The 144179-nt window shown below is 38.6% G+C and overlaps 2 protein-coding genes, 1 non-coding gene and 1 pseudogene across 13 annotated transcripts; 2 read left to right on the top strand and 2 right to left on the bottom strand.

Moving 5' to 3' along the window:
• Positions 1–11465: 11465 nt before the first annotated feature.
• Positions 11466–59661, bottom strand: FAM151B (family with sequence similarity 151 member B). Of its 5 annotated transcripts, none has more exons than XM_017959704.3 (6): positions 52944–53077; positions 46271–46396; positions 35229–35394; positions 28801–29018; positions 26527–26662; positions 11466–12068 (listed from the first exon to the last, which is right to left on the bottom strand). In XM_017959704.3, the coding sequence occupies exons 1-6, from the start codon at positions 53014–53016 to the stop codon at positions 11909–11911; spliced, it is 879 nt and encodes a 292-aa protein (XP_017815193.1). In that variant the 5' UTR covers positions 53017–53077; the 3' UTR covers positions 11466–11908. The 5 variants fall into 5 exon arrangements, with proteins under 5 accessions (XP_017815193.1, XP_003899921.1, XP_017815194.1 ...); XM_003899872.5 differs by lacking the exon at positions 52944–53077 and adding an exon at positions 59041–59203 and having other exon boundaries at positions 11473–12068; XM_017959705.3 differs by lacking the exons at positions 11466–12068; positions 52944–53077 and adding exons at positions 12075–13740; positions 59041–59661.
• LOC116275016 lies at positions 48773–49618 on the top strand (annotated as a pseudogene).
• Positions 59662–67929: 8268 nt separating the features above from the next.
• ZFYVE16 (zinc finger FYVE-type containing 16) lies at positions 67930–132783 on the bottom strand. 7 transcript variants are annotated; one of them, XM_021939505.2, is made up of 19 exons: positions 132233–132412; positions 128634–128761; positions 112710–112818; positions 107891–110145; positions 106302–106398; positions 103084–103245; positions 100943–101085; positions 97938–98316; positions 96605–96727; positions 95586–95741; positions 94489–94713; positions 90735–90817; positions 89936–90040; positions 89414–89561; positions 86969–87049; positions 74440–74602; positions 73499–73604; positions 72498–72665; positions 67930–70048 (listed from the first exon to the last, which is right to left on the bottom strand). In XM_021939505.2, exons 3-19 carry the CDS (start codon positions 112777–112779, stop codon positions 69890–69892), a joined length of 4623 nt encoding a protein of 1540 aa, XP_021795197.2. In that variant the 5' UTR covers positions 112780–112818; positions 128634–128761; positions 132233–132412; the 3' UTR covers positions 67930–69889. The 7 variants fall into 7 exon arrangements, with proteins under 7 accessions (XP_021795197.2, XP_031522137.1, XP_031522139.1 ...); XM_031666277.1 differs by lacking the exon at positions 132233–132412 and adding an exon at positions 132505–132783 and having other exon boundaries at positions 69890–70048; XM_031666279.1 differs by having other exon boundaries at positions 69890–70048; positions 128634–128683; positions 132233–132414.
• LOC116275124 lies at positions 130224–130283 on the top strand. Its single transcript, XR_004184083.1, has one exon. It is a non-coding gene; the product is annotated as a U7 small nuclear RNA (small nuclear RNA).
• Positions 132784–144179: the final 11396 nt, after the last annotated feature.

Below are 144179 nucleotides of genomic sequence, written 5' to 3'. Positions count from 1 at the left end.
GCGGATCACGAGGTCAGGAGATCGAGACCATCCTGGCGAACACGGTGAAACCCTGTCTCTACTAAAAAGTACCAAAAACTAGCCAGGCGAGGTGGCGGGCGCCTGTAGTCCCAGCTACTCGGGAGGCTGAGCCAGGAGAATGGCGTAAACCCGGGAGGCGGAGCTTGCAGTGAGCTGAGATCCGGCCACTGCATTCCCGCCTGGGCGACAGAGCGAGACTCCGTCTCAAAAAAATAAAATAAAATAAAATAAAATTTGAGCTTATATAGCCTTATGCCAGTATTCCTCAGATCTCATTTCTAAGTCTCCAAGAGGGCCAGATGGTGGACCATCACAAACCCACCAGATTTACTGGCGCTGCCCACTGGCCTCCCCAAGGTGACATCTGTCTTTTGTGTACCTTCTTTGAATGTCTACCATTCATTTTTTTTTTTCTTTTTTCTTTTTTTTTTTTTGAGATGGAGTCTTGCTCTGTCTACCAGGCTGAAGTGCAATGGCCCCATCTTGGCTCACTGCAACCTCCACCTCCCAGGTTCCAGCAATTCTCTTGCCTCAGTCTCCTGAGTAGCGGGGACTACAGACGTGCACCACCACGCCTGGCTAAAATTTCTTTTTTTTTTTTTTAAGTAGAGATGGGGTTTTACCATGTTGGCCAAGCTGGTCTCAAGCTCCTGACCTCAAGTGATCTGCCTGCCTTGGCCTCCCAAAGTGCTGGGATTACAGGTGCGAGCCACTGCACCAGGCCTGAATGTCTACCTTTCTTTTTTTTTTTTTTTTTTTTTTTTATCTTGAGATGGAGTCTCACTTTGTCACCCAGGCTGGAGTGCAATGGCGCAATCTTGGCTCACTGCAATCTCTGCCTCCCAGGTTCAAGAGATTCTCCTGCCTCAGCCTCCTGAGTAGTTGGGGTTACCGTCACCCAACATCACGCCCAGCATTTTTTTGATTTTTAGTAGAAACGCGGTTTCACCATGTTGGTCAGGCTGGTCTCGAACCCCTGACCTCAGGTGATCATTCTTATAAGAGAAGGCCAGGAAAGGAAAAACTGGGAAGAATAGCTCACACAACAAATCGCAAAAACAATTCAAAAGAATGTCGATTAGCTGGAACAATGGATCAAAACCAAAAACCTAAAGTGTAAGCATCATAAATACCCACATTTAGGTTTTAAAATCAGTTGTATAAGATTAGGATGATCAGCAATTTATATGTTTAGTGAATTCTTAAAATCTTATGTTACCTCGGCATCCATTTTGAATATGAGTTGGACTTTCTCATACCAGAAGCAAGGTTCAGTCACCCTTGACACACTGCTAGTTCTACACCGCCTCCCACTTCCGCAGCATGGTTGATCCAGATACCTGCCTTATGTAACTGCTCCTGGGGACTTCCCTAAGGAACAACTAGATACACCCTGCTTGACTGGCCCTGCTGACCCTCACACCTCACATGGATTGTGCAGGTATGCCACAGCGGTCACCTCTTAGTCGCTGTGTGACCTCCTAGAACCCATGCCTGATTACCTTTTTTTTTTTTTTTTTTTTTTTTGAGACGGAGTCTCGCTGTGCTCCCAGGCTGGAGTGCAGTGGCGTGATCTCGGCTCACTGCAAGCTCCGCCTCCCGGGTTCACGCCATTTTCCCACCTCAGCCTCCCAAGTAACTGAGACTACAGGCGCCCGCCACCACGCCCGGCTAGTTTTTTGTATTTTTAGTAGAGACGGGGTTTCACCATGTTAGCCAGGATAGTCTCGATCTCCTGACCTTGTGATCCACCCGCCTCGGCCTCCCAAAGTGCTGGGATTACAGGCTTGAGCCACCGCGCCCGGCCATGCCTGATTACCTTAAACCCACCAATTCAGATTCCCCTTGGGAAACCTGTTTGGATAACACCCTGGACCCAGTAAAGGCGTTGACCCCTGGGTCCCTTCCTCTCTCTCTTCATGTACTCCCTGACATCCCTGCATGTGGCCTCCAGGTATACTGTATACCCCAGGACCTGTAAGTAATAAAACGTTTATTTCTTTCTTATGTTTCTCATAATCATTGAAGGGATGCTTTGCATCTTAATGATCCTAAATTGAAACAACATGGGGCAGTTAATTAACTAATGCAGGTTTGTTGGGAGTGCTAACAGCCTGACTACATTATTTAATCAGTGTCTACTCCTGAATCTTAGCACTCAGAGATCAAATATGAAACGGTGTTTTTAATTCTAGGTACCATATCTTAAACTAAAGAATATGCAGTAAAAGATGAAAGTGATAGAATCTAAAAAAATTTTTTTAAATAAGTAAAAGAATTGTTGCTTAGCTTGGAGATAAAAAGACTCAGCTGAGATTAGATGGCTGGCCTTAGATACTAAAAGAACCAATGTAATGACTTATTCAGAGTCCTCCAAATAAAGATAAATTAGAACCAGAAAATTAAGTTACAGAAATATTTCAGTTCTCTCTTAGCTACTGGAGCTGTCTATCTATGGAAAAGCCTGTCCTAGGAAGACATGAGTCACCATTTTTGGAAAGAGGAAGAGGAGATGGACATGGAAGAGGAGATGTTAAATCAGAGATGTAACAAAAAAGATTCCATTCGCTGAATAATCTTTAAAGTCTTTTTAAATAGATAGTGCTTTGAGACAATCTTTACTTATTAACAGTTCCAGATTTAGCAGAAAAATTTGAAAACGATTGAAGTTGAAAACATTTCAAAAAGGATCTTCTTGTCAATTAAAAAAAATTGCTATCCTACCCCTGCAACTCTGAGCCCTACTGATACTGATACCACTGATATCAATAATCTGGCATCCAAGGGAAGAATACTTCTACCAAAGGATACTATGGTAGTTCCCCTGAAATGGAAGCTGAAATAACTACCTGGTCATTCCAGTTTCCTTCATAGGAGATAAAGGGGTCATGGTGTTGGCTGGAGTGATTCTTAGAACCACAAAATAGGAGCTACAAGGAGCATGGGTGGAATCTGAGGAACCCATGGAACACCCCCTTATACTATCATGGCCAGACACAAATGTAGATTATCTCAACTATACACAGGCAGGACTATCAAGGCCTCAGAACCCCCAAGAATAAAGGATTGGGGTGACCACCAGGTACTTAGCTGGTCTGGAATTCCCGGGCTCAAGCGATCTACCTGCGTCAACCTCCTGAGTAGCTGGGATTACAGGGAGGCACCACTGTACTCAGCTGGAGTTTCCTGTCCACAGCCATTGGAAGGGGCAGCATCGGGAAAAGGCCCACACATCTGCCTGGAGAAGTCTGGAAAACACTCCTTGACCCAGATTGGGGGTGGAGCTGCATAGGCTGCTTGAAGAACTCATTCTATTCTAAGCCAGAGTTTTCCCATTAGCCTCTGAATTGACAAAGGGCAACAGACTCTCACACTGAATATTTCAATTAAATTTTTTGAACTTGGTTATATTATTTCACTCCAAGGAAGGGATAAAGAAGAAAGTGGCAATGACCAGTTACTGAAGATTCAACAGTAGCAATCAAACCCAGACCAGTTTAGTTGCCAGATTTAGTCAGATTGGTTCCTTCGGCAAGCAGAAGTATAGACACCAAAGGCAGCTTTCTTGAGAGGAGAGGTGGCTGGGTGAGCCCCTTTCAAACTCTGCTGGCTTTCTCTCCATTCTGAAGGTGGAATTGTGTGGATAGTTTTATTGTTTAATATTATGAAATAACTGAAATTTTTTTTCTCTTCCATAGAGATGGGGTCTTGCTATGTTGTCCAGGTTGGTCTTGAACTCCTGGACTCAAGGGATCCTCCCATCTCAGCCTCCCACAGTGCTGGGGTTACAGGTGTGAGCCACTGTGCCCAGCCTTGAAACTATTCAATTATGTAGTAGAGATTACTAAGAGGAGGCAGTGGGGGAGAAGGATGGTCTTTAAGAAACTGACAGGATTACAAAAGCAATCTACAAATTCAATGCAATTTCCATCAAAATACCACCATCACTCTTCACAGAACTAGAAAAAACAATCCTAAAATTCATGTGGAACCAAAAAAGAGCCCACATAGCCAAAGCAAGACTAAGCAAAAAGAACAAATCTGGAGGCATCACATTACCTGATTTCAACCTATACTATCAAGTCATAGTCACCAAAACAGCATGGTACTGGTATAAAAATAGGCACATAGACCAATGGAACAAATAGAAAACCCAAAGATAAATCCAAATACTTACAGCCAACTGATCTTCAGCAAAGCAGACAAAAACATTAAGTGGGGAAAGGATATCCTATTCAACAAATGTTGGTGGGATAATTGGCAAGCCACATGTAGAAGAATGAAATTGGATCCTCATCTCTCACTTTATACAAAAATCAACTCAAGGTAGATCAAGGACTCAAATCTAAGACTTGAAACTACAAAAATTCTAGAAGAGCATCGGAAAAATCCTTCTAGACATTGGCTTAGGCAAAGATTTCATGACCAAGAACCGAAAAGCAAATACAATAAAAACAAAGATAAATAGCTGAGACTTAATTAAACTAAAGAGCTTTTGCACAACAAAAGGAACAGACAGCAGAGTAAACAGACAACCCACAGAGTGGGAGAAAATCTTCACAGTCTATACATATGACAAAGGACTAATGTCCAGCATCTACCATGAACTCAAACAAATTAGCAAGAAAAAAAGCAAACAATCCTATCAAAAAGTGGGCTAAGGGCCCATTAGTGATGCTCAACATCACTAATGATCAGGAAAATGCATATCAAAACCACAATGCAATACCACCTCATTCCTGCAAACATGGCCATAATCAAAAAATCAAAAAATAACAGATGTTGGCGTGGTTGCAGTGAAAAGAGAACACTTCTACACTGCTGGTGGGAATGTAAACTAGTACAACCACTATGGAAAACAATGTGGAGAGTTCTTAAAGAACTAAAAGTAGAACTACCATTTGATCCAGCAATCCCACTACTGGGTATCTACCCAGAAGAAAAGTCATTATACAAAAAAGATACTTGCACATGCATATTTATAGCAGCACAATTCGCAATTGCAAAAATGTGGAACCAACTCAGATGCCCATCAATCAATTAGTGCATAGTAAACTGTTTTTTATATATATGAGTGTGTGTGTGTATATATATATGTATGAGAAATACTACTCAGCCATGAAAAGGAATGTGAATTAATGGCATTCACGGCAACCTGGAAGGGATTGGAAACTATTATTCTAAGTGAAATAACTCAGGAATGGAAAACCAAACATTGTATGTTCTCACTCATAAGTAGGAGCTAAGCTATGAGGATGCAAAGGCATAAGAATAATACAATGGACTTTGGGGACTCAGGGAAAAGGTGGGAAAGGGGTGAGGGATAAAAGACTACAAATTGGGTTCAGTGTACACTGCTCGGGAGATAGGTGCACCAAAATCTCACAAATCACCATTAAAGAACTTACTCATGTAACCAAATACCACATATTTCCCAAAAACCTATGAAAATAAAAAATTAAAAAAGAAAAAAAGAAACGGGCAGGATTACATTTTTTTTTTTTTTTTAAAGAGTATCTTAGAGTGAGTTCAGGGTCAGGCGGATAGGATTTTCATTTTTCTTTCCAAGTTGGTATGAAGTAACATCAAAGAGCCATTGAGAAATATAGCCACACCTGGCTCTTTTCCATCCTGATGGGGTCAGTGGTATTATCTTAACACTCTGTCACCCAACCTAAAAATACTAGACTCCTCCCTCTCCCCCATACTACTCATTCAACTACAAATTATTCCTTTTTAACCTTTTTCTTTTCTTTTCCTTTGTTTTTTTTTTTTGTTTGTTTGTTTTTGAGATGGAGTCCCACTCTGTCACCCAGGCTGGAGTGCAGTGGTGCAATCTTGGCTCACTGCAACCTCTGCCTCCCGGATTCAAGCAGTTCTTCTGCCTCAGCCTCCTGAGTACTGGGACTACAGGTGTGCGCCACCATGCCCAACTAATTTTTGTATTTTTAGTAGAGACGTGGTTTCACCATATTGGCCAGGCTGGTCTTGAACTCCTGACCTCGTGATCCACCCGCCTCAGCCTCCCAAAGCTCTGGGATTACAGGCGTGAGCCACCACGCCCGTCCATAATCTTTATTTCTTGAGCCTCTCCATCCCCTTTTGGTGTCTCCTTAATTCAGGCCTTCATCTTCTTTCACTTTGAGGATTCCAAATCTCCCAATTGATTTCCTCCTTCTCACCATCATAATCACTTTTCTAACATTTAAAACTGATAATAATGCTTCCCTAATTAAAGTAGTATAATAACTCCCACTCCCTAAGAAAAGCAGCCAACTCCTTACTACAGAAAATAAATCTGGTTCGTGTCTCACAGTGTCATGGCCCCAGAAACATTTCTGAGCAGGTTGATCAGGCTCTTTCCCGCGTGGCTCAGGTGCCTGAGTCTGAAAGGTCCTTCCCCTGTCAGTCTACCCGGTGAATCTTACTCATCTTTCGAGACACAGCTCGTGTTCCCTCCCAATTAAAACAGACGGCTGTCTCTTTGGGGACTACTCCACAAGCCATGTGTTATTCCATCATAGGAGTTTTAGCAAATATTCAACTTATCATTTACAGGTCTCTCTCCCAAGACTAGATTACTGTAAGCTCCATTTCTGAATTACATAGGGACAACTATGGAATTATTTGCACAGCCTCAGCATATCAGACATTGTTTAGATGCCTGCCCCTTCGCTCCCCCATCTACCCCCCAAGTCCCTACTGAGCTGTGACGTCTTGACATGAGATTCCGTCATGAAAGATACAGGTGGCTGGACAAGCTGGTTCCCCAGACCAAAGGCTGATGGATAAAAAGAGGTAATTACTATGAAGAGTAAGAGTAACATTGATGTGGAACACTAGGACACTGGAGCCCAAGCTCCTGCTGCTTAGGTCTGGGAGCTCCCTTGGATCTTGCCCTAAATAACAAGGTCAGAGATACAGCATGTGTCTATATATTGACTAGGTACTTAATTTTCTTTGTAATTACAGAAAAAACAAACAAAAACAAAACAAAACAAAACAAAACCCATGACCCCAACTCCAACAAAGAAGCAAATTAAAAACTGTTCCAAATTACTTTTAATCATTTCCCACTGGATAAGTACATACCTGGCTAATTAACAAATTATACCACTCACAGGACAATAAGCCACTCTATTAAAAGCCTTTGAATTTTTGAACAATTGATTTTCTTATTAAAGTCTCTTCTGGAATTAGGATTGCTCTGCCAGTCTTGGGAAATAGCCTTTGGATGCTATGTGATCTTAACATCACTATATTAGACATCAACTTAGAGGGGACAAATAGGTGGCACTTAACCATTATGTTGTGCATTTGAACTTCTTTGCAAAAACTTTCTATGCATACAAAGATATACACTTTTATTACATCATATATATGCTTTTTTTTTTTTTTTTTTGAGACGGAGTCTCACACTGTCACCCAGGCTGGAGTGTAATGGCGTGATCTCTGCTCACTGCAACCTCAGCCTCCCGGGTTCAAGCGATTCTACTGCCTCAGCCTCCTCAGCAGCTGGGATTACAGGTGCCCGCCACCACGCCCAGCTAATTTTTTGTATTTTTAGTAGAGACAGGGTTTCACTATGATGACCAGGCTGGCCTTGAACTCTTGACCTTGTGATCTGCCCACCTTGGCCTCCTAAAATGCTGGGATTACAGGCATGCGTTACCATATCCAGCCATATATATGCTCTTCTACAACCTGCAGTATGCTGTAACATCTTCCCACGTTAATAAAGGTTGGGCCGGATGCAGTGGCTCATGCCTGTAATTCCAGCACTTTAGGAGGCCGAGGCGGGCAGATCAGCTGAGGTCAGGAGTTCGAGACCAGTCTGGTCAACACGGTGAAACCCCATCTCTACTAAAAGTACAAAAAAATTAGCTGGTTGTAGTGGCACATGCCTGTAATCTCAGCTATTCAGGAGGCTGAGGCAGAAGAATTGCTTGAATCTGGGAGGTGGAGGTTGCAGTGAGCTGAGATCGCTCCACTGCACTCCCGTCTGGGCAACAGAGTGAGACACTGTCTCAAAAAAAATGAAAAACTAAAAAAAGTCAAACTTTCAGTTTCTGCATAGTATTCTATTGGATTTCTGTACATCAAGGCCTTTAAAAATATTATTGAAAATGGATATATAATTTACATACAGTAAAATGCACAAATATTAAATGTTACAACTCAATGTTTTTTGCCTTGCCTATGTACACATCAAAATAACCAACCCCCAGAACAAGATATAGAACATTTTCAACACCCAAAAAAGTTCCAACATGCTCCATCCCAGACAAAACCCCACAGAACCACATAGGTTACTACTATTCTGACTTCTAGCACCATATATTAGTTTTTACTATTCTTGAAATTCATATAAATGGATCCAGATAATATGTATTCATTTGTGCCTGCTTTTTTTTTTGCATGATGTTGTTAATAATCATCTTTATTGTTATATCAGTTCAAACTGTTTCAGTGCTGTGTAGTAATTTCATTGTATGAATCTACCATTATTTATAAATTCTCTTACTGATGAAAATTGGGGTTGTTTCCAGTTTTTGGCTATTAAGGATAAAGTTTTTATGAACATTCTTTTACAAGTCTTTTAAAGCAAACATATGAGCACTTTTCTCTTGAGTATATGGCTATAGATAGAGTAGCTGGGTCTTAAGGTAGAGATATACTTATCTTTATTAGAAACTCCCAAACTGTTTTCCTTTTTTTCCTAAAAGGTGTTTTTAGTCCTTATAATATTAACCTTTCTGGTAGGTATGTACTGGCATTTACTGTGGCTTAAACTTGCCTTTCCTGAATAAGTAATGCTGTTGAATTCCTTTTCATATTCTTTTGGCCATTTGAATTATTTTGTGTGTGAAGTATCTGTTCAAGTCTTTTGCCCATTTTTAGTCAGTTTTTTGGGATTTTTTTCTTATAGTTTACAGGAGTAATACACACTTTGTCAGATATGTGTCAATGGTGTCTTTTCTGAGAAGTTTTAAGTTTTGATAAAGTCCATTTATCAACGTTTCCTTTTATGGCTAGTGTTTTCTGGGTTACAAGAAACCTATGCCTACCCCAAAGTCCTGAAAACATTCTCTCTTATTCTCTTCTAAATGCATTAAGGTTTTAGCTTTGACATTTTGGCCTAAGATCCATCTCAAATTATTTCTATATGGCATAAGGTAGGGACCAAGGTTATTTTTTCCCATATGGATAGCTATTAAAATTTTACTTTTCAACAGAATACATTTTATAATTCTCTTATGTGTTTTTGTTCCTGACAACAGTTTAAAATATACCTTTAAATATTAATCTAAGTGAGGCTGGATCCCTGCCCTTTGGTAGGCCAAGGCGGACAGATCCCATGAGGCCAGGAGTTCCAGACCAGCCTGGCCAACATGGCAAAACCCTGTCTACTAAAAATTCAAAAATTAGCCAGGCATGATGGCACAGTCCTGTAATCCCAGCTACTTGAGGGGCTGAGGGATGAAAATCACTTGAACCCGGGAGGTGGAGGTTGCAGTGAGCCGAGATTGTGCCACTGCACTCCAGTCTGGGTGACAGAGTGAGACTCTGTCTCAAAAAAAAAAATTAATCTAAGTGATATCAGGCTTATAGATTTCTCAATATATAATTTTATACCATAATACTAATATTTTAAAAAATACTATCAAAGGTAGGACAATTACGTAGTAAAAATAATATTCTGGACAAGTGAGTTTTACTTCGAACTTCAACAAAAGGCAGTTTATTTATAAATTCACTTGTCTTTAGTAATGCATGGTCTTTGTAGAAAATTCATAAATTACTTTTTTACTATAATTTTAAAAATTATTTTCTATAGCAGTTGTTGAAATTTTATAATGAAATTGCACCTTTTGTCTTTGGCAAACAGCCATGGATAGTAAAGTTTTAGGTTATGTATGATTTCACAAGAAGGATTCCATTTGACTAGAGCTGAATTTTCAAGTCGAAATACTACAATTGCCTTTAAGTATTTGTAGGTCTACAGTGTTTCATGTTGTATCTCTTAGTGCTATCTATCTATAATGGACATGATCACAGGATGTCTAAAAGAAGAGTAACTTTGCTGAGCATTCGCTATGTCATTGAGCTAGATGTCTCTATTACATGAATCTCACATAATCCTCACAACAACCCTTCCCCCACCTCTGTTTTATAGACAAGTGAGCCTGGAGTCAATGGCATTAAAGATTTCCCAAAGTCTATGGCTAGTACGGGATAGAGGTGGGGCTGTCAATGAAACCTGTCTGATTTCAAAACCCAAGCTCTTTTCTCTATATAGAACTACCTTATTCTCTAGGAGAAAAACGGTTGATTAACAAAAGGCAAATTACATATTTTACGACATTCACTAGTAAATTACTTGTTAATAAATCAACGCAGCAACATATTTTTCTGGATGTTTTTCTCAAGACTATGCCAGACACTGTAAAAGATACTTAAGCATGAACCTTTGCCATAAAGGAATCTACAGTCTAGCTGAGGAGACATAGTTAACATGCACGCGTCAATTAGTGAACATAACTAAATAGTTAAGATTAATGGTTAAAGTAGGATTTAGAAACCATTGATGTTGAATAAATTTTTTAAATGAGTAACTGTGTTGGAGCACAGCAAATTGACTTTTAGGTGGGACTGCATTATGAAGGGTCTTGAAAGACGAAAACTGAGTAAAATTGAGTTTAAGCCCTTGAAGGTTTTTGATTTGGCATAAAGAAAGAGGTATTTAAGAAAGTTTTGGCTGGGCGTGGTGGCTCACACCGGCAATCCAGCACTTTGGGAGGCCGAGGTGGGTGGATCACCTGAAGTCAGGAGTTTGAGACCAGCCTGGCCAACATGGTGAAACCCCATCTCTACTAAAAATACAAAAATTAGCTGGGTGTGGTGGCGCACAACTGTCTGTAGTCCCAGCTACTCAGGGGGCTGAACCCAGGAGACAGAGGTTGCAGTGAGCCAAGATCGTACCACTGCACTCCGGCCTGGGCAACAGAGCAAGACTCTGTCTCAAAAAAACAAAACAAAACAAAACAAAAAAACACCCAATAATAATAATAAAATAAAACAAAAAAAGAAAAAGAAAAGAAAGTTTTGTTTAGCAGAAAAAATCAGGTTATCTCTGAGTAGAGTGTGAGCAATGAGCCATGAAAAAAGTATTTCATAAAATTCTACTAGTAGAACAAGGACCTGAATGAAGGTGGTGGCAGTAAGAAACTTGGAAAACAAATGATATATTACAAAGACTAAAACTGCTCTCCAATAGTATATTGTTCACTATAAATCAGATACTATAGAAATAAGAAATACAAAAAAATATTTAGCCACTAGCATGCTTCCCAATGACATGGAAATTCTAGATCTAATAGTTTCAGGAAATGGATTAATCTTGATATAAGACAGCTGCTCACCCCTGTGAAAATTAAACACACTTTAAAAGCTCTCTTCCTTTTTTATTATCTCTGGAAAAAAACAGTTTTCTAGGAAAAAAGGAAAAGAGAGTACCATATTTTTCATAATCTCTGTAATGCAACTGCCAAGCACATGTGGTTTATACCTGTTTTATAACATGTGGATTCTGCCAATCATCTTTAGTTTATCAAAACTATTTTTTATAAAGGGGTGTAGAGTATCATTTTCCTGAATTATTATTAGACTAGGCCACGTGTGGAAATAACTCTCTTCTTTCCAAATCTTTTATGTAAGTGCACTATTATAAGGACATATGCCCACAGAGTAAGCACACAGTAAACGTTTCTTGATTAGATGACTTGGAACGTAAACCAATAACCATAATTTATATGGTAATTAATTCAGACCAATGGAGAGGATTATGAAACCAAAACACAGGAAATAATTGAGGAGAATCTTCTTCTTAGAGATTAACTTTGATTCCAATAGCTTGTTTAAATTCATGGTTTTGTGGTTCCAAGATGTCATAGAAAACTTGTTTTTTGTCAAAATGGTCTCTAATGTAAAGTAAATCTTCAATGGAATAGTTATCATTTTTTCCAGTCCAAATAGTCAGGCTGTACCTGCATTGAAATAAAACAGAATTATATAGTTAAAAGTGGAAGAAAGTGATGACTCATTCCAATAAGCCTAAAAATACTTTCATTTATCTCTAACTCAAATTCACTCAGACGAAAAAATTAATCAGCAACGGTGTAACTGTACTTTCATATTCCATTCTTTCATCAAGAGGGACTAGAGACAAAAAACATTCATACTGCTGTTGTCTAAATGACATAACTGCTCTATCTGAATTGCAAGTTGTTAAATGGACTAAGAAACCAGACGGGTGGCATGGGAAATGGGTCTAATTTTGGAAAAAGGAATAGAAGAGATTGTGTTGCTGATGGAGGAATCTGTAACCTGGGTTTGTTCAGGAGCCTCGTCAGAGTGAAAAGCACAATGGGAAGGGATTGTGAAGAGACACAAATGTCACTGATATCTACAACACTTAGAGTCATGTATGGAGGCCCTGCTGTTTCTTTTGGAGGTTTTTGTATGAGATACAAGAATGCCAAGAGATACCACTAAGAATGACAAATAGAATACATTTAGATCTTTATCTGATGAGCTGAAAACCAACAACCTATGTAAATTCATTATGGATGTAAGAATATGCTCAGAATGTTAATGTTACTTAAACTGTATACTTTCATTTCTTCTGGTGACACTACTACTGTTGCATTCAAGTCTAGGGAAATGCAAAGCTGTTAAGCAGTTTCACATTTATATTCCCTGTAAGCTTGTCAGAATCCAGGGAAAAATTTCCAAAGCATTTTTTCTGCTAATGATAAGGAAGAACTGCCTAACCAAGGCATATTTTCTTGTCATATTGACATATTCCTGCCCTTATAGGATGGTGACACCATTCTGGAAATACAACTGGGGAAAGCAATTTGGATATTGCCCCACAGCAGTATCATATTACAAACCAAAAAGAATTTTAAACTATAGCTCAGGGACACAGAAAATGAAAAATGAAAATTAGTTCTGAAACCTACATTTTTTGCTAAAATGGAATCTTTATTACTTTATCTGGGCACCACGGTGACAAATCTTATGAAAAGACATGGTTATGATCATTTAGGTAAAAAGAAGAGCTTCCCAGTATTATTTTGCCTCTTTTAATATTCACTTAATTCTATTTAGACTGAAATGGAAAAACCATTGCCTGAGGGTATCTTAAATTGTATTCATTGATATTAATTCTCAAACTTCATTTTTTAACCTTCTTTATTGTGAAATAACACACATAGAAAAAAGTACATAAAACATAAATATAAATTTTATCAGATTATTATAAAGTGAACTCCAGTGCAATAAAACAAATAGAACATGACCAGCAGTTGAGGAAGCACCTTGGTGTTACTGCTCTATCACAATCTCCTCTCCTTTCAAGTCTCCATGATCTTTAAGATTGTTAAGTATATGACAGAGAAGGAAACAGGAACTATTACAGAGTGAAGTAGGCTGAGGAGATGTGATAACTAAATTCAATGCATGTTCTTGGAGGGTTTTCCGGATCAGAAGAGGAAAAGAGGTATTGTTGCAATGGTTGGCAGAATCTGAATGGGGTCTGTGGACTGGATGGTACTGTTGTACCAATGCTGACTTCCTGACCGGGAGGCTGCATGATGGTAATACAGAAGCTGTCCTTCGGGGCGGTATCCTCCGGAGTACTTACGGATAACGAGGCTCATGCAGAAAAACATAAACAGAAAATTATATATGTATAGAGAAATAATGGACAAATGCAGGAAAATGTTCACAATTGGGGAATCTGGGTGAAGGAAATGTGGTAGTTTTTGCAACTTTTCTGTAAATTTAAAACTTTTGAAAAATAATCATAAATCACTCCTAGAAAAGACAGTAAAAAAAAAAAGAAAAAAATAAAAGGCAGGGCGCCGTGTCTCATGCCTGTAATCCCAGCACTTTGGGAGGCCGAGGTGGGCCAATTGCCTGAGCTCAGGGGCTTGAGACCACCCTGGGTAACACGGTGAAACCACGTTTCTACTAAAACACAAAAAATTAGCTGGGCGTGGTGGCGCGTGCCTGTAGTCCCATTAACTCGGCAGGCTGAGGCACGGGAATCGCTTGAGACTTGGAGGTGGAGGTTCCAGTGAGCCGAGATAGTGCCACTGCACTCCAGCTTGGGCTACAGAGTTAGACTCTGTCTCAAAAAAAGAAAACAAACAAACAAACAAACAAAAAAACAGTAAAAAAACAAAACTCCATTAAGTTACTTTTCAAATAAAGGATAAAGCAAAGTTATTCAAAGCAAACAAAAAGAAAGACAATGTGAATTGAGGTTAAAAAAAATCATTAAATAAGACCAAGAACACCATGGTAAAGGTATAATTCTTAATGAAGAGAAAATAGATATGAATGTGTACACAACATATAGCATATCATAAACATTTAAAAAGCAAAAACTATGAAGGTAGATGAGGAAATAGACAAAAATACTTTAAGAGTTGGAGATGACATATATTTGTACATATGAAAACATTTATAATAAGGTTATTCATGAAAACAATGTAATATAAAACATTAGAAATAGGCCAAATGCCCATCAAAATGAGGCTTGTTAAGTCAATTATAGTACATACATACATATCATGCACCTAGGAAAGAAAATCAAGAAAGTTTACTTCAGAAAGAGCTCCACGATGTATTGTTAAGTTAAAAAAAAAAAAAAAAAGAGGAAGGAAAAGAAAAAAAAAGCAAAGAAAAGAACAGAATCAAGAAGCAAGGTGTATGACATACTATCTTTTGTTTTAAAAATGAGGGGGGCCAGGCGGGGTGGCCCACGCCTGTAATCCCAGCAGTCTGGGAGGCTGAGGTAGCGGACCACTTGAGGTCAGGCATTCAAGACCAGCCTGGCCAATGTGGCGAAACCCTGTCTCCACTAAAGATAAAAAAAAAAATTAGCTGGGTATGGTGGCAGGTGCCTGCAAACCCAGCTCCTAGGGAGGCTGAGACATGAGAATCACTTGAACCCAGGAAGCAGAGGTTGCAGTGAGCCAAGATCCTGCCACTGCACTCCAGTCTGGGCAACAGAGCAAGACTCCATCTCAAATAAATAAATAAATAAGTAAATAAATAAAATAGGCTGGGTGTGGTGGCTCACGCCTGTAATCCCAGGACTTTGGGAGGCAGAGGTGGGTGGATCATGAAGTCAAGAGATCAAGACCATCCTGGCCAACATGGTGAAACCCTGTCTCCACTAAAAATACAAAAAATTAGCTGATGTGGTGGCGCCCACCTGTAGTCCCAGCTACTCGGGAGGCTGAGGCAGGAGAATCACTTGAATCTGGGAGATGGAGGTTGCAATGACCCAAGATTGCACCACTGAACTCCAGTCTGGAGACAGAGCGAGCTTCCGTCTCAAAAACAAACAAAACAAAACAAAAAAAATGGCCGGGCACGGTGGCTCAAGCCTGTAATCCCAGCACTTTGGGAGGCCGAGATGGGCAGATCACGAGGTCAGGAGATCGAGACCATCCTGGCTAACGTGGTGAAACCCCGTCTCTACTAAAAAAATACAAAAAACTAGCCAGGCGAGGTGGCGGGCGCCTGTAGTCCCAGCTAGAGATCTGGCCACTGCACTCCAGCCTGGGCAACAGAGCGAGACTCCATCTCAAAAAAAAAAAAAAAATTAATAATAAAGATAAAAGTAAAAAGGAGGGGAAATTAAGAAGTTATATTTACACTTACTCTTATATGTATAAAGAAACTATTGTAGTTAGTGACATTGGGCAGGAAGACTGGGTAGATGAGAGAAAGGCTTTTCACAGTGTAAGTCTTTATTCCATTAAGCTTTTGAATTAATTTTTTTGTTTGAAAAATTAAATTTAAAATACTTTTAAAAGAAAAAAAGTAACACACAAAACACTTAAATAAAATAACATTAATAATGTTTTATTAATGTATGACAGAAGCTGGTACTTTTACTCCAATAATCATTCTCCTTTTTCTTTCTAACAAACTCCTGAATTCTAACCAGACACAAGGTTGTACAAAATAAAATCTACATTTCCCAGCTTTACCTGTAACTAAGTACAGGTACATAACTGAGTTATAGCCAATGTGTTATTACAGGAAGACATGTAACATGAGTAAAACTGCAGAATAGGAGCTTTTATCCCTCGTCTACCCCACTGAAACACTGATTTTTTTTTTTTTTTTTTGAGACAGAGTCTCGCTTTGTCACCCAGGCTGGAGTGCAGTGGCACAATCTCGGCTCACTGCAAGCTCCATCTCCCGGGTTCACGCCATTCTCCTGCCTCAGCCTCCCAAGTAGCTGGGACTACAGGCGCCCACCGCCACCGCCCGGCTAATTTTTTTTGTATTCTTTTTAGTAGAGACAGGGTTTCACCATGTTAGCCAGGATGGTCTTGATCTCCTGACCTTGTGATCCACACGCCTCAGCCTCCCAAAGTGCTGGGATTACACGCATGAGCCACTGTGCCTGGCCGAAACACTGATTTTGACAACAACTCATGGTTAAAAGTACCTTTGTGGGAACCCAGGAGTCCAGTGGAAAGACTCCGCTACTACATTGGCGTGTACACACACACAAAATCTGGAATAGACACATTGAGGAAAGTAAAACTTTTCACTTTACCCACATTACCCCTCCTCTAAGGCAGGACAGTTCAGTGCCAACAAAGATCTCCTTGGCCTGTGTGTTCTCCTACGAGGAAACGTAAGAGTGAAGTAAGCACCTAGCTTCACTACCCATGTGGGATGCTGCTCTTCCTCTCACCCCACCCAGAACGCTGAAGGGATCAGCAAGGTTGATTAGTCCAGGAGCAACAGGAATTGAAAAATGGGCAGAGGCTCACTTACTTTTAATTTTAGTGGGTAGATAGTAGGTATATGTATTTATGGGGTACATGAGATTTTTGATACAGGCATGTACTACGTAATGATCACTTGAAAAACGGGGTTCCCATCCCCTCAGATATTTATCCTTTGTGTTACAAACAGTTCAATTATACTCTTTTAGTTATGTTTAAATGTACAATTAAATGAACTATAGTCACCCTGTTGTGCTATCACATATTAGGCCTTATTCATTCAAACTATTTTTTCATGCTCATTAGCCATTCACACCCCCCCTCAACACCCACCACCACTACCTATCCCAGCCTCTGGTAAACCACCCTCCTACTCCCCATCTCCATGGGTTCAACTGCTCCAATTTTTAGAACCCACAAATAAATAAGAACATGAGATGTTTATCTTTCTGTGTCTGGTTTATTTCACTTAGCATAATGATCTCCAGTTCCATCCATGTTGTTGCAAATGACAGGATCTCATTCTTTTTTATGGCTGAGATCTTATATATTCCATTGTGTATAAGTACCATATATATATTTTAATCTATTCATCTGTTGATGAACACTTTGGTTGCTTTCAAATCTGGGGTATTGTGAACAGTGCTGCAACAAACATGGAAGTAAAGCTATCTCTCCAATATACTGATTTCCTTTCTTTTGTTTACATACCAGGCAGTGAGATTGCTGGATCGTACAGTAGCTCTATGTATAGTTTTTTCCTCAAAAAACTAAAACCTGGCTGGGCATGGTGGCTTACGCCTGTAATCCCAGCACTTTGGGAGGCCAAGGTGGGCGGATAGCCTGAGGTCAGGAGTTTGAGACCAGCCTGGCCAGGGTGGTGAAACGTTGTCTCTACTAAAAATATGAAAAAAAAAATTAACTAGGCATGGTGGCAGGCACCTGTAATTCCAGCCACTTGGGAAGCTGAGGCAGGAGAATCGCTTGAACCTGGGAGGCAGAGCTTGCAGTGAGCCGAGATCGTGCCATTGCACTCTAGCCTGAGCAACCCAGTGAGACTCCATCTCAAACAAAACAAAACAAAACAAAACAAAAAACAAAAAAAACCCCTGAAATCCTCGTACCAACAGCACACCAGGGTTCCCTTTTCTCCACATCCCTGCCAGCATTTACTGCCTGTCTTTTGGATAAAAGCCATTTTAATTGGGGTGTGATGATATCTTATCGTAATTTTGATTTGCATTTCCCTGATAATCAATGATGTTGAGCACCTTTTCATATGCCTGTTTGCCATTTGTGTGTCTTTTTTTGAGAAATGTCTAATCAAATCTTTCACCCATTTAAAAATCAGATTAGATTTTTTTCCAGTAGTTTGTGCTACTTACATATTCTAGTTATTAATCCCTTGTTAGATGGGTAGTTTGCAAAAGTTTTCTCCCATTTTGTACATTGTTTCTTCACTTTGTTGACCATTTCCTTTGCTGTACAGAAGCTTTATGAGTTGATGTGATCCCATTTGTCCATTTTTGCTTTGGCTACCTTGCTTGCAGGGTATTACTAAAGAAATCTTTGCCAAGACCAATGTCTTGAAGGGTTTCCCCAATGTTTTATTGTAGTAGTTTCATAGTTTGAGGTCTTAGATCTTTAATCCATTTTGATTTCATTTTGGTATATAGTAAGAGAGAGGGGTCTAGTTTCATTCTTCTGCATATGGCTATCTAGTTTTCCCTGCACCATTTACTGAAGAGACTCATTTCCCCAGTGTATGTTCCTGGCAGCTTTGTGAGAACACTGTAGGTGTGTGCATTTGTTTCTGGGTTCTCAATTCTGTCCCATTGGTCTCTGTGTCTGTTTTTATGCCAGTACCATGCTGTTTTGGTTACTATAGCTCTGTAGTATAATTTGAAGTCAGATAAATGTGATTCTTCCAGTTTTGTTCATTTTGCTTAGGATAACTTTGGCTATTCTGGGTCTTTGTGGTTCCCTATACATTTTAGGATTTTTTTTATATTTCTGTGAAGAATGTCATTGGAATTTTGATAAGACTGCATTGAATCTGTAGATTGCTTTAGGTAGTATGGATATTTTAACAATATTAATTCTTCCAATCCATGAACATGGAATATCTCTCCATTTTGGGGTGTCCTCTTCAATTTCTTGTATCAGTGTTTTATAGTTTTAATTATAGAGATCTTTTACTTCTTTGGTTAGCTTCTAGGTATTTAATTTTATTTGTGGCTATTCTAAGTGGGATCACTTTTCTCATTTCTTTTTTAATTGTTCACTGTTGGTGTATAGAAATGTTAGTAATTTTTGTATGCTGATTTTGTATCCTGCAACTTTACTGAATTTATCAGTTCTAATAGTTTTTTTCTGTGGAGTCTTTAGGTTTTTCCAAATATAAGATCATATCATCTGAAAACAAGGATAATTTGATGTCTTCCTTTACAATTTGGATGTCCTTTATATATCTTTCTTGGCTGACTGTTCTACCTATGACTTCTATTACTATGTTAAATAACAATGGTGAAACTGGGCATCCTTGTTTTCTTCCTGGTCTTAGAGAATAAGGCTTTCAGATTTATCCCACTTAGCATAATACTAGCTGTGGGTCTGTTGTACATAGCTTTTATTATGTTAAGGCATGCTCCTTCCATACCCAGTTTTTTGTGGGTTTTTATCATGAAGGGATGTTGAATTTTACCCAATGTTTTTTCAGCATCAATTGAAATGATCATATGGTTTTTGTCCTTTATTCTGTTGATACGATGTATCACAGTGATTGATTTACATGTGTTGAACCATTCTTGCATCCCTCGGAAAAATCCCACTTCATCATGATGAATGATCTTTTTAATGTATTGGTGAATTCAGGTTGCTAGTATTTTGCTGAGGATTTTTGCATCAATGTTCATCAGAAATATTGACCTGTAGTTTTTGTTTGTTTGTTTGTTTTTTAAATATGTCTTTGTTTTTCATATCAGGGTAATGCTGGCCTTGTAGAATGAGTTTAGAAGTATTCCCTCCTCCTCTATTTTTTGGATAGTTTGAATAGGACTGATGTTAGCTCTCTTTAAATGTTTGGTAGAATTCAACAGTAAAGCCATCGGGTCCCAGGGTTTTCTTTACTGAAAGACTTTTTATGGCGTCAATCTCATTACTTGTTATTGGTCTGTTCAGGTTTTAGATCTCTTCATGGTTCGGTATTGGTTGGTTGTATGACTCTAGGGATTTGTTCATTTCTTCTAGATTTTCCAGTTTATTGGCATATAGTTGCTCATAGTAGTCACTAATAATTCTCCGGATTTCCGCAGTATCAACTGTAATATCTCCTTTTTCATATCTGATTTTATTTATTTGGATTCTCTATTTTTTCTTAGTCTGGCTAGAGCTAAAGATTTGTCAGTTTTCTTTACTTTTCAAAAAGCCAACTTTTTGTTTCACTGATCTTTTGTACTGTTTTCTTCATTTCAATTTCATTTATTTTTGCTTTTTTTTTTTTTTTTTAAATGGAGTCTCGCTCTGTTGCCCAGACTGGAGTGCAGCGGTATGATTTCGGCTCACTGCAATCTCTGCTGCCCAGGTTCAACTGATTCTCCTGCATCAGCCTCCCGAGTAGCTGGGATTACAGGTGTGTGCCACCACGCCCGGCTAATTTTTGTATTTTTAGTACAGACAGGGTTTCGCCTTGTTGGTCAGCCTGGTCTCAAACTCCTGACCTCAGGTGATTCACTGCCTTGGCCTCCCAAAGTGCTGGGATTACAGGCGTAAGCCACTGTGTCTGGCCTGATCTTTATTATTTATTTTCTTCTACTAATTTTGGGTTTGGTTTGCTCTTGCTTTTCTAGTTTTTAGCATGCACTGTTAGGTTGTTTGAAGTTTAAAAAATTTTTGATATAGGCACTTATAGCTATAAATTTCCATCTTAGTATGGCTTTTGCTGTATCTGCTAGGTTTTGATATGTTGTGTTTCCATTATCATTTGTTTCAATAAATTTTTCAATTTCTTTATTAATTTCTTTATTGACCCATTGGTCATTCAGGAACATATTATTTAATTTCCATGTATTTGTGTAGTAATTTCCATGTATTTGAGACAGAGTCTTGCTCTGCCTCCCAGGCTGAAGTGCAGTGGCATGATCTCGGCTCACTGCAACCTCTGCCTCCCAGGTTCAAGCGATTCTCCTGCCTCAGCCTCCTGAGTAGCTGAGATTACAGATGTGCGCCACTACACCCAGCTAATTTTTGTATTTTTAGTAGAGATGGGGTTTCACTATGTTGACTAGGCTGGTCTCAACCTCCTGACCTCAAGGGATCCACCCACCTCGGCCTCCCAAAGTGCTAAGATTACAGGCCTGAGCCACTGTGCCCAGATGACCTAACGAAAAATTTCTCAGAAGGTATCACCATCTTAAAGCGATACATGACTGTACTTCTGTAGTATCTTTGCAGAATACTAAGCTGTTTTTAAAGGTAAGAATAAGATATGTTTGGGCACTATTAGCAATATTATGTAACACTGTTCTAGAGTTCTCAATGTTGACTATTGACATTTCAGTTAGATAATTCTTTACTGTGGGAGCTGTCCTGTGCCATGTAGGATGTCTAAAGTGGAATCCGTGGCCTTTACCACTAGTTGTTCAATAGAATCCCTGCCCCCTACCCCTCATCTTTTGGTGTGGCAACCAAAAATGTCCTCAGGCATTGTCTGCTGGAGAGCCAAATCACCACTACTGATAATACCTTGAGAATCACTACTCTAGAGGTATTAACCATCATAAAAAAGAAATTAGAGATACAAAAGTTGAAAAAAGTTAACATTATTTGAAGAGAATAAATTTTTTTGCTTAGAAAACTCAAGAAAATCAATTGAAAGACTATATATATATATTTTTAGACAGAGACCTGTTCAGCTGCACAGGCTGGAGTGCAGTGGTGAGATCTCGGCTCACTGCAACCACCGTCTCCCGAGTTCAAGCGATTCCCCCATCTCAGCCTCCCAAGTAGCTGGAATTACAGGCACCTGCCATCATGCATGGCTAATTTTTTTTTTTTTTGGATTTTAGTAAAGATGGAGTTTCACCATTTGGCCAAGCTGGTCTTGAACTCATGACCTCAGGTGATCCGCCCACCTTGGCTTCCCAAAGTACTAGGATTACAGGTATGAGACACTGTACCTGGCCCTGAAAGACTATTTTTTAAAATGCTAAGATAATTTAGGATATAGATTTGGACACAATATCTGTATCAGTATAGTTGACTCTTGAACAACACAGTTTAGAACTGAGTGAGTCCATTGATATACTGATTTTTTCAACCAAATGAGAATGGACATGGAGTATTTACAGGATTTGAAATGTGGGTATAAGGAGGTTGACTTTCTGTGTACTCAAGTCCCACAGGAACAGCTTGGGAACTTCAGAATGAGCCGATTTTGGTATATGCTGAGCATCCTTGAACCAATCCTCCACATATACTGACAGATGACTGTATACAGAATCTATAGTCTTCATATATATGTATATGCATTATATATATACACACACACACCCCTAGTATAAAAATATAAATACTCCTAGTATATACAGGTCATCTAAATACACCTAGTATATGCCTTCATATATATATATATATTTATGCATACAGGCACTGTTTCATCATAGACGGCATTAGAAGTCTGTACTTTCTGGAGAAGTAGTTTTGGTGTTTAAAGACAAAAATAGTTATAAAAGGCAGCATTAAGCAAAAAGCCTTAGAGCTTATTTTAGTTACTCTGGTGTATGTTGTTTTTCTTTCAACATTTGTGGGCTGGAACGGGAATGTGATGGTGTATGTCAGCTTCTACTTATGTGCATGTTGACACTCCCAGGGTTAGCAGAGGAACAAGACAGAATGAACCTATGCTCTAGATGACTGTTGGAGAAGAGCCTCTACTCTCCTGAGACCTTCCTGAGTCTGGACTGTTTGGAGAGAGGAATATAAACTTCTCTCCTGTTTTAGTTACTGTATTTTGAAATTTCTATAATAAAAACACTTAGCCTGTTCTTTGAACAGGTATGCTGTCAAAAACTGAAACTTCGCCATGGTTCATGGGCGTGATGGCAGAGTGGATTCACCAACTACTTAAATGAGAAGCAAAAAGGGCTTGGCAGTTCATCATTCATTGAGTTCCCTGACACAGAAATATTGTGATAGTGTTTTATTTCAAATAGCTCTCTTGACATTGCAAGATTCATTCATGCACAATTGCTTGACTCAAAATGAGGTTCTTGTTTAAAGGTGGAATATTGCTGTCTTTTTAGAAGCAGTCTTTCTCTAGAAGCTACTCCTCTTTGTAATATATTATTCGTATTACTAATTGCATTAGCGCACATCATAAGGTGATTGAGGCGGTACTTGACACCACAGTAACAAAAATAACCTCTAAGCCTCTTTGCTTAATGCTGTCTTTTATAGCTATTTTTGTATTTAAACACCAAAACTACTTCTCCAGAAAGTACAGGCTTCTAATGCCCTCTATGATGAATCAGTGCCTGTATGCATTTGGTTTTTTCATTTAATAACTATTTATTAAATTCCTATGATGTGCTGGGCATTGTTCTAAATTCTGAAGATTTGTGGATGATCAAGATAAGCAAGGTTGCTGTCTTCATGTAATCTCACAAACATTAGATAAGAAAATTATTAGCAACAAAATTAAAACACCTGAGTCCACCATAAAGGCAATTCTAACCTTCAGTCTTTTAAAGTAGAACTGTATTATCCAGATTTTGTTATCTGAAACACTGTTATCGGCCTACATTGCTTTTACCATAAAAAGTACAGTCTACATAAATACTTCAGTGCTAAGTTTTTAAAAAATAAATGTACTTTTCCTTCCAATCTCAAACTAAGAACCTCTAAGTCTGTAGAACTAATGATAATGTTCTGTAGTTTTTTTCTATGGAATAATTAGAAAAACAAGCAGACTCCAGAACTTTAGAGGATGAATACGATTCTCAAAACCAGTAAAATGAGAGTAAATAGGTATCTTTAAAAGATAACGAGTAGATGAACTTGCAGTTACACAGGATACTAAGTCTAGAGATCTAATGGACAGTATGAGGACTATAGTTAACACTATTGTATTTGAAAAATTTGCTAAGAGAATAGATTTTAGGTGCTCTTATCACACACATGACTATGTGAAAATCAATGTGACATCATTAAAAATGAAACAAAATATACCCAAATGGAATATAGGCTGGGCTGAATTCTCTCATAAATGTGGCCATAGTCTTATGGTACTTGTGCACATGATTATCTGAGTATTATGTCTCCAAGAAAACAGAGTCCATCTATATTGTAAATGTTTCTCAAATGGGGGTAAGAAGATATATTCTAAAAAATTCTAGCGTTTTCCATGAGAATTGAAAATTTTAATTAAATGTAATGCTTTAATTTCAACAATAATCTTTAAAAAATTAATACAGTATGTTATTTGATTTCAGTGCACTTCTCTGACACTAATGAAAACAAACAAAACTAGAGGCAGAGTTAATAAATAGATGATGTGTTTGCAAAAGAGAATGTCAAATAGCATCAGGGATACTTTAACAATGAGAGTTGCCCCATAATTGTTTGTAACTAAGAATCTGATTGGTATAGTGTCTGGTATCACCTAATATTTCTTTTTAAGCATAATGCTAGCAGCCACTGATTCAAACTACTCTAAGCTCAATTTATCTATAAATATTTTTACACATCAATTTTCCCACATGCAAATGGAATCATACTATACCTATCATTCTGCATCTTAATTTATTCAGTTAATGACATACCTTACAGATCATTCCATATTAAAACATAGGGTCTACTGCATTATCTGTAACATATAATATTCCATCATACGGGTGTACCATAATTTATTCAACAGTGTCTGACTGATAGATACTTAGAATGTTTCAAGTCTTTTATTACTACAAATGATGCTACCAGAATATCCTTGTACCTATGTCTCTGTGCTTATGTGAACTTCTATTAGTAAGACATGGTCTCAATAGTGAGATTCATGAGTATATGCCAAATTTCTCTCCAAGGAAATTACTGATCAGGTTACACTCCAGCCAAAAATGTATGATTGTCTGCTTTCACTACTCTCTGCAATATAGTGAATTACTAAACTGGGCCTATTTCTGGGTAATTTGTAAAAATCTTTTATTTGTCAGAATTCTTAACATTTCTCTGACATACACATTGGGGGTCTTTTTAGTAGTTGCTTTCCATTTTTATGGATTCAAATGTATCAAAATTCCTTTTACAGTTTCTGGGTTTTGTGCCTAAAGGTCTTCTCCATTCTGAAACTATATTTAAGGAATCATCCCTGTTTATTCTTTATGCATTTACTGCTTGATGTTCAAATCTTTAATTCATTGGGAATGTATTTTGGAGCAAGGAATAAGCAAAGGTGTCAGCATTGTTTTTCCTACATAGCCTATTGTCCCAAAACCAGTTGTTGAACTTCTTGCTCCAGAGATCTGAAAAGTCAGCTTGTTTCTACGCTAAGTTCCATGACAGATTCTGGACTTTTTCTTTTGTTCTACTGATTGACCTCTTTTTTTTTTTTTTTCTTTTTTAGACGGAGTCTGGCTCTGTCACCCGGGCTGGAGTGCAGTGGCCGGATCTCAGCTCACTGCAAGCTCCGCCTCCCGGGTTTACGCCATTCTCCTGCCTCAGCCTCCCGAGTAGCTGGGACTACAGGCGCCCGCCGCCTCGCCCGGCTAGTTTTTTGTATTTTTTTAGTAGAGACGGGGTTTCACCGTGTTCGCCAGGATGGTCTCGATCTCCTGACCTCGTGATCCGCCCGTCTCGGCCTCCCAAAGTGCTGGGATTACAGGCGTGAGCCACCGCGCCCAGCCTGATTGACCTCTTAAAAGAAAACAAAATAATAAAAATTTTAATATCTGTACTTTTATAATCTATTTAAATATTCAATAGGTGGTCCAACTAATTTTTATTACATATTAAAATAAAACCTTTATATAAAAAAGATATCTGAAAGTATTATTATTTTTGAGCCAGGGTCTTGCTCTGTCACCTAGGCTGGAGTACACTTGTATGATCTTGGCTCACTGAAGCCTCTACCTCCCGGGTTCAAGTGATGCTCCCACCTTAGCTTCCCGAATAGCTGAGACTACAGGCACATGCCACCTTGCTCGGCTAATTTTTAATTTTTTTGTAAAGACAAGTTCTCACTAAATTGCCCAGGTTCATCTCAAACTCCTGGGCTCAAGAGATCCTCCTGCCTCAGCCTCCCAAAGTGCTGGGATTACAGGTGTGAGCCACCACATCTGGCTGATTTCTGAAATTATGATGAAATTAAAAAAGAAGCTAATTTATCCATTCATCACTTTTTGTGAATGTATAACATAATGAAAAAGACAGCTAACACTTACTGAGCACCTACTATGTACAAAAACTTTTGTGAGGAATAGGGGTAAAATATATGATGTTAAGTGAGTTAAGGTTCATCAAGGAGCTCCAATCTGGTGAGAGAGTCTGTGTGCTTATATCATCAGTTTTCATTTTTTCCATCTACCTTTCTCTCATACACACTGCCCTTAAATAATCAATTTTCATGCTTTTTCTATCTCTGTCTCTCATACACACTCACATACACATTTGTTAAACTATTACATACCTGCTTGATTGCTTTAACAGCCAAAGTAACTGAGAACAAGACTGCCTGACTAATGCTGCTCTGACAGGGAACGTTACAGGCTGACTTAATTCATTACATATATATTCCATCTCTTTCACCATTGTCCAACTGTACCCTTAGAAGAAAAGAAAAAAATTTAACCTTATTGATTGAAATCTTGAAAGACAATTCAATAAAAGACTAAATTACCTACAATTAGGTAAAACCATAGATAATTCATAGGTAATTCATAATACTTTCCATTTGGATGCTAAGTGAATTAAAGTGCTACTTAATGTGAAAAAAAACTAAGTGGAAAATGGAGATAAAAAATCATTCCACAAGTGACCTAGAGCAAATTTAACAAAAAAAATTAAGGCATTAAAAAGGTTTTACTCATCACTCAAGCATAAGAAAAGAAATTTACACCACTAGATTTTATTTACTTTCAAGATTTTAAGGCTCTTCTTTTAGGTACACCTGCATCATTATTATTCTCTATAAACTTGGATTTTCTATTTTTGTTAAATTTTCTTTTCCAAGAAAAGGTAGCTTTGGGGTATATACTAGCTATTTAAGTGATAGTTAACATCAAATCAATTTTCTTTTTGGCTTGCCCAAATTACCCGTACATTTTACTTAAAGTAGAAATAGTGGTAAAAAAAATTGACACTCTCTCTCTCTCTCTCTCTCTCTCTCTATATATATATATATATATAAAACATATATTTAAATCATGTTAAGAATTGTGGGGCCAGGCACGGTGGTTTATGCCTGTAATCCCAGCACTTTGGGAGGCCAAGGTGGGAGGATCGCTTGAGCCCAGGAGTTTGAAACCAGCCTGGACAACTTAGTGAGACCTCATCTCTACAAAAAATTTAAAAATTAGCTGTGTGTGATGGTGTGTGCCTGTGGTCCCAGCTACTCTGGAGGCTGAGATGGGAGGATCGCTTGAGCCCAGGAGGTCAAAGCTGCAGTGAGCCATGATGGTACCACTGCACTCAGCCTGGGTGACAGAACCAGACCCTGTTTCTTAAAAAAAAAAAAAAAGAAAAAAAAAAGGCCAGGTGCAGTGGCTCATGCCTGTAATTCCAGCATTTTGGGATGCTGAGGTGGGCAGATCACTGGAGGTCAGGAGTTCAAGACCAGCCTGGCCAACATGGTGAAACCCCATCTCTACTAAAAAAAACACAAAAATAAGCTGGGCGTGGTGGCACACACCTGTAATCCCAGCTACTCAAGAGGCTGATGCACAAGAATCACTTGAACCCAGGAACCTGGGAGGTGGAGGTTGCAGTGAGCTGAGATCACGCCACTGCACTCCAGCCTGGGCAACAGAGCAAGACTCTGTTTAAAAAAAAAAAAAAAAAAAAAAACACGTGGAAAACACACTTGTTTCTAAATAACTTGAAAAAAAAAAAGTATATATATAGACAGAGAATATACATCTTTATATATAAACTATATACACACATAATAAATAAATAAATAAATACATATATACACACACACACTTTTTTTTTTTTGGGACAGAGTCTCACTCTATTGTCCAGGCTGGAGTGCAGTGGCACAATCTTGGCTCACTGCAACCTCCGCCTCCTGGTTCAAGTGATTCTCCTGCCTCAGCCTCCTGAGTAGCTATAGCTGGGACTACAGGCACGCGCTACCATGCGTGGCTAACTTTTGTATTTTTAGTAGAGACGGGGTTTCGCCATGTTGGCCAGGTTGGTCTCGAACTCCTGACCTCAGGTGATCCGCCCACCTCAGCCTCCCAAAGTGTGGCAATTATAGGCAGGAGCCAACACGCCCAGCCAGAATATATCTATTTTAAGTAACTCTATACTCTATCAAAAGCAAGTTGTAAAAAATATTGGTCAGTCAGTAAAGGAACATTTTACAGAAATCTTAAGTGAATATGTTAGTTTAGCTGCTAATTTCCTGATAAAAAGAAGGGAAATATTCCACTTTCCTTTAAAATCTGGAAAATTATGTTTTTAAAAATTAGAAAAAGAGATTCCTAACAAAAGCTTTACTTATATGACTATAAATGTATGAACTCTCTTAAAATTTGCAGCATCACCAGTGAACATGGCATCTATCTGAAAGAGCAGACGGAAGGGTCTACACATACCTGAAGGGTCAGGCCTTTTTTTCCATTAGGCTCAGATTTTGTCGAATGGGTTTTCGGCTTTGTATTAAAGATAATATTTTTATACCTGGAGGATATTTTAATTTGACCAACAAGAAATACAAGAAATACATTAGAATTATTACCTTCATTGACTTTCTCAGGATGCCATCCTGTTGTCCAACCCAGGGAAAACGTCACGTCTGGAAAGAAGAATGTCACGGTGTCTAAAAATGGTTTTGCATCTATTACTTTGCTATTTCCATTTGGACCAGGAAGAATATCGGCATTAATCCATACAGGGCGCTTCAGATGCCTCTTCACATTTTCCAAGAGCATCATGGATGGTTCTACAGCTGCCAGACTAAAAACATAATTTGTTGTCAATGAGAGATTCCTTAGGTAAAGTAAAAAGAAATTCTTTTAGACTAGTGGTCTTAATGTTCTCAAATTCGTAAGAAAAATACAATAATATCTGGGTTAAATAAAATCAGAGATCACATAGCACCAGAGGGAAAAGCTAACATATGCCATATCTCTAAACATTGAATTGTGCTTATTATTCACGAATATACCTTAAACAGTCTATAAGTATATGAATAGTGGCACTACTTGTGGACAAAATAGAGGTTTCAAAACTCCATATTAGAATCACTTAGTGTGAAAACAGTTTTTAAAAAGACACAAATATTAACTTGTTAGAGAATGTATAAATAAGATAAATGAAATACTCTTAATAACCTGTAAATTCACATTTATGAAATACCCAAGTGGATCCAAGCTCTGTATCTCTAATTCAGGCTCATGACCCTGGAGAAAAAAAGCAGCTTCTGTCCTTTATGTATTCTTGGGTGAGTTTGGATACATAAACACTATTCTAAAAATGACTGCAAAATATAAAATTATAGTATTTCCTTCAAGTTTCTGTTTCATTTTTCTTCTTTTATTGTAAGAACCTTTTCTGAAAACTAGAAACATGCATATTTTAGTTTAAATTTAAAAAGCAACTTCACTCTTACTTCCCTACATATATTCTAGCTGATACCTACAGACTTTGAAACAGTAGGGTTTTAATCAGCTTCTATAATTTTTACTTGCCTATGTTCATTTATAAGAAAATTACCTTGTAGTGAATATTGTAATGGGAGGCTAAGAATTTTGGAGATGGATATTGGAGGGGAGAACACTCACCAACCCCTCCTCATAGTTCCCTCTCTCTTCCTAAGAGACGGCAGTACTTCTATCTATACTTCTATCTCTCCTCTCTCCACTCCATTTGGGCCATCTACTCTAAGAGGAGAAATTTAAATAATCTTATTATTTATTGGGTTACGTTTGCCAGTGAGCAAGGATACTATGTACTAAAACCAGAGGAACCCAGGCTCTATCCCTTAGCCTCTAGCCCCTTTCCCTCTGCTCCCATGTGGTACATTTCCTTCTCACTCTTCTGCCCCTGAATGGAGGGCCTAGATTTTAGTGGATTAATAAACCCTAACGCTGGACTCTGCAGACTTTAATTCAGACGCTGCCATTTGTCTCTTTTAAATTATCCCTGCCTTGCCCTGTGTCAACACTATGTTAAAACCACAATTCTGAGATCCAACACTGTACCTCCTACAAAATTCCATTTTTGGTAGCAAGCAACTTGTACCTGTGACTCCAAAGTTTGCTTGCCTGTCAGTAACACAGCAGCAGCCAAGCCCCCATGAGGTGCTGCTTTTCATGGGTGGAGTAAGGACAAACCTTGAACTAATCCATGCATGTCTCCTGCCAAGCTCCTCTTTTTCCAAAAAGGACTCTGATTTCTTAAGAAATCTGGTGTCCATGGAATCTGGGTTAAATACTAATTTCCAGTTTACATTTCAGGAGGGAGCCTCTTAGGCTTTCTCAATTTAGTAAGCTGCCATAGAGTGGTTTAAGATCGATTCTCCAACTGATAATATCCAGTTTCTTTTTTTTTTTTTTGTTTTGAGATGGAGTTTCGCTCTGTCACCCAGGCTGGAGTGCAACAGCGTGATCTCGGCTCACTGCAACCTCCACGTCCCAGGTTCAAGCCATTCTCCTGCCTCAGCCTCCCAAGTAGCTGAGATTACAGGCATGTGCCACCATACCCAGGTAATTTTTGTATTTTTAGTAGAGATGGGGTTTCACCATGTTGGCCAGGCTGGTCTTGAACTCCTGACCTCAAGTAATCCACCCACCTTGGTCTCCCAAAGTGCTGGATTACAGGCATGAGCCACCGCGCCTGTAATCCAGTTTGAAACAGCGTATTCGCCCACAAATCGAAATTCCACCAGTGTTTACTAAGTGCCTACTACATGCGAAGCACTGTGCAGTTAAACATAAGGAACTATGACAAAGAACATAGTGAGGCAAGAATTTAATACATTTATTCCATTCTATATGTAAATGTTTTAATTATCACTAATGTAGACTAAGGATAATGATATTTTCCCTTACCAGAAACTTAAATAAGAAAAACAAAGCCTGCAGTTAAACAAATTTAAAACCTCACTAAGGAACCAAAAACTTTTTATTGTAGTTCTTATTTTCTAAAACTTGACAAAGTAATTTTAAAGTTCTTCTGGAAGAAAAGGTGTAACATTTTGTGGGAGAAAAAAGGACTGAGGACAAACTTTCCTAAACAACAAAATAAAATATACAGTAGTCCCCCTTATCTGCAGGGAGTATGTTCCAAGACCTCCAGGGGATGCCTGAAACCACATAGCACCCAACCCTATATGTACTCTGCATTTTTTTCCCTACACATACCTATCTCTGATAAAGTGTAATTTATAAATTAGGCACAGTAAGAGATTAGCAACAAAAACTAGTAATAACAATTATAGTTTGTTAGAACAATTATAACAATATACTATAATAAAAGTTATATGAATGTGGTCTCTCTCTCTCTCTCAAAATAGCTTACTGTACCCTACTCACCCTTCTTCTTGTGATCTGTCAATCTGATAACCGTGACGGCTATTAAGTGACTAATAGGTGGGCAGCATATACGATATGGATACGCTGGACAAAGGGAAGGGATGAGTCACATCCCAGGTGGGATGGAATGGGAAAGTACAAGATCTCATCACATTGCTCAGAATGGTGTGCAATTTAAAACTTATTAATTGCTTATTTCTGGAATTTTCCATTTAACACTTTTAGACCATGGTGTACCGCAGGTTACTGAAACTGCAGATAACAGAGGACTGCTGTATACTACAAGAAATGACAGACCCAGCCTGGAAGGCTCAATATTGCATGGATTATAAAATAGACACATCCTTCTAAATCTATAATTTCCATGTAATTCTAATTTAAAATACACTGGCCAACATTCTCAATTCTTACATATATTAGTACTAAGTTTCCCATAAGGAAGTGCCAAAGCTTCACCAAGATGATCATCGAAGAGGAAAGTCCTGGTCGGAATACTACCAAAAATTGCTCTTTGGTGGGATTTATTTAAGTCTCCTGAAAAGAATATAAACTTAGTTATTATAGAATATATTTTTTCCTAAAAAGTTATTTGTAAATCAGACTTCTAAATATCATACTCTGCTTTCCTATTAATTTCATTTAAAAATTGAGAGTGATAAAATAAATATCATACTTAAAATTATAACAAACTATATAAAATTGCATTGTTTAAGGGAAAATAATTCTTGGCTAAAACACTGAAGAGTTGGCTAAGACTCCAGATAAAATTTTAAAATATAATACTTGTTTTTAACTTTTGAGACGGCATTTCACTCTTGTTGCCCAGCCTGGAGTGCAATGGCGCGATCTCAGTTCACTGCAACCTCCCCCTCCCGGGTTCAAGCGATTCTTCTGCCTCAGCCTCCTGAGTAGCTGGGATTACAGGCATGTGCCACCACGCCCGGCTAATTTTGTATTTTCAGTAAAGACGGGGTTTCTTCATGTTGGTCAGGCTGGTCTAGAACTCCCGACCTCAGGTGATTCGCCCACCTCGGCCTCCCAAAGTGCTGGGATTACAGGCATGAGCCACCGCGCCCAGCCAAAATATAATAGTTTTTATTTGTGTTACCAAATAAAGTAACTTAGAAGCACAAAACAGTAACTACTAAAATTTAACTAACAGGTCATTCAGCTGCTCTTACAAAGGGAGTGAATGTAGCATTCTGATTAAAAGTGTGAACTCTCCAGCCAGGCTGATAGCTCTCTAGTTCCATTAACAACTATGTGACAAGTGGGCTCCTTAGCCCCCTCCACCTCCATTGCCTCATCTGGAAAATGAGGAGCATAACAGCAATAACCTACCTCTTAGGACTGTTACGAGAATTTAATGAAAAATACATGCAATGCTTTTTTTTTTTTTTTGAGACGGAGTCTGGCTCTGTCGCCCAGGCTGGAGTCCAGGGGCGCGATCTCAGCTCACTGCAAGCACCGCCTCCCGGGTTCCCGCCATTTTCCTGCCTTAGCCTCCTGAGTAGCTGGGATTACAGGCGCCGCCACCTCGCCCGGCTAGTTTTTTTTTTTTTTATTTTTTAGTAGAGACGGGGTTTCACTGGGTTAGCCAGGATGGTCTCGATCTCCTGACCTCGTGATCCGCCCGTCTCGGCCTCCCAAAGTGCTGGGATTACAGGCGTGAGCCACCGCGCAAGGCCATGCAATGCTTTTAGAACAGTGTCTGACATGTAATAGGTGTTCATATACCTATTAGTTTATATTGAATCCCCTTCAAATGTTATGATTGAAAAAAAAAAGAAAACTTGCAAAATCTTTGTTTCAGCGGCTCAGCCCTTTTGTGGTAGCTGCTAGCATTTAAGAATGAATGAGCTGATCTGACTGGTGAGAAGCCAAAGAATATGTCACAGGAAGCAATTCAAGGGGCAAGAGTAAACATGAAAAACTGAGCACACGACAAGTCAAGGAGATCTAAAAGTTTAAGCTATCAAGCACTAAAGATCAAATGCTGTATTTCATGGTGTAGAGAACACTGGACTGGTTTCAGGAAACCTAGGATCTGGTTGTAGCTTACCCGTCAAAGCTTACCTGTTGCCCTTAGGTACATCACTTAACCTTTCTGGAACTAAGTTTCTTTGTCAATAAAATGAAATTGAACCATTCATAACTCAAAAAGCTTATGATTTTTTATTTTTATTTTTTATTCTTTTTGAGACAGAGTTTTACTCTTGTTGCCCAGGCTGGAGTGCCGTGGCACAATCTCAACTCACTGCAACCTCCACCTCCCGGGTTCAAGAGGCTCTCCTGCCTCAGCCTCCTGAGTAGCTGAATTACACATGCACGCCACCATGCCTGGCTAATTTTCTGTATTTTTAGTAGAGATGGAGCTTCACCATGTTGACCAGGCTGGTCTCGAACTCCTAACCTCAGGTGATCCACCCGCCTTGGCCTCCCAAAGTGCTGGGATTACAGGCATGAGCCACCGCACCCAGTCGAAAAAAAGGTTTATGACCTTAAGATAGTTCTTTAATTCACCAGACTTTGTCAATCCAAATTCCTGTATATCAAGATTTTATATATCTATTAATTCACCAACAGTATAATAAGGTTTATTGGTATATTTTGCCCCATAACAAATGGTTAGAGTCATCTTAAGAATCCTACAAGATTCCAAGTACTTATTAATTTCTTGAGATAATTCTATTTAAAAATATTACTCAGAGATGAAGTAGGCTTACTGCCAATCCTAGATTTCAATATCAGCTGCCTTCATAAGCTTTACAGTGTGCTTCTGAAGTGTTGCTGTATATTTCTGGCTTTCTTTATCATTTTTACACAGCCAAAATACTACAAAAGTAAAATTTCCTGTGATGGCCACAGTGAAGAAAATGACAACTTACTCTTGCTCCTCAGTATTAATGCCTCCAAATATTATTATTATTATTACTACTATTGTTATCATTTGAGAGGGAGTTTTGCTCTTGTCACCCAGGCTGGAATTCAATCTCTGCCTCCCAGGTTCAAGCAATTCTCCTGCCTCAGTCTCCCCAGTAGCTGTGATTACAGGCACCCACCACCATGCCTGGCTAATTTTTGTATTTTTATTAGAGGTGGGATTTCATCATTTTGGTCAGGCTGGTCTCGAACTCCTGACCTCAGGTGATCCGCCCACCTCAGTCTCTCAAAGTGCTGAAATTACAGGCTTAAGCCACCGCGCCTGGCTGCCTCCAAGTATTATTTTTAAGGAACACTTTGGTTATTGGAGAATTCTAAATAATTCCCTTTACAAATGTAATAATATAAATCAAATAGGGTATGCATTAACTAGCTCAATGAATTTCTCCCAGCTCTCTCTCTCCTGGGTTACTTTCTAACAAACGTAACATTTTTAACTTAGCTTTCTGTTGTCACAATGGTCACTTATGATAAATTCCTTTATAAAAATTAATCTAACTTTAGCCTTTAAGGGTCTCCAAAAAGCAATTTTAGTAAATAACTCAGTGGGTCTTAGGTTCATTTAGGTTCAGTCCTGAAATAGAGTCTACAATCCCATTTTCAGTTTGGATAACATAAAAAAAAAAATAGGTAGTCAGGCACAGCTATTCATTTTTTCCCAGAAAATTGAATATGTTTATACAAATACCTTTTGAAATCCAGCTTGATGCCTTTATTGCTTTTCGTAACTTCAGTCAGCCACTCCTGTAGAGTATTATCACTGTTTGTTTCAGGGGGATGGGCCATAATTGGCTGGCTGTGTTCTGATCCATCACTTGGAAGAAGGACATCAGCCTCTATCATGTGAGCAGTACCTGTCCAAATAAAAGAACTTCAGTTAATGCTAAGAAAACAGGGCACAGAACTACAGGAGCCGCCATGTTCAGTATCCTTTTGAGGAAGATAAAAAAAAGGAAAGAAAAGTAACACTCAGTGAGCAATGATCCCATGCCAGGCAGTATACAAGGCCCGAACTCGTGGTCCTTATTTTTTAGCTTAGCAAACAGATGCCAAGAAGTTAAATGACTTTCCCTAAGTCACACAGATCATAAGCTGTTGACATACTCTTGAATTTCTTTCTAATACCTAGCAAAGTGCATACAAAATGGAAGGCTTAATAAGTGTTTGCTGAAGTTTTCTGGGAATAAAAATCGTACTTTTATCTCCTCAGTCCTCAAATTAGAAATTATGGATATTCATTGCTCATGTTTTAAAGTCCACATTAAAAATTCACTTCTTTGACTTACAGTTTAGTTACTGCTTAAAGGCAGACATCCTTTGAACAGGTAATGAGCTTCAGCAGACACGGTGTAAGTATGTTCAGCCGGCTGTGACAGACTGCCTCCAAGATGGCTGCCAACAACTCCTCCCGTACGTGCACACTGCTCTCCCCATCAACTTCTTCTTCCCTGCCTCCTCAGCTGGGCTGGTCTCTGGTGGGTTGCGGCCATAATTCCCAAAATAACATAATCTCGAATTTTGAAATCCCAGAAGATCAAAATCCCTAAAGTCTAAAATCCCCAAAATCACAATCCCGAAAGATCAAAATCCTGAAAATATTGGAAAAAATAATTTTAAAAACTCTCTAAAATACATTTACTTACATTTTTTTAAGTTTCTTTTTCTTTTTTTCTTTTTTTTTTAGAGACAGGGTCTTACCCTGTCATCCAGGCTGATACAGTAGCAGCATCGTACTTCACCAAAGCTTTGACCTCCTGAGCTTAGGGAATCCTCCTGCCTCAGCCTCCTGAGTAGCTAGGACTACAGGTGTGTGCCACCATGCCCAGTTGATTTTTTAAAAAAATATCTGTTGTAGAGAAAGGGTCTCACTATGTTGCCCAAGCTGGTCTTGAACTCCTGGGCTCAAGTAATCTTGCTTTGGCCTCCTCAAGTGCTGGGATTACAGGCATGAACCACTGTGCCCATTCTGTTCATTTTTAAAAGGGCATTTATTTGAGAAACCTATGAAAACATGGCAGAACACTTCAGAGGTCACTTTACACAATAAAATAGGCAAAAATAACACACATTTTTGTAAGCATAAACATCCAGGTATATTAATCAGTTGCAGAGATACAACAGTTATGAGCAAATGAACTGTAGTCATAATGAAATAGCTTAAATAACTGCAGTCATCTGAAATAACTTGATGAATAACCTAAGTCTCTTGACAACATCAGTCAAAAACTGTGATGGGTTGCCATCACACATGTAGTCACCCAAAGAACTGTGATCTTGAGAAATTTTATCTTTCACAAATGCAGATGTACAAATGGATATCTCTTCATTTATTGTGAAAGTTTCAACATTTTTATCAATAAGCACAATGGTTACCTACAAAGTCAATGTTGTGAAAACGCACCTCTGTGGAGTCGAATTTGAAAAAAAAATGCATAAAACAAATTAGAACACTCTAAAAGTCTTTATACAATCTATACCTCCAATACCAAAAACAACGCAAAGATGAAATATGTAGCATAGTGAATTATAAAAAATAATGTTGACAATTTAAAGTAGTGGAAATAGCCAAGCATAGTGGCTCACGCCTGTAATCCTAGCAGTTTGGGAGGCCAAGGCAGGCAGATCACCTGAGGTCAAGAGTTCGAGACCAACCTGGCCAACATGGAGAAATCCCGTATCTACTAAAAACTCAAAATTTAGCCAGGCGTGATGGTGTGCACCTGTAATCCCAGCTACTCGGGAGGCTGAGGCAGAAGAATCACTTGAACCCAGGAGGTGGAGGTTGCAGTGAGCTGAGATCACGCCACTGCACTCCAGCCTGACCAACAGAGCAAGACTCCTATTTCAAAAAAATTTTTAAAAAAAGATAACTACTAGTGGACAAAAACGAAAAAGAAACTTCGACACATAAAAAAAGTGGGATAGATGATAGGTAATCGCACAAGTGTACTCCATAAGAGGTGGCCAACTTGCACTGCAATGAATAGTTGCTTTCTTCTTTCTTTTCTTTCTTTTTTCTTCTTCTTCTTTTTTTTTTTTTTTGAGACACAGTCTCGCTCTGTTGCAACCTCAAACTCCTGGACTCCAGGGATCCTCCTGCCTCAGCCTCCTGAGTAGCCAGGACTACAGGCATGCACCACCACACCCTGATAATTTTTTAAAATTTTTAGTAGAGACGAGGTCTCACTGTGTTGCTCAGGCTGGTCTCAAACTCCTGGACTCAAATGATTCTCTCACCTTGGCCTCTCAAAGTGCTAGGATTACAGGTGAGAGCCACCACAACCAGCCACATTTTTTCTTCTAGGGCATGAGTCTCCTTGGAGAATACATTCAGATTCATTTTCTATGTGGCACTGTTTTTTCTGAACTTCTTCTATGATTTGATATGCACCTGCATGAGTATTCCCTATTAAATTTTCCCATCTTCTGTGCCATGTTTCTATGCTGTTTTGGGTACGTGGAAATCCATTTCACATGCACTTACATGCATAACACAAATTTGGTAGAAACAATACTGATGGTCAAACAGCAACCTCATGGCGTGTCTTCTTATCTGACCATACATGTCATTATTTTCAAACCAGTCAGTAATTTCTCTGGCTTCTTCATGCTAATGCAGCTTTAATTTACTAAAAACTCCCGGAATTTCATCAGCTGGAATGAATGCCAATGCAGATCCATAAGGCATTTTAAGCTGAAGTTTTTGTCACTGCCATCTCACATGGCCAATCCACTCATCTGAGTTTTCTGTCAAAGGCATCAGGCTGAATGAAAAAGACAAACTCTACTGGTAACAACTTGAAATTCACTCTTAGAAGCCTTGATTGCACCTAATTTTAAATATATCATTATGGTTTGGGCATTCAATTAGACATTAGGGATTTTAGACTATGGATTTTGATCTTTCAGTATTTCAACACTTGGGATATGGCATTTGGGATTGTGTCTTTTGGGATTGTGATTGGCACCACTTGTGACCTGCTTTGATCAACAGAAAGTAGTGGAAATAAAACTGTCAGTTCTAGGCCTAGCCTTTAAAACAGCTGGCACCTTCAGCTTTCTTACTCTTGAAATCCAGCCACCATGTGAAGACATTTAGGCAAGATTACTGAAGACTGATAGACCACATAGAGAGACAGAAGCCACATGGAGGAGAACTAAGACTTCCTATCTGACAGAGCATTAAGGCCACTGACATATGAGTGAGGTCATTTTAGAATTTCCAGGCCCAGCTGAGCTCCCAGATGAGTGCAGCTATATGAACGTCCTCAGCCCGTACTACATGCAACAGAAGAACCACACAGCTGACCCACAAAATCATGAGGAAAAAACACACTACTGCTATTTTAAGTCACTCATTTTTGGGTATTCTATTACACAGCAATAGATAAAAAGCAATAGGTACCTGGAAGTGGAGTGTTGCCATATCAAAAACCTGAAACATGTGGCACTGGCTTTGTGACCTGGTGGAGGCTAAGAAAGGCAAGGAGGGAACTGTTCATGGAAGTTGGAAGAGCAGTGCAGAAATTCTTATTGGAAGCTTGAGAACAATAAGCTCGTTTTATTGTTTTCCATAGTGGTAAAACTTCTGGCAATACTGTCACTGCAGCAACTGGTGGAAGACGGAGAGGATACCCAATAAATCTGTGTATTTGGCTGATGAGATTTCAAGGGGAAATGGTGAAAAGTGGCAACTGGCTTCTTTTAACCACTCACGATAAACAATGAGAAGAAAGAGCTAAGCTACATAATTAATGTTTCAGATTTTCAGCAGCATACAGACAAAATATTTCCAACTCAGGACTTCCTGAATTCAAAAATAAAACTGTTTCTTATTCCTGTCCTCTCCAGCTGGCAAGAGATTCTCAAAGTAAGAGACAGTCTTGGGCCAAAAGTTAAATCTAGGGTGTTGCCTGTCTTAGTCTGTGTTATACTGTGATGACAGAATAACAGACTGGGTAATTTATAATAAACAGACATTTATTGGCTCACCATTCTGGAGACTGGGAAATCCAATATCAAAGTGCTGATACTTAAAGAGGCCTTCTCACTGCATTTTCACCTGGTGGAAGGCAGAGGGAGAGAAGACCCACTTTCCAAAGTCCTTTTATTATGGCATTAAACCCACCCATGAAGGTGAACCCCTCATGGCCTAATCACCTCCCAGGAGTGTTACACTGGCAATTAAATTTCAACATGAAGCCAGAGTGGTGGCTCACTCCTGTAATCCCAGCACTTTGGGAGGCAGAGGCAGGAGGATCACTTGAGCATAGGAGTTCAAGACCAGCCTGGGAAACATAGTGAGACCTCATCTCTACTGAAAAAAAAAAAAAAAAAAAAAAAATTAGCCAGGCATGCTGGTGGCACAGGCCTGTAGTCCCAGCTACGTGGAAGGCTGAGGAGGGAGAATCGCTTAAGCCTAAGAGGTCAAGGCTGTAGTGAGCTGTGATTGTGTCACTGCACTACGGCCTGGGTGACAGAGTGAGACCTTATCTCTAAAAAAACCAAAAAATTTCAACATGAGTTTTGGATGGAACAAACATTCAAACCATAGCACCACCAGTAAAATATGGCCTCAGTGTCAATATCAAGCCAAGGGTACAACCATACGACCCTTTATTAAGCCCTCAGAAAGAAGGTGCCTCATGTAGCCACATAGCTAGATATGGAATCTTCTGGAATCTTAAGGGTGTTGCCCTCAGTACCTTAACTTGCATACCAAAGTAGAGAGAGGTCTACCTCAAAGAGACTTGGGGGTGTGGCTTCTGATTAAATTTAATATATTAAACGTCCACTATATTTTTAAGGAAGATATATCTACTTGGACACAAAAGGACAGAGACAGTTTAAAATGAAAAGAGGTCTGTGGGCTCCCAAATTTCTACAGGCAGGGAACAGGCTAAGAAAGCTACTCAGCTGCAAATATGAGCCAATTTCCAAAAAGCACACAAAGAGATGCTCACCAGCATTAGTCTTTAGGGGATGTAAATCTACACCACAATGAGACACCAACTCACATACACAGAGCTGGCTATAATGTTTTTAAAATGTACAATAACAAGTGTTGGCAAAGATGTGGAGAAACTAGAACCCTTATCCACACTGCTGGGAGGAATGTAAAAAGAAGCAGGCACTTTGGAAGAGTTTGGCAGTTCTTTAAAAAGCTAAACATATAGTTACCATATGATCCAGCAATTCTACTCCTCGACATATAAGCAAGACAACTGAAAACACATGTCCACAAAAACACCTGTATGTGAAATGTTTATAGCAGCAGTAATCATAGTAGCCAAAAAAGTGAAACAACCAATGTCTATCAGTTGATGAATGGATAAACAAAATGTGGTATATCCACACACAAAAAAATGATTCAGCCATAAAAATGAATAAAGAACTGATACACACTAGAAAATAGCCGAACTTTGAAAACATACTAATTGAAAGAAGCCAGTCACAAAAGGCCACATAGGAAGGTGCTTCCTGAATTTTGATTCTGGAGTCAGGAAAAGTCTTTTTGAGGAAGTGACAATTCAGTCGATACCAAAGAATCAGCTTAAGGGGTTAGCAAGGCAGAGTGTGGGGAAAAGAGCTTTCCAGGAAAGAATGTGTATGACAGCCCAAGGAGGAGGGAGCGTAGCCACATGAGGCACTGCTGTGAGGCCAGTGTGGGAATTTCTAGGAATGTGAAAACACCGTGAAGGTGGACTTGGAGACACAGGCCAGTCTATGCAGGGCCTTCAGGTTATTGAGGTGGTTTGAAGGTGCCAATAAATAGCACCCCTTTCTCCAAATGGACTTTTTAAATTTTTTATTTTTTTCCAGACAGAGTCTCGCTCTGTTGCCAGGCTGGAGTGCAGTGGCACAGTCTCAGCTCACTGCAGCCTCTGTCTCCCAGGTTCAAACGATTCTCCTGCCTCAGTCTCCCGAGTAGCCTTTAGGGAAAAAAACCTCTCCTCTTGGAAATCAGAGCAATAGAACCAAACACGTTTCCATCTAGCAATTATATTAAAGATTTTAAACAGAACACCATTTGGACCAATAAAGAGGCTTGATTTATGTTTAAATATACCACTTTGGATGCTGGGTGGAAAATAAACTGGACAGGGACAAGTGTGGAAGCAGGGAACATAATCTATCCCATTAGGATGGACTCATAAATCTATTGGATGCTTCTGGCTGCAAATAAAGAGAAATTCAGATTCAAGCTAGCAGATTTATCATCTCAAATAACTAAAAGTCCAGGGGTCAGGTGAGCTTTAAGTGTGGTACAATCAGCAGCTCAGTGACGTTATCGTGATCTTCATGTCTCTTTTCTTCACTGTCATTGGTGTTGTCTTCGTCGTAAGGCAATTTCATCTCATGATTTTAAGACAGCTACCAATAACCACTGGGGCTACATATTTTCATGTTCACATATTTCAATTTTAAGATATAAAACTTCTTTGGTAATTATAGATATAATTACTTTACTTGAGTCTAATTGTGCCCAGTTTGATCACTTGCCCACCATGGGGACAATATGAATCATCAGGAAAACTTCAAGTGCTGATTAACTTATGGTAATCCACCCCTGGAGCTACAAATGAAATCAGTTTCCATATGCTTGTATGGAGCAGAAATGGATACCTTAATAAAAGTAAAGTTCTTGGCTGGATGTGGTGGCTCACGCCTGTAATCCCAGCACCTTGGGAGGCTGAGGCAGGAGGATCACGAGGTCAGGAGTTCGAGACCAGCCTGGCCAACACAGTGAAACCTCGTCTCTACTAAAAATACAAAAAATTAGCTGGGTGTAGTGGTGTGAGCCTGTAATCCCAGCTACTTAGGAGGCTGAAGCAGAAGAATTGTGTGAATCTGGGAGGCAGAGGTTGCAGTAAGCTGAGATTGCACCATTGCCCTCCAGCCAGCCCAGGCGACAGTGCGAGATGTCTCAAAAAAAAAAAAGTTCTTATAGGAAGAAAGAAAAGGGGACTGGTGATGCAGTAAGAACTCAATAGATGTTTGCTATGTCTCTCTTCTCTAAGCTACACCATATTTAGGCTCTTTTAATTACAGTGAGGCAAAGCATAAAATAACAAAATGGCTGGGTGTGATGCTCACACCTGTAATCCCAGCACTTTGGGAGGCTAAGGCAGGAGGATTGCTTGAAGCCAGGAGTTTGAGACCAGACTCTACAAAAATTAAACAAACAAACAAAAAAAATAAACACCAAAACACCAAGACCAATCAAAGAGTTTTATACTCCTTTTATTCTCTATCAAATGCAATTCTAAGCAATGTCCAGGTACTATCCAAACAGTTTCCAGCCCTCTGCCAAAGGTGGAATTCTTCAATCATGTGAATAGTACTGAGTCCTGATGTTTGTGTGGCTTATCTCGCCAGGGGGAGGGTAGATACAGAGAAGTTGTTCTTTTACCCTATGCAAAACCTCTGCAAGGACAATAGGGCAAGTGAATTTGCGGAAAAATAGATGATCTAGTCTTTTATTATTTTCCCAGGATGAAGCTGGGGAAAGGGGTTGTAGGTTTCCTTTATCAATGTGGTTATGAAGGGGCATGAAAGCTTGGAATTTTTCATTTAAGAGTAATAGTCTAATCCCAGCACTTTGGGAGGCCAAGGCGGGCAGATCACGAGATCCGGAGATGGAGACCATCCTGGCCAACATGGTGAAACGCCATCTCTACTAAAAATACAAAAATTAGCTGGGCATGGTGGCACACGCCTGTAGTCCCAGCTACTCGGAGGCTGAGGCAGGACGATGGCTGGAACCCAGGAGGCGGAGGTTGCAGTGAGCCTAGAGCACGCCACTGCACTCCAGCCTGGCGACAGATTGAGACTCAAAAAAAAAAAAAAAAAAGTAATAGTTTGCTAATTCCATTATTTCCAATAGACAGAAAAAAAAAATTGGTCAATGGGCAAGTTGAGGAGTCTCTGGGCCCATGTAAAGTATGTTCCTAAGGTCTCCTACATGAAAGATGGGAAACTACAGCAGTACGAGCAAGAAATCCTGGTGGCTTCTAGGATAATGATAAGAAAGATGGAGAGATGTGGACTAATTCAAAATGTATTTTGGAATAGAATCATAATGACTGGATGCTATATCAGATACAACAATAAAGAAAGGAGCGAAGGCCAGGCGCGGTGGCTCAAGCCTGTAATGCCAGCACTTTGGGAGGCCGAGACCGGCGGATTACGAGGTCAGGAGATCGAGACCATCTTGGCTAACACGGTGAAACCCTGTCTCTACTAAAAAATACAATAAAAAAATTAGCAGGGCATGGTGGCGGGCGCCTGTAGTCCCAGCTACTCGGGAGGCTGAGGCAGGAGAATGGCGTAAACCCGGGAGGCGGAGCTCGCAGTCAGCTGAGATGGGGCCACTGCACTCCAGCCTGGGCGACAGAGCAAGACTCCGTCTCAAAAAAAAAATAGAAAGGAGAGAATAAATGACTCCTAGATTTCTGGTTGAAACATTTAAGTAGATTGTGGTGCCATTTCCGGAGACAGGAAAGATCATAGGAAGTGCAGGTTAGTAAATATAGTCAAGAATCTCAATTCAAATAACATAAATTTGAGACGCATGAGAGATCTCTAAGTGGAAACACCAATAAGCAGTTGGATAGACTAATATTAAGAGTCCTAACGAGAGGGAGACCTGGCATGGAGACACAGAAGATATAGAAACCGCCCAGCCCCTCTCCCTACTCTCCCATCCATAGCTCACTTTTAAAAGTGAGGGCACACTTCTGCATGGGAGACTGCATGGCTCTAATAGTCTCATATAACAGGGACAGCCAGAGGAGGAAGTCTGTATATCAAGGCATATGTTGCCTCACCCACAGGAGCTCCAGCTTGTGACCATGGCCAGACTTTGCCTTGCTTCATCAACTCCTGTTCAGCAGACCGAAGTAACTTTTCACCATCCCCAGGCTATGACGGCAAAAGGGCTTTGTATATACTATTATTATATAAATTGTATATACTATTATTATACAAATTGTATAATTTTTTTAAGTTGTATTTCTGGATTTTCAGTTGTTAAACAGAATTTATTTTCTATTTTGACCTTGAATCCTGAGATTTTTTTTTTTTCTGAGACAAGGTCTCACTCTGTCACCTAGGCCGAATGCAATGGCGCGATCACAGCTCACTGCAGCCTCTACCTCATGGGCTCAATCGATCCTCCTGCCTCAGCTTCTTGAGTAGCTGTGACTGCAGGTATATGCCACCATGCCTGGCTAATTTTTCTATTTTTTGTAAAGACAGGGTCTCACTATGTTGCCTAGGTTGATCTTGAACTCCTGGGGTCAAATGATCCACCCACCTTGGCTTCCCAAAGTGCTGGGATTACAGGCATGAGCCAGCAGCCCCTGATCACATCCTGAGATTTTCTAAGTTCACCTATTTATTATGATCATTTATCTATAGAATCTTGTTTCCTATATATACAATCATATTGTCTGTGAATAATGGTTTTATTTCTTCCTATCATTTTTTCATTTTTAAAAACTGAGACATAATTTACATACTATAAAATTCACCCTTTTAAAGTGAACCCTTTAGTGGTTTTTATTTAGTGTATTCAGAAGGTTATGCAACTATCACCACTCTCTAATTCTAGAAAAATTTCATCATCCAAAAAAGAAACTCTGTACTCATTAGCATTGACTCCTTACAGTTCCTGGCAATCATTAATCAACCATTTCCTGAGGCATCAATTTTGCCAAAATTCATTTACTAAATAATCATTGTGTAGTTATTATATGCTATGTACTGTTTTAGGCATTAAGGATTCAATATGAAACAAGACGAAGTTCTTCCTTTTGAGGAGAAAAATACAACTTAAAACAGTGTTTTGACAATAAAAGAAGCTCAGATATATAATGGATTAGGATGCAAAAATGCATACATTTTTACAATAAAATATGGAACTTCAAGGTAATTTCCTGTTGGACCACATACTGCAAGCTCTGCCCCAGCCCTGTGGTGATATGCTTTCATTCTCCTTCCCGGCTGCAGCCAACAAGAGCACTTTGTAGGAAAAGGCTGAGAAACACTGCTATAATGTTCATCTGTACAATGAAGGGATATACATACAATGATTACAGGTTGAATCAGTAAACCAAAGGCTTGATTTCTAGCTTAGGCATAAATATTGCCCAATTATTTATTAATTATAAATTGGTATACAATGGCTTCATCCATCCACTGAACAAATATTGAGTGGGTTTCTCATTAATACATGACGAAAGACATAAAAATATGTAAGATACATGGTCCTGATCTTAAAAGCTTTACTCAAATCACTAGATATATAAGAAAATATAATAATATATGAGAGTTTTGAATCACACATAACAGGCAAATTGCTTCTGGAAAATAAGAAAATTCTTCCATTATGCAATTTGTCCATTTTGTAAACAAAATGAAACACTTTATAAAAATGTTCAGCCTGGTGTGGTGGCTCACAGATTGCCTGAGCCCAGGAGTGTGAGCCTGCAATGAGCTGTGATTACACCTTTGTATTCCGGCCTGGGCAACAGAGACAGACTATATCTCTAAAAATGAATAAATAATAATTAAATAATAAATAAAAATAAATAAAATACTCATGTCAGCTTGGAACTTACACTTGGATCACCTGTCTCTAGTATCTGAAAATATACCTAGATATCAAAAAAGGAGTTGAATTAATCTATTATCCAAAGTAAATTACAAGTAACTGTACTAACTTACTTTTCAGTGCCTCATTCATTTGTGCCTTGTGGTTAGCTGCATGATACCAGGTGATCTCAGCGCCATCTTCTGCTGTAATCTGGCTATTTCTCAGAAAATACTCCAGTATATTTTCACTCCAAGATCCTAAAATAACAGTATTTACATGTAAATTAATATTGTTTTTTATAGGGTAAAATTTTTAAAATTAATTTTGTTGTATATATTTAAGATACACATATGCTGTTATGTGATATAGATAGATAGTAAAAAGGTTACTATAATGAAGCAAATTAACATATCCATCATCTCACATATCTATTTTCTCTGTGTGTGGCAAGAACAGCTAAAATCTCATTTAACATGAATCCCTTATATACAGTACAATCTGGAGTCCTCATGTTACACATTAGATCTTGACTTGTTCATCTTTTTTTTTTTTTTAATTTGAGAGCAGGTACTGTTTATTAACCAACCAACTTAGAAAAATAATCATGGTAGATATCTTAGTTCATTCTTCTAATAAGCCTGTTGATCTGGTCCTCCCTGCTGCCAGCATCTCTCCCTTCTACAAAATCGGTGGTCTCTCAGCTAGGTGCAGTGGCTCACACCTGTAATCCCAGAATTTTGGGAGGCTGAGGCAGGCAGATTACTTGAGGTGAGGAGTTCGAGACCAGCATGGCCAACATGGTGAAACCCTGTCTCTAACAAAAATACAAAAAAAAAATTAGCCAGGTGTGGTGGCACACACCTGTAATCCCACTTACTCCAGAGGCTGAGGCAGGAGAATCAATTGAACATGGGAGGCGGAGGTTGCAGTGAGCTGAGATCACGCCACTGCACTCCAGCCTAGATGACACAGCAAGACTCTGTCTCAAAAATAAAATAAAATAAAATAGAATAAAATAAAATAAAAAATGGATGGTCTTTTTCTCCATTCCACCTCATGGATAAGATAATTTGAAGGCCCACAGGAAGTTATTTGCTTCTCTGAAGTGTTTTCCAACAGTATAGATCTCATGAATCAGATCTTCCATGTAGATGATGCCGTATTTACCAAGAGATCGAGCAATCAAAGTGTTATCTGTTAAAACAATTCGCTTCTTATTGATTTTGCCATAACCACACTTGTAGATTACTGACTTCAGATTTGGGTATCCCCAAGCAGTATATGGTTCTACAATCCTCAGCATGTTAACTGAAGCCTGTTGAGCTTCACAAAGGTTCCAGTGAAGATTTGATGAAGGCGAAGAAGCTGTAACACCTTTTGGACCTTTGGGCTCACACCACTGACACCTCTGATCCTGAAGACAAATGCCAATTTGGGTTTTGCAGGTACACAGAAGTTGCCAGCTTTTCTTGCCATCCCTGCCATTCGAATTTCAGTTCTGTGTATCTGCCTATATTCCTTGAGACAGTGCTTTGCTTTTTCATAGATAAGCTTCCTCCTTGCCTTTTGAAGCATCTTTTGGTCAAACGTCTTTCTCAGGCACTTGATCTTCAGCTCTGCGAAATTCCTTTGCTTTTTCTTAAGGGTTTCTGGCACAGCAGGAACTTTCTTGTCTTCTACACCTTCCACGGTTCCAGCCGGAAAAAGAGGCAACTTGCTCATCTTACATATCTGTTCTGTATTCTCTAACCTACATCTCCCCATTTCCTCTGTGTCCCTCCTCCCCGTAGCCATTGTTTTGTCATCTATTTCTGTTATATTTGATTTTTTAATTCCAGATATAAGTGAGATCATGCACTATTTTTCTTTCCGTGTCTGGCTTATTTTACTTAGCATAATGTCCTCCAGGCTCATCTATGTTGTGGAAAATGGCAAGTTCTCATTCTTCTTTAGGACTGAATAATATTCCATTTTATCTGTGTACCACAGTCTATTTATTCACTCATCTATCAACAAACACTTGTTGTTTCCATACCCTGGCTACTGTAAATAATGCTGCAATGGACATGGGGGTGCAGATATCTTTACAAAGTGATGATTTCATTTCCTTTGGGTATATGACCGGGAAAGGGATTGCTGAGTTATGGGGTGGAAAAAAAATTTAATAAAGCACAGACAAGATATTGAGGGATAATAACAAAGTAGTTAGATTGGGAAAAATATAAGATTTTAAAAATAGAGAACAAGTATTATGATGTGGCAAGTATGTAATATAAACATGTTATATATTATAATTAGTAGACATATAGGATAGTCTGAACATTAGAAGCATAAGAATGCAGGAAGAAACTAAAACTCAAGTGGATATTTAAAAGCTGGAAATTACATATGATGTTCTCTACAATCCTGGTCCCAGAAATATAAGGAAAACTGAGGTAAAGTCAAAGCTATATTTAAAATTCTAAGTTTTACTCACTTGTTTTCTCTACCTGAAGCCCCATTCTACATTTATATTAACAATTTAATATTTAAATTGCATATTTTACTGCATATCTACCTTCAGATTATTCTGAGCAACATCTATATGAGTGAGCAAGTAATCTCTTGAATTAGGATTCATAAGTTTATCTAGCATGTGCAATATACGTAATTCTCATATCCTTCAACTACTTTTTGGTATAACACATTTTCTCTTGATTAAGCATTAAAATTTGTGAGTTAACAAAGACTAAGATAAGTGGTAGCAAAAATATCTGAACCCAGATCCACTCCATACTATATCATAACATACAGGAAGAAAATGCTGAACAAAAGGTGTCCATAATTTTACCTCCCTAATCCTTGTTCATGCTCCGAATGTTTATTAAGAGCCTAGCAAGTGGCTGCAAGGTCCCCAAGCATGAGAATCTTTCCTCTGTTAATTATTTGTTTGTTAACTCTGCCTAACAACAGTTAAAAATCTGAAACTGCTTCTTCCTTTTTTGTTTGTTTTTTTCCCATCTGCCATCTGTGGTGGAGCTGCCACCAAAACGCAGATTTCGTAAAATCCCTTCCGGGGAAGACCACCACCCTCAAGGCTGAACCCTCAGACACAACAGAAAAGGTAAAGGCCAAAATCTAGGAATTCCTCCTAATCAGCAAAGACGGATCCTTGCTGGCCAGCAACTGGAAGATGGACGTACTCTGTCTGACTACAACATTCAAAAGGAGTCTACCCTTTATCTTGGGTTGAGACTTTGTGGTGGTGCTAAGAAAAGGAAGAAGTCTTACACCACTCCCAAGAATAATAAACACAAGAGAAAGCAGGTGAAGCTGGCGGTCCTGAAATACTACAAGGTGGATGAGAATGGCAAAATTAGTCACCTTTGTCGAGAGTGCCATTCAGATGGTGCTGGAGTGTTTATGGCAAGCTACTTTGACAGACATTATTGTGGCAAATGTTGTCTGATTACTGCTTCAACAAACCAGAAGACAAGTAATTGTGTATGAGTTAATAAAAGACATGAGCTAACATATTTTTTAAAACCCCCCCAAAAAACCAAAAACCCAAAACCTAAAAATGGCTATCGGAAACTGCTGATAGGATATTGAGAAAAAGTAAAATTTGATCAGAGAATGGAGGGGCATATAAAGACAAATTCTAACTAACATACGAGGGACTTAGCAACCACTTCTAATACTGGGCTGCAGAATTAAAAAAAAAAAAAAGACAGTTAGGTGGAGGATTCACTATCCCCAAAGCAGTCTCCCACTCAAAACACATGGCCCTATTTGGCACATATAATAGAGTCATAGACCTTTCATACTAAGATGGCAACACATAGCCATCATTCTTTAAAATATTAAGGTAGCCATTTTAGAAGGCACATTATCGATTGGCTATAACAAATGTCTGACAATAAGAAAATAATTAAATCAGTACATATGCATGATAGAATATATGACTAATGTGGCTGTTAAAAATGAAGGTTTTCCCAGCACTTTGGGAGGCTGAGATGGGCGGATCACGAGGTCAGGAGATTGAGACCATCCTGGCTAACGTGGTGAAACCCCGTCTCTACTAAAAAAATACAAAAAACTAGCCGGGCGAGGTGGCGGGCGCCTGTAGTCCCAGCTACTCGGGAGGCTGAGGCAGGAGAATGGCGTGAACTCGGGAGGCGGAGCTTGCAGTGAGCTAAGATCCAGCCACTGCACTCCAACCTGGGCGACAGATCTAGACTCCGTCTCAAAAAAAAAAAAAAAAAAATTGAAGGTTTTGAGATACACCAAATGATTTAGAGATCTGATAAGCATGACGTTACCAGAAAAACCTAAATGTTGGTTAATGGTTCATATTGGATATTTCCAAAGCACTTTTCAACTACACATACTGCATTCAGAATTTTTATAAAGGCAACCTACAAAGTAATAATAAAATATCAGGACTCTAGAATTTAAAAACATTTAAAGTAAAAAGTTTTCCTTACCCTTTTACTAAGTGAAATTGTTAGTTTGTATTTAAGCCACAACTGTATATATCTTAAAACTTAAAAGAGGATCCAATTACCTATGATCTAGGGTCTTAGTATTATTATTTAAACAGGCTGGAACTCTGAAAACAGGGCCAAGAGAAAGGCAAAAATAGTTGCAACTTTTTTAAGATTGAGTTTTTGAGCAGTTTATTTATTTATCTATTTATTTTGAGACAGTCTTGCTCTGTCACTCAGGCTGGAGTGCAGGGGGATGATCTCAGCTCACTGCAATCTCCGCCTCCTGTGTTCAAGTGATTCTTGTGCTTCAGCCTTCCGAGCAGCTGAGATTACCGGCATGCATGCGCCATCACATTGGCTACTTTTTGTATTTTTAGTAGAAATGGTGTTTCACCATGTTGGCTAGGCTGGTCTCAAACTCCTGGCCTCAAGCAGTCAGCCACCCTCAGTCTCCCAAAGTGCTGAGATTACAGGCGTGAGCCACCATGCCTGGCCTTTTAAGCAGTTTTCATTTACAGAAAAAAATTAGGCTGGGCATGGTAGCTCATGCCTGTAATCCCAGCACTTTGGTCGGTCGAGGTGGGCAGATCATATGAGGTCAGGAGTTTAAGACCAGCCTGGCCAATATGGTGAAACCCCTTCTCTACTAGAAATACACAAATTAGCAGGGTGTGGTGGCTCACGTCTGTAGTCCCAGCTACTCAGGAGGCTGAGGCAGGGTAATAGCTCAAATCCAGGAGGCAGAGGTTGCAGTGAGCCGAGATCATGCCACTGCACTCCAGCCTGGGTGACAAAGCAAGACTCCGTCTCAAAAAAAAAAAAAAAAAAAAATTAGCAAAAAGAGCAAAGTTCCCATATCATCCCCACTCTTCCCTCAATTTCCCCAGTTCTTGTTTTTTTGGAAATTACAAAATTGCTTTTATTTAAAAATCCCCAATTTTTAACATCTTGCATTAGTGTGGTATGTCTGTTAGACTAGATGAGCCAATACTGACATTTTGTTATTAACTAAAGTCCATAGTTTACATTAGAATTCACTCTTGGTGTCATACATTTTATAGGTTTTGACAGATGTCTAGGTGTATATCTGAGATAGCAGGTTCAGTTATGGGCCACTGGAATAAAGTGAGTATCACAATAAAGCAAGTCACACAATTTTTAGTTTCCCAGTATGTATAACAGTTATGTTTACACTGTTACACTGTAGCCTATTAGGTGTACAATAGCATTATGTCTAAAAACAATGTGCATACCTTGATTTTAAAACACTTTATTGCTAAAAAGTGGCAACAATCATCTGAGCCTTCTGCTAGCTGTAATCTTTTGACTGGTGGAGGGTCTTGCCTCAATGTTGATGGCTACTGACCAATCAGGGTGGTGGTTGCTGAAGGCTGTGGTGGCTGTGACAATTTCTTAAAATAAGACAATGAAGCTATTGATATCAGTGGATTCTTCCTTTCATGAAAGATCTCTCTGTAGCACACAATCCTGTTTGATAGCATTGTACCCACAGGAGAACTTACAAAATGACAGTCAATTCTCTCAAACTCTGCTGCTGCTTTAACAACTAAGTGTATGTAATATTCTTTATCATCTGTGGTCATTTCAACAATGTTCACAGCATCTTCACCAGAAGTAGATTACATCTCAAGAAACTACTGTCTTTGCTCATACATAAGAAGGAACTCCTAGTTCATTAAAGTCTTATCATAAAATTGCAATAATATAGTCACATCTTCAGGCTCCATTCTAATTCTAGTTCTCTTGCTATTTCTTTTTTTTTTTTTTTGAGACAGAGTCTCGCTCTTTCGCCCAGGCTGGAGTGTAGTGGCGCTATCTCGGTTCGCTGCAAGCTCCACCTCCTGGGTTCACGCCATTCTCCTGCCTCAGCCTCCCGAGTAGCTGGGACTACAGGCACCTGCCACCATGCCCGGCTAATTTTTTGTATTTTTAGTAGAGACTGGGTTTCACTGTGTTAGCCAGGATGGTCTCCATCTCCTGACCTCATGATCCACCTGCCTCAGCCTCCCAAAGTGCTGGGATTACAGGTGTGAACCACTGCGCCCCACCTTCTCTTGCTATTTCTATCACATTTGCAGTTACATCCTCTACTGAAGTCTTGAATCCCTCAAAGTCACTCATGAGAGTTGGAATCAACTTCTTCCAAACTCCTGTTAAAGTTGATATCTTTACTTTCTCCCATTAATCACAAATCTTCTTGATGGAATCTAGGATGATGATTCTTTGCCCACATTCATCAGAGAAATCACTATCTATGGCAGCTACTGATTTACAAAACATTTCTCAAATAATAAGATGTGAAAGTCAAGATTACCCTTTGATCCACGGGCTGCAGAATAGACGCAAGCATGCAGGAAAACAACATCAATCTCTTTGCATATCTCCATCAGAGCTCTTGGGTGACCAGGTGCCTTGTCAATGAACAGTAACACCTTGAAAGAAATCTTTTTTTTCCTGAGCAGTGGGTCTCCACAGTGGGCTTAAAATATGCTGTAAATCATGCTATAAACAGATGTGCTGTCATCCAGGCTTTGTTGTTACATTTCTAGAGCACAGGCAGAGAAGTAGATGTAGCATAATTCTTAAGTACCCTGTGATTTTCAGTATAGTAAATGAGCACTGGCTTCCACTTAAAGTCACCAGCTGCATTAGCCCTAACAAGAAAGTCAGCCTGTCTTTTGAAGCTTTTAAGCCAAATATTGGCTTTTTCCCTCCAGCAATCAAAGTTCTAATGGCATCTTCTTACAACAGAAGGCTATTTTATTTACACTGAAAATCTATTGTTGGCCCTGCACAGTGGCTCATGCTTGTAGTCCCAGCACTTTGGGAGGCTGAGGTGGGAGGATCACTTGAGCCCAGGAGTTCAAGACCAGCTGGGGCAACATGACAAAATCCCATCTCTACAAAAAATACAAAAATTAGTAGGCTGTAGTGGTATGTGCCTATAGTTCCAGCTACTTGGGGGGCTGAGGTGGGAGGATCGATTGAGCTCAGGAGATCAAGGCTGCAATGAGCCATGATCGTGCCACTGTACTCCAGCCTGTGTTACAGAAGGAGACCCTATCTAGAAAGAAAGAAAGAAAGAAAGAAAGAAAGAAAGAGAAAGAGATCTACTGTTAGTATAGCTACTTTCATCAATGATCTTAGCTAGATTTTCTGGATCACTTGCTGTAGCTTCCCTATCAGCACCTGCTGCTTCACCTCGAAATTTTTTGTTGTAGAAACAGCTTTTTCCCTTAAACCTCATGAACCAACCTCTGCGAATCTCCAGCTCCCCTTCTGTAGCTTCTGTACTTCTCACAGTCTTCACAGAATTGAAGAGAGTTAGGGCCTTACTCTGGATTAGGCTTTGGCTTACGGGAATGTTGTGGCTGGTTTGACCTATCCAGACCACTCAGACTTTCTCCATATCAGCAATAGGGCTGTTTTGCTTTCTTATAATTTGTGTTTTCCATGGAGTGGCACTTCTAATTTTCTTCAAGAGCTTTTCCTTTGCATTGACAACTTAGCTGTTTGTCACAAGAGGCCTCTCTCAGCTTTCAAAATGTTTTTCACGCTAAGCTTAATCATTTCTAGCTTTTGATTTTGTTTTTGTTTTTTTTTCAGAGACAAGTCTCACTCTGTTGCCCAGGCTGGAGTGTAGTGGTGCAATCATAGCTCACTGTAATCTGAAATTCATGGGCTCAAGTGATCCTCCTGCCTCGGCATCCCAAGTAGCTAGGACTACAGGTGCGTACCACCACGGCCAGCTAATTTTTAAAATTTTTTGTAGAGACAAGGTCTTGGTACGTTGCCCAGGCTGGTCTTGAACTGCTGGCTTCATGTGATGACCTCAGCCTCCCAGAGTGCTGGGATTACAGCCACTGTGCCCAGCCCTCTAGCTTTCAATTTTAAGTGAGAAACAGGTGACTCTTCCTTTCACGTGAACACTTAGAGCCCATTCTATGGTTATTAACCAGCCTAATTTCAATACTGTTGTGTCTCAGGAAATAGTAAGACCCTAGGAGAGGGAGAGAGACAGGAATATGGCTGGTTGGCGAAGCAGTCTGAACACACACCATATTTATGTATTTAGTTTTTATCCTCGCCAAGCCGGCCAGCACGCACTGCCCAAGCTGGCAAGGCTCACACGCCACATTTACAGATTCAGTTTGACTTTGTGGTGCCCCAAAACAATTATTATTGTAGCATTTAAAGATCACTGATCACAGATCACCATAATAAATATAATAATTTTTAAAATATAATAATTTTTAAATTTGAAATATTGCAAGAATTCCCCAAATGTGACAGACACAAAGTGAACACATGCTATTGAAAAATACGGCACCAATAGACTTGCTCAATACAAGGTTGCCACAAACCTTCAATTTGTAAAAAAAAAAAAAAAAAAAAAGTATTATCTTCAAAGTGTAATAAAGTGAAGTACAATAAAACAAGGGATGCTTGTACAATGGCATGTATCTACCACTACAATATCACATGGAATCACAGTGTTGCTGCTCCAAACCTCTGTGCTCCCTCTATTTATCCCAACCTCCTTTCCCGTGCAACCTGTGGCTGTTTTCCAGCTACCATAGCAGAGTTGATTAGTTGGAACAGAAATGTATGCCCTGCAAAGCCCAACATTTAATATCTGGCTCTTTACAGAAAAAGTTTGCTGACCACCAAGATATGGAAACAAGCTAAGGGCCATTAGTGGGTAAATGGATAAAGAAAATGTGGCAGAGATACCCAATAGAGTACTATTCAGCCTTAAAAAAGAAGAAAATTCTGTCATCTGTGACAAATGAAGAAACCTGGAGGACAGTATGCTAAATGAAATGAGCCAGGTATGGAAAGAAAAACACTGCATAGTCTTACATGCAGTCTTACATGTGGAATTTCAAAAAGTAGAGCTTACAGGAGTAGAAAGTAGAGTGGTGGTTACCAGAGGCTAGGGATGCAGCCGGGGCAACTGGATGGGAGGGGAATATGTCAAACGGTACAAAGTTCTGGTTAGACAGGAGGAATAAGTTCCCAAGATCTATTGCACAGCATGGTGACTATAGTTAATAACTCTGGGCATGCTGGCTCACAACTGTAACTCCAGCACTTTGGGAGGTCGAGGCGGAAGGACTGCTTAAGCTCAGGAGTTCGAGACAAGCCTGGGCAATGAAGCAAGACCTTGTCTCTACTACTAAATAAAATAATAATAACCCGGGCATGGTGGTGTGTGCCTGTAGTCCCTGCTACTCAGGAGGCTGAGGCAGGAGGATCACTTGAGCCCAGGGAGTCAAGGCTGTAGTGAGCCATGACTGCACCACTGTACTCCAGCCTGGGTGACAGAGCAAGACCCTGTCTCAATAATAATACTACTACTAGTAATAGTGTATTATATATTTTGAAATTCCTAAATGAGTAGACTTTAAATGCTCTCATTACAAAGAAATGATAAGTATATGAGGTGATGGATATATTAATTAGCCTGACTTAATCATTCTAACATGTATACATGTATTGTAACATCACATTATACCTCACAAATATAGTTATTATTTGTCAATTAAAAATAAAATTAAAAAAGAAAGTTTGCTATTTGCTGACCCCTGGACGAGACAATCGTTAAGGTTCCTTCCAGTTTCCAAAAGCGACTATCAGAATTGACTTACCATTAAAGACAGTGTACCATATGTCCACACAAACACTTGTACACGCATGTTCACAGTAGCATTATTCACTATACCCAAAAGATGGAAACAACTCAAATGTCCATCAACTAATGAGTGGATAAACAAAATGTGGTGTTTCATGCAATTCCTTTTCTGGCCATAAAAAGGAAAGAAGTACTGAAACATGCTACAAGATGGATGAATCTTGAAAACACTATGACAAGCGGAAGCAGCCAGACATAAGAGGGTCTATGTTGGGTGATTCCATTTATATGAAACATCCAGAATAGGCAAATTCAGAGATAGAAAGTAGAATAGTGGCTCTGTGTTTAAAGGGTGGGGGATGGGGAAGTGTTTCTTTTTGTAAGGTGAAGATGTTTTAAAATTGTGGCAATTGTTGCACAAGTCTGTGAATAAGCTAAAATCAAACAAATAAGCTAAAACCACTGAATTATACTCTTTAAATGAGTAAATTGTATATTAATAGTATGCAAATTATACATCAGTAAGGATTTTTAAAAATTTATTAATTTTTTTTTAAGGCTCTGGCTCTGTTGCCCAGGCTGGCATATTCTTGGCTCACTGCAGCCTCTCTCAGGCTCAAGCGATTCTCCCACCTCAGTCTCTTCCTGAGTGGCTGGGTCCACAGGCATGTGCCACCACCATACCTGGCTAATTTATTTGTATTTTTTGTAGAGACAAGTCCTCCCTGTGTTGCCCAGGCTGATCCAAACTCCAGAGCTCAAGCGATCCTCCTGCCTTTCAAAGTGTTCAGATTACAGGCGTAAACCACCACGCCCGGCCAGGATGGAACTTTTCACTATACATCCTATTGTGCCTTTTTAACTTTTTTATGTTGAGAATGTATTTTTTTTTTAAGTAAGGGGGAAAAATGACATATAACAGAAGAATCTGGTTAAGAATTAGTTTTATCAATAACTCGGTAATGAGAAGAAAATTTGTTTTTTTTGTTTTTGTTTTTGTTTTGAGACAGAGTCTCTCTCTTGCCCAGGCTGGAGTGCAGTGGCAGGATCTCGAATCACTGCAAGCTCCGCCTCCCGGGTTCATGCCATTCTCCTGCCTCAGCCTCCCGAGTAGCTGGGACTACAGGCGCCCGCCATCACGCCCGGCTAGTTATTTTGTATTTTTAGTAGAGATGGGGTTTCACCGTGTTAGCCAGGATGGTCTTGATCTCCTGACCTTGTGATCCGCCCGCCTCGGCCTCCCAAAGTGCTGGGATTACAGGCGTGAGTCACCGCGCCCAGTCTGAAAATTTGTTTTTTAAAAAATGGCATTTGTCAGGAATTGGACGTTTTTCACTTATGCACACATTTTTTTCCAAGATTCCGTAAACCTTGCATCGATTCAGAAGAGAACCTGGATTTATACAGCCTGTGAGTGAGAATGGTGTAAGTCTTGAGTGTGGGCTTTGTCCCAGATTTGTTTGGATTCTTAGGAAAGCCAGGCTTTAAAAGGATTTATACTGAGAAGTAAAGAACCCAAGAGTTAAAAATGGAAAACTCTGGTCTGAAGAAAATGTTCTATGGAGGTTTAGCACAGGTCTTAAAAAAGAGAAAAAAAAGTTCACATCCTTTGACCCAGTAATTTCCGTTACAAGAATCATGTCCAGGATAAAAACAAACCAAAAACATAACTGAGGAAGAACAATGTAAAAATGTTTATTACAGAATGAATTCTAACAAAACTAAACAGGAAACAACTGACTAACGTTCAACATTAGGAGACTGGTTAATTACAATATAACTGTATTGTATACAATATAATTGTGTAAAACAATTCAGTCATTCAAAATTATGTTTATAAAAACCTTGGTGACATGGAATACTATAAGAGGCAGGATTTTAAAAATTACGTTTACCATGACCTTAACTCTATTTTTAAGAGTCAGGGTTGTTAGAAAATACCAAAAAGTTAGTAGTGGTGCCTGTGGGTATCAGCATTTGGGGAATTTTTTTTTCCTACTTCCCTATACTAATATACTTTATAAATGTTCTATAATGGCATTTATCAGAACCTGGACATTTTTCGCTTACACACACGTGTTATTCGAAGATTCTGTAAACCGTGCATCGATTCAGAAGAGAATCTGTATTTATACAGCCTGCTAGTCAGAATGGTGAAAGCGTGTATTATTTTTACAATTAGGGAAAAAATCTAAACTGAAGAAAGAACGCGTCACTGAGGTTGTCTCATGCCACTACTTAAGTTTACAGAAAAGATACTGTAACCTCCAAGAGCGGAACTATTGTCCCGCAAGTTGAAGCACTTGATTCCAAGGGGAAACAAGCGAGCCGCACTCTGCCAGGTTTCCAGGCCGCGCGCTCAGCAGCCGGACTACGCCGGGCCCGGCCCACCGTCCGCATTCCCAAGCCTCCCCCAGTTTCCAAAGAGGAACCGACTGACCCAGACCGCCCCCATGCGGTCTGCGGAAATTAAGGAATTAGGGAAACGTCACATTCCTTTCCTTTCAACCAAGACCTCAAAAGACACTGACTCTGCCATTCTCCGACCTCCCCCTAACGCCTGTCCCTTAACGCCCACCCGGCAAACCAAGGTCATCGCCAGGCGATCGGGGGCGCGCCCCGAGTGCGGAGCCGGCTTCAAGCCCAGCCGCCCGGTACTGCGCGGCGCGCTCCTAGGTTCCTAGCAAGGAGGACCGCGGGAGCCCACAAAGGGAGGGTGCCGCCGGCGGAGCCTCTCAAAGCGCCCCACCTCCAGACAGACGTGCTTGGCGCTTACCTGGGCCTCCAGCGGATGCTGCCATGGTGATGACGCCCGCCGTCTGCGCAGGCGCCCAGCGCCTGGCGCCCCTGCTAACCGGGCACTGGCGGCACGGAAATTCGACTCCACAAACCACAGGCCTCGGGCAGGGGAAGAGCAAGGCGGGCGCCAGCGAAGCGGAACCAAATGGAGCCGCGGCACGCAGGCGCAGAGGCTGGCGTTCGAGGTTCGCTTACGGGCCGCTCCGCCGGGCAGGTGTTGGCCAAGCGCTCCTCCGAAAGGTTTCGGAAGCAGGTGGTAGCTCTGAAGATAACGCTGCGTTAGGGAATACTGCGGCGGAGGATGGAACTCCGATTGAAAGCAGTTGCTGGAGTGGAGCACGAATTTCAAAAGTTGGATATATTTTCTTTTAAATGTTAGTAATATCCTAAAAGGATGTGGAATCATTACTGATAAAAATCAGTGTTTCTGGCCGGGCACGGTGGCTTACGCCTGTACTCCCAGCACTTTGGGAGGCCGAGGTGGGCGGATCACTTGAGGTCAGGAATTCGAGACCATCCTGGCCAACATGGTGAAAACCCGTCCTTACTGAAAATTTTAAAAATTATCCGGGCATGGTGGTGCGCGCCTGTAATCCCAGCTACTAGAGAGGCTGAGGCACAAGAATGGCTTGAACCAGAGAGGTGGAGGTGAGCCGAGATCGCACCACTGCACTCCAGCCTGGGCGATAGAGGTAGACTCTGTCAAAAAAAAAAAAAAAAGTTTTTGTACAGTTACCGAGCAGATAACCTGAAGTTTTCTTCTCCCCTTCTGTCTCTCTACCAGTGTTCACTCAGAAAACGCTCCCAGCAACTGGGTTCTCCCATCCACTGTCTTTCTAGCCCTCCTTAACTCATTACTTTCTGATGCCAAACTAGTGATCAGAATTAGCAACAAAGCTCTGCCATTTTCGGCTTCTGTGACCAAAAAACTCAATCTGCCAGTGGTAGAGTTAGGATAACTATCATCACCTGACACATAATACAAAGGGGAGCGATTCTTGCCCAGCCTTTCAGATAAAATATTTTTCATCACTCCAAAGCAATCACTCTCCATTTACCCCCTTCCTACCCCCAGGCAACAATTCATCTACTTTCTGTCTCATGAATTTGCCTATTCTGGAATTTGATGTAAATAGAATCACAGACTGTGTGTATGATCTTTGTATCTGGCTTCTTTCACTTGGCATGTTTTCAAAATTCATCCATGTTTTAGCATGTATCAGTACTTTCTTCCTTCTTATGTTGGAATAAATTCCAGTTTGTATATACCACATTTTATGTGTGTCCATTCAACAGCTGATGGACATTCGGGTTGTTTCCACATTTTGTCTTTTATGAATAATGCTGCTATGAACATTTATTGACAAGTTTTGCGTGGACGTATATGAACACATTTCTGCGTACATATCTGTGTACATACCTAGGAGTGGAACTAACTTGTTCATATAGTAACTCTGTTTAACTGTGTGAGGAACTGCCAGTTTTGCAAAGCAGCTGTACCATCTTTCATTCCTACCAGCAGTGTATGAAGATTCCAGTTTCCCCCCGTCCTCACCAGTACTCCTTGTTATTATGTGTTGTTTTTAATTATAATCCTAGTAGATATGAAGTACTACCTCATTATCTTGATTTGCATTTCCCTACTAATAATGTTGAGCCTATTTTCAGGTACTTATCGGTCATTTATATATTTCCTTTGGAGAAATGTCTTCTCAAATCCTGTGCTCATTTCAACTGTGAGAATTCTTTGTATAGTCTCAATACAAATTAACAGATAATTTGCAAATATTTGCAATATATTCTCCCATTGTGCAGATTGTCTTTTCAGTTTCTTGATGGTATTGATTGCAGTACAAGTCTTCTTTAAAACACTTTTTTTTCTTTTTCTTTAGATGAAGTCTCACTTTGTTGTCCCAGGCTGGAGTGCAGTGGCATGATCTCGGCTCACTGCAACCTCCACCTCCCGGGTTCAAGTGATTCTCCTGCCTCAGCCTCCTGAGTAACTGGGATTACAGGCATGCACCACCACGCCTGGCTAATTTTTGCATTTTTAGTAGAGACAGGGTTTCACCACGTTGGCCAGGCTGGTCTCAAACTTCTGACCTCAAGTGATCCACCCCACCTTGGCCTCCCAAAGTGCTGGGATTACAGGCATGAGCCACTGTGCCCAGCTATCTTTTTTTTTTTTTTAACTTTTAACTTCAGGGGTCCAAGTGCAGGTTTGTTATATAGGTAAACTGTGTTATAGGGGTTTGTTGTACAGATTATTTCATCACGCAGGTATTAATCCTAGTACCCATTCATTATTTCTCCTGATCCTCTACCTCCTTCCACCCTCCACCCTCCAAAAGTCCCAGTGTGGTGTTCCCCAATCTGTGTCCATGTGTCTCATCATTTAGCTCCCACATTTATAAGAGCATGTGGTATTTGGTTTTCTGTTCCTGCATCAGTTTGCTAAGTTTTTATGACATATTGGTCACAATATTACCACAATATTTTCATATATTTTACAATATTCCTCTTCACTGTCCTTATTTTTAGAGCTGCATATCGAAGTGTGAGACATGAAAGGATATGTCTGATATTTGCTTTAAAATGCTCCAGCAAAGAAATTAAAGGATGGATGAAGCAACAGAGGCAAATCTTGATAGTGTTGACTTGGAGGACTTTGTAAGCTGGGTATATAGATTTTCATCCTACTATTTCCTTTACTTCTGAGTGTTTGGAAATTTTATGGTAAAAATAAGTCTAATTACTTTTTTGGCACAAAACGAGGGTTTTGTAAGTTAAGGGTACATGCTGCACTGGGGAAAGAATATAACAATTAGAATGTGAGACACAGGCCCCAGTTTGAGTCTGGGGCTGCTTTTGGTGACATCTAAATAGGAATAAAGGCGAGGCATGGTGGTTCACACATGTGATCCTAGCACTTTGGGAGGCTGAGGCAGGAGGAGACTCATCTCTACAAAAAAATAAAAAACGAGCCAGGTGTGTTGGCATGTGCCTGTAGTCTCAGCTAATCAGGAGGCTAAGGTGGGAGGATTGCTTGAGCCCAGGAAGTCGAGGCTGCAGTGAGCCATGATCATACCACTGCACTCCACCTGGGCCACAGAGCAAGACTGTCTCAAAATCAAAACAAAGCACTGCATGAATACATTTTCAGAGAGTCCTAATAGCTAGAAAGTGTTCCCTTAAATTCCAATTTAGTTTCTAGCTGTGTGACTTTGGTCAGATTACTCTCTCTCTGAGCTTGGTATCCAGTCTATGAAATGCAATAATAAATCACAGGGGAACTGGGTGCAGTGGCATGCACCTGTAGGCTCAGCTACCTAGGAGGCTGAGGCAGGAGGATGGGTTAAGAGCCTAAGTTCAAGGGCTGTAGTGTGCCAGGACTGTGCCTGTGAATAGCCACTGCACTCTAGGCCTGGGCAATACAATGAGACCCTGTCTCATAAATTAATTAATTAATTAAAAAATAAATTACAGGTAATATTCATTGTTCTGAAGTTTGCTTTGTCTGACAGCAAAATAACCACTCCAGCTTTGTCCCGTTTTCTTCTTCTTTTTAGTGTTTGCATGGAGTATCTTTTTCCAACCTTTTACTTTTTACCCTGCATGTACCATTGTATCATAAATGGCTTGTACAGATAGCGTATAATTTAGGTTAAAAAAAAATCCATCTGGCCGGGCACGGTGGCTCATGCCTGTAATTCCAGTCCTTTAGGAGGCCAAGACAGGCAGATCAGTTGAGGACAGGAGTTCAAGACCAGCGTGGGCAAAAGGGTGAAACCCTATCTCTAATAAAAAGAAAGAAAAAATTAGCCAGGCATGGTGGTACATGCCTGTAATCTCAGCTACTCAGGAGGCTGAGGCAGGAGAATCACTTGAACCTGGGAGGTGGAGGTTGCAGTGAGCCAGGATCATGCCACTGCACTCCAGCCTGCATGAGAGTGAGAGTCAATCCAAAAAAAAAAAAAAAAAAATTCCAATCTATGTGTTTTAGTTGCCATATTTAGACCATTTACATTTAATGTAATTGTTTTTTATTTTTATTTTTAGGGACAGGGTCTTGCTCAGTGGTCCAGGCTGGAGTACAGTGGTATGATCACAGCTCACTGCAGTCTCAAACTACTGGACTCTAATGATCCTCCCACGTCAGCCTCCTGAGTAGCCAGGACTACAGGCATGCACTACCATGGTTGGCTAATTCTTTTATTTTAAATTTTATGCAGATACAGGGCCTCACTACATTGCCCAGTCTGATCTTGAACTCCTGGCCTCAAGTAATCTTCCTGCTTCAGCCTCCTAAAGTGTTGGGATCATGGACATTAGCCACCACACCTGGCCTACTGTAATTTTTGATACAGCTGGATTTAAGTGTACCATTTTGTCATTAATTTTTCTTGTTGGTCTCTTACTTTCTTTACACTTGTTTTCCTTGCTGACTTTATTTTGAATTAATTATTTTTCCAAATTCCACTTTATATGCTGGCTTTTTAAACATATCTCCTTGCATAGTTTTTTAAAATGGTTGCTCTAGAGATGATCATTACATACTAAACTTTTTGTAACCTACTTAGAATTTTTACCACTTCAAGTGAAATTTAGAAACCTTACCATGTAGGTCCGTTTACTGTCCCCTTGGTGAGGATGCAGTTTTCATCTGTATTACATCTACATGCATTGAAAATCCCATCAGATGATGTTATAAAGTTTTTGTTTCAGCAGTTACATATATTTTAACAAACATATAAATTTATTTGGTTTATCCAGAGATTTGCCATTTTGGTTGCTCTTCCTTCTTTGCAATCATTTTCCATCCCCATGAACTTCCTTTAGCATTTCTGTTACAGGAGGACTACTAGCAATGAATTATTATAGCTTTCCTTCTTCTGAAAATGTCTTTATTTCAGCCAGGTATGGTGGCTCATGCCTCTAATCCCAGCACTTTGGGAGGCCGAAGCAGGTGGATCACCTGAGGTCAGGAGTTCGAGACCATCCTGACCAACATGGTGAAACTCCTCTCTACTACAAATACAAAAAAAGTAGCCAGGCATGGTACCACGCACCTGTAATCCCAGCTACTCCTTGGGAGGCTCAGACAGGAGAACTGCTTGAACCAGGAGGTGGAGGTTGCAGTGAGCTGAGATCACACCACTGCACTCTAGCCTGGGCAACAGAGCAAGACTCCATCTCATTAAAAAAAAAAAAAAAAAGTAAAGAAAAAAGAAAATCTCTTTATTTCATCTTCTTTCCTAAAGAATATATTTGCTGGATAAAGGATTCTGTGTTGACAGTTTTGCTGCTTTTTTAAAGCACTTTATAAATGTTGCTCCATGGTTTCTGATGAGAAATCTGCCATCACTGAAATCTTTGGTTCTCCTATATACAAAGTATTGTTTTCTGCCAGTTGCTTTCAAAATATTTTCTTTACACTTGGTTTCATCACTTTGATTATGATGTGCCTGGGTGCGGTTTTCCTTTTTGGGATTTGCTGTGCCAGTAGACCTGTTTTAAATAGAATACTATGTAAATGTATGTAAATACTTGTCTTTTGCCAAATATTTGGAAGTTTTCAACTATTATTTCTTCAGATATTTTTTCTTCCAATTGTTCTTTTTGGACTCCTAAGACATGAATATTAGACTGTTTGATATTGTCCTACAGATCCCCAAAGGTCTTCTCATTTTTTTCACTTTTTTCTCTTTGTCATTCAGACTGGATAATTTCTGCTCATGTATCTTCAAATTTACTGACTCTTCCCTCAGTCATCTTCATCCTGTTGTTGAGACCTTCCAGTAAATTTTGTTATTGTATTTTCAGTTCTACAATTTCCACTTGATTCTTTTTATAGCTTCTATGCTGAGACTTTTAGCTTTCCATTTATTTCAACAGTGTTTACCTTTACTTTATATATTTCCTTTGGAGAAATGTCTTCTTTACTTTGTGTAGCATGATTAAAATAACTAGTTTAACGGCCAGGTGTGCTGGCTCATGCCTGTAATCCCAGCACTTTGGGAGGCCCAGGCAGGCAGATCACTTGAGGTCAGGAGTTTGAGACCAGCCTGGCCAACAGGGTGAAACTCAGTCTCTACTAAAAATACAAAAAATTATCTGGGCATGGTGGTACACACCTGTAGTTCCAGCTGCTCAGGAGGCTGAGGCAGGAGAATCACTTGCACCCTGGGGGTGGAGGATGCAGTGAGCCAAGAGTATGCCACTGCACTCCAGCCTGGGTGATACAGACTGTCTCAAAAATAAATAAAATAAAAAATAAAATAACTAGTTTAAGTCTTTTTCTGATAATTCTGACATTTGGGTAACCTTAGAGTTGGCTCTTGTTCATTGTCTTTTCCCTGGAGAGTTGCTTAGGTTTCACTAGTTCTTTGCCAAGTAATTTTGGATTGTTTCTGGGATATATTTGGAATATTATGATATTCTCTATCCTGTTTAAATCCTCGTAAGAATGTTTTTGTTTTGTTTTTTGTTTTAACAGACCATCAATCCAGTTAAGTTTCAAAGCACACATCCTGGCCGTTTTTTGGTGGCTGTGGTTCCAATGTTAGTTTTCACTGCCTTTGTTAAGCTGTTCTTTGCCCCAATTGTGTACCATCTGGTGGCTAATCTGAAACCTGGACAGTGGCCTACACTATAATTCAGGATTCAGAACCTTTGCTCACCTTGCTTCTGGTGAGTTTCACACATACACAGCTTGGGAGATGATCCCAGGATTTTATTCACAGTTTTAAGGGTTCTTTTCCTTTAGTTCCCTCCTATTTGTGATCTTACCTATACTCTGGTTTCTAGAACCCCATTCTTGGTTTCTGGCCAGAAAGTCAGGGCTTTAAGCCTCCCCACACCATTGCCAGTGTTCTGCCCTGCAATGTCTGCCACTAGTGCACCAGGGGTAAGAGAAGAGTGATACCTCTTTACTGCTGCAGGATTGATGTAGAGCAAGGAAAGTCCAGAAGGTTCCAAGTCATTACCCATGGTGTCTACTGTTGGGGAGGTGGGTCTTACTGCATCTTTCCTGAGGCTTAGAATAGTACAATTAAATTAAAAACGGTTTTGCCCCATAGCCTCCAACCTCCTTTCTGGTCCTCTGACTAGAAAGAGCAAATTGCTCCTTGGACTCTTTTTCTCTGTCAGCTAGCATTTCCAGTTGTCCTGTTAAATGTCTTTTTTCTTTTTCCTTTTTATTTAGTTTTTTGAGACAAGGTTTTGCTCTGTTGCACGATCACAGCTCACTGAAGCCTCAACCTTCTGGGCTCAAGTGATCCCCCCACCTCAGCCCCCATGAAGCTGGTACCACAGGCATAGCCACCACACCTGGCTATTTTTTAAAATTATTTTATTTTTTAGAGACAGTATCTCTCTGTGTTGCTCACTTTGGTCTCAACCCAAGCTCACGTGATCATCCTGCCTTGGTCTCCCAAAGTGCTGGGATTACAGGTGTGAGCCACTGCACCTGGCCCTGTTATGTGTCTATGTGTGGATTTTCTAGTTTATTCTGTTTGGGATTTGTCTGGCTTCTACAATGTGTGGGGTCATGTCTTTCATCAGTTTTTAGAATTCTGCATTCTATCTAAGTATTTGCTCGGTCCTATTCTCACCTCTCCTCACAGCTAATGAAACATATTAGAATTTTTCACTGTATTCTCTATGGGTCTTCTGTTTTTTTCCAGCTGTCTCCCATGTTGCTCTGTGAATAGTTTCTCCTGAGTTATCTTCCAGTTTATAAATTACCCCTGATTGGCTGTGTTCTATTACATCTATTTACTGAGTTTTAAAGTGCAGTTTTTAATGCATATTCTTGAAATGTTTATATTCAGTTCTTTCCCAGATTAGCTCCACAACTTTTTAGAGTATAGTTTCCCATCTCCTGCAAGTACATTCACACATCTGACTTTATTTCTTTTTGTTTGTTTGTTTTTTTGTTTTTTTGAGAGGGAGTCTCGCTCTGTCGCCCAGGCTGGAGTGCAGTGGCCGGAGCAAAGAAAACAAATCTAATACCTGTGTATAAAACAAATCTAATACTACATCTGTGAGTTTGTTTTCATTGCTTCAAGTAATTCTTGCCTCTAGAATCTAGTTTCCTTATATGACTAGTTATTTTTTACTATGTGTTACTAGACATATTTGAAAAGTAATTTGAGGACTACAGTGAAATTACTTTTCCATGGAAAGTATTTACATTTTACTTTCTCTGTCACCCGGAGGCATTACTAGTGTGGGAACACCTTAAAGGAAGTTCAGTGCTTAAGATTCTTTAGATCACTGGGGCAATTCTAAACTTGCCTGTTCTTTTACATTGATTCTTCCACCTCTGATTCATTATCATCCTAAAGGTGAAACTATTTGGGGATCTCAGCCTATTGTGTGGAGGGTCTCCTGTTATATGCATCACCTTATATGGGCCCTGAACTTTAATTTCTGTCCCCCTCACTCATAAGGTTGTCAGAGTAAGGATCCATGCTCGCTTCTCTTATTCTCTTTACTTTTGGACTAGGCATTCCTTATTGTCTGGAAAATCTCTTTGATGATTTAAGGTTATTCTTGTATTTTAATCAGGAATTGTTTTCAACAGGAACATGATGTAAATATCCAAGCATGCAATTTTCAGAAACAGGAAGTTTCCCACAATTGAATCTTTGTTCCTACATGGCCAAATCCTACTCTTTTTGTTGTCATACTCTGCACTTAAGCGCATACTACTTGTGGCATGGAATCCATAAATGTTGATAAAGAACTATGTCTAATTCTGTCAGAACAATTAATCATTTTTAGAAATTTTTGCTTAGAAACCTGGTAAAGTGCTCTGCATGTAGCAAGTATAAAAACACACAAAGTTTGTTGAACAGCTGCATAAAACAGATGGGCTAGCTTTTACTTCATATTTCAAAATTCAGAGAAAGAGAGTAGTATTAAAAGACATACGCCAAAAATAGATCATTGCAGACTGAGTACAAAGAACTATTCTATTTCTTCACTCTTAAAAAATTAAAATTTCAAATTACGTACCAATGACCAAATAAGTAACATTCAGAAACATACTATATATCTACAAAGAATACTTCAAAATGTGCCTCCAAACTTCAGGCACGTAATTCCAATTTTTATTGAATGTAGAGATTTTAAGAAAACAAATCCAAAGCTATTCCATCATGGAACAGCCCTCTACCATTTGGTTATTTTAAGACTGTGCAGTTACTTACACGGCAGAATACACACACTATATTAAGAAAACATAAATTGGGTTTGATATGCAATTGTTTTCATCTTACACCATTTCAATACATTTCACAAATTATAACAGGTTGTCATTTTAGTGAATATCTGCAACACTTTACATTGTTCATGAAGTAGCTACTTCCAGAAGGCTGATATTCTCCTCCAAATTGTCTTTGGCTAGTACTACAGATGTGATTCAGTCCAAACTATATGCCCAAACTGATTAAAATTCTCAGTCTCTCCTAGCTTGAGACCTCAGATCCTGAGTTATAACTTTGACTTGATCTTCAAGTTGAGATGCTTCATAAATATTTTTCTTAAAACAGGGCTATTTAACATAATTTATTTTTCTTGAAATATATCAGTGTTTTTGATACAAAAACATATTACACGTAAGAATATTTAAAGCATCAAAATAATGATTAATTTTTTTACATAAATGACAGGACTACAGTATGCCCCCCACTTTTTTGATGTTTGAAGAGGAAAGCTCTGTAACAATTTCAAATACATAGGATTTAACTTATGTTAATATCCTGTTATAAAAAATAACTACCATATAAAGAATTTAAAATATGCAAAAGTAATTAGTTCATTTAAATTTATACTTATACATTGGTGTCAGTGAAAATATGCTGAGTTGCCAAGAAATTTCTAAGGATTAAAGTGGAAGTAAAAAAACCTGTTTCAGGCTTCATTTATTGCTACATAATGACTACTTCAAGGGTCATCTGGCCTGTCGTCAGTCACTCTTAGAAGTGGTAAATACAGTGGTATACTTTGGAAGGAAAGGAGGAAAAAAATAATGCACTGTGATACAAAAATATTACCTATATATAAATTATTAAAGATTTATAAAACACATTCAGAATATGTTCTTGCTATAAAAACAATATACTTAAATATAGAAGCAAAAAGTCCTGAAGCACCCACAATTATTTTAATATCCATTTAATCAGGAAAAACTATATATATATGGATATATAATACATACATATGTAATAATTTGAGAAGAAAAAAGGCAAAATTCTGATTTTAATCCAAAAAGAGTTTATCTAATTATGGAGGTAGGTCTCCACTCCAATTATACAAATAAGTTATCAGCTTTATTCAAAGAATTGTAAGTCTAAGATCTTGAAACTGGTTTTTGTGCCACTGAAATACAATTTTGACAGACTTCAGAAACCAGTATTCTAACTGGCATATACACAAAACAGATATTTCCTTCATAAGGTTACATCTGAAAAGAGCCTCATTAAAATCATTATTGGCATAAAGAGGTATACCTAAGTGCAGATACTTTGGCTTAGCATTTAAATAACACAGTAAATGCTACAAATTTCTTAGAAGAAATCTTTGTCTTTTTAGTACTTAAATTAATTGTAAAGCTTCAAAAAGTATGGATCTCTTAAATTTTTAGATATTTAAATATTGTGCTAATGATTTGAAAAGATCATTCCTGCCTAAAGAGTAAAGCTTATGTGTTTCAAAAATCAGACATATTTATACTTTTAGTGTTTGTGGCATTTCAGCTTTAGTGCTGGAGTTAGTTTTAACAAATCAGGTTGCAATATGTAATACGGCACATTCTTTCACTAAAAAAGATGTTCTATAATGAAAAACACTAATTCTATTTCTAATGGTAAACTAGAGTTGGAGGTCCCACCATGGATCACAGGTATCAGAGCACTATCAAGATCATTTAGATAATGCTGAGGCAGAAGTTGGCCTTCAGATCCTGCCTGAAATTCAACCTGGAAAAAAAAAAAAACATCTTGATAAGAAAATGAGCAATCTTGTCTAGCTCAGAATGTGAATATAAAATAAGTGAAATATTTTAAAATATCAGTTCAAGCATGTTAAATAAAATATTGATATATTTATTTTAAAAATTCTACATTCTCCTGTATCTTTTATCTGTCTACTACATAAATTATAATTGTCCCTCCCCATATATCATAAAGATAAAATTCCACTATGTCATACTTTATGTTTCCTCTAAATGAACACATAATAAATTAGAGGGATTAAGCTTTGAATAACTGCCGACACTACTTAAATTAAAAACCCCATGGTATTAAAAATACTTAAATTTCAAATTTGTTATTGCAATAAATTAGACTCTAACGTTGGTGCAAATTATGTTTTAATACATTTGGCTAAAAAAAAATTTACAGTGCTTACTCAAATAACAAATAGTGGGTGCTTCCTTGAAAAGAGGGCTTTTAATAGTGAGATAAAAACAAAACCCCTTTTCCAGTGAGAACTATGAGTAAAACATATCCTGGCTGAAGAAAAGCAAACCTTCAGCATATGAACTCACCCATGTTTAGATTAACTATTCTAATGAAGTCTGATTTGAAAATCTATATTGGATGTTGGAAAGAGTTACTTGGATGTCAGAAAGAGAACTTTCAGTTCAAATCTGTTAGGAAAATACATATTCCTATTCCTAAAAAATTAGAAATATTTTCCTAACAGATTTGAACTGAAAGTTGAAAGAAAAACCAATTGTTTTTACATGCAAAATGATTATCACTCCTTGTTAAGAGAAATATGCATTAAAATAACACCGGGGGCCAGGCGTGGTGGCTCACACCTATAATCCCAACACTTTGGGAGGCCGAGGCAGGAGAATTGCTTGAGCCCAGGAGTTCAAGACCAGCCTGGGAAACACAGTGAGACCCCATCTCTTTAAAAAGTAATAATATTAATAATAACGCGGTATTAGTTTTTACCTATCAAATTGTCCAAGTTCAAAAGTTTGATTATATACTTCTTTGATAAGGATGTGGGGGAGGCCAGGTGCAGTGGCTCACATCTATAATCCCAGCACTTTGGGAGGCCAAGGTGGGCGGATCACGTGAGGTCAAGAGTTCAAGACTGGTCCAGCCAACATGGTGAAACCCCATGTCTGCTAAAAATACAAATATTAGCAAGGTGTGGTGGCACATGCCTGTAGTCCCAGCTACTTGGGAGGCTGAGGCAGGAGAACTGCTGGAACCCAGGGGGTAGAGGCTACAGTGAGCCAAAATCATGCCACTGCACTCTAGCCTGGGTGGCAGAATGAGACTCTGTCTCAAAAAAAGGATGTGGGGGAAAGAGCTCTCACAAATTGCTGGAGGAAATAAATATAAATTGATATAACCTCTATATGGGATAATATGGTAACATCTATTGAGTATATACTCAGGCCTGGAAATTCTACTCAGAATTCTTCTTATAGATATACTTATACTATGTAAAAGCAAAATATTGTGGACAACCTGAATGTCTATCAACATGTCAAATATGCACGAATAACGAGTTAGATAAATTATGGTACATTTATATAATCAACTACTATGCCACTTTTTAAAAAAATGTATACTAGTACTAATATCTTTAAGATATATTTAAAAAGGTAAAAAATCTGTAAAAGGGGGAGATGAAAAAGGAGGACACACACTTATTTGCTTGTACATGCATAAAATCACAAAGAATACATAAGAAATGAGTAACACTGATTGCTTGGCCGGAGAGGGAGGATAAAGAAAAGTATGGAGGTGAACTGATGGGTTGGATGTCAACAGTAGGAAAGACATTTCCAAGGCTGTTGCCTTATACAACTCTACTGGGAACCATTTACATTGTAGTCTGGAGTTATTATCTCGAGTCCACCAGTTACATAGAATACAGTGTGAATGCTGCTCTCTGCAAATATTCAGTGAGGTGGTCCTGTTATATATACACTTTTAGACTTTTAAGATTTTAAATCATGTACATATAGAATCTAATCAGAATAAGTAAATTTAAAAACCTACCTATAAAAGGCAGAGTAGTCATGGAGAAAGGTTCAGTAAACTATGGCCTACAGGCCAAACTTGGCCCCACTGGGTAAACAAAATTTCACTGGAACATAGCCACACTTATTTGTTTACATACTGTGAATGGCTGCTTTCCCAATATAATGGTAGTGTTGAGTAGTTGTGAAAGAAACCATACTGCCTACAATGTCCAAAATAGTTACTGTCTGTTCTTTTACGAAAAAAGTTTGCTGACCCGTTGTGGAGATTAATACAGATAATATATGTGAAGTGTGTAGCACACATTTGATGCTCAACAATTTTCATTCTCTTTCATCTCAAAAGGTTGAAGAAAAACTTCACTATTTTAATATGCAATACATTCATTTCAAAAATACATCACAAAAACAGGCCTCACCATATCAGTGTCAGTGGAAACTCTGAGTCCAATTTTATTCATCCCATTACTCTTCAGAGTTTTCAGGTGAGGGCACAGGGCAGCACTACAAGCCATGGCTATTTCTTTTGCAAACTGATAACAAGTTGATAAAATAGATAAATCCTGGTCCTTTAGAAAGTAGAACACCTGAAATATATTTAATTAGGCAACAAGTCATGATTAAAATTAAAGGTAACTTTAAAATGCAACAATTGCTGCTTTCAATTCAAGTTTAATTAAATTCCAATGTAAAGTACCATGAAAATCATTAGTTGTGAGAATTCAATATCAATAGCTTGATCTGTACTATAAGTAAAAACATAAAACCAAAAGTTACGGTAAATATGGAAACGTCTCAGCAATTTTTGCCTGAAGTTAATTTGTAGCAAGGAAAGCCTTATTAAATCAGTATGAGTCTATCCTGTAAAGAACACCTATATGAAGTTAAGATAAAACAAATCACGTTCCATTGTGCCTATATTCTCTATAGGTTCTATTTTGCACATGTAATAAAATCACAAAGAATGCATAAGAAATAAATATGAGGGGGAATAAGGAGGTAGACTAAGGAGTTGGGGGTCTATAGTTTCATATCCTCTAATTTAAAGAAAATACTAAAGCATGAAAAAATAACTTTCATATGTGAATGGTGATTATAAATAAATGACAATAAAATATCTTATTTTTCATAATATCTGAGGAAAATGAAAATATGGTCAAGTAACATATTACAGTACTAAGATGGCAATGCTGGCAACACAGATGGTAGGCAGTACCACCATTTGATAGCCTGAACTAACCCTATGGAAATCCAATTCTGGTGTATAAAAGTCTGGGGTGGAAATGTGTGTGTCTCAAAGTGTAGCATAAAAAGTATAATAAGCTACGCATAAATATTTAGAGATTGAGTATGCACAATCTCCAAAGAACAAAAATCATACTGAAACACAGCATGTAAAGGGACCTTCTTTCTTAGCTACCTCGGTACACTTTACAATCTTCTCATCAGTTTCAAAATCTGCTTCCAGTTTTATTTTTTCACTTGGAAATCCTTGTAATGACATTCCATCCACTGAACTGGTAACACTATGAAATAAAACATAATACAATAGAATTATTGGCACCAATGTGTTTTTTGAAATGAATTATTAGATTTGAACAGACAGAATAAGAGAAAAAATATAAAAGAAGATATCTCCATTATATACAAAATAATTAAATCTGTAGTTCATATTCATTTACCAAGATTTCTTGATTGTGTAGTAATCTTTTTTTGTTCATCAATAAATTATATCTCCTTTTTCATATGCCCAATTCAGACCTGAAGTTTAAAATACCTTAGATAGTCTAATAAAAAAGCTGCCTCATGAATTCAAAAACTCTGTTTTGGAATCCTTCAGCCCTCTTCTTCCTTCTTTGCTCCAGACCCCTTAGCCAATCTCAAAAAAAGAAAGAAAATGGGTAACTGAAGAGAGGAAGGAGTGGCAGTAATAATCTGTAAGGCCTCTAATGTAAATATTATTAAATTCAGTTGTTTGTATTTATAGTGAATCAAAATAATACAGTATATATCTTCCAAAGGGAATCTTTTACTTATGTGACAAAAATAGGTACCATCTGAAAGAAAAAATGTCTTGCCTTTCTCAGCTGTGGCATCAAGCCCACACTGCTACACAATGGATGTTTCATCATCAAGCCCCTCCCAAATAGACCATCCTGGCCCAAAAACCACACCACCATTTATGAAGCTAGTTAGGTACATGTTTGAAAAACAGATTGCATTCATTAATTTGAGTAAAGGCATTTAAATTGATGGTATAAAAATTGATTCGTTCATAAAATACTTAATTTTATTAATAGGATGTTTTAATCCTGCACTTCCCTTCAAATCAATTATATTTTAGAATTTAAAAATTCCTACCCTTTGTTTCCTTTTTCTTCAGCATCTACCCAGCAGATATCCACGTATTCTCTCAGGTCTACTGCATCAACTTTCCCACACGTAATTTTAAAGTCTTTCTGCTCTCGTAAAGCTAGCCGCAAGCCATTCATGGTCTCTGGAGTTATTTGTACCATTAAGCCATCTAGAAATGAGAGTAAGTTTCACATTTCTTTTGCCAAATACCAATTTGTATATCTAAGCCATAAAATTTGCTACCAAAATATGTTCTGTGTAAGATTCAAGTTTTAAATCATTTGCTAATCATCTTAATGGTTGTTTTCCACTAGGAAATAAGTATTTTGCAAAGTTAAGAATTTTTTTTTAAGGTTGAAACAAAGATGAGAATTTCTGCTTCTGGCTATGATGAAATAACTCGTACCAAATCGCCCTTTCATGACAACCAACCCTAAGACTAGATAAAATATATGAGATAACTGTTTTTAGGTTCTGGACAATAGGCAGTGCAATACTGAGATCCCTAGAGGGAATCTGAAGAGGTTAAGCCCACAGTTATCTCCAGGCACAGAGAGGAAATTATTCCCAGACAGAGAGTCCTTACTCTCTGCCCTGGGCTCTCTGCCTGGGGATAATTTCTTCAAGGTGACCCACTAAGTCTACAATGGCCCTATTGGCTGAGAACTCAGAGATAAAGAGTTCGGTGAAGCCTAGAATCTGCAGTCAGGACACTTAAGAGTGGGGCACTAGAAAACTGCATGGAAGACTTTGAAGTCTTTGGACTAGAACTGGGGACACAATAACAGAGTGAGACTAGATGAGGCTTAAACATAGCATAGTGTTATAGCAATGGGGAACAGAATGGAAATAATAGAAGTTAAATAATGTTGGGGAATTTGGTCATGTGGACCAACCAAAGTGAATAGACTTTATTAACACCTGATTAACAAACATTGTAGACAAGCCAAAAGGAAGCCCTTACAAAATCTATAGGCAAAATAGATTTGAAGACTGAGTACTGTCAAATTAGTGGGGACTGGGAAACACCTTAGGATTTCTACAAATCCATCTTAATAAAGTGAAAAATCAAATCTATACAATGTCAAGGTTATCAACCATGAAACTGCCTACTAAAACATAAACAAACCTTCTTCAGCAAAATGTAATTAGAATCTAGTTTCTAAAGCATGTAACAATGACAAATACACAACCAAAAATTACTAGACAGGCCAGGTGTGGTGGCTCACAAATGTAATCCCAGTGCTTAGGGAGGCCAAGGAGGGAGTATCTCTTAAGGCTAGGAGTTCAAGACCAGCCTGGACAACACAGTGAAACCCCATCTCTACAAAACATTCAAAAATTAGCCAGGTGTGGTGGTGTGCACCTGCAGTCCCACCTACTCAGGAGGCTGATGCAGGAGGATCACTTAGCCCAGGAGTTCAAGGCTGCAGTGAGCTATGACTGTACCACTGTACTCCAGCCTGGGCAACAGAGTGAGAGCCTGTCTCAAAAAAAAAAAAAAAAAAATCACTAGACAGAAATGAGAAAATGTGACCCCTTCGGCAACTAAAGCCAACTTCAAGATGGCCAATTAAGCATATAAAAATTTTAAAAGAGCTATAATAAATATATTCAAAGACAGGCTGGGAGCAGTGGCTCATGCCTGTAATCCCAGCACTTTGGGAGGCCAAGGCGGGCGGATCATGAGGTCAGGAGATCGACACCATCCTGGCTAACACGGTGAAACCCTGTCTCTACTAAAAATACAAAAAATTAGCCGGGCGTGGTGGCAGGCGCCTGTAGTCCCAGCTACTCGGGAGGCTGAGGCAGAAGAATGGCTTGAACCCGGGAGGTGGAGCTTCCAGTGAGCCAAGATCGTGCCACTGCACTCCAGTCTGGGCAAAAGAGACTCCATTTCAAAAAAAAAAATATATATATACACACACACACACACACACACATATATGTATGTATATTCAAAGACCTACAGGAAACACATTCAAAGAATAAAAAGCAAATATGGGCTAAATAAATGTATAATAAATCTTGAGAGAAATACCAACTGGAAAAAGAAACAAAAAGAAATTCTGGAACAGGAAAGTACAATCTAACTAAAACTGAAACCTCAAAGGAAAGACTTAACAGTAGACTAAATAAAGCAAAAAAAGAACTGGAGAAAATAAAGAAAAATCAGAATAAATAAAGAAAAGTATCCAATCTGAAGAACACAAAGAAAAAACATTGAAGAAAAAATGAGCAGAGCATCAAGAATCTATGGGATGACACAAAACAATCTAACACACACGTACATATATTTGCGTACACAGACACAGACACACACACACACACACACACACACACAGTGACAGAGTCCTAGAAGAAGAGAGACTGGGATCTAGGCACACATAGTTAAGCTGATAAAAAACAAATATAAAGATGGTATCTCAAAAACAGACTGATGCCAATGGCTCACACCTGTAATTCCAGTATTTTGGGGAGGCTGAGGTGGGAGGATCACTTGAGTCCAGGAGATTGAGACCAGCCTGGACAACATAGGAAGTCCTCATCTTTACAATTTTTTTTTTTAATTAGCCAAGCGTGGTGGCATGTGCTTGTAATCCCAACTACTCAGAGGCTGAGATGGGAGGATCGCTTGAGCCCAGAAGTTCAAGCCCCAGCCTGCACGACATAGTGAGACCTTGTCTCTACAAAAAAACAAAACAAAACAAAATAGCCAGGTGTGGTGGTGTGTGCCTGTAGTCCTAGCTACTCAGGAGGCTGAGGTGGGAGGACTGCCTGAGCCTAGGAGGTTGAGGCTGCAGTGAGCCATGATCATGCCACTGCACTCCCACCTGGGTAAGAATGAGATCCTGGGTGAGAATGAGTCTCAAAAAAAAAAAAAAGAAAGAAAGAAAGAGACAGAAAAGAAATAAGAGGAAAAATATTTGGATCTCTCAAATTCCATTATCAGAGTGACAGATATGGCACATAAAAATGAATCATAAAAGTTCACTTCTTAAAAGGTATTAATTGATAAACATGGATCCAGACAGGTGTGCTTACGATTATTGCTTCTATTATATTAAGAGTCCCAGTCAATAACCAAAATAAATAAATAAAGAGCATAAGAATTGCAAAGAAAAAAGCAAAATTACACAATTTGATTATATAATTTTAGCTACACAGAAAAGTCTAAAAGAATCTACAGATAAATTATTATAAATAAGAGTATATAATGTAGCTGAATATAAGTTTAAAAATGCAGAGATAAATTTATTTCTACATACCAGAAACAGATTACAATTTTAATTTAATAAGATACTATTTACATCGGCAATAAAATCTATAAGGTAAAGGAATAAATCAAGAAAATATATACAAGGCCTAAACCAAAAATCATAAAGTCACGTACCACAAAACAACATTTCAGTCAATGAGGGATCACATATACAACAGTAATCCCATAAGATTATAATACAGTATTTTTTACTGTGCCTTTTCTGTGTTTAGATATGTTTAGATACACAAATGCCATCATATTATAATTGTCTACCATATGCAGAACAGTAACATGCCGTACAGGTTCACAAACTAGGAGCAATTGGCTATACCATATAGCCTAGGTATGCACTAGACTATACCATCTAGGTTTGTGTAAGTGCACTCTGTGAAGTTTGCACAATGACAAGATTGCCTAATGAAACGTTTCTCAGAATGTATCCCCATCACTAAGCAACACATAACTGTAGATTTGAAATAAGGTGAGAGTCTACTATATGGATAGGAACACTGAAAATGGAAAATGTGCCAATTTTCTCAAAATTAAGCTAATGATTTAATGCAACCCCAAATAAAAATTCCCATGGACCTTTTGTAAACCTGACAAGTTGATCCTGAAATTAATATGAAAAATCGAAGGATTTACACTGGCCAGGACACCACTGAAAAGAAGAATAAAGCATATGGGTGCCATCAACCTCCTGAGTAGCTTGGGGTACAGGTGCATGCCACCATGAAGTTTTCATTTTAATTGCTGTAATTTTGAACTCCAGAATTTATATATTTTTCTTATAATTTTATCATTTCTATTACTTCATTGATATTCTGTTTGGTTAGACATCATTCTCATGCTTTCCTTTGGTTGTTTAGACAGAGTTTCCTTTAGTTGTCTGAATGTATTTTAAATAATTGATTTACACCCTTTGTCTTGTAAGTGTAATGTCTTTGTTTCCTTAGGGACAGTTCCTGTTACTTGCTTTTCCCTTCACGTATAGACCATATTTTCCTGTTTCTTTGCATATCTGGCAATTTTATGTTGAAAATGAGACATTTTAAGTAATTAATGAGGCAACCCTGGAAATCAGATTTTGTCTTCTCCACAGTTTGTTTTTGTTGCTGTTTGTTGTTATGTGGCTTTTTTGAACTAATTCTGTAAAATCTGCATTCTTTGTCATACATATAAGTCTCTGCTGAGTTAGCTTCTTAGTTGTCTAATTATTGAACTGAGATATCCTTAAATGCCTGAAACCAGTAACTATCCTAGTCTTTGCTGGAAGGTCTATGTGCTTGTTAGGGCATGCCTTCAACATTCAAGTCAGGCAGTGGACAACTCTACCTTGGCTATCACTTCCTGCTTGTGCAGAGGCTCAAGGTCCATCTGAGGTGGACACATAGGACCTTCCCAGGTCTTTCCTGGGCATGTGCACAGCCTTGTACTTGCAACTTGCATGTGACCCCTTACCAACATAGCATTCTCCAGCTTTTACTTTTAACCTTTAGATTTACCTGTTGTTTGCCTCAATTGTTATCCACAGCTCTATTTAACCACAGAGGCTGGTTAAATACTTGCTGTATGCATAATCATTCCATTTTGACAAATGCTCCCTGAGAAAAGATTTTTCCCACTGGGTAACCTTAGAGTCAGGACAAGTAAAACAGCCTTGTAAGTAGGGTCTTCCAGGAAACCACCTGAGAAGTCAAATGACAACCGTCTGATAGTAAGTTTTTGAAGGAGCTCCAACCCCTTACTGCCCCCACCATTGGCTATAAGCCTGCTGGTTTTCAAGGATTCTGCTGTGCTGCAGAAGAGAGGATAGGTATAGGGCAAGTTAAAATAACGGAAAGCTTGCTATTCTTACCAAGATTCTGTCATTTTTTCTTTAATAAACCATCCCCAATTGCTACAAACTTTTGGTTAATTTCCAGAGTTCTGAAAGAGTTGCTTCTGATTCTTTGCCAGTTTCCTCATTCCTTTTATGGGGCAGAGTATTTTTTGAGGTTTTCAGTGTGGCAACTTTCACTAATGTCATCCTCCAGAGTATCTCAGTTACACAGCTTTATAGGAAACCCTTTTATCCAAAGAAATAGGAAAATATGGCCTATATACGAAGGGAAAAGCAAGTAACAGGGACTGTCCGTAAGGAAACAAAGACATTACACTTACTAGACAAAGGGTATAAATCAATTATTGTAAATATGCTCACACAACTAAAGGAAACTATGTCTAAAGAATCAAAGAAAGTATGAGAATCATGTCTAACCAAACAGAGTATCAATGAAATGATATAAATTACAAAATTGTAAGAAAAAAATACAAATTCTGGAGTTCAAAATTACTATTAAAATGAAAACTTCACTAGTGGAGTTCAACAACAGATTTGATTAGGCAGAAGAATTTGTGAATCTGAAAAGAGACCAACTAAGACTACCCGGTCTGATGAACAGGAAGAAAAAAGAAGAAAAATGAACAGAACCTCAGAGACGTTGTGGGTATATCATCAAGAATAACAACATATGCGGCTGGGCAGAGTGGCTCATGCCTGTAATCCCAGCACTTTAGGAGGTTGAGGCAGGTGGATCACCTGAGGTCAGGAGTTCGAGACCAGCCTGGCCAACATGGTGAAACCCTGTCTCTACTAAAAGTACAAAAAATTAGCTGGGCGTGGTGGTGGGCGCCTGTAATCCCAGCTAACGGGAAGCTGAGGCAGGAGAAACGCTTGAACCTGGGAGGCGGAGGTTGCAGTGAGTCAAGATCGCGCCATTGCACTAAAGCTTGGGCAACAACTGGGAAACTACATCTTAAAAAAAAAAAAAAGAATACCAATATATGCATAATGAAAAACACTAATCTGAACATCTAAGAATCACGGAGAATTCCAAGTACACTATAAACGCAAAGGGATCCAGCCCTAAACACATCATAGTCAAATTGTGAATGACAAAGAGTGACATGAAAGCAGCAACAAAGCAAATCATGACATACAAAGGATTTCAAATAAAATTAACTGCTGACTTCCTAATCAGAAACTATGTAGAGGCCAGGCACAATGGCTCATGCCTATAATTCCAATGCTTTGGGAGGGTGAAGCAGGAGGAATGCTTGAGCCCAGGAGTTTGAGACCAGCCTGGGCAACACAGTGAGATCCTGTCTCTACAAAAAATAGAAAAAAATTAGCTAGACATGGTGGTACATGTCTGTAGTTCCAGCTACTCAGGAGGCTGAGATGGGAGGGTCGTTTGAGCCCAAGAGTCAAGGCTGTAGTGAGCTGTGATTGTGCCACTGCACTCCAGCCAGGGTGACAAAACTAAATCCTGTCTCAAAAAAAAAAAAAGAAAGAAAAGGAAAAAAAAAAAAGAAACCACGGAGGCCAGAAGACAGTGGAAAGACATATTCAAAGTGCTAAATGAAAAATATTATTAACCAGAAAGTCTACATCCAGCAAAACTCTTCTTCAAAAATGAAGAAGAAATTAGCACATTCCCATATAAACAAAAACAGAGAAAACGTGTTGCTGGCGCATCTCAAGTACAAGAACTACTAAAGGGAGTCCCTCACACTTAAATAAAAGGATGCTAGACAGTAACTTGAATGCACATGAATAAAAGAATAGGTAAGGTAACTACATAGGTTAATATATAAGAACATAAATGTATTTTGGGTTGTAAGTCTTTCCTCTTCTCATTTAAAAAACATCTGCATAAATCAATAATTATAAATCAGTGTTGATGGGCACATAATGTATAAACACGTAGTTTGTATGGCAATAACAACACAAAGGAGGAGAGAGGAAATGATAAACAGGAGTAAACTTTTTATATACTATGGAAATTAGATTGGTATTTATCTGAATTATATTGTTAAAACATTTAGGTATTAACTGTAATGCCTATTAAATAACTAAACAAAAATATTAAAAGAAATGACAAGTGAATTAAAATGGCACACTAGAAAATATCTAACACACAAAAAAAATCTAACACAAAAAAACAGTAGGGAAGGAACAGAGAAACAAAATATAATTGACAAACCTTTACTAGAATAACCAAGAAAAAAAGAAGATTCAAATTACTAAAATCAGCAATTAATGAGGGGACATTACTACCAACATCACAGAAATAAAGGATTATAAGGGAGTACTACGAAGAATGCTATGCCAACAAATTAGATAACATAAATGAAATGGATAAATTCTTAGTGATGTGGTTAGGCTTTGTGTCCCCACCCAAATCTCATCTTGAATTCTAATCCCCATAATCCTCACATGTCAAGGGAGAGAACAGGTGGAAGTAACTGAATCATGGGGGCAGTTTCCCCTATGCTGTTCTTGTGATAATGAGACAGTTCTAGAAAGATCTGATGGTTTTATAAGGGGCTCTTCCCCTTAGCTCAGCACTTCTACCTGCCGCCTTGTGAAGAAGGTGCTTTGCTTCCCCTTCACCTTCTGCCATGATCATAAGTTTCCTGAGGCTGTGCTGAACTGTGAGACAATTAAACCTCTTTCCTTTATACATTACCCAGTCTCGGGTATGTCCTTATATAGCAGCATGAGAACGGACTAATACAGTAAACTGATACCACACAGAGTGGGGTGTTGCTATAAAGATACTTGAAAATGTGGAAGTGACTTTGGAACTGCATATCAGGCAGAGGTTGGAACAGTTTGGTGGGCTCAGAAGAAGAGAGGAAGATGTGGGAAAGTCTGAAACCTCCTAGCGACTTGTTGAATAGCTTTGACCAAAATGCTGATAGTGATATGGACAATGAAGTCCAGGCTGAGGTGATCTCAGATAGAGAGGAGGAACTTGTTGGGAATGAGAATAAAGGTGACTGTTGCTATGCTTTGGCAAAGAAACTGGCAGCATTTTGCCCCTGCCCTAGAGATCTGTGGAACTTCGAACTTGAGAGAGATAATTTAGGGTATCTGGCAGAAGAAATTTCTAAGCAGCAAAGCATTCAAGAGGTGATTTAGGGGCTCTAAAAAGCATTAAGTTTTATGCATTCACAAAGAGATACGTTGGAATTGAAACTTATGTTTAAATGGGAAGCAGAGCATAAAAGTTTGGAAAATTTGCAGCCTGACAATGCAATAAAGAAAAACCCATTTTCTGAGAAGAAACTTGCATAAGTAATGAGGAGCCAAACATTAATCCCCAAGACAATGGGGAAAATGTCTCTAGGGCATCTCAGGGACCTTCACAACAGCCCCTCCCATTACAGGCCTGGAGGTCTAGGAGGGAAAAATGGTTTTGTGGGCCGGGTACAGGGCCTTACTGCTTTGTGTAGTCTCAGGACTTGGTGCCCAGTGTCTCAGTCATGGCTAAAGGGGCCAACATACAGCTCAGGCCATTGCTTCAAAGGGTGCATGCCCCAAGCTTTGGTGGCTTACAGGTGGTGTTGGGCCTGTAGGTGCACAGAAGTCAAGAACTGAGGTTTGGGAACCTCCACCTAGATTTCAGAGGATGCATGGAAATGCCTGGAGGTCCAGGCAGAAGTTTGCTGCAGGTGTGGAGCCCTCACGGAGAACCTCTGCTAGGGCAGTGTAGAAGGGAAATGTGGGGTTGGAGCACTCACAAAGAGTCCCCACTGGGGCACTGCCTAGTGGAGCTGTGAGAAGAGGGTAAACATACTCCAGACCCCAGAATGGTAGATCCACCAACAGCTCGTACTGTGTGCTTGGAAAAGTGCCAGACACTCAACGCCAGCACATGAAAACAGCTGTGAGAGGCTGTACCCTGCAAAGCCACAGGGCCAGAGCTGCCCAAGGCTGTAGAAGCCCACCTTTTACATCAGCATGACCTGGATGTGAGACATGGTGTCAAAGGAGATCATTTTAGAGGTATAAGATTTGATTGCACTGCTGGATTTCAGACTCGCACGGGGCCTGTAGTGCCTTCATTTTGGCCAATTTCTCACATTTGGAATGGGTGTATTTACCCAATGCCTGTACCCTAAATGTAGCTGGGAAGTAACTAACTTGCTTTTGATTTTACAAGCTCATAGGCAGAAGGGACTTGCCTTGCCTCAGATGAGACTTTGGACTTGGACTTTTGGGTTAATGCTGGAATGTGTTAAGATTTTGGGAGACTGTTGCAAAGACATGTTTGTGTCTTGAAATGTGAGGACATGAGATTTGGGAGGGGCCAGGGGAAGAATGATATAGTTAGGCCTTGTGTCCCTACCCAAATCTCATTTTGAACTGTAATCCCCATTAATCCCCACATGTCAAGGGAGAGACCAGGTGGAGGTAACTGGATCATGGGGGCAGTTTCCCCCATGCTGTTCTAATGATAGCAAGTGAGTTCTCACAAGATCTGATGGTTTTATAAGGGGCTCTTCCCCCTTAACTCAGCACTTCTCCTTCCTGCTGCCTTGTGAAGAAGGTGCCTTGCTTCCCCTTCACCTTCCACCACGACTGTAAGTTTCCTGAAGCCTCCCCAGCCATAATGAACTGTGAGCCAATTAAACCTCCTTCCTTTGTAAATTACCCAGTCTCAGGCAGTTCTTCATAGCAGTGTGAAAACGGACTAACACACTTAGAAAGCCACATATTGATATAATTGATTAAAAAAGAATTAGAAAATCTAAATGTATGGACAGAATTGTGTTCCCCCAGAATTCGTATGTTGAAGCCCTAACCCCCAAATATAACTGTATTTGGAGTTGGGCCTTTAAGGAGGTAATTAAAGCTAAATAAAGTCATAAAGGTGAGGCCTTAATCTGAAAGGACTGGTGTTTTTTTGTTTTTTGTTTGTTTGTTTGTTTGTTTGTTTTGAGACAGTCTCTCACTCTGTCACCCAGGCTAGAGTGCAATCGCACGATCTCGGCTCACTGCAACCTCTGCCTCCCAGGTTCATATGATTCTCCTGCCTCACCCTCCCAAGTAGCTGGGATCACAGGCACCCACCACTATGCCCAACTAATTTTGTATTTTTAGTCGAGATGGGGTTTCACCATGGTGGCCAGGCTCAAACTCCTGACCTCAAAAGATCCACCTGCCTCAGCCTCCCAAAGTGCTGGGATTACAGGCATGACCCACCATACCCAGCCTAGGACTAGTGTTCTTATAAGAAGAGGAGATACTGGAGCTCTGAGAGTGCACACAGAGAAAAGGCCATGTAAGGACACAGCCACCCACAAGCCAAGGAGACAAGCCTTACCAGAAACCAACCTTGTTGGCACCTTGATCTTGGACTTCTAGCCTCCAGAATTGTGAGAAAATAAATATATGTTTTTTACATTACTCAATCTGTTGTATTTTGTTATGGCAGCCCAAATTGATTAAGATGAAGTAATCACAAAAAAAAAAACTGAAAATACTCATAAGTAAAAGAGTAGACATAATTATTTGCAGCGACTGGATCTTATTTGGATACCGATTTGAACAAACATTTTAAGAAGTGAGAAAATCGGGGTAATGTGACTACTGATTGGATATACAGGAATTATTGATATAATATTTATGTGTGATAATACAGGTGTCCCTTATCAGAAGTGCACAGGGCCAAAAGTGTTTCAGATTTCAGATTTTTTTTTTGGATTTTGGAATATTTGCATTATATACTTGGCAGTTGAGCATCTGAAATTGAAATGTGAAATCTGAAATGCTCCAATGAGCACTTCTATAGAGTGTCATGTCAGCGCTCAAAGAGTTTAGGATTTTGAAGCATTTCAGATTTCAGATTTTTGGATTTGGAATGCCTAATCTGTAGTTTTGTGCTTACGTTTCTTAAAAAATACTTTTTCTTTTAGAAATATATATTATTTGTGAATGAAATGATATAATAAAAATAATACAATGAGAGGAGAGTAGGTAAGGAGTATGGATAAAGTAGGATTGGCTATAAATTGATAATTGTCAAAGGTGGGTGATGGTTCCATTAATGTTTATCATATTATCCTTTTTTGCTTTTATACATGCTTGATTTTTTCATAGTAAAAGTGAAAATGTTTACAATAATAATAAAATAGTATGGAATTGGTACAGAGTTAAGCAAACGGACTAAAACAAAACAAAAGCTAAGAATATATAGCCCAGAAATGGATTACTGTGCAAGTAAAACATGCTATGTGACAGAGATAGCATTAACAATTACTAGGGCAAAGGGAAAATTCAATATCTGATGCTGGATCAACCCCTATTCAAATGACAAAAAAAGTCACTGGATTTCTCTACTTCACACAGCACACAAAATTAAATTCCAGATAAATTAGGGACTTAAGTGTGAAAGGCAAAACTTTAAATCTTCAAAGACAACATAGGAGAATATCTTTCAAAACCATATCATAGACTTCTTACATAAAAAACATTAGCCATAAAAGAGTCATAAATTATACTGTATTAAAATGACAACTTCTATTTAAAAAGACACTACAAATGGGAGAGGAGGAATATAAAATACATAAAGTTGTGTAACTACAAGTCAGTCAGAAAAAGATGCACAATCCAATAGAAAAAAGGGCAAAAGATATGAACAGACATTTCACAGAAGAGGCAACATGCATGTCCAATAAATACGTAATAGGATGCTCTGCTTATTAGTAATTAGGGATATGCTAATTATGACTATATTCAGAGACACCTACAGGATTGACACAAATTAAGCAGTCTGATAATATCATGTCTGGAGAAAATGTAGACCAATCATAAATTTTATATATTCTGATGGTAATGTAAATTGGTACAACCAATTTGGAAAGCAACTTAGCAATACTTTGTAAAGTGAACATTTACTAATCTATTAGCCCATAAATTCCACTCTTGCATATATATTTTAGAGAAACTCTTGAATATATTCTTAGAAGAGAAACAACCCAGAAGTTCATGATCAGGAGATGAATATATTGTCTTACAGTCACAAAATATTTAACAGCATTTAAAATGAATAAGCTATAGTTGTAAGAAACAACGTGCATAAATTTTAGAAACTCATGTATGAAAATAGGGAATTCCACATAACTATGTGAAGAATGATTTCACTTTTATTTATCTCTGAAATAAGCATAAACAATATGTTGTTTAGGCAGATGTATATACAAAGTAAAAAACAATTAAGCAAGAGAATGATAAACACCGTATTCAGTCTAGTCACTAATACCTGGGGAGAGGCAGAAGAGAGAGGTAAGTCTTCTACTTCTTGTGCTGATTGATTTCATAAGTTTGTGGTACTGTGCTTTATAACTTACATATGTTCTTGTGTAAATATCAAATATATTTTTAAAAGGTTACAGAAAAATTACTCTACATTAAAACATCATTAAAAATGAAATTCATACCTTCAACTATGCTGGACTTAGCAAGAAATCCTGAAGATGTTTTTAGAGCTCCATTGAATACCACAAAACTTGCACCTGTCACTGATCAAGAAATACAACAATTATTTGTTTTGAACTGCTCATTTTTATGTTACACATTTGTTAAATGCAGAATGTGGATATGCACATAAGTACTCAATAAATGTTATACCCACACAACTTACACTAGAAAACTAATTATAAAAACAAAAAAAAGAGAGATAAAATATTACATTAAAGTAAGTTAATGCGGCTGGATGCAGTGGCTCATGCCACCGGATTGGTGGCTCAATCCCAGCACTTTGGGAGGCCAAAAAGGGCGGATCACCTGAGGTCAAGGGTGGATCACCTGACCAGCCTGGCCAACATGATGAAACCTCGTCTCTACTAAAAATACAAAAATTAGCCAGGAGTGGTGGCAGGCACCTATAATCCCGGCCACTCAGGAGGCTGAGGCAGAACTGCTGGAACCCGGGAGGTGGAGGTTCCAGTGAGCCGAGATCGTGCCACTGCACTCCAGCCTGGACGACAGAGCGAGACTCTGTCTCAAATAAATAAATAAACTTATATTTAATAAATTAATAAATTTATTAAATAAATAATTTAAGTTTTATTAACAATTGATGGAGTATTATACTGTTTTAAATGTTTGTGCCTATATTACTGAGGGTGCAGGAAATCAAACATTCACTACTGGTGACAGCACAAATCAGAACAGTCTTTCTGGAGCCCTAACTTGGCATTTTTCTATTAAAATTACAAGTAAATGTAATTTTGACACACCAATTCCACTTCTAGGAATTTATCTTACAGATAGGTTCAAATGTGTACAAAACAGCATGTGTACAAAACTATTCACTATAGCGTTTTTATAAATAGCCCCTAAGGATTGGTAGCAACTTATGTCCATCAATAAGGGACAGTTAAATGACATACAACATATAAAATGGAAAGTTCTGTAGAATATAAAAGCTCTTTATACACAAACATAGAATAATCTCCAAAGTGTGTTAACAACAACAAAAAAACAAGGTATAGAATGGAGCAAATATTAGGACTTGTCTAAAAAAGTGGAAGAAAGAGATAGATGTGTGTGTGTATTTCTTAAATATATATTAAAACAAAAATGTCTCTGAAAGGATGTATAAGAACTGATAACACTGGTTTGGTTGCCTGTAGGGAAAGTAAGAGGATGGCTGGGTGGTCAAGGGAGGAAAGGAGATTTTTCACTATATATATTAATAACTTAAATTTTACCACGTAAAAATATACATATTCAACAAATAAATATTAAAAAGTTGTTAAATTTTAGTGGCAAAAATGCCAATATCATGTTAAGTGATAAAGTACAATATAAAAGTATAACTATCCAGTATAAAATCATCTATTTAACATATATGTTAATATAAGAAGGATATACAGTAAAATGTCAATAGTGACCATAGCTTGGCACTTTTCTCTCTTACTACTTTTCTTTTTTTCTTGAGATGGAGTCTCGATCTGTCACTCTGTCACCCAGGTTGGAGTACAGTGGCATGATCTCGACTCACTGCAAGCTCCGCCTCCCGGGTTCATGCCATTCTCCTGCCTCAGCCTCCCGAGTAGCTGGGACTACAGGTGCGTGCCGCCACACCTAGCTAATTTTTTGTATTTTTAATAGAGACGGGGTTTCACCGTATTAGCCAGGATGGTCTCGATCTCCTGACCTCGTGATCCGCCTGCCTCAGCCTCCCAAAGTGCTGGGATTATAGGCGTGAGCCACCACACCCAGCCTCTTTTACTACTTTTCAAAATGTATTTTCCAAGCTTACTACAAATAAGTATATATTACTTTTATAAGCAGAGGAAAAAATTTTACTAGCAGCCAGGATGTCAAGACTATTTTAAGCATGTTATCCTATAATAATGTATTAATTTTATGAAATGCTTCCATTTGACTTTCAATTTGTTAGGCCTTCTACTGCAAGGGTTTGGTAATCATAGCAATCACTGAAGCCATTCAGCCAGAACCGAGAGTAATGTCATTCACAGATGCTGCTTGTTATGTTTTATAAATCATTCTTACCCTTATCACCCTGTGCTCCCCAAACTAAGAGGAGTCAGAGCAGAAAGTGAACAAATGTGAAAAGAAATACCTTATTTCAGAAAGAAACTACTCAAAGAAAGACTCCTACCCTATGGGATATACTAAACCTAAAGATATCAAAAGGAATACAGTCTTCCAAGTCTGTAAGCCTAATGCAGTCCAAGAGAAAAACAAAAATTAGAAGCAATTTTAAAATCTGTTGTGTAGCTAAAATTTCAAAGCATACCGTTTTATCACCAACAATTCAGCAAATAAGTAAATATACGTATATTTCCCCCTTGAAAGGAATTCTATTAATTGAGGTGGTTTTGTAAATTAGCACTAGGAACCATGATGCTCACCTTTTCTAGGATGGCCAGTGGCACTGTTGGCCTGGGTTTGATAAATTCCATCATTCTGTATACACACTAGATGAGAATCTGCTTCTGTACTGAAACTAGCTCCAATGCTAATGACATGCTCATTAGAAGAATTTAGTACTTTCATTACCTGGAAAAAACCAAAAACAACATTTGTTTAGAAACACTTTTAACATTGTATGCCTATTCTAAGAGCCACGTTCCTGACCAGCTTCATAATCGTCAAGCTTTGGTCTGGACAACTCCCTGGGAATGTTATAGAAACAAATGTTTTAAAATAAAATCACTTCAGTTGAACAGTAATCACCTCAATAAAACAGTAAGAAGAAAAAAAATATGATCAAACAATTATTTACTAGCAAACAAATTCTATAATTTCAAAAACAATGTTTGTTGCCATAATACATTAGATAGTCTAATTCAAAACAAAAAATTTAACGTGACACAATTCTAAGGAACTCTAATGTTCAATAATTGTCATTTGAATAAAACAATTATACTTACATCGCTGTACTTTTTCCGTGGTATTTTTATGCAGCTTTTTCCCATTTCCATATGAATCAATAGTTGATCTATATTATGCAAGGTATACTGGTAATTTCGAAGGTCCTACATAGAATAATCGCATTACCATAAACTACTAACCATGAGCATTTTTCCATCCATTAAATCCTTCTTTAAGAAATCCTTCTCCACAACAGTAATAAAGAATATGATTCTCAGGAAAAATTTTGTAGTATTTAGGGTATCTCCTCTTTCTAGTTACAGAACTTCCAAAATAGAAAAGGTCTTCAAACTACGCATGGATAAATACAAGTGAGTCCACTGAAATATTTTTCTATGGTAACAGGGAAACACAAAATTACAAAAAGTATAAGTGGAAGGGAACTTTAGGTATCATCTAATCCAACACTTCCTATTATAAACGAGAAAACTAAGGTCATAATTTGCTCAAAATCACAAGACTGACTGACTTTACTAATACATTTACAAAAGTTTCAATAACTTTAAGAGGTCTGTATAGAGTTATTACATTACCTAAACATCCAAGAACTGCAGGAGAATGAATCAAAAGGCAATTAGAATCAGGTACACATACATGAGGAGATAGTACGTTCTAAAAAAGCAATTCATCAAAAACTGAGCACTAATATGTTAAAATAATTAGGATTTATTGTAAATGAATGGTCATTATACCAAACATGGCAAATTAAAGTAGGAAAATATAAATGTGTAAACTTTGCTAAATAAAGTTTTAAAGTAACAGTATAAAAACACCTAATAAAATAGTTCAATTACTCACAACAAGTAAGTTCATAATAGTGTGTCCTATTTCTCCAAAAAGAGATTTTCGGCCTCTGATACTTGTTAGAGGAGCAGGATATGCTATACATAAGAAAGGAAAACTGGTTACTATAACAAAAAAAAAAAAGCCCAAATTATTGAATTTATTACCTTCAATTCTCATTCTACAAACAAACATTATGTAAAAATATCATCCAATCAGTTCTTAAGGGAGAGAGATAATTTTTTTTTTTTTTTTTTTTTGAGACAAGGTCTCACTCTGTTGCCCAAGCTGGAATGCAGCAGTGTGATCTCGATTCATTGCAACCTCCGCTTCCAGGATTCAAGCAAGTCTCCTGCCTCAGCCTCCCAAGTAGCTGGGATTATAGGCACATGTCACCACACCCGGCTAATTTTTGTATTTTTAGTAGAGACAGGGTTTCACCATATTGGCCAGGCTGGGCTCAACCTCCTGACCTCAGGTGATCTGCCCACCTTGGCCTCCCAAAGTGCTGGAATTACAGGAATGAGCAACCACACCCAGCCAAGAGATAATATTAACACTTACTGTTTATCTATGTATCTACTAGATGCTACATTGAACTGGGAACTATACATACGTTATCTTATTTAAATCCAGCAACAACCTAATGAGTGTGTCTATACTATTTCATAAATGAGAAAGTTGAGACACAGAAATGAATCAACTTGTTCCTAGTGGCTAAGTTAATAATTGGTGAAACAGATTTGGAACTAGGCTTGTCTGATTCCAAAGTATTTAATCTTTTCATTATACATCTTGTTTCTGCAAAATTATAGGGGGTGGAAAATTACGATAACTGGTTAGAACTCTATAAATTTCTGATAATTTAAAGATAAATACAAAGAACTAAAGACTTCTAAGGCATTCATAATTAATATTCAATTGTGCTAATTTATGAATGGTCGTAAACTTTTAGAGTTCTTGGTTCAGCATGATAAAAGAAATATACAGATAGAGTCAGGGAAACTAATGCACAAAAAGGGAAGGGACATGAGGTTGGTTACCTAACTATGTTCTTTCTTTAGAGCACCATAAATACTGGACACCAAAAAGGAAAAGAGACCTTGCTGGCAACGCAGCAGGGATTCTGAAGGAAAGAAGGCAAGACTATTTCTATAGTGATAACACACAGACACATTTGTAACCTTCAGTTCTCAAGTTAGGTCTTAAGCAAACTAATCTCTTTAATGTCTATTACACAAATACACTTCCTTAAAATTCTAAAGAAGCACCACATACCCAACATTAGCTGCTTTAAAGACTTAAGTCAAAGTAGTCATATTCTTGCTAGTACAAACATGTTTTGTAATTCTAAAAAGGCAACTAAGTTATTTGAAGGACAGTGGGTCTAGATTCGAAAAAAATACAAGACATTAGTGTTAAAAGACATACAAATGATAAAGGACATGATTAACTGCTAACTTTTTGCCTTATATGAATAAGTGGGCATCCTTTGCAATATGAAGAGGTAATTTTGTTTAAAACACTGTTCTCAACAGGTTACAGCTTAGAATGACATACTATCTGAGTTACAAAGGGACCTCATAAATCATCTATTTGAACATTTAATGGTATTCAAAACCAGTGATCTCAGAATAAAACCACAGATATTTTCAAAAGCATTTAAAAATTACTAATTTGAGACAGTTACTTTCACTCTTTATTCTTGGGACTTTAACTTTCCCATTAGTTTTTTCAAATGTACATTACCTCTGTAACAAAATACACACACACACACACACACACACAGAGTTCACATCTAAAAAGACATGGGCACCAATAATGTCAAAGTGCCAGTCTATGTAAAATCTAGTAGAACAGAAAGAATTCAGAAAACAGCTGAGGCGAATTAACTATTATATATAACTGACAATTTCCCCTCATTACTACTAAATAGCTTATCATAGCTTTGCAGTTCCAATCCCTATGATTTATGAGAAGCCCTTCATATTGCTCCATGATTCTCCAACCTTCAGTGTGAGAAAACCAGACTATCTAGAAGTGCTACTGGCAAAAATACTGGCCATACTTACAGACATGTTCCATAATAATTTGATTAGCTAGTTTATTCCCCTAATCTTCTATTTAAAAACATTAAATCAGAGGCAAAATGCTGGGTTGAATTGATGAAACATTTGGCTTAAAGTGAAATGTCTTAAGCTCTTTGGTTCACACAGTACAAAACCTGAGATGCAAATTAAATTTTGTTACTTTTCCCACAAGTTAATAGCATCACACATGTAAATCTTAAATGGTAAGGAACACCCATCCCCAAAATCACAATTTAATAAAATTTGCCAAATAGATTATCCCTTTTTTTTTAATTTGTCTATTCTGAAATAGTAATCACCACTTTTATAGCTTCTCAACATTTAATTTTCCTCCAAGAAAATCCCTACCAACTTATATTAGAATCAAATGTCTAAAAAGTTCATTAGACGTGATGTACTTCAAATGCAATAAATATATTTCTTGAAAAAAGTCAGAGATAAAAGATACAGTGGGAATTCAAAAAAGTTTAACACTAGAAATGATTCTAACTCAGAAATAACCATATATATAAACATCACAGCAGCTTTAGAATCACCAGTTGTGTCAAGGGTAGATAAGTAAATACACACACATGCCCATACACATGAATGATACAGGCTATATCACCTTTGAGAGATAAACATCAGAATATAAAAATAAGAATAATCAAGCTTAGAAAAATAACCACAATTTCTAAGTACTTCCTTCCCTAAAAATAGTTAGCTTTTAATTATAGTCAGTAACTGAAAACAATAGCACTGCTAACCCAAAAATCCTTTATGTTTGGCTTTATAATATAGAAAAATGGAGAGAGGCAATGATTTACCTTCTTAATATGCAGGCAACATAACAAACTCCCAACAGTAGATACTTTTAAGAAAATTTTAGCAAAAGTAATTAACACATGTTGAACATCCCAAATCTAAAAACCTAAAATCCAAAATGCTCTAAACTCTGTAACTTTTTCTTCTTTTTTTTTTTTGAGACGTAGTCTTGCTCTGTCACCCTGGCTGGAATGCAAAGGCACGATCTCAGCTCACTGCAAAGCTGCCTCCTAGGTTCAGGTGATTCTCCTGCCTCAGTCTCCTGAGTAGCTGGGATTACAGGCACCTGCCACCTCACCCAGCTAATTTTTGTATTTTTAGTAGAGACAGGGTTTCACCATGTTGGCAAGGCTGGTCTCGAACTCCTGACCTCATGTGATCCACCCACCTTGGCCTCCCAAAGTGCTGGGATTATAGGCGTGAGCCACTTGCCCGGCCTATAGCTTTTTCAAATGCCAACGTGATGCTCAAAAGAAATGCTCACTGGAGCATTTCAGATTTTGAATTTGGGATGCTTAACTGGTATGTATTCTGTGAATATTCCAGAATCTAAAAAAGTCCAAAATCCAAAAAACTGATCCAATATATTTCAGATATGGCATACTCAACCTGTACTGTGAAAGTTTTCTGTTTTGTTCTGAAATTTAAGAAGAAAAGTTTTAGGTAATAAAATAACTTATGAACATCTAGAAACCTGAAGATATACCACAGTTATCTAGACCAACCTGGTAGCAGAAGAGGGTTGTCTTAGAACTTTAAAAGCATAGCAAAATAAAAGTAGTTCCATTAATCCATTAAAATTGATGTTAATGATCCCCTGAAAGTCTTTACATTCTTTGAAAATATGCAATTTAACTTATTACTCTAAAACTTACCTTTATATTCTGCACCCAATCTCAACATTAAACGCATAGGAAAAACCTTTGCCCAGGGAATCTCAAGCTTCTGGATAAGAATTCCACAAAGAAAAGGATTACTTGGTAATGGGAGACCATCAAGTTTCTGAAAAGTAGGTGTAATAAACAGGAATCCTCCATGATCTTTGCTACTGAGAAAAATCTCAGTAAAGGTAATACTGTCCAAGTTTTCTATGTATTTTCCTGCAAAATAAAATCATTAGTAAAAAGATTTTAAGTTGTTTTGTTATTGTTTTGAAGAAATGTTCTGAGTTTGAATATCCCAATATAAACTGTCTTAAGTTAAGACACTATAGATTTTTTTTTTCTTGTTTCTGTTCTTGCAAAAGCATCTATTAAATACCTTCTGTACACAAAGCTCCCAGTTATTCCTGGATATTGGGGATTATGAACAAAAACTTGAAAATGTTTCCAACCGTTCAGTTTTTCTCCTTACTGCATGATCTTGTGAAAAATTATCAAATCTCCTAGTCTTGTACAGACAGTAAGGAAATTACATAGATACATTTAAAAAACAAGGAGGCAGGCCAGGCAGTGGCTCACGCCTGTAATCCCAGCACTTTGGGAGACTGAGGCGGGCGGGTCACTTGAGATCAGGAGTTCTAGACCAGCCTGGCCAGCATGCTGAAACCCTGCCTCTACTAAAAATACAAAAAGTAGTTGGGCATGATGGCAAGTGCCTGTAATCCCAACTACTTGAGAGGCAGAGGCAGAAGAATCGCTTGAATCCGGGATGTAGAGGTTGCAGTGAGCCAAGATTGTGCCACTGCACTCCAGCCTGGGTGGAGACACTGTCTCAAAAAAAAAAAAAAAAAAAAAAAAAAAAAAAATTCAAGGATATATTTCCATTTTTTAAATACAAAAATCTGCATATAGACACTAATCACATAAAATGTTAGTTTTAAAGAGAAAAAGTAATTATTAAGCTATTTTCAGAAATCAGCAATCTCTTCAAGAAATAATTCTTTAGTATAGCTAGCACAGACAAAAGCATAAATGCCTTTAACAAATTTATCCATTCCCTAGTCTCAACAGTTCAAAATAAAATGCCATACCTTTTAGAGCATCCTTATATATGGTGATAAATAGTCTGAAGATGTCCTTAGGAATAGTATCTTCATTTGGCAAACGTAACAATAGAATAATAATTTCTGACTGTCCCAAGCCATGCAATCCATTGGTTGAAAAGTACCAATATTTGTCTGAGGAATCTTAGATGATAAAAGAATATAACTATTAAGGTCAACTTCTATTAACCAAAAAACTAAGAACAATTGTTTCTGCATTTAACTTTTCTTTTTTTTTTTTTAAAGCAGAGACAGGGTTTCGCCATGTTGGCCAAATTGGTCTCGAACTCCTGACCTCAAGTGATCCACCCACCTTGGCCTCCCAAAGTGCTAGGATTACAAGCATGAGCCACCATACCCAGCCATAACTTTTCAAATTCCTTGTGTTCCCAAAGTTCTTCTTATGAAAACCTTAAATTGAATTGTGTAAGATTCATATAAAGTAAGAAAAAGGATTATCATAGGGAGCCACTTAATAAATAACATTAAAATAAAAGATGCACTAAATGCTGAAATGTAGTGGATAAGAATCTAGTTTCAAACAGAATGAAAAGCTGACAGATGCATTATGGAGTAGTGAGGATTATTAATCATTAAGGATTACTTCCTTACTCTTTAATTAGGTCACATGTCACTTACTTTAAAACTGTCTTTACTGCTACTAAATCAGAATTGCTGCTTATTTCAGTTACTAAATTTCAATTTATCTAAAAGCCACAGGAGATACAGTCAATTGTATCATGAGAATCAAAATACAGCTCAGCTATATAAGCTCATGACCTAAACCTGAGATTGACTGAGGGATGCTAACACAAATCTGTAAGCTCATGTTTCAAGTCCTACTGAACATAAATTTGCAAAATTTATTTACAGTCACATATGGCTGAAAAACCAATATCCAATCCTGCTTATTTTTCACCAATGCCAGTCAAAATCTAACCTGAAGATGTAATTAATTGAGAAATCCTGCTTACCAATTAAGGAAATAAGGATAAATTATTACTTACAAAATACGAATTTGACATTCACGAGCAGATTTGCATTTAGGACAAATGTAACAGGATGAAAGCCTTCACCTTCAAGAAGCAAAATGATCTGCTCATGAGATGGATGTTCTTCTACTACAGGCACTAAATGATGAAAGTAATATATTAATCAGGATAAATATCCTGTTAAATATGCTTACAAATGAGAAAAAAACAAATTTATAAATCCACCAGTGGCCTGATCAAATTTAAAAACAAAAGCAAACATGTTTCATAAAATCAGTCAACAACCTAGACAACTGTTAAATAGTAATTTTTACTTTTCTTTCCATGTAAAGTTATTAATACTGTAATGCATATAGTATATTTACACTATGTTGATTAAACAGCAAATGTATACAATTTTAGCATCTTCAAAGTTTTAAGACAAACGTTTTTATAAAGTGGATTCCAGTTTGGCAGGCACTCCATTTATAATTTTTGAAATGTACAAGTCTGTCAAAGTAGTCTAGACCCACGTTATATATGCTGCTTGCTACCACATGCCTGTGTCAGCACTTGCTACTATATGCCTATATCAGTGACCAGGTAGCAAAAAAATAAATAAAAATAAAATAAAAAATCTTGACAATCAATAGAAAGATACGCATGGCACACAAAGAACAGGGCTTACTATATTTTTGCCACTACACCTAGATTCATGTAATGGCTCCTGCTGACAGAACAGAGATCCGAAGCTTCATTCCCCTACACTATCACACAGAGAACCGCCATGTGACATAATGCCTGGAGTGACAAGTGTCTATCCTAGAAACCACTCTGGGGTGGGGGTTAGCCATAGAATCTCCTGCTTGAAAAGGACCTTAGAAATCATCTAGGTTCTCTCTATTTACGAAGGAAACTGAGGCCCAAGGAGATTAAATAACACATTACAAGTCATAGATGTAACAAGTAGCAGACAAAGAACTAAACTTCCTAGCTTTGCCGTCCAATCTAATGCTCTTTTCTTTAGGTATCATGCTCATTAAAAAAAAAAAAAAAAAGTAATAATACGGTGTCAAAATTCTAATACAATGGAAACATTTCTTCAGACTAAAAGTCTATGAGCTTCCCTATTGCATTGGAGTTTGCGTCATTTGAAATTAGGGAGCCAGATGTGATAAATGGATCATAAAAGTTCAAATACTTTTAGAATTTGTTTTTAATATAGTAAGACTTTCTGTAAACAAGTTACCAGCCCTAGTACATATTGCAACCAAAGTAAGTTTTAAGAAAATCCATTTTATATGTCACAGACAAAATTGATCAATATATATTTTTAAATTTTTTTAAATTTAAATAACTGCTCTCCTACCTGATCCCTTTTCTCCAGATGCAACCAGAAGTGGGGGCAAACTGTCCTCATCATTAGGTAGAAGACTAATCTTATTGCAAACGTACTTGTTAATATCACACAGTAACCTATAATCTGAAATACCAGCAATAGGTAAATTGCTGTTAACTAAGGCAACAGTAGCACTAGATGGTTCTTCAATTTCTGCAAAAACATCATTATCTAGTGTAAATGAACCAGAAGTAGGTAACCCCTCATTTCCTGTGTTTATAGGCAATTTTTCCACTGATGGAACCTGAGAAATAGGACTCTGAATTATCTCATTTCTTGTAATATCTCCTGTCTCATTGTTTGGTTTTTCCACTGTAGTAGAATGGGAATGATCCACTGTGTTTACTGTCTGTAAAACATGGAATAAAAAAATTAACAAATCAGTTCATATTCTCTGTTCAACTATGAAATGAGATCACTATAGCCAAACATCTTTTTGGTAAGAATAAAACCAAAATGGGTTCAGAAATTCTCTTAAAGTCAAATTTCCCAAGAAACAGTACCATTTTGATTCTTCAAATTCAGGAGCATAACATATTTAGAAGTATAAAGTTTTAGTTTTACTGCATGCTCAGGTAGGTATTAATGACTTTAATATTAAGACTGGGAAAAATGAGGCAAGAAGAACTTCAAGATCCCATATCATATCACACAGTGAGCAAGCTTAGTTCAATCCAAGGCTCTCCCCTTCTCATGATAGCCAAAAACCCTTGGGTGGGTAGGGAGGAGGGACAAGGTAGGAGGAAGGGGAGGGGAGTGGTTAGGAAGCAGCCCATTAGCTATATTCCACGAGAGTAACCACCTGGAATAAACTACCCATAAAGACTATTTCAAAAAAGCCTTTTTCTTTTTAGACTGTACAAAGTCAATATGAAATAAGAACCATTTACGAACTCAATATTTACTAGCCTGTTCAGAGTTTTCATTAATGTAGATTGACAGTAGGTGCTAGCTAGGAAACATACCCATGGTAATTACAGCTATTTGTAAAGTGTAGCTCATGAACTCTTGACAAACAGCATATGTTTCTACCAAATATAAACTTCAACAGAGCCGGTAAGTATCCATCTTTTTTTTTCTTTTTTTGAGATGGAGTCTCACCCTGTTGTCAGGCTGCAGTGCAGTAGTGCAATCTTGGCCCACTGCAACCTCTGCCTCCTGGGTTCAAGTGATTTTCTCCTGCCTCAGCCTGCCCTAGTAGTTGAGATTACAGGCATGCGTCACAACACGCGGGTAATTTTTGTATTTTTTTTAGTATAGACGGGGTTTTGCCATGTTGGTCAGGTGGTCTTGAACTCCTGACCTCAGGTGATTCACCCACCTCGGCCTCCCAAAGTGCTGAGATTACAGGGGTGAGCCACCGCAGCTGACCTAGTATCCATCTTTTCTAATATATGTATGTAGCTAGAATCAACCAGGTGACTGGCACAGAGTAGATGCTCAATAAATCTATTTAATGCATAAAACACTACTAATTCATACATTTATACTTGCTTCTATGAGTATGTGCCACTTTACAATGAGAATTCTTAGTGATCTGGGATTCTGTATTATATATCTTATGTTTAACATCTAGCACATTTATGCAAATGCAAGCATAAGTTATCTTCATCACATACTTTCTTGAATGTTTGAAAATAACTAAATAGATCTTAGTATAAATTAAATTACTAAATCTGTTACATTTCCCCAAACCAGTGGTTCTCAAAATGTGGTCTAGAGATCCCTGGGGTCTCCAAGACCCTTTCAGGGAATTGGTGCTGTCCTACGATTTTTTTTTATATAATTTAACCAAAAAAAAATGTATCACAACACACAGAATGTAGAACCAGATGTGAGAATATGTTTGTCTTCTATTAAGTCAGGCATTAAAGAAATTGGCAAAAAGGCAAACAATGCCTCTATTCTCACTAAATTTTTGTTCTGAAAAACTTTTTTCATAAAATATTATTTCTGCTAATGTAATAGCCTTATTTTGTAATTAGTTAATAAATATTTAAATTTCTGAATTTTAATTTTAATACAGTAATTATCAATAGGTATAACCCATGAAACCTATAGTGCTTTAGGGTGCTCAATAACTTTTAAGAGTATAAAGGGGTCCTGAGGCCGAAAGTGTGAGAACCAGTCCCTTAAACTGACATTTAAAAAAGTAAAATCTGGGCCAGGTGCGGTGGCTCACTCCTGTTATAACCAGCATTTTAGGAGGCTGAGATGGGCAGATAACTTGAGGTCAGGAGTTTGAGACCAGCTGGCCAACATGGTGAAACCTCATCTCTACTAAAAATACAAAAATTAGCCAGGTGTGGTGGTGGGTGCCTGTAATCCCAGCTACCCGGGAGGCTGTGGCAGTAGAATCGCTTGAACCCGGGAGGCGGAGGTTGCAGTGAGCTGAAATTGCGCCATTACACTCCAGCCTGGGCGACAGAGACTCCATCTCAAAAAAAAAAAAAAAAAAAAAAAAAAGGTAAAATCTGCCAGGTGTGGTGATTTATACCTGTAATCTCAATGACTCAGGAGGACGAGATGGGAGGATTACTAAAGATCAGGAGTTTGAGACCAGCCTAGGCAAAATAGTGAGACCATGTCTCTTTAAAAAAAAAAAAAAAAAGTAATTAAAAAAAAAACTTTTTTTTTTTTTAAACAGTAAAGTCTAAACCAGGCATGGTGGCTCACATCTGTAATCCCAGCTACTTTGGGAGGCCGAGACGGGCGGATCACCTGAGGTCAGGCGATCGAGACTGCAGTGCCTGGCTAATTATGCCACTGCACTCCAGCCTGGACAACACAGCAAGACTATCTCTCTTTTTTTTTTTAAGGGGATAAAATCTAAAATGTATTCAGTATATCAATACAGCTCTTATTTTAGGAAGCTCAAAGTGTTTTTTAAAAAAAAGTACTCTAATAATCACACCAGGAATTATCTATGAAATAAAATTTTATTTAGTCAATAAGTTATTCTTTGAATTCCTTACCACAGGCATATCAGGTGAAAGAGGACTAAAGTCTTCAGAACATCTTTTACTTCCAGATGATAATTTTGTTGTATCTGCAACTTCACCATTGGGCAATATACCATCTGCAAACCATACTCTCTTCTGTTCTTTGGAGTACAGTCCTAGAATCCCAATTGAAAAAGTAAAACATTTTAATCTGGTAATATGAAAATGATTTAATGCCAAATAGATTAGGAAATGTTTTCAAAAGCTTTTTGCTATCCACTGGCAATCCCTGAATTCTCAGGGCTACAAAGGTGTAGAGAAATAGCCTTTTGTGATCCCTCTACCCTGAGTGGAGTCTGTTTCTATCTAATTCATACAAAGGGAGCATATTAGACCAGGAATGGCCTTGGCAATCATATACTATGAAAAGGAAGGGACAGGAGATCTGTATACTTCAGAGCATATTAGACCAGAGGTGGCTCTGGGAATCACTCTGAAGAGGAGTAGACAGGCAAGGTTACACCTTAAAGACAATGGGGAAGGAAGATTTAAAGCCTATATTATTGAGACTAAGTTTTTGTGAGTACGGAGTGGAGACTGAATAAAATTTAGGGACTAAGGTACAGTGATGAAAAGTGGAGTAGACTGAAGCATATATATATATATAGCTTATCTATATATTCCTCATATATATACATAAAGAAAAAAAGAAATTTAAAACCTCAAAAAAGGTAACAGGATCACTTGAAATGTCTTAATATCACACGACATTTCTTACTTTTATTTAACAAGTATAACATTTTTTGTTCTTATAATGCAGATACTGAATTTTATTAATACTTATTATTTCCTTCCAAATTTGAAGGAAATAACTAGACATCAGCATAAACATTTTTCTCTTTTCTTACAAAGCATCCATAGAGGAAGGTTATGAGAATCTCTGCCAGATGATTTTAGAACAATATTTTTTTTAAAAAAAGGTTCAATGTCTACTTTCCAGAACATAATAAAGATAACTCTGAAAAAATTGGAATTATATATATATATTTTTTGCAATGTAGGTAGACATATTAAATAACATATCTTTTTTGTATTTGCAATATTTTTATAATTTAATCATTTGGGTTATCAATATAACAATATGCTATCAATATAAGAATATGCACATTTTCAAACACAAATTATTCATCTTTAGGCTATAATATACAACCATATAATGCTGAGTCTCCTTATTTCATTATAATAAATGGAAAACAGTTACTGAGTAATAAACTGAAGTCCACAAAAATGCAAGGATCCAAATTTGCCTTTATCTGACATTTATGGTTTTTTTCCAGCATGTAAGAGACTAATAATTCATATTTAAAGACATACATATGCCTTACTCAAGATGCTAATTGATGACGGGTTGTAAAAAGGAGCAGATAACTCAATGATTTAAAAACAGATTTAAAAAACATTATTACTGTGGTAAAATACACAACTACAAATAGGTTTTTAAGGAAAAGGAGATAGAACAATTATTTACGTATTGCCTCTCAAACCCAAGCTCACCCCTCTAAACTGGGCTCTTGGATGCCAGGTTGGAAGTCTGAAAAGTGCAATTCCCAGACTCTCGTTACTGGCTTTGGTCATCTTTTTCCAATAGCAGGCACTGGTGGGAGACCATAAGGTGGGAAGAAATGAGAAGGAATTCTTTGTTTCTGGATCCTGCCAGGATCTTTGCAGCAGCAACACCGCTAGATACAGCTGCTAGACTCATGATTTTCAGTACTCCTAACATCAAATCTGGAGCTCTACTTTAGTCATCTGAGCACCAACTCTATGAGGCCTCTTGATGGTGCTGTGACCATGGCTTCTGACTCCAACATCTGCGATCCAAACACCTCCTGGTGCTCCTACACTGAGCTCTAGCCTCTCCCCTTTTGTAGCCCCAAACTCCAGTTGTGGTGGTTGCTTCCTGCAGTTACTAATTGCTGAGGCACTTGAGCACAGCCTTTTTGCTCTTCCAGTCTTCCAGCCTGCATGTGTAACCAATTCCCTGTATTAAATCCCTCTTGATATTTAATCTGGTTTCTCTTTCCTGACTACATTAGAGAATTTCTGGCTACATTAGAGAATTTCTATTTTGATAATTTATCTTTAGTCTTAAACACAGCATTTTCTTCTATTACCTTCAACATTTGGTTGTTTAAGTGCTGAGACTGGCAAAGTTGTTGGTGAAGGTATACTGGACGTCTGGTTCTCCTGAGGAGGCTGGACAATAGTACATTCATCGGAATGATTAGATTTAAGATTAGAACCAGTTGGACTCATCATCCTTTCAAATGCCTGAGCTATAAAGGGGAAAACAATAGTGTTAAAATCTCAGATGTTTTTGTAATTTACTTCAAAGTAAATTTCAATAAATATTCTTTTTCAAGTTGTAACGAGAAAGAAAGAAATGGCTAATCAAGAAAAAGAAGTAGCACTTGGCAAAGATACTGTCTGAGTTGGCAGCATGCCACTTTGATAAGCTACCAATAAGTTATTTCAATATTATATCTAAGGTGTATATTTGATATCTACAGAGAATAACCCTTATTTAACATGACTATCTCTGTTTTCATCCTTGTACCTCTAGAGTCTATTTCCAACATAGTTTAGAGAGATTCTTTTAGACATAAATCATATCTCATTATTCCTCTGTTTAAAATCTTTTAATGGCTAACTAAAGTGAAAATTTAAGTTGTTACAATGGCTCACAAGACCCAACATAATTCATCCCTACCTCCTCCACTTTCCCAGTTACATGTTTGACCTCATCTCTCACTACAATCCCACTCATTCGCTATGGTCCAGCCACCCAGACCTCCTTGTTCTTCAAGTAAGTACTCCTACAGCTTAGAATCTTTGCTCCTATTATTCCCTTGGCCTAGAATGTTCTTCTCATACTCACACAGCTTTATTATCTCACCTCCTTCAAGACTCTGCTCACATGTCATATTACCATAAAGCCTTACTCTGACCACATTATAAAAAATACTACCTAAGGCCAGGCACAGTGGCTCACGCTTATAATCCCAATACTTTGGGAGGCCAAAGCGGGTAGATCATTTAAGCTCAGGATTGCTTTGAGACCAGCCTGGGCAACATGGTGAAACCCCATTTCTATCATAAATACAAAAAATCAGCTGGGCGTGGTAGTGTGTGCCTGTGGTCCCAACTACTAGGGAGGCTGAGGTGGGAGGACTGCTTGAACCTGGGAGATGGAGGCTGCAAAGAGCTAAGTTCGCACAATTATACTCCAACCTGAGTGACAGAGTGAGATTCCATCTCAAAAAAAAAAAAAATTCCTTTTGCCACTAATCTGTTAACTATCTATCACTCTTACACTTTTTAAATTTTTTAATTGAAGGTAGTATCACCATCTGATATCTTTTTGTTTACTATCCATCTCTACAAACATTCATAAATTTCATGAGAATATAGCTTCTATTTTGCTCTCAGCTTGAGCTTCAGAATGCAGAATAGTGCCTCAATATTGCTGAGTGATTCTTCATCCAAAAAACAAGGTACATTGATAGCTCTCCCTTCAGCATTTCTCCAAACTGATCTGCTATAAATGTTGCCACTGCTAAAACAATCTTCCTCAAGTGCCACTGAATGATGGCACTCATAAAATGGCTTCCATTAACCAAGTGAAGTCCAAACATCTTACTCTCAATTTCAAAGTAATTTCTAACTTGCCTCAAATCTACTTATTGACATTCACATGTGCGCTTCCTTGAAACTCACATAATCTCAGGACAGCTTTCTCATTATCTACTATCTCTATTCAAATTATCTTTTTCTTCCAATCTTTCACGTAGTGTGTCTCACAACCCATGAACCATCTTTCTCTTCTCATTTGATATCATTATTTTAAATGATCACTTCTATTATTTTCAACCCTAAAGCTGATATTAACTTTTATTTATGCTTTCCTGTGGCATATAAATTAATAATAAATAGCACCGTAAATGAAACTATATGCTATATCAAAATAGAATAAATTTAAACAGATAACTAAATAAACTAATTCCACAGTATTTTCTTTGATAAACCAAAGCTTGATTTCAGTATTCTACTGAATTTCTTTAATGATCATATCTTCTCCCGTCCTGGACCCTTAGAGTCAAAATATGTCTGAATGCTCACCCAAAAATCTGACCTGTCAACATAAATAACGTTTCAAATCCTCATGGATGTTTAATTTCTTTTTAATGGGGGAGATACTTATGTGGGAGCTTGCTCTAAAATTTCTGAATTCTAGCAGATTGCCTTGGCTAACAGCACCAGCAGTCATCTTCTAGGCTACTGAAACAGCATAAGAAAAAACAAAACAACTATAAGCACTTAAACTGACCTCTTCAAAAACAATGGCAGTAACATGGAAACATAAAAAGATTTACACTTTGTTATCTTCCAGAGCAGAGGTCAACAGCAGGGAGAAAAGCAGCTTACCTCAGGCTAACAGACTCACCTCAGAGCTTTTTGAAGAATTGCTGAAAAAAGTTATCTTCATTCAAAAGAGAAAAACAAATTATTATCAGGTATTCATTCCCCCTGGCTAACAGGAAGCAGGGCCTGAGGTAGTGCACAGGTCTGGTCAAAAAAGGCCCAAGTAATATTTGCCAGGAATTAAACTGTCAACGAATCTTTGAAAATGCCAAGTGGTACTCAAAAGAATAAACATGGACTTGGGGAAAAAAACACAACACACACACACACACCCACACACACACAACCTGTGAGAACTCAAAGACCACCAGGACTACTGCTAATAATTGTAGCTAATTAGAGAGCCAAAGAAATAACGGGAAGTGTACATATGCAAAATTCTAAAGTTGAGAAAGCAAAAAAAGATATGAGACAAAAATGTGCAAATAGTGTGGCAGTCCTATGAATTTATAAAATCAAAAATATTACCACCTTATCTTGTACTATCATTTTAGGTTGTTATTCTCTAAAGGGTTTGAACTATTATCTTGCCCTATGCTACTAATAAATAATATTGAGTACTACTTATTGGTAGGTATCTACAAGTGTTTATTTAGATTAAGATGATGAACATGACGATGATGACAAAAACAAATAGGCAGATGAAATGTAGCATTTAGGGACTTGGTACCTGTTAAAAGTTAATGAACTGCCACTCCAGAAACTGAATGCTTCCTTTCCAGACTGGTAGTATTAATTGTGAGAGTGGAACAAAAAGAAGAGAAACCAAGCCTTGGGATGTCCCACCTAAGCCAGATAATTCAACACTAGGTCCTTGCCTTAAGAAAATAAAGAAGTTTATCTTTGTCACAATCCAATTATTTTAACATATATTCAATTACTGGAAGAAATATATCAAGTTAATACTCACCTTTACTAATAGTTTCGTAGCAGACTACACATACTCTTGCTTCCTTTTCTAGATATTGCAGTTTACTCTTCCTACTACAACAGACACCACAAAATACCTATAAAGAATAAAATACCAAATTTATTTTTGTTTCAAGAATACTTACACCATCTAGAACTAGAAATAACATTTGACCCAGCCATCCCATTACTGGGTATACACCCAAAGGATTATAAATCATGCTGCTATAAAGACACACGCACACGTACGTTTACTGTGGCACTATTCACAATAGCAAAGACTTGGAACCAACCCAAATGCCCATCAATGATAGACTGGATTAAGAAAATGTGGCACATATACACCATGGAATACTATGCAGCCGTAAAAAAGGATGAGTTCATGTCCCTTGTAGGGACACGGATGAAGCTGGAAACCATCATTCTCAGGAAACTATCGCAAGGATTGAAAACCAAACACCACATGTTCTTACTCATAGGTGGGAACTGAACAATGAAAACACGTGGACACAAGAAGGGGAACATCACACACCGGAGCCTGTCGTGGGGTGGGGGGAGAGATAGCATTAGGAGATATACCTAATGTAAATGACGAGTTAACGGGTGCAGCAGCACACCAACATGGCACATGTATACATACATAACAAACCAGCACGTTGTGCACATGTACCCCAGAACTTGAAGTATAATAATAAAAAATAAATAAATAAATAAAATAATACTTACACCTACTAGAGGCAGTGTGGAGAGGTCCTAAACCTAATTAACCAAAACTCTTTTTCCTTATTATATAAATCATTTCCTTATCACCATAATCATAGGTGGAATTCTTTTTTTTTGTAACTTAAATGAAGTTTCTGCAATTTGATACCATATTTCTGATAAGGAGAATTCCTCTAAATCAATTATGTTCATTGGAAAGGGAACAAAAACTATCTTTAATGAATAAGTTTACAATATTAAAAGTTCTTTGTAATTCTTCATTTAAAACTTTTTAAAGTAAAATATTATTTTGTTAAAAAAAAATAGGATGGATCTGAAACCAACATATTACTGAAAAATCTGAATAAAAATGTAATAGGATTTCTATAGGCAAGCCTTAGAATTTATAGACAGTCTTTTTATCTTGGCTATTACCAGTCACAACTCAAGGTCAGCTTCAGTATTCTGTGGAAGCCAATTTGCTCTGGAGTGTTTCCCTGGGCACTGATCACAACACTAGCTGTAGATTGGTCTTGAAATTAAATGTTTGAGGACAAAGGGGAATCTGACCAAATCTGGAATATTTAACGTGTCAATATTACAGAGATAAGAACAAATATTCTTAAATGTCACAAAAATTAGTAATTAAATAATTGTTTCTCATTTCCCAGCATGTAATTAATGCCCCTGACAATGTAACATTTATTCAACCATCAACCAATCTGCAAAATAACACTGCTTTATTTATTTCCCTGACTGGTAGATGAAAAACACTGATTTTAAACTAACTCAATCTTGTAATTATCTGTTAATCAGCCTTTTCTATCACATTATATTTGTTTAAAATGTCTCAAAAGAACAAAAGATTTAAAGATTTTTATAACTTACTTTCCCACATGCTCGGCAATGGTGTCGTCGTTTTGTAAAAGTAAATTTGACTTGGCAGTTCATACAGTTTGGAGCTTCTGAATCAGGAACCCAAGTAGGCTGCTTCTGGCCCAAAACCAAGCCTTCTTTGCAAGTATTTTCAGGTAGAGAATCTTCATTTGCAGTTAGAGAACTAGATCCACCTTCAGAATTACTTTCTATATCAATGTAGTTAGAGTTGAAGCTAACCTGAGGATCAGCTGTAGAATCCACAGCGCAAGTGACTGGAACAACGGTGTCTGCTATGCTGGGTTCACTTTCTATTGTATTTGGAACATCTGGCTTATTCAGGTCTTTTGAACTCCTTGTTCTTGATGGAAGGCCAAACAATTGCTTAGGTCTGGCCCCTCCAACAGATTGACTATTAGTATCAGAGACTGATAATTCATTTGTAATCTCAGACTTACTGGTAAGTAACCCTTGTTCAATTGGAATTGTGCTTTTTTCTCCTAAAGAAAGGCCATTTTCTATTGCATTTTGTTTATCAACTGTTTCACAAATTATATTAATACCATGACTTTCCCCAATAGCTCCTGCTTCTGCATTGAAATATATATTATTGATGTTTCCATCATCTAAGTCTTTCATATCTATATGATTCATTTGCAATTTAGAGTCATTTACATTTTCTTCAAAAGACTTTATGTTAGTGGTCTGAAGATACTGTTCTGTCAGAAACGCATCAAGTTCAGCATCACTAATTAGTGTGCCACTTTTTGTGCCTTCATCAATATTAAAGTAATCTAAGTCTTGTCCATCCATATCAATGCTTGAAAAAGTATTAATAAAACCCTCACAACAATCAGAAGACTCTAGGACATTAGTGCCAGAAAGCCCCTCTTGAGATTCTACAACTGTACAACTGGTGTCACCACCATCCAAAGACGCAACTCTGATTACCGTCTCGTCAGGATCTATCTTTCTGTCTTCCATCCCTTCAATTAATGGCTGAAGGACTATGTTTTTACATTTTTCCTGTTTCAAAAGATCAGTCTCCTTGAATGGTTCCCCACTTAGAACAACACTGTTCTGTATTTCTTCACATATAGTCACAGCATCTTGTATATTATCTTTATGTTCATGCTGAGGTAAAAAATCACCCCGTGCTTTACTTTCAATTAATGATCCGCACATAGACCCAGATACGGGAAGACAGGACAATGAGGACTGTACATCTTCACCTGAAACATGTAAAGCTGAAGAGGAATCTTGGATTACATCATTATCCTTAAGGTCTAAATTTCTTGAGTCTTCTTGTGCAGATTGTTCTATAAATATAACAGTCTTATCTTCCTGAAAGGAAAAGTCAGGTAATTTGAAATTTTCATCTCTTGAATTTAAATCATTTAAGCATAAATCTTCATTTTTTGGAAGGCTGAAGGTCAAAGCACTTGTCTTGCCCTCTTCTTTTAAACATTCTGCAGCGGTTATGACTGCCACACCTACTTCCTCTTTTACTAAGCCATCATCTTTTAGTAATTCACATGGCTGGCTCTTGTGTTGTAGCTTGTCTTTGGCATCAAACATTTTGGAACTTTGCTGAGTCAAAGCAGATGACATGTTAAAATCAACAATTGGTTCTAAGTGATTAAAGATCTTTTTATCTTTTAAATTTTCTGTTCCACTGTAATTACAGGAATCTGAAAGTGTATCTACTTTTATACCCAATTCTTTTATTCCTCCGATTTCTCTATTTTGTAATTCAGAACTGGTATCATTCTGTGGTTCTCTGACAGTATCACTATCATGGTCTGTTGAAGAAACACAGGGAGTATCTGACACTGAAGACAAATCCAATCCAATCAAGGAATCTGCATTAGACTTAAAATCATCTGGCAATAATTTTTTAATATCTTCTTCACTATTAGTTGCATGAACTAAGTTACCCATGTCACTTATCAGATCACAGATAGGTTTACTACATCGTCCCATATATAAAGGCTGGATTTCATCTGAAGTACCACCATCCACAGAAGAAAGAAGATCAAGTCCTGTTACATTTTTTTCATTTTGTATAGAAGTAAGTCCCTTGAGTGATTTTTCATTGAGGGAACTCTCATTTATTTCATAGCTTGTTTCTGATGAGGCACAACTATTAATACATTGTTGGTCTCTTGGGAGCAATGAAGTTGGCTGTGAGGAAGCCAACTCTGAAGAAACTGAGCAGTGGTTAGAATCATATGCATTTTGTACATCTTGAAGATAATCTTGTTCATCTGAAATAGAGAAACAGTGTTATTCGGGAGACTCAAATCAAATAACAATTATTAAACATACTATGTTTCCCAAGACTTCTAAACTAAATAAGCTTTTTTTAAAGAACACAGATTATCCTTTTGCAAAGCAGAAATAACCTCCAAAACTATTTTTTTATTTCCTTTACAGCATTTATTTTTATCTGAAATTATCTTGTTTATGATTGTTGGCTGTTTCAACTACAAAATAAGTGTCACAAGTGCAGGGACCTTGTCTTTTTTTCTGACTTATACCCCCATTGCTTAGAATAGTTCCTGAAACTTAAGTGTTCAAGAAACGACTGACTGAATAAATGAACGTTCTTAGATCTTGATCTCATGCATAGTTGCTCTAATAATTTGATCTTGATCTTTCCTTTGTTTGTGAGGACTCCTCAAGCTGGCTTTCTACTTGTTCATTTTTCTATCACCTGGATCCTACCCTCGCTCCCCTGTGGTGCTCTAATTGAGGTTGCCAATTGTAGTGGCATCACACACTATGGCCATAGTGATGGGCATGTGATTGTTTCAAGCTGGGCCACTTAGGGGCATTCTCCTGATACTCCGAATTTGAAGAAAGGAAGAAGGACACTTCTCAGGGGGCAGTGTGAATCTGGAGCTGTTGGTGGCCATAGCCACATCCAGATAAAATAAGCCAAAGGTTCTGCATGGCCAGGGAGGCCTCAGGAAACTTACAATCGTGGCAGAAGGCAAAGGAGAAGCACCTTCTTCACAAGGCAGCAGGAGAGAGAACCCGAAGCTATGTTTATTTGATTTTAAAGTACTTTCTAGTTTTCACTTTTGAATGCAGATACCGTAAGTGATAAAAATTCCACTCAAAATAACTTAGTTGTCGCCAGGCATGGTGGCTTACAACTGTAATCCCAGCACTTTGGGAAGCCATGGTGGGAGGATAACTTGAGACCAGGAGTTCAAGACCAGCCTACAACACAGTGAGACCTCATCTGTAAAAAAATATACATATTTTTAAATTAGCCAGGCATGGTGGCACACGCTTGTGGTCCCAGCTACTCAGAAGGCTGAGGTGAGAGGATTGTCTGAGCGCAGGAATTCAAGGCTGCAGTGGGCTTATGACTGTACCATTGCACCCCGGCCAGGGTGAAAGAGCAAGACCCTGTCTCTCAGAAAAAAAAAGAAACTTAGTTGCACTATAAAAACTAGACTAAGGAAGAGCTGAAAAACAATCTAACCTCTGTGTTCTGTCTTCCAGTTTCCTAGTCTTCATTTTATAGAAAATACCAGCCAGGCGCGGTGGCTCATGCCTATAAGCCCAGCACTTTGGGAGGCTGAGGCAGGCGGATCACCTGAGGCCAAGAGTTTAAGACCAGCCTGGCCAACACGGTGAAACCCCATCTCTACCAAAAATACAAAAATTAGGCTGGGCGCGGTAGCTCACGTCTGTAATCCAGCACTTTGGGAGGCCGAGGCAGGTGGATAACAAGGAGTTCGAGACCAGCCTGGCCAATATGGTGAAACCCCATTTCTACTTAAAATACGAAAATTAGCTGGGCACGGTGGCAGGCACCTGTAATCCCAGCTACTTGGGAGGCTGAGGCAGGAGAATCGCTTGAACCTGGGAGGCAGAAGTTGCAGTGAGCCAAGATCGCACCACTGCACTCCAGCTTGGGCAACAGAGCGAGACTCTGTCTCAAAAACAAGCAAACAAAAAACTAGCCAGGCATGGTGGCAGGCGCCTGTAATCCCAGCTCCTTGGGAGGCTGAGGCAGAAGAATTGCTTGAACCCAGGAGGCAGAGGTTGCAGTGAGATGAGATGGCGCCACTGCACTCCAGCCTGGGCAACAACAGTGAAACTCCATCTCAAAAAAGAAATAATAATAAAATAAAATACCATCTCTTGTTGTAATGAAATACCAATTTATGCAGAACTCTTAGGTTGCTTTTAGCTTGTTCATATGTTGGTTTTAAAGGTCTTTCTGGGGCCAAGCACATGGCTCATGCCTATAATCCCAACATTTTGGGAGGCGGAGGCAGGAGGATTGCCCAGAATTCAAGACGAGCCTGGGCAACATAGGAAGAGAGTTCTGTCTTTACAAATAATTGAAAAATTAGCCAGCATGGTGGCATGTACCTGTGTTACCACTTGGAGGCTGAGGTGGGAGGAATGCTTGAGCCCAGGAGGTTGAGGCTGCAGTAAGGCTGATTGTGCCACTGCACTTTAGCCTGGGTGATGGAGTGAGACTTTGTCTCAAAAAGAGAAGAGAAGAGAAGAGAAGAGAAGAGAAGAGAAGAGAAGAGAAGAGAAGAGAAGAGAAGAGGAGAGGACTTTCTTATAGCTAATTTGCATCTAGAAAAAAACCTTCTAGGTTCCTTACTTCTGTTTCTGGCTATGGGTCCCATTCAGTCTAAGAATCAACTAACATCTTATTATGAAATAAATGAACTTTTTGCAGAAGATAACAATGTGACCAAAATTGAAAGAAAATTTTGCTAATATTACTATATACCTGAGATAATTACAGATATTTTAAAATCCCATTAGTGGCAAAAATGGAAAATCAACAAACCTGGGTTCTGTTCAAAATCATCAAGGAGTTTGTCCAAGTCACTGACAGCTGCTTTAAAATAACTGTCCATCCTACCTGTAGACTTATTCAGAATTTAATTCTTGTATGCCTAAAAAATAAAAAGTATAATAATATTTCATTTAATTCTGTAACATAAATATTATGCCATGTATTCCATGCCAGGAAAAACAGTCAAGAAATTAACACAGAAATAAAATTTAAGAGTGCTGCTTTAAGGAATATACAATTTAGTTGGGGAAACTGCCCCTGTATATGTAAAAATGACATGAAAACCAACTCTAACAACATAATATTTGCATACATAAACTATTGTAAATTTTTAAACACTTACCTAAATAACTCATGGGTCAAAGAAGAATTCAAAATGGAAAGCTAAAACTACCTATAAATACAACATATGAAACTACAAACACATAAAAACATGCACATAAAAACTCTGGGATTCGGTAAAAGTGGTACTTCAAGAGATACTTAGAGACTTGAACTTTTTTTTTTTTTTTTTTTTTGAGATGGAGTCTCGCTCTGTCACCCAGGCTGGAATGCAGTAGTGCTATCTCGGCTTACTGCAACCTCCATCCCCCAGGTTCAAGCGATTCTCCTGCCTCAGCCTCCAGAGTAGCTGGGACTATAGGTGTGCGCAACCAGGCTCAGTTAACTCCGGGTTTTTTAGAAGAGTAGGGTTTCACCATTTTGGCCAGGCTGTCTCGATGACCTCAAGTCATCCGCCCGTCTCAGCCTCCCAAAGTGCTGGGATTACAGGCATGAGACACTGCTCCTGATAAAAGAAGACTGAAAACTAGTAAACTAAGAGCAAAAATTAAACAAAAGAAAACAAGCGTACAAGAGAGTTGCACAAGAAAACTAAAAGTTAGTTTGATGAAAAGCTGAAAAAAGTAGGCAAACCTCTGGTCTGGAACAGAAACTACACCAAATAAGCCTGAGAAACCTCACAGGAATCTGTCAATAAGTAATAGGATAATATCAAAAGGACAAAAGTCAAGTTGAAGGGCACCGGCTTAAATGGGACAAGTGAGCATCAAATGAATGAAGACTGCAAAGGACTAAACATAAATCAAATAGATTTGAAAAAAAAAAAGATAAAATAATACTAAAGACAAAAACAAAACATACCACTCACTGGAGGGGTAGCAGGGCACTAACCAATTACTCTAAAAATTGACCAATTAAGGGAAAAAAATCAAGAATTTATCCTACCCAAGGACATGAACAGGCACTTTTCAAAAGAAGACATTTATGTGGCCAACGAACATAAAAAGGCTCAACATCACTGATCATTAGAGAAATGCAAATTAAAACCACAATGAGATACCATCTCAGGCCAGTCAGAAGGGCAATCATTAAAAAGTCAAGAAACAACAGATGCTGGAGAGGCTGTGGAGAAACAGGAACACTTCAACACAAAGACAGTGTAGCGATTCCTCAAAGATCTAGAATCAGGCAGATCATCTGTCACAGCAAATTCCAATTACTGGTATATACCCAAAGGAATATAAATCATTCTGCTATAAAGATTCATGCATGTGTATGTTCTCAATAGCAAAGACATGGAATCAACCCAAATGCCCATCAATGATAGACTGGATAAAGAAAATGTGGTGCATATAACACCATGGAATACTATGCAGCCATAAAAATGAACAATATCATGTCCTTTGCAGGTACACAGATGAGGCCAGAAGCCATTATTCTCAGCAAACTAATGCAAGAACAGAAAACCAAACACCTCATGTTGTCACTTAAAATAAGTGGGAGCTGAACAATGAGTACACGTGGACACAGGGAGGGGAACCAGACACACTGGGGCCTTTTGGGGTGGGGGGTGGTGAAGGGAAAGTGTCACGATAAATAGCTAATGCATGTGGGGCTTAATATCTAGGTGATGGGTTGACAGGTGCAAAAAACCACCATAGCACATGTTTACCTATGTAACAAATCTGCACGTCCTGCACATGTATCCCGGAACTTTAAATTTAATTTAATTTAAAAATATATATATGTATATCAATCTGGGGAACACTGTCCTTAATAATATTGAAATTTCCAATTCACGAGCATGGTATATGATGTGATTAAGCCTTCTTTGTTATATTTCAATAAAGCTTTGTCACTAAAGAAAGAATTTATCCTGCCCTTTATTTACAAAATATACCTTATAACAAAATAATTACTGATGAAAAGTTCTTTAGATAAGAATTCCAGTGAATAAATGCAAAAGGATATTAAAAATTTTTAATTCATCTCTTCATAATCCCTAATGCAATAAATAGACTAGGCAATGGCTATAAATGGATGTTTAAAGGCTAGAGGAAAAGGTTTATGGGGAATTTTACAACGGTGGGATCAAGTCAACACATCCAAACCCAACAATCAATTTCACCATCAATAAATGTGGAATAACAGTATCACCTAAAAAATATTACTGCCTAAAAAAATTGAATTAGAATATAATCAAACTAATTGCTTGTTTACAGGAAATTCAAGCATAAGGAACAAGTTAAATGACATAAAAAGAAAGCAATCAGCTAAGCTAATCTGGAAGGTGAAACACCGTACAGCAACATTCCTCAAACTGCCTATGGTAAGTATTTTTCTTACACTTCCAATCCGTTGCAAACTGTTACTTTTTAAAAATATAATAAAACTAAATAAATTTGTAATAATAAATACACACAAAAGAATATACATTATTAAACACATCTGTTTGGCTACCTGGCATGGGAACTAGGAATAGGAAATGGGGGTAAAAGACAACAAACGAATGACAGGGCTTTACAAGAACTAATTATGATCGTGTGCCATCAACTAAGGACATCTGAGGTCCAGAAAAAATAAATAAATAAACAAAAAAGAGATACTTTAAAAATGGGCTTGAAAATTAGGCAGAGCTTAAGAGAGAACTGAATGACATCAAAGACCTATCTGAAGAAATTACCTAAAATAATGCCTAGAGGGACGAGGAAGAGAAAAATATAAAAACTAGGTTAAAAGGTATTGATGACAAAATGAGAATGGAGTACTATGAGGAGAAAAGACAGCATGGAACAACTATATGTGAAAAGATAATGCTGGGAGTTTTTCCAGAATTGATGAAAAAGTCAACTCAACAGATACAGGTCAAATTACACCAAACAATACAAAGAGAAATCCACATTTAGACACACTACTGTAAAACTACTAAACCCCAAAGATAGAATAACCAGAGAGAAAAGGTCACTTTCAAATGAACAATAATTATGCTGGCAACAAACTTAAAACTAACAGGTACACTTCAGAAGAATTTTCAATAACACTGGTATGGCATCTTAATTCAATAAAGCATGTTACCTTTTTTTGTTTCAATTTTTAAAGTGTGGTTATACCATACACACAGAAGAGTGCACAAAATAAACAGACACCAAACAAACAAAAGGAATTCGGAGACCAGACGTGGTGGCTCATGCCTGTAATCCCAACACTTTGGGAGGCCAAGGCAGGTGAACTGCTTGAGGTTAGGAGTTCAAGACCAGCCTGGCCAACATGGTGAAACCCTGTTTCTACTAAAAGTACAAAAATTAGCTGGGCATAGTGATGCATGCCTGTAATCCCAGCTACTTTGGTAACTGAGGCAGGAGAATCACTTGAACCCGGGAGACAGAGGTTGCAGTGAACCAAGATGACACCACTGCACTCCAGATTGGGCAACAGAGCGAGATCTTGTCTCAAAAAAAAAAAAAAAAGGAATTTGGAGGAAGACACAATGCAGGAGGCATAATAAAACTTCAAAGAAGCTGGCTGGGCACGGTGGCTCAAGCCTGTAATCCCAGCACTTTAGGAGGCCGAGATGGGCGGATCATGAGGTCAGGAGATCAAGACCATCCTGGCTAACACGGTGAAACCTTGTCTACTAAAAAATACAAAAAACTAGCCGGGCGAGGTGGCGGGCGCCTGTAGTCCCAGCTACTCGGGAGGCTGAGGCAGGAGAATGGCGTAAACCTGGGAGGTGGAGCTTGCAGTGAGCTGAGATCCGGCCACCGCACTCCAGCCTGGGTGACAGAGCGAGACTCTGTCTCAAAAAAAAAAAAAAACTTCAAAGAAGCTAATATTCTCAGAGACAAAAAAGCAATGAACCATGAAACAGGAACACGAAGCCATAAATAAGAACTATACAGAGAACCAAAAGAGATCATGGAACTTGATTGCAGAAATCTTAAAATTCAAGCAAGGCTTGTGAGCTGCAGTGAAAGCACTGCTTAAGGGACAGTGACAGCACTAAAAATGCATATATTGAAAAAGAATTTGGGAGGCCAAGGTGGGTGGATCACCTGAGGTCAGGAGTTTGAGACCGGCGTGGCTAACGTGGTGAAACCCCGTCTCTACTAAAAAATACAAAAATTAGCTGGGCATGCTGACAGGCACCTGTAATCTCAGCTACTCGGCAGGCTGAGGCAGGAGAATCACTTGAACCTGAGAGGTGGAGGTTGCAGTGAGCCAAGATCCGGCCATTGCACTACAGCCTGGGCAACAAGAGTGACACTTCATTTCAAAAAAAAAAGTAAAAGTAAAAGAAAAAAAATCTAAAGTAAATAAGCTTCCACCTTGGGAAACTAGAAAAACAAAAACAATTTTGGCCTAAAACAAGTAGGAAAATAAAAATTAGAGCAGAAATAAATTTAAAACAGGAAAACAATAAATAGAGAAAACCAGTAAAACAAAAAACTCATTACTTTAAAAGACGAATAAAATTGATAAAGCCAGTTAATTAAGAGAGAAACAAATGATCAATTTCAGAAATAAAGGAGGAGTCATCACTACTGATGCCATGGATACAAAAAGGATAATAAAGGAATATTATTAACAACTCTGCCCACAAATTTGGTAATTTAGATGAAATGAACCAATTTCTCAAATGATACAAACCGCCAAAAGTCATCCAAGGAGAAACAGATAACCTAAAACCCCTACATCTATTTTAAAAGTTAAATCAATAATTAATAATTTTCCATAAAAATAAATCACCAGATGCAGATGGACCAACTGGTGAATTCTGCCAAACATTTAAGGAAAAAATAATAGCAATTCTCTATAATCTCTTCCAGAAAAAAGAAGTAGAGGGAACACTTCTAACTTATACTATAAGACCAGCATTACCCTAATATCAAAACCAGATAAAGACACTGCAAAAAAGGGAAACTACAGACCAATATTGCCCATGAACACAGATATAAAAATGCTCAAGAAAATGGTGCCAAATTGAATCCAACAATGTATAAAAAAATTATATATCATGACCAATATAATTTATCCAGGTATGCAAGGCTGGTGCAACATTTGAAAATTAATCTATGTAATCTACCATATTAACAAACTAAAGAAGACATATATAATCACATAAATTGATGCAAATAAAAACAATATCCAAGCTGGATGCGGTGGCTCACACCTGTAATCCCAGCACCGTGGGAGGCTGAGATGGGCAGATCACAAGGTCAGGAGTTCTAGATCAGCCTGGCCAACATGGTGAAACCCTATCTCTACTAAAAATACAAAAATTAGCCTGGCGTGGTGGTGTGCACCTGTAATCCCAGCTACTTGGAAGGCTGAGGCAGGAGAATCGCTTGAACCCAGAAGGCAGAGGTTGCAGTGACCCGAGATCACGCCACTACACTCCAGCCAGGGAGACAAAGCGAGACTGTCTCAAAAAAACACAAAACAAAACAAACAAACAAACAAAAATATCCATTCATGAGAAAAACTCTTAGCAAACTATGAGTAGAGGGAAACTTCTTCAATTTGATAAAGAATATCTATAAAATACCTACAATTAATAGCATACTTAATAAGAAACTGCCTTCCCTCAAAGATTGGGTTCAAGGAAAGGATATCTTCTCTCATCACTCCTACTCAATATAATACGGAAAGCCCTAGCTAGTGCAATAAGATGAGAAAAGAAAACAAGAGTATACTGTTTGGAAAAGAATACATAAAATGGTCTCTATTTGCAATTTGCAGTTACATAATTCTCTATGTAGAAAATACCCAAAAATTGACCCCAAAAATGTCCTGAGTATAGTAAGGTTGCAGGATATAAGGTCAGTACACAAAAGTCACTTGCATGTGAATGAACAACTGGAAGTTGGACTTTAAAATACCATTATAAGAGCACCTTTAAACAGTGAAATACTGGCCAGGCACAGTGGTGCACACTTGTAATCCTAGCACTTTGGGAAGCCGAGGCAGGCAGATCCCTTGAGCCCAGGAGTTTAAGACCAGCCTGAGCAACATAGTGACACCTCATCTCTGCAAATACAAAAAAATTAGCCAGGCATGGTGGTGCATACCTGTAGTCCCAGCTACCTGGGAGGCAGAAGTGGGATGATTACTTGAGCCCAGGAGGTCGAGGCTGCAGTGAGTAGAGATCTCACAAGTGCACTCCAGCCTGGGCAACAGAGTGGAAAAAAAAAAAAAAAGAAAAAAAAAAAAAAAGCAACAACGAAATGCTTAGGTTATAAATCTAACAAAATATATACAGGATCTATATGTGCAAAAGTATAAAACACTGATTTAAAAAAAAAGAAAGAAAGAAAAGAAAAACTAAATAAGGCTAGGCGCAGTGGCTCACACCTATAATCCCGGCCACTTTGGGAGGCCGAGGTGGGCAGATCACCTGAAATCAGGAGTTCAAGACCAGCCTGGCCAACACGGTGAAACGCTGTCTCTACTAAAAATACAAAAATTAGCCGGGCATGGTCACGGGCGCCTGTAATCCCAGCTACCTGGGAGACTGAGGCAGAAGAATCGCTTGAACCAGGGAGGCGGAGGTTGCAGTGAGCCGAGATCACACCATTACACTCCAGCCTGGGGTACAAGAGCGAGACTTTGTCTCAAAAAAAAAACAACAACAACAAAAACCACTAAATAAAATGGGACATATTCCATGTTCATGGATAGGAAAACTCAGTATTAAGATACAGGCCAGGTGCAGTGGCTCACGTCTCTAATCCCAGCACTTTGGGAGGCCAAGGTGGGTGGATCACTTGAGGTCAGGAGTTAGAGACCAGCGTGGCCAACATGGTGAAATTCCATTTCTACCAAAAATACAAAAATTAGCTGGGCATGGTGGTGCCCACCTGTGCCCACTTACTCAGGAGGCTGAGACAAAAGAATCACTGGAACCTGGGAGGCAGAAGTTGCAGTGAACTGAGATTGTGCCACTGCACTTCAGCCTGGGCGACAGAGCTAGACTCCATCTCAAAAATAAAATAAAATTAAAAAAAAAAAAAAAAGGCTGGGAACACTGGCTCACACCTGTAATCCCAGCACTCAGCACTTTGCGGGGCTAAGGTGGGCAGACCACGAGGTCAGGAGTTCAAGACCAGCCTGACCAACATGGTGAAACCCTGTCTCTATTAAAAATACAAAAATTAGCCAGACATGGTGGAGTGTGCCTATTAACCCCAGCTACTCAGCAGCTGAGGCAGGAGAATCACTTGAACCCAGGAGGTAGAGGCTGCAGTGAGCCAAGATCATAACACTGCATTCCAGCCTAGGTGACAGAGAGAGACTCTGTCTCAAAAAAATAAACAAACAAAAACAAAGATATGGATTCTTCCCAACTCTATCTCTAGATTCTTGTGCAATCCCAACTAAAATCCTAGCAAGCTATTTTGTAGGCCTCAAGAAACTACTCCTGAAGTTTATATGAAAAGACAAAGAATTGGCCGGGCGTGGTGGCTCAAGCCTGTAATCCCAGCACTTTGGGAGGCCGAGGCGGGTGGATCATGAGGTCAAGAGTTCGAGACCAGCCTGGCCAACATGGTGAAACCCTGTCTCTACTAAAAATAAAAAGAAAAAAAGAAAAAACAAAAAATCTAGACTAGCTAACATGATATTGAAGAACAACAAAGTTGGAGGACTCACACTATCTAATTTTAAGATGTACAAGAAGGTTCTAATAATCAGGGCAATTTGGTATTGGCAAAAGAACAGACACATAGATCAATAAAAAAGAAGAGACCCCAAAAATGGCCAGGCATGGTGGCTCACGCTGTAATCCCAGCACTTGGGAGGCAGAGGCAGGCAGATTGTCTGAGCCCAGGAGTTCAAGACTAGCCAGGGCAACATGGAGAAACTCTGTCTCCACAAAACATAAAAAATAAGCTGGGCATGGTGCCATGCACCTGTAGTCCCAGCTACTCGGGAGGCTGAGGGGAGAATCAGCTGAAACCAGGGAGGTTGAGGCTGCAGTGAGCCATGATTACATCACTGCACTGTAGCCTGGGCAACATAGTGAGACCCTGTATCAAAAAAAAAAAAAAAAAAAGGCCCCAAAAATAAACCCACACAAATGTAGTCAACTTATCTTTGACAAAGGAGCAAAGGCAATTCAATGGAGAATAGACAGTCTTTTCAATAACAGGTGCTGAAAAAACTGGACATCCCTATGAAAAATATGAACCTAGACACAGACATTACACCTTATATAAAAACATATTCAAAGTGGGTAACTTAAACTTAACATGCAAAATTGTAAAATTTCTTCAAGAAAGCATAGGAGAAAATCTACATAACCTTGGGTTTGGTGAGCAGTTTTTAAATACAACACAAGTACCATGATCCATCAAAGAAAAAAACTGGTAAATTGGATCTTACTAAAATGTAAAACTTCCACTCTGCAAGAGATACTGTTAAGAGAATAAGAAGACAAGTCACAGACTGGAATATTTGCAAAACACGTATCTGATAAAGGACTTGTATCTAAAAATCTAAAAAGAACTCTTAAAATTTGGCAAGAAGATAATCCAAGGCCAGGCACGGTGGCTCACACCTGTAATTCCAGCACTTCAAGAAGCTGAGGTGGGAAGTTCTATTGAGGCCAGATGTTCAAGAGCAGCCTGGGCAACATAAAGAAACCTCATCTCTAAGAAAAAAAATTAAAATTTAGCTGGGTGTGGGGGTGCACGCCTATAGTTCTAGCTACTTGAGAGGCTGAGATGGGAAGATAGTTTGAGCCCAGGAGTTCAAGGTTACAGTGAGGTATGACTGTGCCACTGCACTCCAGCCTGGGAAACAGAGTCAGACCCTGTCGAAAAGAAGGGAGGGAAAAGGAGGGGAGGCGAAAAGAAAGGGCAAAGGAGAGGGGAAGGGAGAGGGGAAGGGAGAGAGGAGAGGAGAAAGAGGAGAGAAGAGGAGAGAAGAGGAGAAAGGAAAGAAGAAGAGAAAGGAAAGGAGAAAGGAAAGGAAAGGAGAGAAAAGGCAAAAAGTGAAAGGAAAGGAAAAGAAGAAAGAAAACAATCCAATTTTAAAATTGGCAAAAGTTCTGAATGGACATCTCAGCAAAGAAGATATAAGAATGGAAAATAAGAATATGAAAAATGCTGAACATCATTTGTCTTCAGGGAACTGTAGATTAAAATAATGAGATATTCACTTCACATCTACTAGAATGTCACTGAGGACGCCAAACAAGAGAAAATCTTATTATTGCCAGTGGGAATGTAAAATGGTATAGTCGCTTTGGAAGACTATTAGATGGTCTCTTACAAAACTTAATACTACCATATAATCCAGCAATCATGCTCCTAGGTATTTACCCATCTGATTTGAAAATTTACATTCATACAATAACTTGGATGTGAATGCATATAAACGTAACTGCCAAAAACTGGAAGCAATTAGATATCTGGATAAACAAACCATCACACATCTATCCAATGGAATATTATTCAGTGATATAAAGAAATGAGCTATCAAGCCACAAAAACACGAGTGAATCTTAATGTATACTGCTAAGTGAAAGAATTTACATACTACATTATTCTAATTATATAACATTTTAGAAAAGGTAAAACTACAGACAGCAAAACACCAACGATTGCCAGTGGTTTACAGTGGGGGAGAGCTGGATATGTGAAGCACAGACTTTTTAGAGTAGTAATGGTGAACGTAAGATAATCACATGTTAATATCCATAGAACTTCACAGAAAAAAGAATAAACCTCAACACGCAAATTTTCAAAAAATTATTTAGGGAATGGGGGAATCCTAGATTGGCACTCAGACTGTGACAAAGCGTTTAATTGTATTCTGAATGTATGAAACCACCTCATCACAGGGGATGGAAGAATAAGGTGCTGACCTTTGGAAATGAGTGGAATACGTAAGACTAAAGAAAGACAGGCACTCTACCCTAGTTGATAAAGTTGTTTTCCACAGTGGCACAGGTTAACAATTCTGAAATCACTATACCTGTATACTGAAACTGAACAAGTAAGTAAATGGATGACTGATCGTGGAAGCCAAGTTTCTCACTGTTGAAGGAGGAGGTTACGGCTATACAGGGGAGGAAGATAAAATAATCTATCTGGTAATGGATTTGAATTGAAGACATCAATATAAATTCATGTTTAGCTTAATATTGATACCGATGGTCACACATAGAAATATTTACAGATATGTGTAATACAGGTTAGTATGAACACACATACTAACATATATACTAACATATCTCCTTGTGTTTGTCAGAGGGCCTAGAAGCAATATCATCCCAGGGGAAACAAACATACTTAGCACCCAGATCTTGGTTTCTAATAAAATTCTCCAATGAAAGGAACCAACGCTCCTTGGAAAAATGGCTGCTTCTAAAACTAGGACAGGAAATAAACAAAATGAGCACAAAGCATCTTGTAATGCCAGGAAGTAAAAGTTCATGTACACACATACAACAATGGGAGTATGTCAAAGAGATACAACACCCAAGTGAAAGAGCTCCCAATGGCCAAAGCTGGGACAAAATAAAAGAGCAGTACTGAAGTATAACCCAACATATTTAAAAAAAAAAAAAAAAGTCAGCTGGGCGCAGTGGCTCTCGCCTGTAATCCAGGCACTTTGGGAAGCCAAGGTGGGCAATCACCTGAGATCAAGAGATCGAGACCATCCTGGCCAACATGGTGAAATCCCGTCTCTACTAAAAACACAAAAATTAGCCAGGTGTGGTGGTGCATGATTGTAGTTCCAGCTACCTCTAAGGCTGAGGCAGGAGAATCGCTTGAACCTGGGAGGTGGAGGTTGCAATGAGCCGAGATTGTGCCACTGCACTCCAGCCTGGGCAACAGAGTGAGACTCCGCCTCAAAAAAGAAAAAAAAAATCTATGTGTTCATACTGATGTAAGTAAATGATTAAATAAATAATTGGGGAGAAGACAAATCTCCCACACAATTAAAAAAAAATCCAAATAATTTATGTAGATTTTTGCTCTCAAGGAAGTAGAACTCCCCACTCCTTAAGTGTTCAGTGCACAGTGACTTTCTATTGAAGAATACAGGAGAAAAAAAGAAAATACTAACTTCAAAGTGAAGAAACCTAACAAACACTACCTCAAGTCAAGTGATCAAGGTTAACATTAAAAGTGGCAAGTGGGCCGGGCGCAGTGGCTCTCGCCTGTAATCCCAGCACTTTGGAAGGCTGAGGCGGGTGGATCACAAGGTCAAGAATTGGAGGCCAGCCTAATTAACATGGTGAAACCCCACCTCTACTAAAAATACAAAAATTAGCCGGGTGTGGTGGTGCGTGCCTGTAATCCCAGCTACTCAAGAGGCTGAGGCAGGAGAATTGCTTGAATTCGGGACGCAGAGGTTGCAGTGAGCTGAGATTGCACCACTTCACTCCAGCACGGGTGATAGAGCGAGACTCCAAAAAAAAAAAAAAAAAAGTGGCAGTCACATTGACAGTATGTATTGATGAAAACTGTACTTCATCTTTGTTGTCTTTCTCCCCAAAACGCACCACCCCAATATAATGAGAGAGGGCTGGGCATGGTGGCTCACGCCTGTAATCCCAGCACTTCAGGAGGCCAAGGCGGGAGGATCACAAGGTCAGGAGACAGAGACCATCCTGGCTGACATGGTGAAACCCCGTCTCTACCAAAAACACAAAAAATTAGCCAGGCGTGGTGGCAGGCACCTGTAGTCCCAGCTACTCTGGAAGCTGAGGCAGGAGAATGGTGTGAACCCGGGAGGCAGAGCTTGCAGTGAGCCAAAATCGCACCACTGTACTCCAGCCTGGGCGACAGAGCAAGATTCCGTCCCAAAAATAAAAATTAAAATTAAAAAAAAACAATGAGACAAATTCCAACTGACATTCTACAAAACATCTGACCAGTAATCCTCAAAACTTTCAAGAGCATCAAAAACAAAGAATGTCTGAGAACTATCACAATCAAGAGGTGCCTAAGGAGACAGGACTACTCAACGTAATGTGGTATCCTGGATGGGATCCTGGAACAGAAAAAGCATATTAGGGGAAAAATGAGGAAATGTGAATAAAGTATAGCCTTTAGTTAATAATGTATCAATACTGGTTCACTAATTATAACAAATGTACCATATTAATTGAAGATGTTAATAATAAACTGGGTATGGAGTATACAGGAACTCTACATGGTCTGCAGTGATTCTGTAAATCTAAAACTGTTCCAAAATACAATGTTTATTTTTTAAAATGCAATCAAGGTGTTAGCAAATAAAGTTGAGAAACTATCCTAGAAATCAGAACAAAAAGAATGGGATGGAAAACAGGAGAGAAAATATTAGAAATCAGAGAATCAATCTAATGAGGTTTAATATTCTAATAAAAGAAATCCAGAAGGAAGGAAGGGAGTGAAAGAAGAAATTGTCAAATAAAACACCACAGATATGGTCTCCAAATGGAAAGGGCCCATTTGGGGCCCAACACATGAATGAAAAACTCTTACCAACCAACATCATTGTGAAATTTCAGAATACCTGAATGGTTGAAGGGAAGATCACCTCATTTAATACTAAAGTCTGCATCCCCTACCTCTCCTTTCCCCAGTATTCCTGAACTTCCCACCCCATCCTGCTCTCCTTTTTTCTCTTTTCTAAAGCAGTTATGTACTTTACAAACTCCCAATGTTTTGTATAATTTATTATATTTGCGGTTGAACAACTCCTTCCTCCCTAACTTTAAGCTCCACAAGGACATGAATCTTGTATTTTTGTTCACCTATATGTTCAAAATGTCTTGGCCAGTGCCTAGCACATAAAATGTGCTCAATACATACTTCTTGAATAAGTGTAAAAGCTTCCATAGAGATATAACAGGTCATAATCAAAGGATTGGTTATCATAAATGTGAGGGTTAAATAAAAAATGTATGGACATGCAAGAACCCAAAATATGTGCATCCCATTCAGTCTTTCTCAGGAAGCTACTGAAAGATGTACTCTGCCAATATAAGGGAGACACCAAGAAAAAGGAAAACCTGAAATCCAGTAAAGAGGCTACCCACACAGAAGAGACAAATGCAATTCACAGATGACTATAAAAGGGCAGTCCAGGAAGACAGTTGTGCAACAGGCCTAGAGAGCAACCCATCAAGATGGAGGCAGGATGACCAGCACATTACAGGAAAGATGTTACGAAACCAAGAGATTATCAGATGTGTTTGAATCTACTAAGAGGAGATTGATGTATCTGGTTCAAGAGGTTAATAGATCAAATAAAGAATACAAAAGACACATTAAAAAGATATAAAACATATATTTATAAAGAAACATAAAAGGTACATGTACAAAAGAATTATGATGATTATTAACTAGGAAAAACAAAAATTATACAAGAAAGGAAACAACCTCACACTTACCTGGTTCAGCTACATACAATATTTACATAGTTAAAATGAGGTAAACACCAAATAACTAAAAGTTAACGTATAACTAATCTGGTAGTAGAGAAGGGAGAGGAGAAGTGAAATGCAGTGTTTAAAGGTAGGAGTTGGTGCAAAAAACCTAAACTCCCATCTTCTGTAATGGGAAATTAGTAAACGATACCTAAAATTGCATTAGGATGGGAATGGGAAGGGGACATCACCATATATCTAAATATGTTATTTTTAAAAACTGGAAGTGATAAGGAATTGAAGTCACTGACTCTGGAGCAGCCTTTCTCAATTAAGGTTCGGCGAGAAAATCAATCTTTAATGCCCTAAGGCTTCCATTTTATGTAAAAAACTAACTTCTCTCCTATGCATCTATCATATTAGCTACATACCCTCCTTGAGAGAATTAAGAAAATAGTTGCTCAAATCATTTTTCTTGTTCAGTGATTCACACAGAAAGCACTGATTGAGAAAGACTGCTTCCGGAGAGTGGGATTCAAGGGTACTGGGGCAGAAGATTGTTGTTTTCCTCTTTTTTTTTTTTTTTTTTGACAGAGTTTCGCTCTTGTTGCCCAGGCTGGAGTGCAATGGCGTGATCTCAGCTCACTGCAACCTCCGCCTCCCGGATTCAAGCAATTCTCCTGCCTCAGCCTCCCAAGTAGCTGGGATTACAGACACGTGCCACCACGCCCAGCTAATTCTGTATTTTTAGTAGAGATGGGGTTTCTCCATGTTGGTCAGGCTGGTCTCGAACTCCCAACCTCAGGTGATCCGCCTGCCTCAGCCTCCCAAAGTGCTAGAATTACAGGCGTGAGCCACCGCGCCTGGCCCTCTTTTCTTTTTTGAGACAGGGTCTCAGTCTGTTGCGCAAGTTGCACTGTAGTGGTAGGGTATCAGCTCACTATAGCCTCTATGGGCTCAAGCAATCCTCCCACCTCAGCCTTCCAAGTAAATGGAACAACAGGTGCGTGCCACCACAACCCAGTTAATGTTGTTTATTTTTTGTGGAGACAAGGTCTCACTATGTTGCCCAGACTGGTCTCAAACTCCTGGGCTGATGTGATCCTCCTGCCTCAGCCTCCCAAAGTGCTGGGATTACAGGCATGAGCCACCGCACCCAGACAGATTTTCATTATAATCCTTGAAGTATTATTTGACTCTTTATGTACAGGTATCCCTTTGATAAATATAAACATTAAATTTAAAATAAACATAATAGTAAAAAGTAGTAGTAAAGGAACTCTGAATATAGGATGTATTTAATGAATAAAGTACAAAAACTGAAAGGTCTAGAAGTAGTTTCTTATTAGCAAAAGTCAGAGAATTTTTTAGAAATAAATTATGGAACTCATTAAATAACATCTACTTACAAAACATTCCTATCTATATAGCAATGCTTTACTAAGCATTAAGTTATTTGAGGTGCCAAGAAAGATATGAAAAAGATAATATAATTGTACAAGGTATGACAATGTAAATATGGTATACTGAAATGTTTTAACATGAAACCTCATTAAGCTGTATACATTTCCCATTTCAATCAATCAGGACGTACTTTTTGTGCCAACAAGCTACCATATTCAGTAGAAGACATAAAAGAAATATAATATATACTTCCTTTTAAAATAGGTTTATTTATGTGTACATATAACTTATTTTAGGTTTTTACTCACTTGGCTATTTATATATTTTTAGATTTAAGAAAACATCTTCATAATATTTACAATAAAATGGCTTTCAAAAATCTCTTCATGATTACAAAAATTGGCAGTAACATGGAAGATTAACCAGAAAACCAACAAAACCAATAGTAAGGGGACACCTAAAATGGTTAAGGTAAGAGATGAAGGCCTGAGCTGAGATAGTGTGCTGGAGAAAAAAAGGAAACAGATATAAAGATGGCTAAAATAAGCCAGGCATGGTGATGCCCGCCTTCGTCCCAGCTACTCCAGAGCCTGAGGTGGGAGGATTAACTTGAGCCCAGGAATTTGAGACCAGCCTGGACAACACAGTGAGATCCTGTCTCAAATAAAAATAATAAAATGAAATAAAAGTGGCAAAGAATGAGAACTTTTGGAGACTGAAAGCAAGGGAGAAAGCTGGATTAGTGCCAGGTTTCCACCGTGAGTGGCTGGGGTAGATGGTGGTGCCACTGACCATGACAGGCAATACAAAGAGGAGCAGGATTAAGGGAAAACATGAGTTCACGTTTGGACTGTTTGAAGTACCTTGAGAACATCCTGGGAGAGATATCCAAAAGGCAGTTGAATATAATAATCTGGAATGCAGGAGAGAAGTCTGAGATAGATAAAGATTTTGGAATTGGCAACACACAGCCGTTAATGGATGAGATCACCTAGGAAGAGAATACATTTAGAAGAGGACAAGAGTCTGCCATCAGATAACTAAAGATCACAATTTATGTTCCTAAAACCACCCAGGATAAAACTTTGCCCATTTATATGGACTTCGGTAGAAAAATATCCAACATATCATGTTAAATTAAAGAAAATCAAATCACAAAACTTTATGCATTGTGCAAACCTATTTTTACAAATAAGTTGTAAAAAAATTAACAAAGGCACAGTAAAAAAAATATATGAAGGAACAAACATTAATGATGTTAGTAATACTATAAATGTAGGAACGGGATTACATAAACCTTTCAGAGCTACATGATATGTCTTCATACTATTTTATTTTTTTTAAATAAGCATGTACTCAGCCAGTGTACTCAGGTGACTCGCGCCTGTAATCCCAGCACTTTGGGAGGCTGAGGCAGGCAGATCATGAACTGAAGAGAGATCGAGACCATCTGGCCAACATGGTGAAACCCCGTCTCTACTAAAAATAAAACAACAACAACAACAAAAATTAGCTTGTGGTGGTGCGCGCCTGTAGTCCCAGCTGCCTGGGAGGCTAAGGCAGGAGAATCAGTTGAATCCCGGGAGGCAGAGGTTGCAGTGAGCTGAGATTGTGCCACCGCACTCCAGCCTGGCGAGAGAGGGTGACTCCGTCTCAAAAAAAAAAAAAAGGCATGTGCTCTTGCAAACAGAGAAAACATAATTTTGTTCTTTTCCTTAAAAAAACATACAGCACGTTTCCTAAGGCCAGGCACAGTGGCTCACACCTGTAATCCCAGCACTTTGGGATGCTGAGGCGGGCGGATCACGAGGTCAGAAGATTGAGACCATCCTGGCCAACACAGTGAAACTCCGTCTCTACTAAAAATACAAAAATTAGCTGGGCGTGGTGGCGCGTGGCCGTAGTCCCAGCTACTCAGGAGGCTGAGGCAGGAGAATGGCCTGAACCCAGGAGGCAGAGGTTGCAGAGAGCCTAGATCGCGCCACTGCACTCCAGCCTGGGCAACATAACGAGACTCCACCTCAAAAAAAAAAAAAAAAAAAAAAAAGTACAGCACGTTTCCTTACAATATATTTGAGAAGATAAAAATGTGTTAGAAAAACACTTGGACACTGGACTATAAATGGACAAATAACATCAACAGACAACCAGTAAGATTATAAAAAATATTCAGTGCACTAGCAAAGTAATGAGAATTAGAACATATACCATTTATTGTCTGCTAAATTAAAACAATTTTTAAAATAATAAAAGTACTCAATGTTGGTAAGCGTGTGCGTGTGTGTGTGTGTGTGTTTTGTTTTTGTTTTTTAAGCATGACAGACACTGCTGACAGGAAATAAACCGGTACTATCTCCCAGGAAAACAATGTGACAATATGTACCAACAGCCTGAAAAAGATTCCTAATATTTGATCTAACAATCATCTTTTTCGAAATTTTAGAAAAGAATCCATGTGTTACAGCTCTTTTAGAATATATCTAGCAGTTGTCTGGTTTTTACTGGACTTCCTCCAGCCCCCCCCAAAAAGAAAATAATTCAAAACAACTAAAAATATGCAAAGATATTTCACCAAATCATTAGTTGAAACAATCAAATCACCAACATTAGTGCACAACAGAAAATTATACAGGCATCAAAAGTAATGTGTTCAACAAACTTAAAAAAAAAAAAAAAAGCAAAACTCTATGACCTAGCAATTCTACTTACAGAAAAACACTAGCACGCATACACCAGAAAACATCACAAAGAACGTTCACTGTTGTAGTGGTTGCAATAGTGTACAATTTTAAACAACCTAACAGCCCATCAATCCAAAAACGGTTAAATCAGCTTTCTCAAACTGTGGTCTCAGGACCCCTGGATGTCCCCAGGAGCCTTTCAGCAGGCTTGTAAAATCTTCCCTTTTCCTACTACATATCTGTGCAAGACTGGTGTTTTCTTCATATGCTTCAACCTAAACCAGATAGCACAACAGACGCAAATATGAAAATCCAGCTGTCTTCCATAAATCAGATATTAAAGTAATTTGAAAAATTTAAAACAATGCCACGCTCCTCTTCTAAGTTTTGTTTTAGAAAATAGTTACTTTTCACTCAAAAATTATTTGAGTCTGTTATTTTTAAATGAATAAATAAAACATCTTCAGTTTTCTGAGTTTTAATTTCCAAAATGGCAAATATACTGCAGCACTAGGAACCAAAAACTCTATTGGTCCTCAATAATTTTTAAGCGTAATTATCCCCAATCATAATGTTAAATGAACTGTAGCACTATTCTATCATGTAACATTATGATTGGGGATAATTAATGGGAATTTGCTTTATCTGTAATATAACTGTTTCAAAAGATACTTTGCTCATGTATAATCAAGAAGTCATTTTTATGAAGCTTTTTAAAAACATGGGGAAATGCTTACAACGTAATTTAAATCAAGGAAAGTAGACAATCCAACGACATAAAATCTCAAGAAAATGCACAGGGAAAAAAAGACTCAAAGGAAAAAAGTCAAAACATTAAAAGTGATTACTGTAACATGGTGGAATTATGGTTGATCATTTTTGCTTATTCTTTATTCTATTTTTTCAATTTTTGCCACTAAGCATGCAGTTTAATATCTAGGGGAGGAAAAAAGGGAAGAAATTAGGCGGAAAATTACATATAGTTCTACTGGATTAAACCATTAAACTCCTGCCAACTCAAGAGACGACAAGCTCAAGTGAATAAACGGAGGAATCTGACTGAATCAACAAAGTGCCTATTTTTTGAATGGAAAAGATTCACTTAATATCAAATGTATGGACTAGCCAAACTAACAAGAAAGAACATTCTTAGTCTGGAACATAACATTTGCAATCACGGTAGTACAAATAAGAGTTAAAAATAAGGTCCTCTTTTGGACTTTCTCAAAATACCAAAGGAAAGGCAGCGGGAAAGACGGCCACTGCACCCTTCTGTTCTCTAACGAAGAGAAAATGCATGGGTGCGGGAATGGGCAGTGCGAGAGCACCGGCAGCGATGAGACTCCTCTGCGGGGACCGAGCCTCTGCCACTCCTAAAGAACCACAGTCCCCTCTGCACTCGCAGCCCCTCCCCAGGCGGGACGGCGGCGCCAGGGCGCTTCTCCCTCCACCCGCTGGGGTCTCTCCCCCAGGAGCGCCGGCCACTCCGGCGGCCCGGGAGGGTGGAACCGGGCAAACAGCCGCCGTGATTGCCCTCTCGGTCCAGTCCGGTCTGGCCCTTCAGGCTCCAGGAAGGGACATCAGATTGGAGGGCCAGGGTTCCCCGGCCAGCTCCGGGGGCTCGGAAAAGGAATCGGTCGGGGCCCAGGCTCTGTCCGCAGAGGAAGAGGGCCAGCCAGACCCAGCGCCCAGGTCGGCGGGTCCAGCGGTCACCCCGCCCCCTCTGTGGGAACAGCAGGGCTGAGGGGAGGCCGAGACGACCGGTCACGGGGGGCTCTTACCTCCCCTACAGCCCCGGCGGAGCTTTTTGGGAACTCGACACGACGTCACGCTGAGGAGTGAAGAGCGACCCCGGCCGGGAGTCCTGGGAGTGCCAGCCGCCGGCTCAGGGTTTCTTTCCCCGCCCCCCGGGCAGCGCAGAGAGCGCAGGCGTAGAGGAGGCTTTCCTCTTCGGCTCACACGCCTCCTACCTCGGCGTCCCCGGCTGTTGCCAGGTCCGGGGCGCCTGCGCGCTACGATGCAGGTGCCTAGCAGGGGGCGCTAGACTTCTTACCGGAAGTGCCTGAGTGGGTTCTAGGGTGACGGGGAAGCCTGATGATTCGGCCTTAGATCGGGACTCGGTTTTCCACTCGATTGCGGATCGGGAGGCCTCTCGCGTCAGTGTCTGACTTCCTTGACCCTTAGCTAACCTAGAGGCAGCTTCTCCGGCCCCAGCCGTAGCCCTCCGCTGAGCCTGCGCGGCGTTCCGGTTTCTACTGGACAGACCTGCCTTCCTGGCAGCTGGCTGGGCCTGCTCTCCGCGGTGCTGGCCCCTCGGAAAACCTAACTTTTTGTTTACTTCAAACTGATTTTACAACAGACTGCCCCTCCCCCCCGCCACTTCCCCCGCTTCCCCTTCTTCCTCCCGGCAGCAATAAAAATGCTCCCAGCCAACCCGGAGCTCCAAGCCACTCCAGCTGACTGGACATCCCTTTCCTTCCCTTCGCTGCGTTAGTTCTGAATGTTTTGTTTCGTTTTTTTAAAGCGGCCACTAGAACAGCTGTCTCCCTGTCTAAAAGCAAAAGCTGACTGCTCTGATGGAGAAATAAAATGTCACTCACTTGATGTATATTTGCTTGTTGAGCTTTGCTATTTTTACCACAAGTTTCCAATAAATTTAAATGAGAGACCGGGCGCGGTGGCTCACGCCTGTAATCCCAGCACTTTGGGAGGTGGAGGCGGGAGGATCGCTAGAAGTCAGAAGTTCCAGACGGGCTTGGGCAACATAGCAAGACCCTGTCAATACTAAAAATGAAAATTAAAAAATTAGCCGGGCATGTTGGCACGTTCCTGTAGTCCCAGCTACTGGCTCAGAGTTTGAAGTGGGAGGATCACTGAAGTCCAGGAAGTCAAGGCTGCAGTGAGCTCTGGTGGCAACACTGCATCCCAGCCTGAGCGACAGAATCAGACCGTGTCTCTAAAAAAAAATAAAAATAAAAATAAAAACAAGGGAAGAGACATACATATGGGATCCGATACAGACAGATACAGGGAAAAAGCAGTTCCTCAAAGGTTTAACAGCCCACAGTTCATACTGATCTTTCAAAAATTGCAAGAATTGGCCGGGCGCTCACGCCTGTCTGTAACCCCAGCACTTTGGGAGGCCGAGGCAAGCGAATTACCTGAGGTCAGGAGTTCGAGACCAAACTGGCCAACATGGTGAAACCGCGTCTCTACTAAAAATACAAAAATTAGCTGGGTGTGGTGGCCGGCACCTGTAATCCCAGCTACTCGGGAGGCTGAGGCAGGAGAATCGCTTGAACCCAGGAGGCGGAGGTCGCAGTGAGCCAAAATCGGGCCACTGCACTCCAGCCTGGGCGACAGAGCAAGACTCACTCTCAAAAAAGAAAAAAAGAATTGCAAGAATTATAATTTTTCGAGTATTCCAGCCACATGTGATTTGTGATGAAAGATTTGAGAATCAGGGTTCACATCTTAAATCTGCAGTTTACAGCTATAGTTCCCGATCTTTGAAAGATATTGAATCTCTAACCTTTATTTTCCTAAACAACAAAATGAAATAGCAAAACTTTTGATTGCCTAAACTAATGTATGTATTGAGCATCTGCTTTGTGACAGTGTGTTAGATGCTTTGCTTACATTATGTCATTTAATCCTAAGAATAATTCTACAAAGAACAGTATGCCTTTTTCCTACTATGTGTTAGGCATTCTTCACAGACAAAATAAAATGGGGCCACTGTCTATGGGGAACCACAGTCTAGTAGCAGAGACTCATATACACAAATGCATATTGGGGACAGAAGTATTTATATAGTAAAGTAAGAGGACAAAGAGAATAGAAAAAAGACACGAACACCTTAAATAGATCAATGGGGAAAGTATATACAATGATCAGTTCACAAAATATGAAATTTAAATGCCTACTACACATTTTACCAATCAATGTTCAAAGTCATTAATAATAAACAGAGACAAAAGAGAGGTTACTTCCCAGGCATCTAATTACCCGATCTGTTTAAAATGTGAATAAACTCCACGGGTGACAGAAGAGTAAGGCGGACACTTACACCCTGGGAGGGATATAAATTAGGACAAAGATTTTGGAAAGTTATTTGTCAAATCATGTCAAGAACTTTATGGGTGTTCATGTGACCTAATTTCATCATTTCTCTTTTGGAAATTATAAGGAGATAGTCCAGAACATGAAGATCTCTATGGAAAGATACTTAACCATGGTAAATAAATTGATAAAAGTAAAAAATCCAACATTAAGAGAATGGTTAAAATAATTACTGCATATATGTGATTAAAACTATTAAAATTATGTTTACAACGAATTTTTAATGACCTGAGGAAGTTACCTCATGAAAAAACATTTTAAATATTTAAAAATATTTAACATTGCCTATGTAGTATGAGGTCAGCTACAGTATACAATATATGTAAAAGAGTGAAGAAAGCATATCAAAATGTTGACAGTAGTCATCTCTATCTGATTATAATATAGATGTTATTGTCCTGGACAGTCTACATTTTCTACAATGTCTATATATTACCTTTATATTCTGGGGGAAAAAGAAAAAAAACCTCTAATGTAACAGGTGTGATAATTTGCCTAGGAAACATAAGAATCCATTTCCCCTGTCATTACAAGTATGGTCTTTAGAGTCTGATTACCTGAATTTGAATTCTAATTCTATAACCTACTAGCTGTGTAACCTAAATTTCCTAAGCTTAGATGCTCCTATAGTCAAATGCTAATAGAACTAATACATTGATTGAGATAATCCATATAAAGTACTTAAGCACTGACTGTAAATGAATAACTGATAACTGTTATTCTTTTTTTTTTTTTTTTTTTTTTTAGACAGGATTTTACTGTATCACTCAGGCTGAAACACAGTGGTTGGATCATGGCTCACTGCAGCCCCAACTCCTAGGGCCCAAGTGATCCTCCTATCTCAGCCTCTGGAGTAGCTGGGACCACAGGTGTGCATCACCACGCCCAGATAATTTTTATTTTTATTTTTTTAGAGACGAGGTTTCACCATGTTGCCCAGACTGGTCTCAAGCTTCAGGGTCCAGGCAATCCTCCCAATTAGAATTCAAATTCAGGTAATCAGTCAGCCAACCTCCCAAAGTGCTGGGATTACAGACATTAGCCACTGTGCCAGCCTAACGATTGTTATTCTTGATGGTTATATTTCTTTTTATAAATTGATCAGTTACATTCATGTTGTTATATCAGTATCCTATGAATTTGGCTAATGCATGTATAAGTTCCCCGGAGCACAATTACTTCCAAATACATTTTAAAACTGAATTTCTTAGTCTACTAAACTGAGAATAAGATACAGGGACTTGATGACCACTCCACATGTTTGTCACTATATAAAGGCTTGTTTGCTTTGTTTTTGTTTCTGTTTTTGTTTTTTAAAGAAAAGTAATAAGTTTGTTCATATAAAATTTATAGCCTTTGATTACCTTTTAATGCCAAATGTCTAATAAAAATTTAATCTGCTAACAAAGCAATTGCAATACTTTTAGTAGATGTTTAGAAGTATAATAACCTTTCCTAATTATGCCTTGGAAGAGTATTTAATTTGGGTTCCACAAAACTTCTGATCTATAAAGTAGCAAAAATAGATGAAATCAGCCAACTAACCAAAGTTTAAATCAATGACTACTACTTTAGCCCAATAGTTCTCTGTGGAGGTAAGGGTGATTTTTGCCTCCCAGAGGACGTTTTGTCAAATGTCTGGAGGCATTTTTGGTTGTCACAAGTGAAAGAATGCTACCAATATTTAATAGATATAGGTCAGTGATGCTGCTAAATATCTTGCAATTCATAGGACAACCCCCAACAACAAAGAAGTCTTCAGCCTAAAATATCAACAGTGCCAAGGTTGAGAAACCCTGATTTAGCCAGTGAGTTTAAAGCTAGTATATTTCTTCCAATTCCTAGTAAACAGTTCCTTTTTTTTTTTTTCTGATGACCACAGCAGCACAAATGTGAGTTCAGAAGAACTGGGTTTTGAACTTCTACATAAGGCCCTACACTAGTGAAAATTAAACTTTGTACCAAGCAGTACACAAAGTTAACTAGACTAGAGAGAAAAAATCTACAATGACCAGCTTTATTGAGCAGACATCTGGTCAGGTGTACTCTGGCACAGAAAAATGATCCTTTCCTATTGTTCAGTTCTACCAGACACACGTATCATCACTTATTACTAAGAACCACTTTATAAATAGCTGTCATTTATTGATCACCTACTATTTTCAGCCTTTATCTAATAAGTAAACCAGATGTTCCTGCAGTATGAACATTGTTGCTCATCCATAAACAAAACCTGAAGTTCAGGAATTCTCCCCGCTGTTATAACTACCTTGTTAAGTACAGCAACACTTGCTGGTCAACGCCTTTATCAAAACAGCAAACTGAAGAATACACTATCAACAGCCCATTCTACTTTTGTACAAAGTGCTATAATAGAGTATTGGTTCTTGTGAGAGATACTTTTCAATTCTCTAAGGAAAGTTTTAGTTGTAGTGCTCAGACAATCACTGTACATCCTTGTATATAATACAGCAACTGTATTTACTTAAAGTTATAAAGTCGAAAAGCTCCAATAATCAATATTTTTTGAGTTCTTTAGAAATATATGACAAACAATAAATTAATGACAGCAATGATTTGTTGATAAACATTATAAATCTTATGAACTTTCTATGTCAACAGTAAAAAAGAGGAATAACTGGTGTTTAATTCAACAAATACTTATTCATTTTTTGTTTTGTTGTTTTGTTTGGTACAGGCTTTCACTCCCATTGCCCAGACTCGAGTGCAATGGCTCGATCTCGGTTCACTCGCCTCAACCTCTGTGGCTCAAGTGTTTCTCCTGCCTTAGTCTCCCAAATACCTGGGACTATAGGCGCACGCTACTGCACCTGGCTAACTTTTGTATTTTTTGTAGAGGCAGGGTTTCGCCATGTTGCCTGTGGCTGATCTGGAACTCCTGGGCTCAAGCCATCCACCAACCTTGGCCTCCTAAAGTGCTGGGATTACAAGAGTGAGCCACCGAGCCCAGACAGTTTATTAAACATAATTGCATTGTTTTTCCTATTGATCACGCAGTCATTGCAAGATCTTGCTGTGCTTTTGAACTGACAAAGAAAATAGAGATAAAGTTACATGAATTTTAGAATTAAATTGCGTTTTATTATATTAAGGTGATTTCCTTAACCATTATAATAAATGAAAGCTTATTCAATTAAACTGGTCTAACCCTTCTCTACACATGTATTCAATAAGCAAAAAGAAATGGTCAGTATGGCGTGAACCTTAAATTACTTTTAAAACCAATTGTTATTTTATAAAATATTGATTATATTATTTTGTTAACAGATTCAACAATTGTAGCTATGTTAGCTAGTGACTTCATGTTATTTTGTAACATGTAGCTATGTTACTTTGGAGATGCATGTTACTTTATAACACTAAATACAAGAAATGTGGCTTAGTTTTTGGGGTTGGGACTGAGTAATAAGGAAAATCAACAAGCTACTAAAAACTCGAATGCCTTTCACACACAAATGAAACTGCACTCTGTATTACCTTTACTTGTTTATGGGTGTTTCTTCTTCTGTGCAGTGCATTATGCTAGGAGTTGGAAGAATTACAAAGGTGAATAATTCATGTTTTTTTGCCGTGAAGAAGTTCACAATCCACTATATCATTCATTTATTTACTAACAAATATTTGAGAGACTGATGGAAGATGATGAAGTTACAAGATCTTTGTGTAGATTCTTGGTCAATTAAATTTTCCATGAATTCCTTTGTTGATTGAAATGAAAAAGAAATCTGCATATCAAATTCAGTGTCAAATCAAATATTAACGAAAAAGAATTCTTGGCAAAGTTTGGATCATAATTGCTAAAAAATTCCATGTATCAGCTTTGACCTCTAAAGAGCTCAGTTTATAACAGTGGTTTCTGCATTTGAGGAAATCATCCCAAATGTAACATGTCTGGGCAATTTATTCCCTAGACCAACCAGCCATGATTGATTAATCTACAGTTATTATTATTATTATTATTATTATTATTATTATTAGACAAGCTCTCACTCCGTCACCCAGGCTGGAAAGCAGTAGCCCAGTCATAGCTCACTGCAGCCTCAAAATCCTGGACTCAAGTGATCCTCCCACCTCTGCTTCCCAAGTAGCTGGGACTACAGGCACTTACCACCACACCCAGCTGATTTTTAAATGTTTTTGTAGAGATGGCGGGAGGGGGTGGGGGGGTGGTTGGAGTGTCTCATTGTGTTGCCAAGACTGGTGTCAAACTCCTGGTTTCAAGTGATCTTTCCACCCTTGCCTCCCAAAGTGCTGGGATTACAAGGCGTGAGCCACTGCGCCCGGCCAGTTTTTATTATTTTCAAAAGAAACAGGCATCTTGATGATTTTAAGAGGCTTAAATTCCACAATAATATGAACTCCCAAAACTTTTCCTTTTTCATAAATAACCTGGGTAAAGAAAATACCAAAAGCAAATTGAACTCAACTGCAGTATTGCAATTTTTCATTTCTTTCCTGTTTCTTGGCTAGTCTTATGCTAACAAGCAATTTTAGAACCAGGGATTCTTTGCCACAATGCACAGAATGTGCCCTGGAACTGTTAGTTAACCGCTGGTATTTAAGTGCTATGCAACCATATTAAAACACTCATTTCAAGAAAAAGGGATTTTAAATTTTTTTAAAGAAGATAAGACCTTTGTTAAAATTATCTGCTGGTCCATGGCCATTAAGATCAGCTGTTTGGAGCAATGCCACTGCTATTGATTGACTATGTCCTCCAAAATTCATGTGTTGAAATTTAATGGCCAATATGATAGTATTAAGATGTGAGGCCTTCAGGAAATAATTAAGTCATGATGAGGGCATAGCCTTCATGGACAGGACTAGGACCCTTATAAAAGGGATTGGAGTCTGGGTAACATAAGGAGACCCCATCTCTATAAAACACTTTTTTGTTAAATTAGCCAGGCATGGTGGCGTGTGCCTGTAGTCCCAGCTAGGGAGGCTAGGGAAGAAAGATTGCTTGAGCCTGGGAGGTCAAGACCTGCATGCAGTGAGCTGTGATCACACCACTGCACTCTAGTCTGGGTGACAAAGCAAGACCCTGTCTCAAAAAGAAAATTTAAAAATAAAAAATAAACAAAAGGGCTTGGCGATATGGTTTGGGTGTACTTGAACTGCATCCCAGAATTTCCATGCACTGTGGGAGGGACTCAGGGGGAGGTAACCGAATCGTGGGGCCAGTCTTGTCCATGCTATTCTCATGATAGTGAATAAGTCTCATGAGGTCTGATATAGGTTTATTAGGGGTTTCGGGCTTTTGCTTCTTCCTCATTTTCTCCTGCCACTGCCATGTAAGAAGTGCCTTTCACCTCCCACCATAATTCTGAAGCCTCCTCAGTCATATGGAACTGTAAGTTCAATTAAACCTCGTTTTCTTCCCAGTCTTGGGTATGTCTTTATTAGCAGTGTGAAAATGGACTATGAAGTGTACTTGGGTTCACTCTCTTCCACTCTTCCATGTGAGGACACCAAAACACCACTATATAGAAGGAACAAACCTTCCCCAGACAGCAAACCTCCTGACACCTTGATCTTTGACTTCCCAGCCTCCAGAACTGCAAGAAAATTAATTTCTTTTCTTCATAAATTACCCAGTCTCAGGTATTTTGTTATAGCAGCACAAATAGACTATGACAGTCACTAATGAAAAAAATGGTTACAGTTTTGATGATCATGAGAACTAATTTTTTAAATGCAAAGAAAAGTTTGGAAAGAAATCCACTAAAATATTAACTGTGACTATAAATCATGAGTGATTCCCCTCTTCTTTCTGAGAAAAAAACACTTGAAGAATTGAACACTTTCTTTTTAAAAGTATTGCTAAATTCATAATTAAGACAACCTATTACCTCACATTTATTATGCAATCTCTGCATACAATATATTGCATGACTGTGCATCACAAGCCACAAATAAACCAAAAGGACGAATGAGCACTTGTGTCTGGTTGCTGCCTTAGAGGTGGCAACAAGAAACAGTCATTCCCAAGGCTCAAGTATAATACAGCTTCAACATCATGACACAGGTTCTTTCATCAAATTATTTGCCAAATATTTTCAGTTCTCCTTTCTTCTGGTCATATGATGGCAGTGTACTTCCTGACCCCCTTGAGGTTAAATAGGGCTATGTGACTGATTCAGACCAATAAATTGTGAGCAGAAATGACATGTCATTTCCAGACTGAATTCTTTACTCACCAATGTGAGATCCTCCTGAGCCTACTTTCCCTCTGGCATAACAATAGACAAGATTTGATACTGTGACTGCTCCATCAGCCTGAGTCCCTGTGGGATTTCAGTGAAGAAAAAAAAACCTTGTTGTTTTGTGCCCTGGGATTTTGAGAGTGCTTTAGTACCGCAGCATAATTCAGTCTGTCCTTGAAGATAAACTGGAACTTTGTGTTATGCCCCTGAGATTTGTGGCTGGCTATTCTGATTGATACACTGAGATAATGCTTCAAAAAGACTATCTGCAACAGCATTGTTTCCTAGCATGTTTTTCCTTTGCAAGTGAATTACTCTACATTCACGGCCACAGATCTTATTTTTATCTAAACACCCACCTATTTTATCCCCTCTCCCCCACAATTAGATTATCTTGAGGCAAAGCTCATTTATTATATATTTTATCTCTAAATTTTTCTACACGTATATTTAAAAGATAAGTAGAAAACCTACAAAGTGGAAATTATGCAGTCAACCCCCTTGTAGCCAATCCCATAATCCAGCTTCAATATGGACAACCTAGTTTCATCTGTTCCATTACCTGCTCATATGATTTGAAAGCAAATGCCGTATGTTATATTATTTCATCCATAAATATTTCAATATATATTTGCAAAAGAAAATAACTCTGCCTGGGGGCAGCGGCTCATGCCTATAATCCCAGGACTTTGGGAGGCCAAGGCAGGCAGATCACCTGAGGTCAGGAGTTCAGGATCAGCCTGGCCAATGTGGCAAAACCCCATCTCTACTAAAAATACAAAAAAAAAAAAGCTGAGCATGGTGGTGCATGCCTGTAATCCCGGCTACTCGGAAGACTGAGGCAGGAGAATCACTGGAACACAGGAGGTGGAGACTGCAGTGAGCCGAGATCATACCACTGCACTCTAGCCTGGTAACAGAGCAAGACTCTGTTTCAAAAAAAGAAAAAAAGAAAGAAAAGAAAATAACTCTTCACAAAAATCTAATAATACCATAATCATTCCCGAAAAAATTTAATAATAATTCTCAATATTACCAGATATTTAGGTACTGATATTCATATTTCTTTTTTTTTGTTGAGATGAAGTCTCCCTGTCTCCCAGGCTGGAGTGCAGTGGCACGATCTCTGCTCACTGCAAGCTCCGCCTCCCAGGTTCATGCCATTCTCCTGCCTCAGCCTCCCCAAGTAGCTGGGACTACAGGCGCCGGCCACCTCGCCCAGCTAATTTTTTGTATTTTTAGTAGAGACGGGGTTTCACTTTGTTAGCCAGGATGGTCTTGATCTCCTGACCTCATGATCCACCCGCCTCGGCCTCCCAAAGTGCTGGGATTGCAGACGTGAGCCACCGCGCCCTGCCTGGTATTCATATTTCTAATTGTTTGATAAATGTCATAATTTTTTAATGGTTTAAATGAATCAAAATCCAAATAAGATCCACATACTGAGATTAGTTCATGTGTAATAAAGTTTCCTGTTCCTTTTTTGTTCCTAGCAATTTATTTTTGAAAAAAAGTTGTGTCTTTTGGCCTGTAAAATTGACAATATCTACATTTTTCTTTTTTGTGTACATCCTCCCCACTGTATCTTTTAACATGTTTCTCTCCCCGCTGTGTTTCCTATGAACTTGCAGTTAGCTCTAGAGGCATGGTTTGATACAGGCTCAGTGTTTTGGTAAGGCTGCTTTATAAGCGGTGTTGTCCACTTCCATCAGGAAACACATAATACCTTGTTAGCTCTCATTCGGTGATGTTAACAACCATTAATAATTGCTTCTTGGGGCCGGGCGCGGTGGCTCAAGCCTGTAATCCCAGCACTTTGGGAGGCCGAGACGGGCGGATCACGAGGTCGGGAGATCGAGACCATCCTGGCTAACACGGTGAAACCCCGTCTCTACTGAAAAATACAAAAAACTAGCCGGGCGAGGTGGCGGGCGCCTGTAGTCCCAGCTACTCGGGAGGCTGAGGCAGGAGAATGGCGTGAATCCGGGAGGCGGAGCTTGCAGTGAGCTGAGATCCGGCCACTGCACTCCAGCCCGGGTGACAGAGCAAGACTCCGTCTCAAAAATAATAATAATAATAATAATTGCTGCTTGGATCCATTCTTTGATTTGGGGTTTGCAAATGACGACATTCTTTTTTTTTTTTTTTTTTTTTGAGACAGAGTCTTGCTCTATCGCCAGGCTGGAGTGCAGTGACGTGATCTCGACTTACTGCAACCTCTGCCTCCCAGGTTCAAGCAATTCTCCTGCCTCAGCCTCCCGAGTAGCTGGGAATACAGGCATCTGCCACCACGCCTGGCTAATTTTTTGCATTTCTTAGTAGAGACGAGGTTTCACCATGTTGGTCCGGCTGCTCTCAAACTCCCGACCTCAGGTGATCCACCTGCCTTGGCCTCCCAAAGTGCTAGGATTACAGGCACAAGCCACCAGGCCTGGCCCAAATGATGACGTTTTAATCTATCATTTCTTCTTGGAATTGACTAGACCTTTTTTATATAGTTTAAAATATCGTTACATATATATTTTTTAAGTTCCCTTAACAACTATTTAGTTCTCCTGAAATAAAGTTTATGTAGGAGGCCAGGTGTGGTGGCTCACACCTGTAATCCCAGCACTTTGGGAGGCCGAGGCAGGCAGATCACAAGGTCAAGAGGTCGAGACCATCCTGGCCAACATGATGAAACCCTGTCTTTACTAAAAATACAAAAATTAGCTGAGCATGGTAGTGCATGCCTGTAGTCCCAGCTACTCTGGGGACTGAGGCAGGAGAATCGCTTGAACCAGGAGACAGAGGTTGCAGTGAGCTGGGATCGCGCCACTGCACTCCACCCTGGCAACCCAGCGAGACTTCATCTCAAAAAAAAAAAAAGTTTATGCAAGAAAAGGAAATAAAATATTTATCCCTTGATTGATAGTTTTCAGAAGAATGAGTCAGTTCCCTTGTATTTTCTAAAGAAGATCAATGTAAATGTAAATATACAAAAAAATCTACATATGATATTAAAGCAGATATCTAGATTTTTTAGTATTTTTGTAAACAAATTTAAGCATTTTAACCATTCTTCAACCAAATGTTAAAATGTAATAAACATGGCATGTCCATTGACATAGTCATAATACTACAAAATATTTAAGTGGTCAAAGGAATCATAATTTAATTTGTTTAAGACATGGTCTTGCTCTATCACCTAGACTGGAGTGTGGTGGCACAGTCACAACTCACTGCATCCTCAACCACCAGGCCCAAGCAATCCTCCCTCCTCAGCCTCCTGTAGCTAGGACCATAGGTGGATGCCATCACACCCAGCTAATTTTAGTTTTTGTAGAGATGGGGTCTCACTATGTGGCCCAGGTGGGTCTTGAACTCCTGGGCTCAAGTG

The sequence above is a fragment of the Papio anubis genome, chromosome 5 (assembly GCF_008728515.1).
Source record: "Papio anubis isolate 15944 chromosome 5, Panubis1.0, whole genome shotgun sequence".
NCBI lineage: Eukaryota > Metazoa > Chordata > Mammalia > Primates > Cercopithecidae > Papio > Papio anubis.
This window is presented reverse-complemented; position numbering and strand designations above follow the sequence as displayed.

Bases quoted from the DNA above. Each gene is read 5' to 3' on its own strand.
- FAM151B (XM_017959704.3), bottom strand. From the start codon at position 53,016: ATGGAGATATGCAAAGAGATTGATGTTGTTTTCCTGCATGCTTGCGTC. The intron at 46,397-52,943 runs GTAATCTTGACT...CTGTTATTTTAG, and splicing joins TGCAGCCCGTGGATCAAAGG to GATCTTGGAGTGAAAATATA. The intron at 26,663-28,800 runs GTAATAATTCTA...TTTTCTTCTAAG, and splicing joins TCCTGAGAAAGTCAATGAAG to GGTACAGTTGGACAATGGTG.
- ZFYVE16 (XM_031666277.1), bottom strand. From the start codon at position 112,779: ATGGACAGTTATTTTAAAGCAGCTGTCAGTGACTTGGACAAACTCCTT. The intron at 90,818-94,488 runs GTAAGTTTTAGA...TCTTATGTATAG, and splicing joins ATTGGGTGCAGAATATAAAG to CATATCCTGCTCCTCTAACA. The intron at 90,041-90,734 runs GTGAGTAATTGA...TATTCTATGTAG, and splicing joins CTATTATGAACTTACTTGTT to GACCTTCGAAATTACCAGTA.